The sequence below is a fragment of the Spermophilus citellus genome (genome assembly GCF_964194105.1).
Source record: "Spermophilus citellus genome assembly, chromosome: 11".
In the NCBI taxonomy this organism is placed as follows: Eukaryota; Metazoa; Chordata; class Mammalia; order Rodentia; family Sciuridae; genus Spermophilus; species Spermophilus citellus.
The window spans coordinates 107,829,492-107,973,670 of NC_138192.1; the positions used below are offsets into that span (position 1 = coordinate 107,829,492).

The 144,179-nt window shown below is 40.1% G+C and overlaps 1 protein-coding gene and 1 long non-coding RNA gene across 5 annotated transcripts in view; both read right to left on the minus strand.

Annotated features, from left to right (window-relative positions):
• Positions 1 to 5,260: 5,260 nt before the first annotated feature.
• On the minus strand, positions 5,261 to 95,785 carry KLF7 (KLF transcription factor 7). 4 transcript variants are annotated; one of them, XM_081261654.1, is made up of 5 exons: positions 95,605 to 95,785; positions 95,163 to 95,402; positions 52,445 to 53,078; positions 17,784 to 17,907; positions 5,263 to 11,445 (listed from the first exon to the last, which is right to left on the minus strand). In XM_081261654.1, exons 2-5 carry the CDS (start codon positions 95,262 to 95,264, stop codon positions 11,394 to 11,396), a joined length of 912 nt encoding a protein of 303 aa, XP_081117780.1. In that variant the 5' UTR covers positions 95,265 to 95,402; positions 95,605 to 95,785; the 3' UTR covers positions 5,263 to 11,393. The 4 variants fall into 4 exon arrangements, with proteins under 4 accessions (XP_081117782.1, XP_081117780.1, XP_081117779.1 ...); XM_081261656.1 differs by having other exon boundaries at positions 5,261 to 11,445; positions 52,650 to 53,078; positions 95,163 to 95,785; XM_081261653.1 differs by having other exon boundaries at positions 95,163 to 95,785.
• A 43,410-nt stretch (positions 95,786 to 139,195) lies between these two features.
• The window catches only part of LOC308631032, a 7,478-nt gene continuing 2,494 nt past the window's right edge, over positions 139,196 to 144,179 (minus strand). Inside the window, exons 2-3 of the long non-coding RNA XR_014018097.1 lie at positions 142,075 to 142,250; positions 139,196 to 139,941 (exon numbers count right to left, since the gene is read on the minus strand). This is a non-coding gene — a long non-coding RNA (uncharacterized lncRNA). The remainder of the gene's footprint in view (positions 139,942 to 142,074; positions 142,251 to 144,179) is intronic.

Here is a 144,179-nt window from a genome sequence, read left to right on the forward strand (position 1 = left end):
AGATAGCAAGACTGGGAAAAGAAGGTGTGAAAAATTCCCAGAATGAGACAACATTTAAATTTTGGCCTTTCAATAATACAATAATACTGTCATCAAATATCATTTACCTTAGTTATTTCTAAGAAGGGATGAAAAAAATGATTTTTTTTTTTTTTTTTTTTACCAATTGGACACAGAGTCAATTCATTGAAGGTTTGGGTGGCATATCTTCTGGCCTGAATTTCTGTGAGTTCACCAAAGCATGATAATAATACCAGGGTTTGGGGGCTGGAGCAAGAAAGACACAGGGTTCCAACCTAGCAGTGTAAAAGAAAAAAAATACCAATATCAGGGTTTTTATTTCTTATAGCTGGGGTTCCTTGAATAGAAAATTTATAATCCTGGCTCACGTACTTGTCAGATCAGTCTGCAAACTAAATCCCAATAACATTGTATGTTGTTGAGCTAGAGAAAATATATCACCAACGCTTTGGCTCTCATGTTATTTAGAGTCCATGCATGGTAATCCTTTAAATATACCCCCCAGTGAATCAAATATGTCCCTATCTTTGTAAAGGAAATGTTGACTATATGCCCATAATAAGATAGGGATGCTAAAAGTTGTTGCTTCAAAGAACAGAATCAAGCCGAGCAAGTAAGGATATGTAATTGCTATTATAATCTAACTAGAGGCTACCCATTTGCTGATAGCTGTTTCCTGTGATAAGCTCAGCAGAGCCAGGTTCCTGTAGACTCTCATTTTGATTGCATAAGGAGAGTTTACTGGCAACAAATTACTGCTTCATCTCCTTTATGAAGTCGCCTGATGGTCGTTGGCTCTGCAGTAACCTGGCTGACTGCTTAACCCTCCCACAACCGAGTCCCAAAGTTGGACCCTTGCATATACATGTTTTTTCTCATCCATAATCTCCATATCTTCCATTCATTTTGTGTGTAAAACTTTTTTGATGTGAAAGTATGGAATCGATTCCTTCTTATTTAGGAATATATGGTGGAAAAGGCCTGAGGATTCACCTCTTCCTGACTAGTGGTAGATTGAAACCAGGGAAAACATTGGGCAAATAAGATTTATTAGTGGAATATCAGGTGTCTGGAAGCTGATTGGAAAAGATATTTGGGGGCTGAGTTCTGCATTTGTGTGCATGTAGAGGTGGTAGGCTAGGGATCCCAGGAGGGTAGCCATGAAGGTGAGCACAATTGGAAATGGGCCTCACAGCGTACACTAGCTTCTAGGCCTTGACTGTTGACTACAGAATACAAGGAAAGGATAAGATGCCCTTGATACAGTCAATGCCGGATGCTCAGGGATCCATCCCCAGGATAATGAGCACACCCACTGAGAGTGCCTTTCCCTGGAGGAAGAGGGGTGTTCCAAGGAGGGGAAAGCAAGGCAGAGACTGCACATTCACTTCACTCACAGGCCACACTCTCTTTCCTCCAAAGAGACCTCTATGTCCTTAAGTAACTTGCCAGTCATCAAATCGGTCTTTATTAAATTTTCACAGGCACTTACTTTTAGATTCAATTTGAAATGTGCTCCAAGGAGCATCATATGGACTAAATAATTAGCTAAAGAGAAACGGTAAGGCATAGATTTTAGAGAATGGTACAGAACAATGCTTCTTAAGTACCACTAGTCATAACTGAGCATTTTAATGTAACATTGGAGTTATTTATTTTCATTTATATTTAAAGGGAAAATATCAAGTCAGTAGTTTGGAGACTATTTTTGCTTAGATCAAAGCTAGAACCTGTATTTAGGGTTTTAAAAAGTGTATCAGTTTAAAGAAAAGTACTAAGGAAAGAATTACCAGTGCAAGGATATCACAAGAATCTTAAAGGTCACACTCAAGTGATTCAAGTTTAAGAAACACTGCCAAGACCAGTAGAGCATTACTGCATGTCAACATCCCTAGGTTGGGTCCTGTTCTACAAAGAATGTTCTATATGACCTTGGGCAAGTTGGAACTTTCTGAACCTCAATGTAGTTCAGTGACATTGAAGGACAGACATATCCACATATCCTTCCAATTCTAGCATGTGACAATTCTAACTTTACTGTTGGTTACCTTAACGCCTGGAAACAAACATACATAAGCATTGAGCTAGCTCCTGGTTATCCTGAAGCAGTGAGAGACAGAGGAGAGTCTGCTGGATCTGGCATCAGGGGACCCTGCAAGCCAGCTCCACTATTTGCCATGGGAATTTGACCAAGTCATGTACTTTCTTTGAACCCCAGTTCCTCTATTTATTTTTTAATGAATTATTTTTAACCTGACAAATAGTATGTATCTATTGTGTGCTGCCTGGTGTTTTGAAATATGTATACATTATAGAATGACTCAAGCAAACTAATTAATACATGTATTATATCACATACTTCTCATTTTTTTGTGGTGAGAACACTTAAAAACTACTTTCTTAGCAAGTTTTAAGAATGTGTTGTTATTAACTATAGTAAGTATGTTGTACAAGACAGTGCTTGAATTTACTCTGCCTAACTTAAATTTATATCTTTTGATAAACATCTCCCTAACTATTCCACCTCCTGCCTCTGGTAACTACTTTTCTACTCTCTTCTATAAATTCAACTTTTATAGATTCTTTATATAAATGAGTTCTAGCAGTATTTATCTTCCTGTACCCTCAGTTTCCCTATTTGAGAGGGCAAATGGTCACCGTGGTGAAAAATACCTATTCAATCTATGCAATCTTGATGGACTGCTCAAATTCAGTGTATGGAAAATGAAAACTTCTATACAAACATAAAAATCTTCTTCTTTGGGGCTGGGGATATAGCTCAGTTGGTAGAGTGCTGGCCTTACATGCTAAGGCCCTAGGTTCAATCCCCAGCACCATTTAAAAAAAAAAACTTGTTATTTCTTTGTCATTTCATTATCTTAAAATATAGTATGGTCATATATATGTTTATATTATGATCTGGAAGGATTTTTTTGAAATAATAGATACGTTCAAACCAATCAATATTGAGAGTCTTAAAAATCTCAGGTAGAATATTTAATGTTGCAGAAGAAATTGTGAATTTGCTCATCATGGATAAACCAGAAAGCCATCACCTATCAGTAACCTCAAAATATTGTTTTAGTTAAAAATTTTTATCCATCTGCCATTCTAAACCTATAAGTGGAAGATGAGCTAGAAATACTAAATTATTTATCGATTCCACTGAACTCTTTTTATGAGGCTTCTTTCCATTAGCCCAGCATTCCCATCTGCATACACAGCCTCAGATTAGAGCTGTCACGGGGTTCGGGAACTTACTTGCCTGGAACACCCAGGTTACACTTTCAGACTACTGTCTGTTGAATTCCAATTACAGTTGTTGTTGTTGTTTTCACTTAAGAGGTTACCAGTCTTGCTTATTTGATGTGCTGATTGACAAGGAGATAAATACTGCTAGAAGGTGACACAGAGCTTCTTGCAGCTTCCATAAAGAGAGAACACCACAGGGAAAGTAGAACTACCCAATAGGGCAAGCAACCCCATGGTCTATAGTCACCCCTGAATTTACATTGTATTACAAAAATGGATGCTCAAAAGGTTGTAAGTGGGTAACATATATTGAGTCCTATTTTAATCAAAATATGTATCTCTCAATATGGATGCTTTAGTCTTCTAGAATGTTCACTTAAGTAAACCATCTCTTTTCCTTATGCCACCTAGATCAGACTTACCACTCTTAACATTTCAGCACAGCACAGGTTGTCTGTCAGACCCTAAAATGTCCAGTTTGATATTCTTTTATAAGTCAGGGAAGCAGAATAATAAGATTTGTTCTAGGTATATTGCAAAGCTATCTTAACCCTCCTTGCTCAAAGAAGTTTCTAGGTAAATGATTCTGGTTATGAGAATTAAATTGCTCAGCTAGTCCTGGAGAGGCCAGGGAGTAGGAAATAGGTCAGCAGACCTCAGTGCTGTGCTTTCCCCACTGGATCATGTGGTTTCTTGTCAGTCAGGCTTGGATGACTATATGTCCAACTCACTTACCTGCTCAGGAGATGCAGCAGCTGATATTTACAATTTTCAAAACCATTCTTCCGACCTCTGTGGCACTTAATGTTTTCTTTCCTATTTTATCACTGAGGACACCGTCACTCAGCTTTCCTCCCAACCTTCTCTCCCTTCCTTACACCTGTTCTCCTGTTCAGAGACTTAAGAAATATCAGGGCACACGCAGCCAGCTCAGTCTCTGTAGCCATTGGAATACAGTAAGGCATTCCAAGGCCAAAGGTGAAAATTAGGAAGTTTCTCACCAGATTCATGTGATTAAAGATATAGGCTTCTTACCGTCGTGTCTGCTTTGGTAAGTCCAAAGAACAAGAAGAAAGCTCAAGTAGTACCAAGTCCCCCAGGGACGATGTGCTTATTATTTCCAGTTAATGGCACCACTTCTCCTGGGGATCAGCTGGGCAAGGGATGCTGGGATATCACCACCCGTTGGGTGCTCCACCTTCCTCTCTACTTTGATGTTCTTTCCAGAAAGTCGTGTGTGGAAGAGAAGATTTTAGTAGCAATCTTTTGGGTTCTGAGAATTTGCCCAGGCCTTTCATCTCCCTCGTGGAATCTAAGGCTGCTTGAATTTGTATCTACCTCTCAGCACTCTGCAGAGCATTAGTTTACCTGCCTTGCCTAGTCATTTCCTCCCCACTTTGTTACCAAGCATCTCTTATAAATATATCCCCCTCTTCCTCACCTCATTATCCCCCCTAATCTTCCCCCTTCTTCCTTGTTCCACAACTGCTTCAAATGATCCTTTCCAAATATGCTCCAATTGAACACTACTCCAGAACAAACGGCCCCCTCTCACCAAATAAACCGGTTTCAATAGCCTCTCCCAACCTCCTAAACAAATAACATCTTATCATCTGCCTCATTCTAAAATATTGCTTTTCATAATCTTCAACTATTTGCTCTTTTATTCTCCTCTTGAAGAAATAAGCTGCCTTCAGTGTCCCTTCTTTATTTGGACACAGAGCTACCTCACTGAAACCATAATGTACACCCATGTGTGTGTGCGTGCATGCATGTATGCACGCACATACACACATACCATCCTCCCAAACAAAGAAAAATGACCAATTATCTTTCACCCTTCCTTTCTCCATGAGAGAAAATTCCCAAGAGGTATATAAGACCTCATTTGTGTCTTTTTGAGGATTTTCTTCCCCAATGAAATAAGCTAAGGAGAAATACAGTAAGGCATTCCAAGGCCAAACACATTCTACTGTTTATTACACATATTACATTCTTAAATAAAAATGCGTCACATAACATTTTTTGCATAGATATCTTACAATATACCAATTTAAAAAAGAATTATGAAACAGACCAGTAACAAAAATAAATTTTTTCTTCATTAATAATTTTGTAACATTAACATACCACCATCATATAATACAAATAATAGTTTTAAATCTTAAGACTTTTGTACAGCAAAAAAACTTGACAAAGTAATATATTTATATATATATATAAAAAGCTTAAAAAAAATAAAATGTCAAAAAAAGGCATAACCGAGGGCTATAAGACTGGGTACTTCTGTGATATATTATAAATACCAGAGAAGGCCTGAGAGAATGTGACGGGGGAGGCGGGGTGAGGGGAGGGGCTGGGAGTAGGTCTTTCCAAACACACTTGTTAGACACATCTGGCAAAAGGAAATGTATAGTGCAAAAATAAATTTCTTCAAGCAACTGTGAAGAAGATGATCAAGATTTCAAATAAAGTCGTGGTGGCCGGGGAAGTTGCATGGTGAGAGTAGTGGGGGAGAAAAGGGCTTGCAGGGGGGGTGTGAATGGAAGGGGAGGCTTCAAAAAACATTAAACATTTATTTTTGCCTCTGTGTTAGCAAGGAAATCTTGGCCATAACAGGTGTATTTTTCCTCCCTGGAATGAAGCAGAAGTGAAAACTAAGGAAATTAAACTAAGTCAGGGTTTGGATAGGATATGCATGCTGGGGAAAAAAAAAAAAAAACCCAAAAAAACATAAAGGTCAAGAACCAGCCAATGAGCCCCAAAGCCTTCAGGACCTAGATTTGCAGAAATCATCTGCCTCCAGTCTAAAGGCCTAGGATATAAATGTCCCCTCTCTCCACCCACTGCCCCTCCCCTCCATGTGGAACTAACTCCCAGTGTGGTTTTGATATACTGGCAATTACAAGCATCCATCCCCCCCCCCCCAAAAGATATTAGGCACTGGTGGCTACTCCTCCTAAACGTCAGTAGCCTGTTTTCCTTCTGCGAAGGTACAATCGGCACATGTGCACGCCCGTCCAGGCACGTGCGCACATACCACCCTCATTATTCTGACGTGGGGTCCTTTTTATGGCAGTAGACAGAAGCTGGAGTCAAAGCAATTTACGATTCCAAAGCTCACAGTTGAAAAAAATTGTACAAACAGTCCCCAACCAAGAACGTATCAACATTCCCTCGTGACTACTGAGAGGGAGCCCTGTTTGAAAAGAGTATCTGGTTTGGGATACTGGTGAAGTGACAGCCTAGGATTTCTCTCTCATTTTTGATACCTGTTTCCCGAGGACTTATATGTAAATGCAAAACACCTGAAGAATACAGTACTATAATATTGGAAGGATGAGCGTAAGAAAGTTAACTGCAGCTTTATTTGTCCCCTTTCTGGGATTTATTATAGGAACCAACAGAGGAGACTTAAGCAAGAGAAACCCTGGAGCCTCAGTTAGTCATGAGATACCACATTATTTACAAGCAGTTTTTGCTTCCTTTGACACACATCTCTGTTGTCCCATCTCAAGTATTTCAAAAAGTCCTCCAAGAGGAAAATAGGCCATCGAAAAAGACATTGATGTATCCTCCGGCCAGGCCCTCTAGTTTCCAAGATGAGATATCACCATGTTTACCGAAATTTAATCCAGACATCCATAATTCGAGTCCTCCTGCCTGCCCCTGCTCCTGCCACGTACAGAAAATGGAAGGAAAAACTTCCATGAGTAAATTTCAACCAGATTTTACATACTGAATTTCCACTTTGGCAATGTTTGGGATGCAAAATTGTGGCCTGAAATGCTGGCCCTCAGAAGATTTTTTTTTGTTTGATTTTATAAAGGAGGAAAGAAACAATTTCTGTAGTTCAATTGGGTTAAATCTCTCGACTCTCCCTCCTTTCTTCCTTCTCCTAAACATAACTCATGCAAAGGAGAAGACAAGAGCACTTCCCACTATATTTTTTATTTTACAAAGTGAGTTCCATGGAGGAAATAATTTTAAGCCATCAAAACTAATCATTGGGTTTTGTTGTTCTTGCAATTTGAAACTGTTTCTTCCGGTTCTCCCATAGAACGCAGGAGTGAAGGCTACAGGCAGAATGTTCTGAATGTTCTGGATGAACCACCCCAAAACTCTGTTTATTTCCCCTTTGATGTAAATAGACATGGATAATCTGGAAGTTTATCCCAAACTAAGTTCTTAAAAAATTTTCTCTGTCTTTAGAGAAGATTTTTTAAAACCAGAAATCCATTCTGCTCATCGTGCATGAGGTTGGCTGTCTTTTTACCCTGTTATAATCAGGCAATCAAGATGTAAAAGGGCACAGAAGGTGTGGGTGGGGAGGTGATGACATTGAGAAAAGGGGTATTTGAAGGGCTTTGCAAGGGAAAGCACATAGAGAGAAGGAAATGGTCAGCATGAAGGTCATTTTGGGGTCTTCAATATTTTTACAAAATGCAGCTTTGTCATGGAATCCCAATGCCTCTGTATCTGGACATAATACTCGGGTCACCACCAGGCATATGCTGGGGCAGTGAACCAACAGGGGGCAGGAGGCCAGCAGCTAGGAGCAGCTTTATCATTCAGGTTTCCACATCTCTGACTTACAGCCAATGTGGTAGGAGAAAGAAGCATAACTTGAAATAAAGAAAACTGTCAGTGGCTTAGAAACACATCAGACTCTGAACCCTGGATCGAGAGTGCTTGAGAAGACATCCACAGAAACACCATGCCAGGTTTCTCCTTTCAAATTTGGGATCCCTGGAATGTTAGGAGGTAACCATTTAATTGAGAAAGGGGTTGAATGTGTTTCCAATGTCCATCAAAAAAAAAAAAAAAAAGCACTGCTAAAAATAACCAGCCCTCTAGGGAGCCAAACACATTCCGATTCTTTCTTGGAAAACCTGTTCACATCAGAGATGATGGACCGTTCATCACCAATCCATTTCCAAAATGAGCGGGGCCACCCCCGCCCACAGCGAGGGCTGGTTATCATTCACAGGTGTCAATCTGGGCTAGAGAAGAACAGTTTCAAAGCCATACACTTAGCACCCACCGAATTCTCAGGCCAGTTCTCATAGTCAACATAGGACTGAATCAAGCAAGCACCATCGTGGTGTTTCAGTTCACTCTGCTCTGAGAAAGGTCAGGAGCAGATTACAAAGGACCTCACTGATACAAGAGAGAGAAGTTAACCAAACATTTCAGACACTGATGAGGACCAAAGGGCCTTTGTTCTGCCACATTCAAATGAGACCACAGATGACAACGGGGAGCAAACAGCAATGATTACTCTTTTGCATTCTTTGTGTTTTTTTAAACTTTCTTTTTAATAGAGCCTTGCATTGGTCAGTTCAAAAATTAAATTAAGTATTATAAACCCTTAATAATAGCATTTTGAGAGGCAAGAGCAGCTCCAGCTCAGGGGAGAACATGGTAAATCGTGGCAGCCATGGCTCAGGCCATCACTGGCGTGTGCGTGCGTTGGCGCTGGAGGCTGCTACAGAAAGGAAAATGAACGAACCAACAAAATGTGGGGCATCTAAAGTTTCATCTAGTGCACTGACTGGAGGCGCTACAGTTTAATACAGCTGAGGTTCAAGGTCCCTCACACATCCTTTATCCAGAAAGGATGCACCACACATTCAAATATAATCCCATGGGATGCCCTGATGGACTGGCCACGAATACACTCAAAACGCAGTTGAGGACTACGAGATTGTCAGCAAACAGTGCTCCAGAAATTGTTTCTAAGTCATATCTAGTTTTAAATCTTTGGAATAAAACTGATTTTTTTTAAAATACCCTCCAACTAACATATATATAATTGCCTCCGGCAAATGGACAGAATCTGTTTGTGTATGTCTGTGTGTACATGTGTGTGTGTGTGTCTGTCTGTGTGTTTAGGGTGGGTTTTTTTTTTCTTTTTTCTTTTTTGTTTTTTTTTTTTTAATTTTTCTTTTTGGTCTAAGTTGGAAAAAAAAGAAAGAAAGAAAAGAAGTAGAAGGAGGAGGAGGAAGAAGAGGAGGAGAAAAAAAGAGAAAGAAAATTCTAAGGGCCAGACCTCAAAACACCCCAAGTGTCCAACTGGCAGCTATAGCATTTGTGATAAGGAGGTTCCTTGACCCTCAGACGAGTAGCTTCAACACTGCAGTGAAAGCAAAGTTTGCAGAAAGCTGGAAACCCAAAAGCCAAGGATCTTGAAGGTTGCTGTCATATATGTGTTTGTGTTCCTTAGATTATGATTTCCATTGAGAGACTTCAGTTTTGCATCCCAAATATGTATGGGGTGGCATTTTAACAGTCAATGAGTCAAACAGTCAAAGGAGGGCAGGAGGGGAGCCAGCTGGTATGAGGAGCAGCAACCATGTGTGGACCAAATGCCATGTTTGTTTGTTAGACGTGTCTTGAAGGGATGGTCCCAGAATATACAAAATATACAATCTGTCCTAATAACCACCCCGCTTGCTTGCATAGGCCATGTAATGGTCCTAAAGGCAGTCTTTGGAGTTGAGGCCAGTGCCAGCTAGCTAAGAATGCGGGTAGATAGAGACCAATATTGGATGTGTGTGTGGGATGACAGGTGAGGAATGTGAACCCCCTCGGAGCCAGCTTGCAGAGTAGTGTGAGGCTTCTGTTGATCTTGGGTGCTCTAGGTCACAAGGCATGGTGGGTCTAGCCCAAACCCCAAGAAACATCCCAAGAGAGACACCTCCAACCTCCCCTTAAAGTCAACCCTCATTCCCACAATGGCATTTTGAGTGGTGGATTTTAACAAGTGGGTAATATGAGCTCAGTGGGTATGAGAGAGGAAGATAGGATGATGTTTTGTGAAGCCACTAGACTTAGGAGGCATCCTCAGTTTTCCCCACTCCTGGAAAGAGTGATTTTTTTTTTTTTTTGGCTTTTTGTCAGGTCAGAACCCAGAGTTAGATTAAATACGCAGCTGCCCTTTGAGACTAGCAACATCTATGCTGTGACTGGTTATAGGGTAGCAATGACACACAGCACAGTGGTTGATCACTACGAGCTGAGGTCATCGGGCCTCAAGGAGGATGAGGGAACTGTGATGTCCCGTCTGATTGGCTGCTTCGAGAGCTGGACATCCAGGTGCTGAGAGAGAAAGAGAGAGGAGTCCTGGAGAGGCTTAGTCCATGGAGAAAAGATAAAACATTTAAGCTTCCAAATAAGCTTTTCAAGTTTCGTTAGCAAAAAACAGAGATTAAAAAGAAAAAATCTAGCACTGGCAAAAAGGTGAGGCTCAAGGGATATACTGTGATTTATCATCAAGGACTTTATTCTCTTGGCCACTTTGCAGTCATGCTAGAAGTTTCCAGAATCCCTAGTGCATATGGTGTGCAAGAGTCAAAAAGTAAGAAAAGAAAACTCCTCCCTTGAGGGTGAAGTCTAGAGAAATGCAGGCCAGAAAGGTGTAAGGTGTTATTCCAGAGTCTGCCGCCGCTAAGGCCGTTGGTACCGACTCAAAAGATCTCAATGGTACTAAGAAGAACCAAAAAACCCATCAACAGTTCTGTGAGGAAGTCTGACGCACGGAATAGTAGGACTTTTCACACACAAAGGACAAATAAACCAAGAGTTAATTTTGGCTACCAAACTGCAATTTGGTTTTCTAGGTCATTTTCCCCCAACTATTTAAAAAGAAACATTAGTGCTACACATTTGCAACTTTAAGCCGGTGTATTCTCCTATCAAGTTGCACTGAGAAGCGAGTTAAATAAGCCCCTCGTACTGCCGTCCACCCGCAGAGACGTCACATCCATTTGCTTTGCTTTCCATTGGCAACAGTGGGAAGAATTCCAATAGTGCTGAAGTAAGCAGCCAGTCTGTCTTGCTGAGTTCACCTGGTTTCCTCCGTCTTCGCCTTCTACCATCTGGCTAGGGCAAGGCATAAGGAATAGACGTATATACTTTAAATATAGTTGAGTGCATGACAGCGTGGATGTGTGTGGGTCTGTGTGTGAGAGGGTGTGTGTGTGTGTGTACACAGAGGTTTACAAGTGAGAACTTTCTTCTGCGAGGCAGTCGGTCCCCGCCTGAAGTCCAGCCCCCTGCCTCACGGCATTTCCTTCCAACATTGGCCGGCGCCATGGCAACTCTGGCCTTTAGGATTTTTAGATATGTCTCTTCATATGGAGGGCAAGATGGTCAGACCTGGAAAAACACCTAGAACATATAGATAACAATGAGGGTATTAGAGAGGTTCACGGAAAGAATTCTACCTTCATCACCCCTTACGCTCAAAAAAAAAAAAAATGGCACACATGAAGTGAGTGTGGGAAGGTCAACTCAGGTTTTAGGCGGCTTAAGTTCAAATCCTAGCCCTTCCCACAGCTGTGTGACTCTGAGCTCACAGACCTCCCTATGCCTTAATTTCCACTGTCAACTGGGGATAACCCCAGCGCTATTCTTATAGTCTGGTTGTGAGGATTAAACAAAGTGATCTATGCAGAGTACTTAGACAATTACCTGACACCTATTAAGATCTCAATGCATATTAACTATCATGATCATAATTATAATTATTAAATAAGAAGCAAATGTGAATGTACTTTGAAAACATGTGTCATGATCAAATACTGTAAATACAGTAAAGAAGAATTAGACTGTGTCATTGAAGAGTGAAACTCTGACATTTTCACCCTTCTGTATCCTTGGTGGTATGGGGCTGTCTTCCTTCTAAGGCTGAAATGTGGCCATTGTGATCTGCTAAGTGACAGTCACATGACCCATGGGGCCCCATGAGAGGAAGCTGAGACAGCTGCTGAAATTATTGGAAAAGAGAAGCTCTCTTTCCACTGGGATTGCTAAGTTGCTAAGATATAAGCCTAGAGCTGCTGGTGTCCATATTGCCATTGTGGGAAAGAGCCTGCTTGAGAAGCAAGTGAATGGAGAGAAAAGGGATCCAGAGGATAGGAAGATTGAGAAAGAGCCCCATGACAATGTCTGAGAACCTGGGTCCAGCCAAGCATAAAGACAAATCTAATTCTGTTCTTGTTAGTTATCTAAGCTAATGCACACCCCTAGTGTGTGTTAACACCAGTCCAAGTCAAGTTCTCTATCTTATAACTAATAGCGTGGGCATTTCCACATCCTAACAGCCTGTAATCTAAGGTTTTCGCTGGAATCCCAGTTAAATGAGCATGTAAGAGAGCCATCATGCCTGACTCTGGTTGTATGAACTCCCTCTGAATTCCCTCTTGAAACTGGCTACTTCCTTACCTATGAGAACATTCCCAGGCTTCCCACTATCCAAATCTCTTATTAGGATGTTAGCAAGCTGCCCTGCTCAGGTTAGCAGGGTTTCCCGTTCAGAGCAGGATTTCCCTGTGTTTGTTCATTCTTTAAACAAACAAACCAAAAAATCCACCCTGTCCCCTGACCCCAACATTCTCCACACCCTCTGTTTATGTCCATTCCTTAAATAGGTTCACATGCAGGATAGAACCCCAAGGAAATGAAGCAAAACAGGACAAAGGTACAATGAAAAACACAGAAGAATTGGAAAATTTCAGCAGAATGTCACCTAAACCAATAACGTACTAAAAAATAACAATGTTAATTGCAGCCACCTCTTTCAGGCCCTGACTGAGTATGGGCAAGCTATTTGGATAATCCCTTGGAGATAGCAATGAAGGAGATCTGATATGCTATAATATGGTGATAAGTATCTTTGGTACACAGGAAAAGCCTGCTGGGGATTGAATTTCCAAGGTGTACAACTCTGTCCTGTCCTGGGCACAGCTCAGTACTGCCCACTGCCTGTTCCCTTTCCAGCTCTCCTACTTTCTTTTCTCCTTCTTTCTCTACCTCCCAACTCTCTTTATCCCAAGAACCTAAAGGAAAAAACCCAAGTTGGGAATTTCTCTTTTTAGGTATTTCCTTTTTAAAGTTAACATCCTGACAACAACCTATTAAAAAAAAAAAAAAAGAATACCATTCTTATCTCAAGTACTAGATGAGATATTCATCAGAAAGTGGCCAAGTCAGGATTTGAACCCTGGAGATCTCAGCTCCAGAATTCATACTCTTAGCTACATCTGCTTTTTTTAGGCTGAGACAACAATCGCTGAGCCATCCATTTAAGGAGTTTGTGGTCCGCAAGCATCTATAGTGAGTGCCCCACACCTGTGGTTATGGGCAGTTACATGGCAAAAGAGAATTAAGGCTATAGATGAAATAAATTTACTAATCAGCTGGCATTAAAGTAGGGAGGTAATTCTGGGTTCCCTAGATGGGCCAAAGTCACCAGAAGGGTTCTTAAAAATGGAAGAGGGGATTGAAGAAGAGGCTCAAAAGATGGCAGCATGAGAAGGATTGAGCAGTTTTGGTGACAGGAGATAGGGTCATGAGCTAATGAAAAGGAGTTTCCAGGAGCTGAAAAAGCACAGGTTCCAGAATGTAGCCCTACCAATGCCCGGATTTCAGCCCAGAGAGACCCATGTTGGACTTCTAACTCACAGAATGGTAAGGGAGTCAATTTGTAAAGTAAATAAACATGATACTAAATGTGTGGAGATTGGTTACAGTGGCAGTTAGAATGTAACCCAGAGGTTAAGTGGTTGGGCCAGAGCAGTTGAGACCAGAGAGAGACAGTATCCTAGTAGGCACCAGGAATGTTGCCCTTCCAAAAGAGGGCACAGGGACTTGAGATGGTGAGAAGTGAAGAGGTCCTGGCAGTGGGCAAAACCCCTTTGTTTTCTTTTCTATGCCCTGGGAACTTTCAGGAAAATAGCATTCTTGATACAAAACTTTATTTGAAAGCATTACTCAGTCTTGTATGTGTTCACCTTTAGTCTGCCTTTGCCACTTACTGGGTATCTAGTGATACATGTGCAAGCATCTGACTTTATCCTTCCATCTTTTTCAGGAAAATGAAATAGAAAAAAAATCAAACCAAATCTTTAACTTGATATGAACTGGAACTGAATCAAATGAGCATCAGTGTTTGTTCAAATACTAGGAAATACATGATGCTTAGAATTAGACCAGGTTCCTTACCATTAAGAGTTTTTTTTTAATTTAATACATCAGCAAGATATTTAGTCATGATTAATTTTTATTTATTAATTTATACTTACTGAATTCCTTATAGGAATAGTAAAAGTTAAAAAGTAATAGTTAAAAGTTAATAGATAAACTCACTACCTAGAAACACAGAATCAAATAATTTTAAGGGAAATAGACTTCCAGAGGGTATTTACAACAATACAGCAGCCAGATGACCTTAAATAAGGTTCTTAGTGCCTGAAATATGTACATTACAGAGGACTAGTCAAACCTCACAACCACTTCTCTTGCTTATAAAGAAGGCACAGTACGGTCACATGGGTATTGACAGCTATCTACCAGGGGTCTAATGGGCTGAGATACTGGCTGGCATTTCCTACTACCTATCAGTGCACTGACATAAAGAGCAAAATGCCCCCTCCACACTGCCCAAGAGCTCAGGTAGTACCCTGATAGCAGTGCCCCTGGAATATAACTGCTCAGCTGGTAGGATGGTGTTGTGCATATTCCTCTAATGGAAGCAGAATCTTATTTACCACTATTAGCAGCCTCATGCTCTATGGGCTGCAAAATGACTCATCCCTCTAGCAACTGGTCACTGTGTGATCTTCGTGGTTCAGTCTCATGGTAAGGAAATGGCACAGTCACCTTACTGGTTTTCCCCCAACTGAAACCTGAAGTCAGAGGTCACAAAAAACAGTGTCTTCAAGGGTCAAGTAGATAAGACATATAAATGTAGTGAGCCACATGTGAAAACCCACAGCACTCTTGGGCTTTTGCCACTTCAGGTTAAGCATGGATACAAAGAAATACTGCTCTTTTGATAAGAAGAACAACAGAGCAAGTTGGCTAATACTTGAAAATAAATGCTTTGCTTTCATGTGGGGGAGGCAATAAGGGGTGGTGAGGACAGTGGAAAAATGTCATCATGTGGCCATCATAAATGGATAGTGATGGCTAGTCAGTTCTAGCCAATGAGGGCCATGTGGGAATGTGAGCCCACTGTCCAGATCTGATTTTTTTCAGCAAAGTCAGAAATATAGACTTTTCCATGTGAAATTTAACAATCTTAAATATTGGCTAAATACATAAAAATGCCTCATGTATTTTTTAAACTTCTCTGGACAAAAATAGAAGTATAAGTGAGATTGGTACTAGAAAAAGAAAGCTCAAACCCTGTTTAGCTTCTAAATAGGGTAGTCTGCTCAAATTTTAAAGGGCAAGGAGTACGCACATATCCTCTGGTACCAATCTTCAGTCCTGGGGAGGGCTGCAGATGCTGTCTCTGAATGTAAAAGTCTCCTAAGGAATACCAACTCCTTGGTCACTCCGGGCCTTCCTTTCATCTGCTTGGGGCCATTCCAGTTCCCCAAGCCACCTCCCAGACCTGTCTATTCTTAGAACACCTGCTACAATTGAAATGCAAGTTGCTGCCTGTCATGAGAAACTGATGAGAACCTAACCCTTCCTTTCCAACACTGTTGAAGACGCACTACTATCCTGTGCCCCAGGACTCTAGTATATTCATGTACCAACTGTCCAGCACAATTCTAGCTCCAGAAACCATGGTGTATTTTGATGGAGAAAATAAAGCAAGTGACTAACCAAATTACCCATCACTGAAAACTCCTTCATTGAAATGTCCAGTATGTTTGGAATCTTTTTCCACCTAAATCACAAAAATAGCCAGATGGAAGGCTAAAACATTGACTGCTCAGAAGTTGTAAATTCCCTCAATAGTGAGTTGATTTGAAGAGAAGGGATAGCAACCCTGTCAATTTCCCCTGAGAACTCTCTGTCTAGTTCCAAGGTTCATGGCAACCCATCATGCCCAAGGAACAACCTAAACACCCTTCAGAAACAGGTAGGTGACCTATGGTGTGCCTACTGCCAACACACTATGACAGCTCACAAAGAATCCACCTTCATTCTGGCTAATATCACAGAATGCCCTCCCTCAAAGACTGTGAGCACAGACAATGTGTGTGTGTAGCTTCTTTATTAGCTATGGCTAAATAGGAGTGAAGCAGGGACACTTGGAACACGAAGGACGCCACACAGGAGACACTTTCTTAGGACACAGTCTGCAGAAGAACAACTGCTGATTCATGACACTCAGGAGGACTTCTAGGGAGTGGGATGGAAATCAACAACTGTTTCTGGGAGGCAGAACAGAATTCCAAGGGAGCGGGAGGCGATCGCTGCCCTGGGTGGAAGTCTATCTCTGAGCTCCAGGAGGCACAGGATCCTTATTTAGTTCTTAAAAAATTAAGATAAGAGGAAAATAGCCTTCTCAGGAAAAAGGGGGTGAAAAAAAGGAGGAGGAAAAGCACAATTGCTCTTTTCGAGGCACCTTAAAGAAGCACCCAGACAACTTGGCCAACTAAGAGTCTTGGACAACCCTGTCCTGCTCTTCAAACAAATAAACACTGCTGAGGAAGGCCTGGCCAGCGGGAGGTGCAGGACACAGAGATGGGGGAGGCAGGATGCAAAAAACGATCGCATTTCCTCCCAAGGAGAGCCAGGCCACTGCTGACATCCTGCCCACCCCCTCCTGCCATCCTGAGAGCTGCTGCCCAAGCCGGGGAACCCTGAGGCTTTCAGGGGCTTTTATCGTATTAGAAGCATTTTTCTCATCATAACTGAGACCTTTAGTATTGCATTAAAAAATGGTTAATTTTCTTAAGCTTCCTTTTAAACACAGAAATAGGATTAGAAGGATAACACGCTCAGATGCAAGCCCATTATTTGATTATGTCTAAACCTAATCCTGCCTTCACCTTGGCCTGCAGAGTCTCCATTTTGGGGTTTATTGGTTGATAATGCCAGGGCTGTCAGATACTATTACTTGGGTAGTATCTGTTGCTACGTGATCCTTCTTCCACTATCAAATGCTGAAGGTCTGAAATTGAATTACGGGGGGCAGTTCTCAAAGGGTTGCCATCTTTTGGACCTTCATGCTTATCTCCAAGGGAGGAAGGAATGGTCCAGGCCTCCAAAGAGTGGAGGCTTTCTCCAGTAAATTCATTTCCAATAATGCTTCAGGAGAAAAAAAAACTTAGAAACTCACCTCCCTTCTGTTAAACAAGCTATTTTTTCATGTTATGAAGGATGAGGGAAAACGGTATTGATGTTAATAAAAAGATCCGAAGCAGCAGCTGCAGGTGACCATTCTCTACCCTATTACTTTTCCTATTATACTAAAATTATTTGTCACATCATCTCCCTGAGGGTGGGAACAATGTCTTGTTGATACCCAGTGACAAACACGGCTCCCGGCCCACAGCTAGTGTTCAATAAATGCTTGCCTAACTGAACCAAGAATTCATACCACCTCTTGATGACAGGCAAGCAGGCATACCCTCTTGGTGGAGAAGTAAAAGGCACTCCTAAATCTACCCATTTGTAAGACAGGTTTATGGCAAATTTAAGCTCCCCCCGCCCAAATCCCCCTCTCATCCCTACCTAGCCCAGCAGCTTCTAAGGCTCTTTACCTGTCGCAGTGGTTGCATTTAAAGGGCTTTGCACCTGTGTGTTTCCTGTAGTGCCTCGTGAGCTCATCACTTCGTGCAAAACGCCACTCACATCCTTCCCATGAGCACTTGTAAGGCTTCTCACCTGCAGAAGAGAGGGAAAGACCAGGGTCAGTGACGAAACCTCCTTCAGCTGATCCGGGTGTGCTGCCTGGTGGTCAGTTTCAGAAGAAGCCTGTATAAATCATTCTCAAAAGGCTAGATTTCCTAACAGGGCACATCACATTTTTTTTTAAGTCTCTTCATTTTGTTTTGTTTTGTTTTTTTAACCCTTCAAACATGGTTTCACAAGATCTTCAAATCTGAAGCTGTCATTTCAGTGCTCAGAGTCAGAGCATTTCCTTTGACTTGTGAAGGATCAATTTTTATTTATTTTCTATTCCCCGGAGCACTTTGACCCCCCACAGTCCAAGCAGAAAGGAAATGTGCTATTTTCACCGGAACCACAAATGCTTCTAATTCTATTTTTCTCTAGAATCTACGGTAATTTACCATTTCGGGATTTTTTAGTCTCCTCTGTCCCCTCCCCTTCTACCACAAACCATAGCCAGGTAAGCTGATCAACAGGACCAACAGCCCAGTAAGACAGGTTTATGGCAAATTTAAGCTCCTTGTGCCTTCTAGTAAGTGTGAGCAAAGAAGGCACAGGCAGGAAGGAGGAGCATGATTTGAAAGCAAAACAAAAATCACTTGATGAGTCCTGGAATTTTTGGAAAATACTGTCACCAAAGTTCTGGTTAGGAAACCCATAACTCAATGACTCCAGCGCATCCATATTATTACACAATATTTTAGAAGTCAATTTGTAGAGCAAGGTTTCAGCCACAGGGTAGCTGCTTAGAAGCATGAAATTTGAGTATATGTGCTCAAGTGACCTTTCACAGGAGAAATACAGATAAAGGAATATGAAGAGAAAGACATAACTTTGCCTGAGACCTTCTTTTAAAAAAAAATTCCTTTTAACTCATCACGTGTCTGTCACCAAACATGACAAATATTTGCTCTTCCAACTGTGTCGTGGACTGGTTCTAATTAAGAAGAAAAATAATGTTTAAAACCCGCATGAAATCATGAAACCGAGACCCTGCCGCCCAAAGGCAAGTAAGCACAGTGGTTAAGGTCTCCCAAGCCACCTTCCAAAGTTCAGCTTGCTCTTCTGCCCCTACGAGTCTAACCTTGAGCAAAGTTGAGTAAGCCTGGGTAACCGTCTAACCTTGGGCAAGTTAAGACCTTTCTGTGCCTCACACAAAAGTATGTACCTCAAAATGTTTGGAAAGGATAAATCAATATGCATACACATTGTATATTAATTAGAACAGTGGCTGGCACATATGAGATTCAAATAACTGGTACATTACACACTGCATAACTTGGTATTTCAGGATACAGAGGTGCCAAACGATGGATGGAACATTATTTCTCTATTTTTAATAGCTAAATCTTCACTCTGCAGCCCTTAAGAAGATATTACCAGTTACTATACTTGACCTACTTTCTTCTTTCCACCTTTCTCTTCCCCTTAAACTTGACTACAAAGCATTCACAGTCTCTATTTGTATCACCTAGAATCAAACCAAACATGCTCGAAATTTTTATTTCATTAAATTGGTGCCCTAGTGAGCCACTGCTCTGTAAGACCCACAGAGAAGAGGAATGAGACACACCGACGTTTCTTTTAAAGAGAACCAGGAGGACATGAAGGAGGGTTGGAAGCCCAGGAGGAAACCCATTCATTTTTGGAAACCTGGGGGGAAAAAATGAATCACGGAGCCGTGTTAAAAGGTCACCTTCTGGCTCCTTACAGCCAAAATTGTACAAGAGATTGCACCTGCTAAAGTTAAGGTAGATGACTAGAGGTGTGACATCAGTTTTGTCATCAGCATACTTGGAACCTTGCTCAATTTCTTATGGACTCTAGACCTTAGTGTCTTTATCTGCTAAATGGGGGTGGGTCTATTCATAAACGTGTATTTATTATTAAGTCTAAGTAAGTTGTCATGCACAAGATTCTGTTTCTTGAGCCTGGAACCCAGCAGGTCTTCAGTTAATCTCAATTCCCTTTCCTCCCCCTATGTTTGCAGGGGCTGTTAGGGAGAAAGGTCTAACCAGCTGTCAATAAAAACTTTAAGAGCTCACTTGGGGCAGCCTAAATATTGGAAAACAGGGAGGGAGCCCTTTTTTAAAGTTTTTAATATTTTATTAGTACATTGATGGAGAATGGATCTGAAAAACTGAGTGTTCTTTAGGTCTGTTCTGAATAAGAGGGATAGTGAAGGGAAATTAATGGACCCCGGTGCCCTCTCTGACATGTTGGCATCATTTACTTAATGCCACTGATCACCCACAAGGTTCTGCTATTTTGAGTGGATCTGGCACAAAAATAGGTAAATAATAATGAGAACGAGGCACCTAAGATTTCAGAAATTCAAAATGCTGTCCATTCTCAAAGATGTTCAAATATAAATAAAACTATGGTTTCCTGGCACCTCAGGAACCAAACATACCCTCAGTGCAACAAGAGCTCCTGAGAAATCCCATGAAACTCTACAGCAACAAGCCGAGACATCCAGTCCCCAAAATCAATCCCACAATCGAACTGACCCATCCATCACAGGAAACCACATTTTCAAGGGCACAGGAAGGACAGAGAAATTAAAGGAGATTGAAGTGAAGGTCTTTGAGTATTTCTTTCAATTCAAACTATTTGCTTTTCCTTTTGCCAAATTCTTTTAACCAGTCTTGTTTTGTTTTATTTTGATAAATAACATCAAGGTTTTTGTCATTTCCCAGAAAATGCTGCAGATGCTTAGTTAATTCCCAGCACACATCGACTATCCTGTCCAGGAGCTATGTCAGTGTCCTTCCAGTGGCCGTTTCCCTTTGGCCACCGGGCAGGGAGAAACTGCAGACAGCTGATGTGGCTCACGATCTTATCACGTTACACTGTTTTCTGTTTGTGGCCAGGTGCTACACAGGATAATACAGAGGACAGGCCCCTTTGTGCCCTGATATTTGGTCAAGTTATACTACAGTGATCTATCAGGCTACTCTTCCAGTGTCTATTCAGTTTACCTTTAAGATGCCATTTCTGCAAATACTCACTAATAAGAAAGTCAAAATAATCAAAAACTAACTGGACAAATGAAGGAGTAGTGCCTGAAACAAAGTTCAGAAATCAGAGGAACAGAAAAAATATATGGGATTGGAATATGACTTCATATTTAGGGCACAGGAGTAGTGGGTTTAGGTTCTGTGCCCAGTCCCATCAACCAATTTCTCTTGGTGAGGCAGGTCAGTGAACTTCTTCTTGACAGTATTTTCAGCATGGCCAAAATGGCATGCCTCCGTGGCTTGATCTGAGGTAGACCCACCTCTAGCTGCAAAGCATTAGTGGCCAACTTAATACCCCACCTAAAGATTTCTGCTCGTTCTGCATGTGGCTTGGGTTTCTTTCTTTATAAAACAATTTCTTGGCGGGTGCAGTGGCACATGCCTGTAATCCCAGTGGCTTAGGAGGCTGAGGCAGGAGGATCATGAGTTCAAAGTTAGCCTCAGCAATGTAGTAAGGCACTAACAACTTAGTGAGACCCTGTCTCTAAATAGAGTTTTAAAAAGGGCTGGGGATGTGGCTCAGTGGTTAAGCACCCTTGGGTTTAATCCCTGGTATCAAAAAAAAAAAAAGGAATTTCTTTATTTAATAAAGAAAAGAAGAAATGTGCCCTATCTTTATGAGACAGAGAGAGAAAGTGAAGGGTGGGGTGGCAGGTCAGGTGTAACTAGAGCTGCTTTCCTGAAAAATCAGCCCTTCCCCCTCTACCTTCTCCTTCCCTCTCTCTCCTTCTCCACTCCAGGTACTCTTCCTGGGGGTAAAACAGACTATCACCCCTTGCTCAAATTGTGTAATGACACACATTCAGCCTGCTGCACCTCAAAAATGAACACAAGCGTTCCAGAGTGGTCTATGTGAGAAAGGCAGAGAAGAGAGACTTACAACAGTAGGAGTCCAGTCCCCAAGCTGTGATGCATGAATTGAATGAAGGTGAGCCCTTCACCAAGACGGTGGGTGAGTGGCATGGTATTCTGCCCAGTTCACCATGCTAGAGGTGGACACTCTCTCCAGAGCCTCCTGCATTTTAGGGAGGATATTGAGAACTCCTTTTCCTGCCTGGCAATCACCTTGGGAAAGTTGTTTCCCTTGGGGAGTTAGGGGAGGACGTGCCACCTCAGAAGTGACAGTAGGTCTAATCAGGTGTAAAGAGATTTACAGCCAGATGAGGGCTCTTGAGGAGAGGCAAAGGGTGCTTGAGAAACATGACTGACATTTAGTGAGGTTGAATCATAGCAAGAATTCACACTCTCCCACAAAATGGATCTGAAATGGAGTGTGGTCTAAAGCACGGTGGCATTTTTTGAGTTTCTGACAGGGTCATTTGCCCTAAATCGTGATCATCCGATTTGATTGATCAGACAACACTTTCATAAATATTTTCTGAGCATGCACCTCCAATGTATGTAGATTTATTCATGAATTATATAAATGTGCTAATGCTCCAGTATATTAGAATATTATAAAATGTACATTCAATGGAGCAATTAAAAAGAATGAGGGCAAATTAAAATAGAAGTTATACATTTTTCTTCTTGCACTCAAAAAGATCATAAATTAAACATAAATAGAAGTTATATATTTTTCCTTTTGCACTCAGCAAGATTGTGTTGCACAACCTGCTTCTGAGGCCAGTGCCCTGAGGGATAAATGGATAGGGCTTTGCTGCTGGCCCCATCTGACCGGTCTCTATGCTCCCACAGTCTATTCTCCCCACAGCAGTCAAAGAATCCTATGAAAATGTAAATCATAGCATGTGTGTCCCTTTCAGGGACTTTAATATATTATATATCCATATAATTGGTTTCTTTGACATTCCCTGGATTTTATTTTATGCATTCAAAAACATTATCCTGCAAAAGGTACCAGAAGGCTTCACCAGACTGTGAAGAACACTCACAACTCAAAAAAGGTTAAGATGAAATAAAAGTATAAATGCTTCCTGTAGCTCCCTGTCCCTTTCAGAATAAAAGTCAAAAGCCTATATGGCCCCACAGGATGGTATCTGTATGATCCTGCTCCTGGCTACCCTTCTGATCCCTTCCAGTACCCTCTCCTTTCCAGAGTCCCACTACTACCATACTTTACAGGCTTGTACCTCAGGGCCTTGGCACTTGCTACTCCCTCTGCCTGGAACACTCCCTCATTTCATTCTTGATCCGGGTGTCTGCCTAAATGTCTTCTCCTGAGAGAGACCTATCCTTACTCTCCTCCATAAAAAAAAAAAAAAAAGTGGATGGAGTCACTTTATCCACCACAGTTAATTATTCTGAAATTAAGCTGCATATTGTTTATGTGTTATTGCTAGCTTCCCCACTAGGCCATCATGTAGGTGTCCATTTTGCTCACTGTGATATCCACAGCACCAGAATATGGCCTGCTCAACCCTGCTGAATACGCTGAATAAATTTAAAAAGCATTCTGATTTGTTAACAAAGACCTGAGCACGCACAGAGGGGCAGGACAGAACGCTGCTGTCAATGTGGGGAACTGGCTTAAGAGCAGAAATGTAGGCTTGGTTATTTAAGCCTGACATCCCTCTTTGACGGGGATTAAAATGTGGTCCTCTACAATGAATGAAGTATCCCTCCCCCAACAGAAATCATTTCCACTTCATCCCTAGCTCTCAGAGCCTAAAACAGAAGGATCCTGAAAACCTTCCTCTAACCTCCATCTCACACTAGGATCTCAGCCTCCTGAGCCACGTGCCCTCTGGGAGGCAAAGTGCGTCAATTTATGAAAGTCATTTGTAAAATTTTTCTCTCTGAAGCTGTATCTGGGAGAGCATAAATGATATGTCAACTGTACTGGGCTAGAAATGGGCCTTTAAAGATATAGATTGTAGCGTGAAATAGGAACACGTGGCAGAATCTTGCACTCAAGGTTTAGTAGTTCCCTGGAAGTAAACATGGATAATACAAAGTTTCTTCGTCCATTTTCTAATCTGCAAAACTTTAAGTTTCTAATCCAACTCCTAAAAACACTAGGACTTTGATATGCTCAAAGTTCTGATAAAACTAATTTTATCTCTTATTGTTATTATTTTAAATGTGATTACTAGACATCTGGGTATGTCAATGGTTCTAGTTTCTTCACGATTTGGATTAAGGACTCGGAAATTTCTCAGATCAAGAAATGGAAAAGCAGATGCATTTTCCTGTCATGTATTTTTAAAATAAAAGCAATTAAAAAAAGAAATAGAAAAGCAAACTGTAAAGGAAGAAGAATATATTGTAATGGGTTTATTGGGTCACCAGTGCATCCAGAGGAAATCAGTGAAAACCCTTCAGTTACATCTGCAACACTTTCAGCAGCATTAGAGAATTTAAGCCATCTGGGAAATGAGCCATTGTAGAGAGAAAAGTCACTAAGCTTTCTTAACATTGGAAACATAGTAACAAGTAAACATCACTCCATAGCTTGGCCATGCCTGCTCAGAGTGTAGGTTCTACAATTAAAAAATACCAAGTTATTGACTGAGTCTGCTTTGGAAAATTGCCTCAGTTTCCCTTCAATTCCACCAGAATCTTAATTATTTTCTTTTTTTTTCCAAGATTTTTCACTTTGCTGATTGATGGGAGATAAGACAAAGGCTTTAGTTTCCAGTCTTTCAGCATCATTTATATTAGATATTATATAAAATAAAATGTGTACTCTATTAATTTATGCTCCATTTTGCCTTTTCATTCATCTGGCACTTGTTCACCCAAAGGCCATCTAGGTGTTAGGACTTGAGCTACTGCATTTACACAAAATATCAGTCACTTTACAAGGCAAATAATTTACCCTATTTTTAAAAAATTCTTGAAACAACTCTAAAACAGTGACTGGCCTAAGTTACCTCTTCATAGACTAGATCACCACCTTAAAATGGCTGTTCAAATTCTGTAGTCCAAAATTAAACCACATTCTCAATGAGGTACAACCCCTGCAGAATATGGAGAGAGGTGAAAGAGGATTGTGACATAATCCTAAAGCTGTGCTGTCCAGTACGGTAGGTACAGCCACATGTGACTATAAGCAGTTGACTTGTTGCTAAGGTAACTAAAGAAGTGAACTTTAAATTTAATTTTGAATCAAAAGTTAAAAAATTGATACTCTATAAAAAATGCTGTGCTCAGGATTACATTTAACTTTCACCACTGAAAAACTAGCCTATGGATTGAGATAGGCTGTTAAAAGTAAAATATTAATAATTTTACTTAATAATTTTTCATATTTACTTCATGTTGAAATGATCATATTTTTCATACAGTCATTTAGGTAAAATATATTATTAGTTTTCGTTTTACCTGTTTCTTTTTACTTGTTTTAAAAATGAAGTTACTAGGAAACTTTACATTCTGTATGTGGCCTGAATATATCTCTATCTTGAACAGCATGAGTTGAAAAGATATTTTCTCTACAGACACCCCAGCATCACCTCAAGCTCCATGGCTCGTCCTTTCTGTACTTGGGCCTGTGCCCACCCATGGTCTACCTGCCAGAGTTCCCATGACCACATTCTTACCAACGACAGACACACTCTCCCATGCTCAAAACCCTGGGGTACTTCCTAGCTCTGAGAAGACAGAGGAGGAAAGACTGAGCAAGGGAGCCCTGCTCCTCCACCCTTGTGGAATTCTCATCTCCACCACTTTCTTTTCATTCTCATCACTGTCAACCTTACTGTCTAGAGCTCCTGGCAATCTCACCAAATGCAACCACAGCCCTTCCCCGTCTCTAGGGCTCTCCTCCTTGTTCAGTTGCACCAGGGTCACTGCAGACCACTGATAAAAATGCAGATTCCTGGTTCCCATCTCAGACCTTCTCTCTGAATCCTTTTCTAGAATCCCTGTGTATGGGTTCAGGCACCTGAGGAAGTGATGCTTACCTAAGTCAAGATGCAAAGGAGAAAGCAGTGATTAAATGCAGAGGATTAAAGAACTTGGTAAAAAAGAAAATAGTACAAAGATCCTGGGAGCAGAACTTGGAGCATTTAGGGAGTGGTCATTAAACCAAGGGGTTCAAAGAAGCCTCTCTGGTCTTCACATCTCACCCCAAACTTCATGTGTGCTTGGGTCTCTCCCTGGACAGAGTGTAGATTTCATGAGAGCAGGAGTGACACTTAACTTATTCTCTCCTTTATCCACGGAGCATAGCATGAACTTTACACATAGTAGATGCTTAGATAACACTCTTATTTATATATTACCCATAAACAATGCCATAAGAAACCCAAAGTAATTTAGACCTTTAAATAGTTTGTATCCCCTATAGCCCTCTCAGCAGTAGCCCTCTGATGAAGTGATTCTTATACCCAGCTTGCATTAGAATCCCCTGAAGGATTTATAAAAAAAAAAAAAGAAAGAAAGAAAAAAGAAAAGAAACAAAAAAAGAAACAAAAAACAGGACCTCACCCTAGAGAGTATCTGATTCAGTAGGTCTGATTCACTAGGGGAGGGCACAAGAATCTGCATTTCTAGCAAATTCCTAGACAATGCTAGTCTGGAGACCACACTTCAAGAACCATTGCTATAGTAGGGGGAAAAATGGACAACTCATGAAAACATCAATTATTCTAGTTCTGGTTTGCCACATAATAACAATGTGGCCTTGTAGAGTCAGTTAACTTCTTTGGGACTTATGGTTCTGAATTGTGTGGGGAAGGAATTTTTTTTTTAAATGTCCTGCTTCCCTTGCAGTTATGAAGAGTCAATGGAGCCTACTATGTGACAGTGGCTGGGAGATTACAAAGCCCCAAGTGAATGAAAGGTGTCACTATGATGGTGGTGACATCAAAAGGAATTTATAGGCATGGAAAAGACTAGAGAGGGTAGTGGGAACAGAGCCCCTTGTGCAAGGCAAGGGCACACGGGTTTCTCCATGAGACTTCAGCTGGAGTCAGGAAATGCACAGAGTCACTTCACAGGCCCATTCTGCATAGGGTACCACTGGTCAGGGGAAAACACAGGATCTAACAAACCCATGCTCCATTTTTAACAATTATTAACTTTATCGAAATGTTCGTCGGGAGACAGTGTTACAATTCTGGTGAATCTGTTAGAAATGTTGGAGAAAGCTTTTACAATGAATGGCCATTCCAATATGTTTTTAGATACTGTTCCATTTCCCTTAAGCCTTAAAAATACAGAATTTTCAGAGTCAAGTTCTTTTTGTTTTAATTAAAAATGTATGCAGCATTCTAATATTTTCCAGTGGGCTCAGCAAAGTACAGCCAATTAATACTACATTCCCCCCAAAAACAAAACAAAACCCTACAACTCCTAAGATAGATATTGTTATTATTCCCCAAAGACTCACTTAAGAATTTAGACTTCAACACACTCATACCTGAAGCTGTATGTTCTCAAGTTTTGAAATAGGTAAGTATGACCATTTGGAAAACCTACATTTTAATTTTTGTACCAAATTTTAAAAATATTTTTTATATTTTTGTTTTTTATTCCTAGTGCTCAATTTTAATTTTAAAAATTATTTTTATTAGCTATTTTAGTGATCAATCCAAAGAAAGTTTAATGTGTCTTGGAAATTTAAATACACTTTGGTGATTATCAGTTACAATAAAGTTAAAAGCTAGATATGTTAAATTAGAAGAAAAAGGTTACTAAAAGAGCCACTTTTTTTTTTCTTTCAAAAATGACAACTTCATTGTGTGAATTTTATTGAGACTAATTGATAAGATGTTTCTTCCATTGAGTACTACAGGTATTATTCTGTAAGCCAAGTCCCTATAATTCAATATATTTAGGTAGGAATTTAATTGTTAAAAAAACTATGATTTTTTAATTTGTTCTTTTTAGTTATATATGACAGTAGAATCTATTTTGATATATTTCTACAGGCATGGAATATATATTGTTCTAATTGGGATCTCAGTTTTGTAGATGTACATGATGGTGGGATTCACCGTGGTATATTCATATGTGAACACAGGAAAGTTGTGTCAGATTCATTCCACTGTCTTTCCTATTCCCATCCTTCCTGCCTTCCCTTCATTTCTCTTTGTTTACTCCACTGAATGTCTATTCCTCCTATTCTTGGTTAACTTTCACATATAAAAGAAAACATTTGACCTTTTGGAGGGGGGGATTGGCTTATTTCACTTAGACTTAGCATGACAATCCCCAGATCCATCCATTTACTAGCAATGTCATAAGGTCATTCTTCTTTATGGCTTCTTTATTCCATTGTGTATATATATCACAATTTTTTATCCATTCATCTTTTTAAGCTCACCTTTGGTCAATCTTTAATTTTTGCTTTCAAATGTAAAGATAGTCATAATGCAAAGAAGACATGCAGAGCAGACTTTTACTATAATAATAACTAAACTGTTAAGTTTTGAATCACTTTTTAATTTTTTTGGGGGGGATGGGATACTGGAGATTGAACTCAGGGGTACTTGACCACTGAGCCACATCCCCAGCCCTATTTTATATTTTATTTAGAGACAGGGTCTCATTGAGTTGCTTAGCACCTCACTTTTGCTGAGGCTGGTTTTGAACTCTAATCTCCTGTCTTAGTCTCCTGAGCCTCATTTAAAAATTTTTTCAAGAATTAAGAGGGAAAAAAAATATTACTTTAGCTCCAAACCACATGGTTAATATGAAGGGCATCACTGAGCCAACTAAAAGTGAGGAGACCCCTAAAGCAGACAGACAACCTTTAGAATTAAATCAGCTTAGAATAGGAACCTTCCCCTAAAATCCATTCAATTCCAGAGGTTGGCAACTCACATACTCAACTCCAAATAAATAGAGCAAGGCATTCATTAGTTTTGCATTGGAGGAGGGTAGTAAGAAAAAAAAAATAGCAGCAATAAACATAGCTTTGAAGGAGGGTAGGCTTCCCACAGAGGTCTTTGGGGGAGCTAAGGGTAGTGTGAGATGATCAGGTGTCTGAGACTCATGGAAAATGGAGACATGGAGGGCCAGTACAGGTGTGGGAGGGGAAGACGAAAACAAGACTCAACATATCAGAGACCCTTGGGGTCACCAATTGGCACCTTAGTTGATGGTGTCTAGTTTATTGTCCTGAATATGCTAAATATTTTCCTTTTTGCTAAAATTAAATAATAAAATCCTTACTATTAGCAAGTTAACTTTCTCCTACATACATGAGATATATGAAAATAAATGGACCAAGAGTATTTTAAAAAATCCTATAGGATAAAATAATCCAAAAGTCACCTAAGATCTGCTTTTGGAAACAAGATGATTGGTTTCAGCATCCTGAATTTGTTTTGATAAGCTCATAATAACACTGATTGCTATTCCCTGATTATAGGAATGCAGATGGTGGAGAAGTAGCCTAAAATATCAATATTTCAAAAGATAATCTGCCATAATAAAAAAAAGTAACTTTTATCAATTTTTAAGGAAACCAAACGGAACCATTTACATACAGATAATGGAGCGCAGGGCCCTCCCCTTGACTAGCTACCATTTGAGTTGAACAGATATAGATCCAGTTCCCTCGAGATTTTTAAAAGCAAATATCAAATCAGTGAAGGCTTAAAACGTCAATAATCCACATAATTCTCTTCCAAGATGATCAAATTTTTTTTTTCAGAAATTGAATTTTCCCATTGGCTAAAGCAACTCAAATGATACCCAAGTATGAGGTTCAAGAAAAGAGTAATCCAAAAGAAAACTGTAGTTTCCTATTGTGACAAATGATAAACTAAGAGAGATGCTCTTTATGTACCACTGCCCATGTACCGAAGAAAAGATATCCATGAAACCAAGGCACCTATTTTTCTATGCTCATCACCCATCGCACCTTACATAAGCCTGCTGGTCCTCTGCATCACTAAATGTCCCTCCCCCACCTTTCCCACTTACAGGGGAATCTTCTACTTATAAGGTGTCAGTCTGCCACACGTCACCCTCTCCCAAAGTATTTTTTTTTCTTCTCAGTAGATCCTGTCTAAGTAAGTGTCTAATATGTGTCCAGGCACTTGGTTAGACACTCCCTGATTGCCTCTTTGTAGAGGAGCCAGTCCAGCTCAGGTTCGGGCACAACATTTGGTAGGACATATGTTAACTAATAGATCAGCCATGGATCAAAATCCATCAGTACAAAAAGCTTTGTTCACCTTGCTTTCCAGATACAAAAATCCTAACATGCATCATCTCCAGAACACCTCACCTCTGTCCATGGTAAACCACTCAAGTCAAAGACTTAAATTTCTGGTCCAATTCACTCACAGGGAAAATATAGTCTCTTCAGTGTGACACATCAGATTTCGCCAGCATTAATGGGTTCTAATATGCACCTATCAATGACATTGCTAGAGATTAAAGTAAAAAGGAGTCACTGCATTAAAGAGATTCCAGGTGGAAAAGCACCAGGCATGAAACCAACACAACAGGGCCTGGTGAGTTCGATAAACATGGGTGTGTGGGTACACCCATGGAAAAGAGAACCCCTACAGTTCTGTAGAACCATTAAGGTAGGTGCCCCAGAGGAGATCAGCCTCAATGAAAAGTTGCCAGGGACAAGGGCAGCTATACATCTCAGGGAGAAGAACAGGCAGGTGTCAAGGCCCAGGGAACAGTGACATTGGAGTTTATCACTATGCAGGTGAAGAATAAGTATATGAGGTGCAACCTCAAGAATGAACTGAGAGGTGGTAACACTCAGATCCTGAGGAACCTTGATGACAACACTCTCCCCTCAAGAGACTGATTTTCTTGAGGCCAGAGTCCCTGTCTTTTTATTTTTTTAGGGGGGACAAGGGTACCAGGGATTGAACTCAGGGGCACTCAACCCCTGAGCCACATCCCCAGTGCTATTTTGTGTTTGATTTAGAGATAGGGTCTCACTGAATTGCTTAGTGCCTTGCTTTTGCTGAGACTGGCTTTGAACTTGTGATCCTCCTGATTCAACCTCCCAAGCTGTGAGTCCCCATCTTTGTGCTTATAGCTGGCACAATGCACAGTCCTAGTACTTTCAAAAGCACATCTTCTGGGAGTGACTCTGGCAGAGGTGGGCGTTCCTTTCCTCTGCTCATAACTTAATCTGGAGGAGACTCACAATACTGAGTAATTTGTTTACAAGTAATTTGTTTACAAACCAATGGTCCCTTCCAGGGCAAAAGCCAGGCCTTATCCATCATTTTAAGTGCTCCCCAGACTTAAAATGCTAAAGACCTGTCAAAGACCCTCCATTAACCCAGCTGAACAAGCACATGCACATACTACTAGTGCATCTTCCTAAACTTCCTTCCAGCACTGTGCCTACAAGATCTTCCTACATCCTGAGTCTGCTGCTCCCTAGTAGGAGTCACTAGGAAGAACCCTTGAAGACTAAAGCCTTTGGAGTCTACATGAACACACACACAGCCTCCCCTCCCTACCCCCCAAAATCTGCAAACAATTCAGCACAAAAATATTGACACCCACATATGTAGAAACACCCCCTCACAATCTGTCAGACTATATACCACTAACCTCAAAGAGCCTTAATTTTTGTCTGTGCTAAACCCACAGCTACAAGATGCTTTCTCTTCATTCTTCTACTAGAGAATGAAAGCATCTGGGAGGAAAATGTCACTGCAATATAACTTTTTACTTTGGAGGTGAAAAAGATTCAAGGCATAAAAAGATGTGGCTCATTGGATCCTACATGCTTGCTCTCAGTAATTTCCCAGTCACTTCATATTATTCTGATAAGGCAATATTTTCATGAAGTGTAAAATGTACCTTAAGTTTCCATTCTGGGTTTCTGCTATTCCAATGGGACCTAGTTTTCATGCAAGTTTTTTTTTTTTTTTTTGGCTTTGCAATGTGCCATAAACTAATATACTAGGATTTTCACCAGGTCACAAATTTAGAATTTCAGAACTCAAGCATTTTCATGTTAAGATGTCTGCATTATAGGCTAAAAAGAAATTATTCTTAAGACCAGAAGCATAGCAGCAACTGCCATTGTTGCCTATATTTATTCTCTTTTCTACAATAAGAGTACCCTTATCTTTTACTTGAGCTCATGGCCACCTGGAATAAAGTCTGTCCTGGTTTCTTTGCAGTTGCTTATTGATATCTGACTAAGCTCTAGATGATGAGATGTGAATAGAAGTGGCAAGTGCAATTTCAAGCTACTTGTAAAGGTTGGGACATACCTGGCCCTTCCCACTTTCAAAATAACTGCATGAGAACTAAGTCCCTAGAAAGCAAGCATGGTGGCCAGCATCTCCAACCCCACTAACATGATCATTCCTTAGAAATGGAAATCCTAGGGATGGAGAAAACTGGGTGAAGAGTAAGAATGAGCTTCCAACAGTTTTGCAGAGCAGAGCTATCTAAGAGCCTGGACCCCATAGGCAAGAGAAAAATTTAAGCTTTGTTAGCTTAGGTCTCTGACACAAAAACTTCATTTATGATCTAATTAATTCATTCAAAGGGTAAGAGAAACAAGTGAAAAAGATACATGTCCAAATGGCCCATACCTATGATTTAAAAATTATTTCACAGCTCAATCTTAGTTATTTTCTGCAGAAAGGTTGCCAGAGCTTCTAGAAATAGTATCTTGTATGCAAGTAAGGTTTAGTGGAAAACACACACACACACACACACACACACACACACACACACACACATATTCTCAACCAGGAGGCTTGGGTTCTAGCTGCAGCTCTTATAATCACTCTGTGTCCTTAGGAGAGTTATACACACACTCTGAATCTTGCCTCCCTCCTTTATAAAATGGAGCTAATAATCCTGTCTTTGGCACCAGCCTCACAGGTCTATTGTAAAGTGTTAAGAGATAATTTCTGTACAAGCGCTTAATGTATCAGGAGGCACTAGATAGATAGGGTGATTATTAAACTATTCTACACACAAATCCTTCTTCATGCAACATGGCTCATATCAACACTCAGTACCCAGCTACACAGGTGCCTGTAGTCACCTGTTTTTAGTAAAGATGGTTAGAGACCAGTGTGAAGGTGTAAAGAGCTTACCACCTCCTGAGACTGGCATTTCATTAATGATAAGATGCCCACTCCAGTTCCTCTACAGGTAACATACTGCTGATCAGAAAACCAATGAGTTTGAACCAAGCAGCACAAACTCATCAGTGTGCGGAGAAAAACAGCCCAAAGTTCCAGCACAATTAAAATATGGGACATATCACACCACACCATATATCTCATCCACTAAAATGCATTTGGCTTTTTCTATTGGATGTATAGATGGCAGGATCAAACCCTGATGGGATGTCGATATTTTTCCTCCTCACATACACACACAGCTAGTAGAAAACTAGGAGTGGGAGGAAAGGTGTGATGGGTTATACATAAGTAAGCTTGGCAGCAAATGTATCCCTGCAGAGAAAAATACCTCAAATGATCATCCTGACTTGTGGCCCCATTCCACCACTTTTCAATAGATGATAGTATTGTACAAATCCTGGGGAAATGGGCTGTAAGCTCATGTTTATTGAGCACTTAGTATATGCTGGGCCCTACAAACACTAAGGGCTTTATATGTATTTTGTCCTTGAATCCTATCAATAGCCCTAGGGAACACATTCTTTAGCCTCCTCTGTTTCCCAGATGAGGAAAATGAGGATCAGGGAAATTAAGCCAACCACCAAGCTCATTTAGCTTACAAGTGTCATGGTCAAGACTTAAACCTAGGCAGTCTCACCTTCAGAGGTCATGTGCTTAACCACTACCTCACTGCTTCTTATTTAAATGCCAACAATTAAAATAGAATAAATGTTTACATTCCCTTTGGAAATATGTTCTGGTAAAACAAATGTTTCAATGGGAAAGAATTTCAGAACTCCTTAGATGCACCCAAAGAATATCTGTTCTAACTTTTAAAAAATGAATGAACAAAGGAATGTAACCTCCTGAGACTAGCAGCCCTCTTCAAGGCTTGGTCTACTTGCCACAGAACCTTCATGTGGGGAGGGAGTCAGTTTTTCTCAGAGAAACTGCATATCAACTCCACCAGCATTTCCCCCACTTCAGTCCTTTCTCAAAAATCATCTATGTGGTGTGACTCAGTTCAAGGTAAACCAAAAATGGAGACCCCCAAGGCTGAGCGCAAAGCCAGGGTTTCTTTTTTCACCAGGCCTCTGATGCTGGTGACCCCTGCAGAAGGCAGAAGGAAGACAGCTCCACACTGGGCTACTTCCTCCAACTCCTTAGCAGGGACGAGGTTCTCTCATACCTCTGCCGCATCCTTTCCTACATCCGGGAAAAGAGGAGGATCAGAGTGTGTTCCCTACAGGGAGCAAGAGACAACGTGTGGCAGGAGAAGAGGCAGGAGCAAGACCCTGCCGACTTAGAGCAACTCACAGGCTGCAGTCTGTTAGCCAGGTGGCTCCTGAGTGCTTGAAACATGGGCACTCAGAAGGCAGACGTGCTGTAAGTGTAAAACAGACACTATTTCACAGTCTGCAAAACGGAAAAGGAAAGAATGTGAAATAGCTCAGTAATAATTGTTTATGTTGATTGCATTTTGAAATGCTAATATTTGGATATACTGAATTAAATGAAATATAGTATTCTAATTAATTAATTTGCACAATTAATTGCTTTTTAATTGTGGCTTCTAGAAAATTTACAATTATGTATGTGTCTCACATTAACTTTCTATCCAAAAGTACTCTTATAGGCCACACTTAAGTTTGGACTCCACCCTACAAACAATGGCAGTCACTGGGAGTTTTTAAGTCAAGGCATAACATGATCAGAACTGAAAACATCACTCTGGCTTTAAAATGGAGCATGGGCAAGACAGGGCAAGGAGTGGATGGGTTGGCGGGCTCTCTGGGAAGTTCTACAACCATCTAAGAGAGGAGCATGGATTTTATTACTTACAGCAGCAGAGATGGAGGAAAGTGGACAAATACAAAACATTTAGAAAGCAGTGTCCACAAGATATGGCCATTGATTGGAAGGGTGTGCAACAGGAATGCCTCCCAGGCTCTGCTCTGAGCAGAGTGGACAGGCCATTCAGTATTTATGGTTCATCAAGCATCCTGGGGTCACAGCAGCCTGTTTGCATGAAGTTTCCCTGCAAGGGGCATGAATCATAGATGCTCTGGGGACCTTGGAATTAGTGCATGCTGTTCCAAAGTGCTTTCCTCCCGAAGAGCTCCCAGAGCAAGTACCTCAAGATTCTGCCAAGAAAAGAAACACTTTGAAATGCCGCTGGAAATGACGACGGTAATTGATGCTAGACCAGAAAATAAGCTGAAAGCATAGCTAATGGGACTGACTGGGGTGAGGGGAGGGTGGGGGGGTCTTTGCTCCAAGGCCCCCTTCTTGGTTTCTTCCCCTGGGAATTCTGGCACAGCACTGCAGGAGACAAGGCTTTGGAGTCAGGCAGACTCAATAGGCAGCTCAACTACTCACTAGCTGGGTATCTCTGGCCCCCTCTAGCCTTCCATTTTCTCATCCTTAAGGTGGGAAAACCTTGTCTACATTGTAAGAATTTGGTGAAATGACAGGTAGAGGACCACTGGCCTACCAGGTCTGTAGAGAACATTCCAGAACCAGGGCTATTATAGATTGACATTTTTCCTCCCCTCAAACCCAGTCAATACAGAGAGTCAATGCAGAGAGGGTGGTGGGTATAAATGAAACTCCAGCTTTTCTCACCTCTCCCAGGTGGAAACATGACAAATCTCAAGAAGAGCAAGGTGGGCTATTTTAGTGTTAACTACACAGAAAACCAAAGACCAGAATGCAGTTGCTCTGACATTGGAGGCTGGCTCCTTCCAGGGCAAGCATTATCATGAATAATTAAAGCGAAGCTCTGCTTATCAAAATAAATGAACAAAGGCTGCCTCTGACATAGCAGTCCCTGCCCCCACCTTTTTTGGGTTGCTTTAAGAGACCTTTTTTTTTTTTCCTTCCCCCAGCTACGGCTCCTTCCAATCCGATCATCTTCAGAGGCCTCCCTATCAATTTGGGTAAATTAGCAAGCTTCTCCTCCATATGGACCTGCAGCCGTAAATCACAAATATGAGCATGTGTAAAATTATATAGCATGGGCCCAGTGTAATAATAAACACATTTATATTTTATAACTGCTGTTTTCTCCACATTCAAGCTGCCTCATTGCCTGGGCCCCATGGGTTCCCAAGCACTCCCCACGGCCCCGTGTGTAGCAGTCTCGCTTCGTGTGCAGTTTCCTTCCCGCTTGTCACAGAGCGCTATCTGCCAAATGCCAGCCGGCTCTTCTTTGTGCTTGCTGCGGCAGCGGGCAGGGAACCATACAGGCTCACGGCTCTCTGCAGCAGAACACAGACAAATGAGCAGGTGACCTTTCAAACCGTGTCAAAACGGGCCCTTGACCCAGAGACCTCAGAACTTCAGTGGTTTTGCTGTCTAAATCACCCAACTGAAAAGACCTATGTTTGCACAATGTGATTATGTTTACACAAAGATTTAACGCCTCAACAGAGCAAAAGCTGTTCTGTTAATTTTAATTATTGCTTTATTCTTCTCACAACAGATTTAAAAAAAAATGTTTAACAGAGAACTTGTGGTAATTGATCCCATAAGCTTTGTACCTATGGTCCTTCTGTCTTATACAGTGACAATAGTGAGAAGAATGCATGCAAAGTTTCCCTGGGTTGAAAAGGATTCTGTCCAGTCCCTGGCTTTGCTCATTAAACATTCTCTCTGCAGAGACATTAAGGAAAACCACAGAAAAACTTCAAGATCTGACAGTGGGAGGGGGAGGTACACAGGTGGGTTAGAAAGCACAAGAGCCAATATCAAATGAAGATGGAGGGGCCCTGCCAATTATAATGACTTACTATTTCCTTGGCAGGTAGAATAAAATAAAAAGGGGAGGGAATTCAAAAATATAAAGACATACAGGAACACAGGATGACACAAAGAAAAATCTACAGACAGACAATGCTCAGAAGAGTTGTGCCCTCAGTGGTAATGTATACTGTTCCTTCCACCTTCCAGGAATTTGTCTTTTGGTGTTAATATCTTTTCTTTCTTCAGATCTCTGGAAGACAATGCAAGTGCCCAACCTTCTGATGTTCCTGTGGATCCTTTTGGCAGAATGTTGGAAAGCAGCTATTCTTCTGTGCTGTATGCTTTCTTGAATACAGAGAGGAGACCACTGCACATGCCAGGAGAATCATAACTTGAATTTGGGATCTTTGCCCATTAGTGGATTTATAATCCATGTATTTACCAAGGATCCTTAAGACATTTAACTCACCATCCAAACTATCCTCACAACTATCCTCTACAAAGTGGGCACACACACAAAAAAAAGAATCAAACAGAAAGATCCCTAAGTCCATATTTGCCATACAGACAAAAATAAAGGCACAGAAATCATTTGTTCAAATGATTTTGTTCAAACCTAGTAGACCTCTGGCATGAGCAGAGGAACATGCAACTTGCATGCCAAGGTCCATCCATCCCTAGCTTCCTTCAGCTTCTGCTCTAAGCCACCTTCACTGGATTTCCCAGTTTTGTAATCAGAGAGGGCTGCTAAAGCGCATTCTTTCAAGTAATCAGGGAAAAGCTTCTATTTACTATTTCTTGCCACATATTCTCTACAACATGCAGGTGACTAGCACTCAGATCTCTTTCAAGAATAATTACTATGTGTTTGTTTGCATCTTTAAAACTAGTTGACATATGGAAAAACCAATGAAGATCATCCCCAGGTTCAACCAAAACAAACAGATGATACAAGACCATCATTCTGTTTTCTTAGCTACCCTGAATCTGTAGTCACATTGGACAAGTCAGATGTCACCTCACAGGATAGTGATCATATGCCCAATTTTAAGCAGGATGGCAGATATTAAGCCATTTATTTCCTGAACCATAATGCAAATAAATTCATTTTTATTCAGTATTGTTAGGCCCCACCAAAGAAATAACCATTCTTTAAAGAAAAACACAAAGTGTAACAAGCTCTGCTACATTTCATCAGTGATAACTTTAACAATCTTTCTCTGAGCCTCAGTTCCCTAATGTGTAAAATGGGTATGCTGAGAATACTTACTCTATAGGTAAGTCAGGATGAAATATCATGGCACTTGGCAAGTTATAAAGATCAATGCAAGTGATGTTATTGCTTAGTTGGGTAATGCAAGAAAGTGGAAGCAGCCATTCCCAGGCTTCGTACTCAACTGCCTTCTTACTCCCAAAGCCAATTTGAGTAGGAGTGTGTCAGCCTACCCTTTCTTGAGCACATCTGCTCTGGGGAACTGACTGAATAACCATTGCATCTTCGGGTCATCAAGATAAATATTACAAATTCCCAACAGGGTCTAAAACTAAGGTCCGATAACAATTGTGATCCAAAACATGGCACTTACCATGACCCCATGAGGCCAGCTCACTAATGGCAATCTCTCCAAGTGGCAAGGGATAAGCTAATCTGTGTGAAAGCCACAGATGTCACGTACTCCCTATAGCTGCATTCACATGTATGAGAGGAATAATGTCAGCAGTATTATCTCCAAACAGCAAGGACAATGCCATACAATTATAATAGCATATTGTCCATTGTATCTGGGGATGGCACGTCTGACAATGTTATTTTCTATGCATGTGAATGTAGCTAAAAGGGCCAATGCATAATTCACATCTCCTAACAAAATGCAGGCCATAAAGTATGTGTCCATTAGATAATGCCCTTGAAATACTTTTACCTGAAATAGCACCTTTCTCTCCAGGAACTCAAAAGTTTTTCTAGTACTTTCCTTGTGGTGCTGGTGCTAACCAGAATAGCAAATAACAGGAAATGTACTCAAGTAGCAAATAACATGCAATGTACAGTTTTTCCAATAAAATTTCTATTTTCTATCTGAAAACATGTCTATCTTGTTTCTGTGCTAACAGTTAATATTCTTTTAGATAATAAGGAAACAAGTGTTAAAAACCAATGTGGCTGCCATACAAGAGGTATAGTGGGACTATACCACATGACGATGAAGATTCTTAGGGCCAGGTCTGTTAGGCCTGTTGCCTGGCAAACTGCCTCTCTCCCACATACCAGGCTGGCAGCTCGTGTGATTCAAACCCCTGTCTCAGCAAAATCTCAAATTATTACAGGTCAGGAGCCTTCAGCAAAAGAGAAGGGGATGGTGCTCAAGAAAGGCTGCCATCACAAATGTTAAATCTAGAAAGTTAAGCATCTTTCTAGATGCTTAGGTGGGGGGCTGCAATTTTCTCTATATCCTAAGGAGAAAACAGCATCTCTGTAAGTCTCAATAGAAATAACAAATTATATATTATTTTATATTTAGTCAATGCAGTTAAAGAGCATAAAATGAAAGGCAGGACATGGATGGTAGTCATAAAAGAATAAGGAAATCTTTTTCAAGTGGTTCAGAGCAATTCAGAGAAGGTGAGAACAGAGAAGGTCGTGTTGAGCCACACTTCTGAAACTTGAAGCCAGATAATTTTCCATTGTGGGGCTGTCCTATGTACTGTGGGGTATTTAGCAGCATCCGGCCCTCCATTCACTACATGCCAGCAACATCCGGCCCTCCATTCACTACATGCCAGCAGCACCCCCCTATCTCCGCTATGTGCCAATGAAATGTCTCCAAACATTACCAAATGTCCCCCATGGGGCAAAATCTCCCCTGGTTAAGAACCACTGCATTAAGCAACTCATGATCTCACATTTTGGGTGAAGGGCCAGATGAAAAGGTCTTCTCTCATGGGGAATGCCTCTTCAGCCATTGAAAGGAGATCCCAACACCCTCCTTGAACCATTGTGTAGCTTTCATTTTCCTACTGTATCCTCATCAGCCTCAGAAATTCTTAAAAGGTCAGAGAAGGTCCCTCTGGGTGGATCACTCCTCTGATGAGCAGGCAGCCATGCCAGACTGTGAGCAAAGGTGTTCAGGTGAAGCACAAGAAGGAAAAATGCAGCTTTGTTTCTCAAGCACAGGGCAGCACTGCCCCATATAAAGGCCCCCATTGACTGATTCCCCCAAAAAAGGTATACTATGGGTTAGCAGCAGCTCTGGGGTGGGAGTGGGAGGCAAACAGCCATCAGATTCTCCTTTCCAGATTCATCAGGTGATTTACCTGATATGATAGGTAGCAGCCTTGTATGGCATGAGAACTAGCAAGCATGCTTCTGGGACTAAGGAGAATCCAAGGGTTGAAGCATCTATACGTGGAATAACTTCTTTCCTTGTCCCTAAAGCACACCTGTATATTTGTGCTCTCACAAGTGCTTTCAACATGGAGACATCCAAAGAAAAAGATCTGTTCTTCCAGAGAGCATGAAGAAAGGGAGCCCAGAAGTAAGGACTGATGTTCCCTCACCACTAGGACTAACTGACCACATCAGCCTCCTAAGACCTCCACCTTGTGTTTCCTGGGTGTTTCTAGAACCATAGTGTGGATACACAGTCACATCTAATTCATCCAGTGGGTGAAGAATGGATCTAGGCAAGACAAATGCTCAGGATTTCTTTGGACTTTTTGATCCACATCCTGCTTAAGTCAAGTAGTGATGATTCATAAAACTCTCGAAAATGTGTTAATCTGGCAATCTTCTGTCAACAAAGACTAAACCCTCAGACAATCAAAACTAGCCCTTTTCCAATATCATAATATGTCAAGTGATAAAGCAATATTCTAACTTTTGATGGTTTCTCCAAAGCAAATGGCTAAATCCTTTAGTATACAAATACTTATGAGTGATAAACAATAGGTCTTCTTAGTAGAGACAGCAGAAATATACATAGCTCTTTGGTAGTTATCCTCTCATAATAAGATTTTCCTCTTGCTCTTTAAATACTACTAGTGGGTACTTGGTTTCCTTGAGACCTATGGACTGCTACAATATTCCTTCTATTGGCCTAGCCTGCTCCAAGGCCTTCCTCCAATTTTAAGGATATGTTAGGGAGAAATGATTCCATAGAGTCTGATCTTATCTCACAGTGGAAGAGCTTGTAGCTTAGAATAGGGCTCTGTTCTAAGATGGTAGATCTCATTAGTATGGGAAACCAGTGTCAGCCATTAGTGTCAAATCAGAGTCGCCTTTGCTAACTATTTCTGTGCATAGTCACACAACATGCTCTGAGTTTTCTCAATAAAACAGCTTCTTCCCAGGAGGATGAAGTTGCTTCTTCAAGGGGCCCCAACTGATATACGCTTTCTCAACCATTTAAAGTGAAATCTCCTTGGAGCATGACTTCACTTCTGAAGAATCTTCCTCCTCACGCTTTCAGGAAGAATTTCAATAATGATGAAGTGGAAACTTCTTCAATAGAAGTTCACATCAATATGAAAAGTAATGACCTTTTTTACTTTTCTCACTCACAAAATTGATTTCAAGTTGATATTGCACCATATTCTTCTTTTGCCCTAAGAAATATAAGTGTGCAAAACGAGGGATAAAATTGCAATGTGTCTTCCACAAACATGTGGTCATGTGCTGTGCACACAGAAGAATAATCGAAAATCAGAAGGGTCTAGAAGCCTCCCTGTATTTCTTCATCATGAATAAAATAGTTGAGAAAATCCCATAATGCTTTTAGTGCATTTTATTTTGTATTCTATTAAGAATAATCATTACAAAAGAATTCAGTCTCTTTAAGAGATCAAGAGGCATACCTTTAAAACACTAAAGATGCTGTTTTGTTATCAAGTTAGCAATTTCAATGTTTCTGCAAATTCTACTAGTGTCCATGTCAAATATAGATGTGTAATATTCTGCCAATTTTTTCCTTAAAAAGACTAAATCCATTGTTTATGCAATAAGTTTTCAAATATCTTGTTTCTTTTAAACTATAATCACAAGGTATCTACAGAGAAAAGAAAGACTTCAAGAGTCTAATGTGTTTTCTTAGCTGAAGGATTTAGTTGAGAAAGCAGGATGAGGGGACACAGGTGCCAGACATTGTGTAGAATTTGCACTTATGCTCCATTAATTGCCAGCATATCTTCTTCTCCCTTTTTCTCCCCTCCCCCCATTAAATCCCTCCGGAAAACAGCAGAGCAGCAGGCCCAGGCTGGTACCCAGCAGCAACACCAGGAGCAGAAGTAGCCAATTACCCTCCAGAATACAAAGAGGGTGGGAGGAGGGGAAATGATGCAGTTACCTAGCAACCAGAAAGAGCAGAAACAGCTGTGTAGCAGGCCCAGGCTGGTACCCAGGCAGAAACAGGATAGCCAATTAGCACACTGTATTTAATGCTGATGTGGTTTCCTAGTAACAAGCTGTACAAGTCTGTCTGTTGCATTTTTTTTCTCCCCCTCCCCTTTTTCCTCAATCATGCACAGTATTACTATTTGCCCTAATTACTGTTTCTCCACTGCTTCAAGCAACTATTATTTTGTCCCCAGAGAAATTGGAAGAACTCAGAAAAAAATCTTCTGTAATGACAGTATTTAGTTTCAAATTCAGTTTAGCTGTAAGCCTTGAAATACTAAACAACAACAAAATGGAATGGGAGGGGAAAAAAAAGCCAGCAAATCACCTTCTGCTTAGATTTAAGCAGAGGTAACCTATGTTAACTTTTCTACATGTCAGTATATTTACATGTGAATAAAACAGAAAAAACATTTAATAATACCATCATTCTGCTTGCTGTACACTACATTTTCAAATAGGTTTACTAGACTGTATAGTTGAATTTATTCACATTGATTTTCTGACACTGTCTCCTAAAAGCTCGGAACATAAAATGTCTTATTACCTATATCAGAAACGAGAGATGTATCTTTTGTTGCTCTTTTAAAAATACCAATACTTGGGGCTGGGGATGTGGCCCAAGCGGTAGCGCGCTCGCCTGGCATGCGTGTGGCCTGGGTTCGATCCTCAGCACCACATACAGACAAAGATGTTGTGTCCGCCAAATACTAAAAAATAAATATTAAAATTAAAAAAAAATACCAATACTGGGGCTGGGGCTGTAGCTCAGTGGTAGAGTGTTTGCCTAACACGTGTGAGGCACTGAGTTTGATCCTCAGCACCACATACAAATAAATAAATAAATAAAATAAAGGTATTATGTCCATGTAAACCAACAAAAAATGTTTATAAATAAAAAAATAAAAATAACAATTCTAGTTTCAATAGACTCATGACCAATTGAGAATTCAATATATCAGGAATTGTTATTTCATTTCTTCAAGTTGAGTGAGAGTGAAAGATGCTATACATCCCATAGTAAGGAGAGTGAAACCACCATATTATAAGTTTACACTCAAGCAGTGAATTCCACTGAGGTGACATTAAATTACATGAATACACAACGTGAGGACAGAAAACTTCAAAACATGAATACTGAAAAGTCACTCTAACATGTTTCCTACCACATCTTTCTGCTTATACAGAGAAGAATACAGGTCAGAGTTAACCTTTTTGTTGGGTCCCATTCATTAGCACACAGAATATATAATTCCACATTTCTTAGAGCATCTATCACTCCTAGAACCTCTCTCAGTTAATACTGGCATCCATATTGGAAAAACCTATAGGACTTCTTTTAAAATATCCCTGATATGAAAACAACAGGGGCTGCAGAGGAAGGTATAAAGTACCATAACACATCTACTCAGGCAATTCTCTACTATGGAGAAAAAGGGCTTTTTTTTTTTTTCCCCTCTCAGTTGAGGATGGCTTTTGCCTCCTCATCTACAACAAAAGGATTAATAGCTTTTATTATCTTTAGATGACTAGTGAAACAGGTAAAACAACTTCCCAACAAATAAAAAAAAATTGTAATACTGTTTGCCTGAAAACAGTATATACCACTTCACTGAATTCCACAGATTAAATGTTAATTATGATAATGAAAAGAAGATACATTCGGAAAGTAGAAATAATAAAAGAAGCCTACATATATGTCTCATGAACCAGATGGATGGTTTATAATATAAAAGAGCTTTAGCTTATAAATGCATTTTATTTTACAAACAAAAATTTAAAAAGACCCTTCTCCGAATGCAGATAAATTTTGAAGGGAAGAAAGGAAAAGATGTAGGGTTCAAAAAGAAGGAGGTCTTCCAAGGAAGTCTGGTTTAGGACAAAGCTGGACCTAGACTCTGAGAAACTACTAATGGTGCACCCTGATCTTCCATGCCGTCAAAGCTTATGGGGTCCAATTCTTAGTCAATCCACAACTCACCTATACCCATAAGCGCAGATGGTGAAGGAGAGGATAAGGAAAACAGAAATGGTAAGTTTATTCTCACTGCAGATATTCCTAAATAATTTAGGTAGCTTGTGCTCCGTTATATAAGCTAACCAGCTCCTACTGCTGATGGCAGAATATGGGCACACTACAGAAATAGGGTTTAACTCCAGCACATTAAAAAGTCGCCTTTTGATTACTTTGGGTGTTCTTACCTCTACCAACATTTAGCTTGAAAACTGTCAAGTCAATATATTATTTGAAAAATTGGTTGTAAAAAAGCTACTTTTTAAAAAAATGTAGAAAATACAGTAGTAGGGGAGGGAGGACAGCCCAGGGATGGGGTAGAGAGGGAAATGCTCCCCCAATTTCCAATACATCACATCACTGTCTCCCTTCTTACTTGAAGACTCTTGAACTTCTATTCATAGTCTCCCATTATTGAAAATTAAGAAAATAAGCAGGAATTAATGAGTTATTCACTGCTGGCCGATGAGTAATCTACCCATCTCCAGTGTCTTGCTACCAAATCCTGAGGTGGAGAAGGGTAGAAGAAGGCTCGCAAGGCAGGAAGAGAGGAGTGTGGAGGGTATCAGGCTAGGTGCTTAGGTGGGGAATGGGAAGAAAGGATGAGCCATCCAATTTGCCATCATTAGGGTGGGGACAAAGAGGAAATACCTGGTTGGGAAGGATCAGCCTTTCTCTACTGGGTACCTGCACAGCCTAGCAGAACCCATGTGGGCTGGGTTTTCCAACAGTTCCTTTGGCTTTGCTGAACCAATTTTTTTATATGAAAAGGTTTTTTTTTTTTCTTTCTGATGATCCATTATCAAGGTTTCAACTGTAATTTCTACTAAATTCAAAGTGAATGATTTTCAAAGTCACATATTTTACAAATATCTTTTCATCTGTCCTCAGTTTTTAGCTTTTTTAGAAAAAAAAATAATCATTCCTGGGTTTTTTTTTTAAGAGTTTTGTAAATTACACAACTTTCCTCAATTCTGCTTTTTCCCCCCTAATTCAAACAGAATCACTCTGTTATTGTTTCAACTTCAGGAGACACAGGAAAATTATTGCCTACCACTAGGAAGTTCTTATAGCATCATCTTAGCCTTTGGTCTTTACAAATCTCCATTTAATTTTCCTTAAACTTCCCAACATAGTATGCACAGGACAGCATGATCATCATGGTCAGTGACTCTCCTACTATAACAGAGAAGATTTCTGTATGTTATCTGTATACTCAAGGGCACAATCACTCCAAAGTTCACTCCTGACCTTCCCAATATCAACTTTCATTTGTACAGATATCTTATGGTTCACTTTTTCTCTTTTTTATCAAACAGAGCTGGGCTTCCCCTTTAACTCTTAGAATTCATAAAATTCTGTTACTTCCACTGCCTTTTCTGAAATGAGATTACTCTTCTCTTATCTCCTTCCTACCCAGCCCCCCTCACCTCAATCCACACTATACTCTTTTGAGAACAGGTTCCAAATATGGGCTTTATTAAACTATAATTTAGGCTTCTGCACCAAAAAATGAGGTTCTCAGAGATGGAGGAAGAAATGGCATATAGTATAGCAAGTATTCAAAAAATTAATTGTTTATGATGAAAACCTCATTAATTTCACATTTTTCCTTTCTTCTTGGTTCTTATTTTAACATCCTTATTTATGGTGTGACTACCAATTATCCTTTAAAAGGACATCTGGAATAGCCCACAAAAGTCTACTTTTATTATCACATTATAATGATAAAGCAAATGTGCTTATTTTATGCATGCCAAGTTGAAGCCATTCATTCCAATACATGTTTACATAAAGTTATCTTTATAAATGTTATGATCATATGACTAAATTATCATGTGGTAAAGTTCTGAAATTTCTGGAATCATAAAATTCTCCCATCCACTTTTTCCTCATTTCCTACCCCTTCATTTCAAACTCCTCTTAGGCTTCTGAATATGCTAAATCCAAACTATCAAACTCTCCCATTAAACTCTCTCCACCTTGTGAACTGAACATTTAACCCTTATTCTAGTTTCCATCCTGTAATCGGAGTCTAATGAGCTTCTGCCTCAACTCATGGATAAACTTCATTAGTAGCAAGTGTCTCCGCATATTAAAGGCCCTTTAGTGTCTTAAAATTGCCCCATTTCAGCTGCTCTTATATAAATTTGAAGAATTCTTATCTATGACACTGAGGAAGTTGAAAGTAGGCAATAGACTCCATACCACAACCCTGAGATATTTCATTTTATCCTGCTGATATGCCTGACCTTGAATTAGGTCTTCTATTTATATCAATTAGCATATTGTCACATTGCACTATTTAAAAAGATGAACAGCATAAAAAAAAATACCCTGTCCATAATGGTGACTCTTGCTCTAGAATGTTCCATGCTTCCTCCTACTACTGATTGAGGCCCCTGCTCTCATCCAATGCCCATTCTCCTTCAGAGACTTCTCAAATCAGTCTATCCTAGTCTCCTTTGATGGTCACTCAATGGCATAATGTCTCATATCCATCTTATTATTTTTATACCTATTTTATTATTGTTATGGGCACTTAACATTCACTTGTGAAATGACTGAGGAACAAATAAAGGAAATGCAAAGTAAGATAATTATTAAATAGGATGTAAGCCTAAGGGCCAGGAGACTTTCAATTCTGCCAGTAGGGGAGATGCATAGCCAAGGTCAAGTCATATTTACACCTATGGTCCTCAGTATATAAATAATCCTTGCCTTTCTTATTTCATAGGAATAAAGATTAACATTTGTCACTTGAATGAGTGAACTGACACTACGACAAGAAAGTCTCTCCCTAATCCTAAGGTTAAAAAGAAAAATAATAGTAATGAGCATGATAATAGTATAATAACAGCAACAACCATAATGGCCTAGAAAGAGGAGACCATTCATTCACTTGTGTTATTTCCTTGTACTGATTTAGTCACCCGAGAGGTCATATGTCTAAATATGTTTAAGGATCCTTCTAACTCTTATCTGTTTATTTAAAAGAGTTTTCATTATTTGTTTGTATTTAAAATATATGTGCTCCATTTTCTCTTGAGAATGGATCATAAAAAAATAATCCATCTGACTGTTTCTCCATCATTAATTAGCAGAGAGGTAAAGAGATTGGGCTAGACCAACACTGTCGTTCGAATCCTGAGCTGTGTGATGCTAGGCAAATCAGTGACCTCTTTGGGTCATCTGGGTTTCCCCATCTGTAAGACAAGATAATAGCACCCATGTGACTTAATATGAGAATTAAAATGGCTAATATTTGTAAAAGAGATAAAACAATGCCTGGAACATAGCAACTGCTTTCCAAACACTTATTGAACAAAGAAAATAAACAAATTATATTTCCAACTTTAAAAAACTTTCGGTAAGTGTATGCTATGAGCACTTGTGTTTGCCTCCCCCATGCTTCATTTGTCCTTTTGTTTGAAATATGTTTAACCACCTTTTCATTTGAAAATGAGCTATAAACCCTGATTGAACTTACAGATCATGCTACCTCTGGATTCAATAAGGCTTGCCCCAAAGCAAACGCAAAACTTTAAGCAAACTGCACACTTGTATTATCCTCTACCTGAAAAAGCATCCAATTACACCCTTCAGCACAAATCTATCACCACCTGCATTCTCAATTCCAGCTACTCCAGTTCATGGAAAGGGTCTCCCAAGTAGTGCCTGAGAGAACATGGCTTGTTCATATAACCTTTAACAGTGACCAACAACTGGAGATTTAATTTGTGGCTTTTGTCTGGACTTTACCAACATGACTCACTCTTAACAATATAAATGTAGATGTGCTTTTCTACGAATTTGCAAAATTAAAAAGGCAACTCACTTAGCACAATTCAGTTTCAGGTTTTTTCCTTTTTTCTAAGAAGTGGCCTAGAAGAAATGTGGGAAATAATTATTTCTCTTTTTGTATAGAAAGTATGAGCATTTTAACAAATTGTGTTTGATGGAAATTAAGCATCATAAAGGGATTACTTTTTATATTGCAAATGAAGTTTCTTCTTGCATTGAAATATCGGCATCATTTAGCTGACTCCAGGAAGAAGGACGACAGCATGATTGCACTTGGTTGAATAATTGAGAGAGAAAAATGTATCATACAAAGACCAGAAAACAAGAGTAGGAGACAAGGGTATGCCATGGCTTGGCTGCTGAAGGACATCTGTACACTTGTGCCAGTACTAAGTACTCTTCCCAATGAATAAACCATATGTCCACTTTCATATGCTTCCTTTCACTAAGATCCTGTTATTCTCTTTGTCTCCTTCCCTACCTCACCTTCTTCCATCTACAGCCTGCTTTCTCCATCCCTAACTTCACCTCTTTGGGCAACCAGTATTTATGCCCCAGCTACCAACTTGAACATCTGCTAGCTTAAAAAAAAAAAAAATCTCATTGCTTAATATCCTCCAGGGCAAAAAGTTTGAAGGATTCAGCATCCTCAAAAAAAAAAAAAAAAAAAAAAAACCAGCCACAGAAGGAAAAAAAACTGCATATCTTTTCTAGTTCAGTGAATTCTATCTATATAAAGATTAAATGAATAACACTTTAAAAATTCCTCAATGCAAGCAAATCCATGTCACCGACAATGTATTGTCTTTCTTTATGCAGAGAAGATGGAGACTCACACATTTTTTATTTTATTTCACTTGTGCAACTGTGTCTCCTTTGCAATATATTACCATATAAAAGAGATATGGCATAAATATAACTCTAGAGAACAAAATGCTGTTATATGTCTTCTTTCTCTGGGATGCTTTTCTTATTTCTCTCCCTTTCTTTGTTTTCTGTCTCAAAACACCTCTCCAGCTGAAAGATGATACCTTTCCATTGAATTAAACTGAGTCCTTCCCCAGTACCAATAATAATAATTTTTAAGAAACTAAGTCTACACTAAAATAGTGTGCCCCATCCAGAGAAAATTTGTGAAAACTTCATTTTAATATTTAGTCTTTTCACACCAATTCTTACAGCAGCAGATTCTTTTCCACCCGAATTTCCATTGCCCATATACCTTTGCCCTCAAGCTTTTACCAGTCCATTTCCTTTATATGTTTACACTTAATTTAATTCCATCCTTCATGCTGTTTTCATCAGTCTTAGTTCATCCACACCACATAAATTATCACCTATGTTTTCAGTTCCCCATGTGCCCCATTCACACCAATTCCAAATAAATACTTCTGATTCTCCTCCATTTCATCTAAATTAATTCATATTCTCTCTTCCATCCTCCATCCTTATCCTACCTCCCCTCTTATCTATTTCTTTTTCCTTCCGTGCTTGTCTGTGAGGAAGGTTTTTATAGGCAAAATGCTTCTGTAGGATGTGAGGCAATTACTTCTAAGCTGTCTTCAGGAAAGCCATTCTATACATTATTGCCAATCTCAGTGGGCTAATGTCTGCAGGGCCAGTTTTACCCTCCACCCTGGTGCCCATGTGCATTATCACCCCATACCCTACCGATCAACCACTAGGAAAATATTCTCTTACTTTTTGGTAGTATAGGCTGAATATCCATTATCTGAAATGTTTGGGACCAGAAAATATTTTTTTCTGATTTTTGAATATTTGCATGCACATAATGAAATAACTCATTTATAGTTCATGTTCTCCTTATACACATAGCCAGAAAGTAATTTTAAACAACATTTTTAGTGTTCTGGCATTTTGACTGACTTGTCCCATGAGGTCCCATGTGGAATATTCTACTTTGTGATACCTGTAGGCTCTCAAAAATTTCAGAGTTTGAAGCAGGGCATAGTGGTGCATGCCTGTAATTCTTACTACTTGGGAGGTTGAGGCAGGAGGATCAGAAGTTCATGGCCAGTCTCAGCAACTTAGGGAGACCCTGTCTCAAGATAAAATAAAAAGGGCTGGGAGTGTAGCTCAGTGGTAGAGCACCCCTGGGAGAAATTCCAGTAGCAAAACAATTTTAAAGTTTTGGATTAGCGATACTCGATCTGTATTTAACGCTGGCTAACTGGTTCATTTCTCGTTTACATAAAGCTGCTTTTCACTCAATTATCACTATTCAGTGTCAAGAACAATACTAATAACTATAATCAGCAAAAACAGTAATGAGTTTTTACTATCTGCCAAGTAATTTGCTAATTTAATCTTCAAAACAATCTCTGAGGTAGATGGAATTGGCACTATTTTACAGATGAGGAAACAGAGAAGATAAATAATTTATACAGAAAACAAGCCCAAGTCTACCTAACCACAAAGCCCTGCTCTAACTCTGCTGCCATGCTACTTTTCTAATAATGCTTACTGCCTCCTTCAGGGCATTGCCCATAGGGAGGAGCACTGCAATCCACCACGAGGCAGTGGCTGCAGGTGCTGGGTAACATAATCAGCTCCACCTTGGTAATCACACTGAGTAGACAATGTTCCAAAAACAACATGCCAAATAATGCATCAATCATCACATCTTCCATCAGCTCTGCTGGGAAGAGGGGATAGAAAGAAGAAAATGCTGCAGATTGCCTCAAAGAATGTCTGCTTCACCAGAGTGGTCCAGCTTCCATACAAGGATGTAGCCTTACCAGTGTTAATAATTCTGAAAGGTGTCCAAATTATGAACTCTATAACCCCTACAAACGTCAACATTCTTGGTTCATGGTGCTTCCTCTGGCTTCCTGGAGTGGGGGCAGGAGATTAATTTGCATTGAAACCAGGGAACACTGCAATGTCTTGTCTTTACTTACTGACTTTAGAGGGAAAGGAATATAAATAAAAATTACTTTCAGGACAAAATCAAAGAAGAAAACAAACTAACAATATGAGGAAGCATTAGGCTTTACATATAAATTCTGCAGCAAAGCCATGAATGGAACCCTACACCTGATCCATAGGACTAAAAAATTATGTTAGGGGATTATCCCATGAACCAAGGAAGAGCCACATGGGAAATTAAGTTTAGAATTAGAGGACATGCCTGTCTTGTATATAAGGAAGCAACGTCTGGTCTCACTATCTCACAGGAGTGACTTTGAGTTTCAGCACTTTTATCCAGTCATATTTATGCATTCCTACTTGAGGAAAAGTTCTTTAGTACCGCACAAAGACATTTCATGGACCATCGGAGCTGAAAGGGGCCTCAAGAGCCAGATTGTTTGACAGATGTAGAAAATGAGGCCCATAGAGATAAAGAAATGTACTCCAGGTCACAGAGCTAGTTAGTGGCAGTTAGAACTAGAATCCAGGGTGCTCTGATCTTCCAGCCAATCGTCTTTATGATGCACACTTCCTTGGTGGTACAATCCACAACCACACAAAATACCAGACACTTCTCCCACCTCAGCTGCGACCATCCACTTTTCTCTGAGAATGTTCTTATTCTTTCATTTATACCTTTGGGGATTTTCCCTATTCAGCTTGCAGTGTGCAAACACTGTGGAAAAGCCATACAAGTCATATGCTCTTAGTGACCCACTTAAAAACCACCAATCACAGTAATTGCTCCTAGTAGCACCTTAGTAAACCAAGAAGAGATGCTACCCATAAGCTACAACCTTGAAGTAGAGAACAAAGACCAGCTTAAGGATACGGCCAATCTCTCCCTCTTTTGTGTGAACCCCAGTCTTCCAAATGATCCCATTGCTCGAAAGATCAATATGAGTCCTTGGAATCACCACGGAAGTCCTATGTGAAACATACAGGCCCTCTCCCTCCCCCACCCGCCCTTACCACACACATAGCAATGTAATCACTTTAGCAACTTCTCAGTAACAAGCTCATTAAAAAGCAATTCTGCCATCTCTCCATAAAGCACGCGCCAGAGAACAATGCAAAAGAGGAGATGCCAATTAATTATAGAATGATCACATCTAATGAACTCTGAAACCCTCCTGCTGTTGGTGACTTTGATGAAAAATCAGGGATGCTGGGAAAAGAGTGAATAGGGACACCCTAACCACCTTGTTTAACTGTGGATGCTTCCTAGTGTACCTCCTTGGATTCTGGTGTTGATCAAACCTGCAAGCTACACTCAGAAAACAAAGACAAGTGTCAGCAAAGGGACCAGAGTCTGCACTATGTACGTCTTATTGTGAGTCATGCTACCAGATCCCCTTCCATCAGCCTCAGAACTCTGAGTTCATGCTGTGGTTGGCATTGCCTCTGAAAGCAACTCTTAGCCAGCCAGTTACGAACCCAGGTCCTGCACTTGGGACATCTTGAGGTTTTAGGGTATAGAGTGAGTCATTCTGCTTCCCTACCCAGGGCCCTCCTGCCTTTGGGTCACCTCCTCGTCAGCACAAAGGCCACTTCTTAGAACAAAGAGGAGCCCTTCCCACCTCAAGGCAAAAGCAGGGGAAAGAGGAAGAAACCACATGCGGCCAACTTGTACCACTACCTGTGTGAGTCCTCTGGTGGGCCTTTAGGTGGGAGCTTTTTGTATAAACTTTCCGGCACCCGTTAAACTGACAGCGGTGAACCCTCTTCTTGTTTTCGGGGCATGCTTCTGCCCCTACCCCTCCTTGTTCAGTGTCGCTCTGTCCACTCTTAACTGCCCCAGCTGGTGCTACGGCGGCTGCTGCTGCTGCCACCCCTCCCACCTTTACTGAGCTCAGTGCAGCCTTCTTGGCCACCAGTTTCAACGTCACCGTGCCATCCACGGCTGAGAGAGTCTGTGAGGTTTTGACCAGATGGCGGCTGAGCTCAGGGGACGATGGGGGCGTTAATGAGGTCACTGCGTTGAGCTGGGCCTGGTTGACGGCTGTGTAGCTGTCTAGAGAAGAGCTGGTTGGCTGGAGGCTGAGGCAGGTCTCAGATAGCAACTTGTCCCGAGAGAGCAAAATGTCCACTGCAGAGCTCTTCTCGCAGATGGTGGCTTCCACTGGGAGCAGCAGGGGGTCTAAGCGCCGGAAGCTCTCCTCAATGCATGGGGGAGGAGAAGCATGGAGGAAACAGTCCAAGTCCTCACCAAAGGTCTCTGAGATCCGCCTGGGCTCTGTCTGTAGGTAGCGTTCCAATTCAAGGCATGTCTGCAGAGAGGAAGGAGGGAGGGAGAGAAATCACCATCAGAGGCAAAGAACACCGGGAGGCCACTGTGGACAGGCAGAGGGGCAAGGAACAGAGAATGGTTACATGGCTGGTATCTGAAATGCTCTCGCTGAAAGGTCTGACCCTGCTATTTACTCTCTGAATACTTCTGAAGGGTTCAGAAAAGTCCCATCAACATATGACTTCAATTACTGTGGCTGAAGGAAAACTAGAGTCCCAGAAGGCCTATCTCACACCTTCAAGATCCCAGAGAACATCAAATGCCAAAATGATGATCTCCTGCCCCTCAATCCCATTCAGCAGGTAAGATGCTCCAGGTATCCCCAGGATTTCCCATGGAAGCAAGAAGCAGATAGAAACAGATAAGGCTTCTCATAGTGTCACTTCCATTTTTTAAATAGGTTTGATCAAGTCACAACAATAAATCTATTTTCCAACTCGTTCTAGAGAACAAAGCATGTCCACTCAAACTAAAATGTGACCTTAATAGCAATTAACCAACAGCAAGACCTGGCTTAAGCACAGATTTTCCAACCAGGAAGAATGGATCTTGTTCTAAAGAGTGCTTAGCATAAAGCCTTTGAGGTATACAACAAAACCCCTGATGCTCACACCAAGTCATTAAAAATACAATTTCTACACACTATGTGGCATCTACATACAATGGTTTAGCATCTCTGACTATATGATAATAATAACTTCAGATGCAGCTGTTGAGACCTGTTAAAGATAGGACCCTATATATCTCAACATAAAGTTTTTCTCCTGATAAAGAAATAGAGAAGAAGAACAAGAAGGTTTAGTTTCAACAAATCTTCATCCTTGGTGCCTATAAGTCTTTGTAAGATTATAGAAGCACTTCATGGCGAAAGTAGATACTTAAGAAGTCTGTGTTCTAACGCTCTCCTCCCTTAAAAACTCTACTTCTCTGGACTACAGTATGAAACTATATTGCAAACTTGCACTATTGGTCCAATTTGCTCCATCTTCTGGGCTTCTGATGGCACAATTTAATGTGACTGGCTCCCAACTGAATACCTATGTGAAGTTTCTATGTTTTCAACCAGATTTCTGATTCTAGGCTTTTATTCTGCTATGCATGTATTTTAATGATATACCTAGTCATATTGTATCTGTCAAGGATTTTATTTTGGTGACATTTCAAAAGATTGGGTTTTAATCAGACTTCTAGAAAACCTCTGTATGACTGAATAAGAAAACCAGATTCTTAACTATGAATCAGCTTTGGGCTTCACAGTTGATTTTTAATGATATGAACTAATGAATGGTTCTAATCTTCATTCAACACTTAATGTCACAAGTGTTCATTCAACTACTGTGCCCATAGCAAGTTGCAGGGCTTTGTATGTGACAGAATGATAAAACATGGGAATAGATCCATGCAATATACATGTAGGTACAGAATGAACAATCACAAGCTAGAGAGGATATGAATTTACAAAGCAAAGTGACCCCAAATAAACACAGTACTATAAAGTGAATTGGAGAGGGGATGAGTGGGTAATGAATTCTCTAATATGGAGGTATCCATCAAGGAAAGCTTGATGAAAAAATAAGATTTGATTGTTTTACTTTTTGATTAAATGGTAGCTCTGGCTCAGTAGCTTCTCAGCACTTTATATTAGAAACCAACACGCCAATATTAGCACCTTCTCAGATCTAGAAATTTGCATTATCCTCCTCACTTGCTCCTTTTCCAGAAACACCATGTCTCCAAATTTTTCCTCTTCCCTTTTGTACCTTATTGCCAGAAATTATCATTTACTTCTCTGAAATATTGAAACCCCCAGTCTTAGCTTCAGTCAGTTCACATCTGGATTATAGAATCCTACTCCTGAAACCTCTCTTAATCTTTTCTTCCTGTTTTGAAAATGCTGCCAATCAAGCTCAGTATTTGGCACCCACCAGATACATAGTATCTGCCAAAGACACAATCAACCATGTGCTATTACTTTGGTCATTCTACCTCCTCTACTCTTCAAAATCCATCTTCTGACACCCAAGCCTTGTACCCAACCTTATCCTTGGCACTGTTCCATGTTCCCAAATATTGGGAAAATATCTGTACAGTTTCCCTACTTTCTTCCTCCTCTGAGTATGTATCTGTCATCAAAATCTGACTGTTTCTGTTGACTTTCAAGTGCCTTCAGGTAGATGCTTTAATACTAAGCTCATTATTTTACAGTTATTTCCACTAGGGGAATCCATTATTATTAGGGACAGAGTAAAAAAAAACATGTTGTTTAACTTCCAAATATTTTGGAATTTTCTAGATATCTTTTTATTATTGATTTATACTTTGATTTATTTGTGCTCAAATAACATACTTTATAGGATATCGATCCTTTCAAATTTATTGAGGTTTACATTATGGCCCAGAGTATGGTCCATCTTGCTGAGGCTGTAGGTCTTGGAAATGACCACTAACATGGGTCTTTTAAAAACATAATCATAATGCTTCTTGAGTTTTGCCTAAAGAGAAGAACCAGGTCTTTAAGACATGGATTTGTTCCAAGTTAAAAAAAAAAATCAGCTGAATCATGGGATATAGGATGTCCTTGAGGTTACAGGATGGTCCCTGCCTCCCACACAAGGACTAATTCATACACCCAGTTGCTACTGTCTATGGATAGAGCTTTTGTGTGCCCTGTCCATTTACACGCTTTCTAGCTCAAAGATTTGAAAGTCACCAAGGAAGTGATTGATGTGGGCTCATCTGTCTTCATAGTCAGAGTTCTGAGAAATTGAGATATTCTAAACACATTTATGCTCTATTCTGGGAGCATTAAAAAATAACCTTCCCAATATTCCCTGGTTTGCATCCCAGGAGCACATGAGTCATACTTGTGATCTAAACATGGGGAGACCTTGTTCACTAAAATCTGGACCACTTCAGAGAGGCTACCACTTGCAATTTGGACACAGGGCATTCTTGTTCTATCTAAGACTTAGAGAAGCACCAGTACCCATCAGGAAGTGCTAGGTATCCCTGTGAAATCATTACAGAATGATTTTGTCTTGAGAAATCTACTTTTTTACAATATGTACTAGAGATGAAGCTTAGATAGAAAAGAGCTCATCACCTGGAATGTAGAAGTTAAAATATTTTCTCATCAAGAGTGTGGAGAGTAAAATGCTAAAGAGAATTTTAAGGAGAATTTTGAGATGAAATCTTTTTAACCCAAACATAATATTTATTTCCAATCATATTTGTAAATAATTAGGAAAACTTACTTAATCAATGCTCATGATGTTTATCTGCAATTTATGGTATCAGTATTTACTGGATTTTAATACACATACATAAACATGTAACAGACACACAAATTATGTAAGGGCAAACTGATGCTGTATCAACAGAGCATATATAGGAATAAATGTGTACATACATAGACAAATTATTCATACACATATTTCCTAGCTCCACCCACTGAGGAGCCTACAAGCAAAGGCAATGCTGTAGTAATGAGCAGAAAGAACTTGGTTTCTAGAATCATTATCCAGTAAGGGAAAACAGGGCTCCTTGGAGAAACAGTCATTTCAAGGACTGGGACAAAGAACCTGCAGGATAAGCTTAGAACAGCTTGTGGAACCAGAAGAGATGGAAATGCTTGTAAAGTAAGAGAAGTACAGCAAAACACTGAGGAACCCGCTTAAAGAAAGCTCTCAATGGCCAAACATCAAACAATTTAAGCAACAACAACAACAAAAAGAAAATGGAAGTGATAATAATGGATTATAACCTACAAAATAAAATAAAACCCCATACTGATATAAATAAATAAGGAAACAGGAGGTCAACTCTTCCTTATAGTAAAATTACAATGAATAAATGTAAAATGTTTGATGGAAATAAAAAAATCACCATGAGGCAAACACAAAATGAATAATACTAGCAAGTAGGAACCACCAATGAATGCTAAAATCAATATGAAAATGAAAGTATGATGAGAAACAAGATAAAGGCCTACTCTCAAGTTATCCTCCAACAAGATTTTTATTAATTACAAAGACAAAAATAATGACCTGGCAGTGGAGAAACCTGGCTATCACCACCTTCATCATGTGATCAAAGTGAACAGCACCAGTAATAAGTCAAACTGATAACATGCACAGCTAATAGGGCGTGCTGAAATATTCTGTGATATTCTGTGATAATCCGGCCCCCAAATGCAGGAACTCTGTCTTATCCTGAGAAAGCATCAGTCAAATCCAAACTGAAGACCATTCTACTAAATAATTAAGCAGTATTTACAAGTATCAAGGTAAAAAAAAAAAAAAAAAAAAACAAGACTGAGAAGCTGTTGCACACTAGAGGAGATTTAAAGAGAAGTGACAACTAAACACCATGGGTCCTGGTCTGAATCCTGGATCTAGAATAAAAGGATATTGGTAGAAAAATAATGTAACTCAAATGAAGTATACACATTAATAAATGGCATTGTATCAAAGATAATTTCCTGATAATGATAATTAGATTATGATTATGTAGGTGTGGACAGAAAGCAAACAAAGTAGGATATTATAAATTTGGATCTAGAATTCCAATGTCTGTGGGTCCACGGGAGCAGAGTCACTCTGTTCTGATGGTGCACTAACCAGCAAACTCCAACTCTGAGTCAGCAGATATGTTTAGTGATATAAATTATGCCTGTCTGTTACCACATCTTGGAGATGTGAGTTTTCCCTAGGCCTGACCTAACAATACAACTTAAGGGCTTGAGTCATTGGATATCACCCCACCAACAACACCACAATACACACAAAAAAAGACCCATTACAGTCAGCCCTGGGTAAGAATGTTCCCAAGTGCAAAGTGATTTTCTCATGTATTTATGAGTCACAAATGTGCTTTGTGAAAACTCTAATATCTCAACTTTGAAATGCGTGGCTTCATCTTCTCCTAGGCTCCTAATAAATATCACCTGAAATTGGTTTTGAAACGATCACCCTGCTCTATTAATACATTCTTCATGGCCCTTTTACTTGTTGAAACATGCTTGTTAAAAGTAATAATCCAAGACCTAGTTAAAAAAAAAGATTTCAAACTTATGACTGCCATATCTTCTACTACTCCCTCAGAAAATACTTCTACTACTTTCCTCTTGGAAGAACAGGGTAATTCATGTCTTACAGCACATATTTAGTTTATAAAAATCTCCCTGCTATCAGCAAGAAGTTGTTACTTTTATGGGTTCAAGAAAGATATAAGACATTTTTCAACTATGGGCATGGTGTCAAAGTTATCAAAAGACTTTTATTCAACCTGTCTTTGGCTCATCAGAAATTACATGAAACTTGCCATTCAGGATGATAGACATCTCCTGTCACTTTACCACCTCCCCATGACACTTCCCTAAAGAACTTTGACATCTATTTTCCTTGTTTACTTTCCCTCCTTCCTATCTATTTGAAACATTTCACCTTCCTTCCCACTAATCATCCTTTTGTTCAAAGTTCAACATGCAGCAGTCCGTGGAAGTCTCTTCCATATAGACCGTGGAAGCCTGGTCTGGAAATAACAGTGTAAAGAAAATATGCTGACTGCCAAATATTGAAAGATGACCCTTTTCAATGGACAATAAAACAGTTATCTCCAAAACATATCTAAGAGTCCACAGCTTGGTGAGATGTCTGGTTATGACCTTAAAAGCAATGAGTATAAACGCTAGTTGAATATCTTCAATGCCAGTCCTTTCTAAAGTTTTTAGGACATTAAAAATTCTGATTTTTAATACTTTTAATATGAACACAAGACAAAACCATTGATGCAACACTTTTGCCACAACTCAACAATTATGCTGTAATAAGCAATTATTTGAATTCATTGGATCCACGAATACTCAAAGTTGGTAAGTCAAAAAAAAAAAGAAAGAAAGAAAGAAAAGAAATTGCATTCTGCTAATGGGTTTGGTTGTTGCTGTTGTTGTTGTTGTTGTTTTTGTTTGTTTTTTGGAATGAGACAACATCAAAGAAATAAAAGTCCATCTTTTATTTACCAACTACACTTATGTTGCTAATCAATTGTCAGTCATTCATGGTCTCTTTAGCTAGTTGCCCTTAATCTCAGTCATTCTACCTATCTTACCAAAAAAGGACAAGAGTTAAAAGCACAAAAGATAAAACAAACTTGGGAAAGTATATAGATGCAAAATCATGGGAAAATGGCAACTTCCCACTTCTTAGAAACTTGAACAGTCAGGCTTCTTCTGAAATCAGACTATGACCTCATGATGATCACGATGATATTGTTGATGGTGATGCTACCGCTGATGCTTTTCCTGGGCAAAGAAGGGGTGAACTTTGGTTCCAAGCAAGAACGCTCACCCAGGTAATTACACACATAGGCCAACTACACTTGGCTGCCCTTGGGAGCCTCTTTCTGACATTTATGATGTGTGGTTTTTGTCACGTGCTTTTAACCATGGTGCCATAATCCCCAAAGAGTCTGAAATACAGAAGAGGAAAGGAACCCCTTGCCTGCTCCTGGAAAGGGCCCAAAGCTCAGTGACTTTTTTGCACCTTGAAATCTTCACACACATCCCAGAATGGAAATTCAGAGAGACACAAGACCAGCTACTAACAGGAGAAAAATCTGGCTTTCTTTTTTCAAGTCATCTTCTAAAATACGCCTTCTTTTCTAACATTACAGATGTGCTTACACTTCACACTTTTTAGCCAAAAAGGCATTTTCCTCTGACTCCTAAAAAACTGTAGGATTGCAAAGAGGGATATTGATGGGAACTTTTCGGCTTTCCCCCTTCAAAGAATGAGATGATGTAATGATTCTGACATAGTCTCGACTTTTAAAATTAGGTCAGAGTTGAAAGATGGGAAAGGAAGTAGGAAAGCACAGCCAGAGAGATCTGGTGCCATTTTTCTCAGGGGGTGGAAGAGGGGAAAGAAGCACCATGATTAACAAACTCCGCACGCCCGAAGGAGAACCTCAGCTGTCAAGCACTTGAAACTTGCTTGGATGGTGACATTAAACCTACTTCAGAAAGGATACATGAACCAGTGACAAGAATGAACCTCCTAAGACCTAAAAACTGAGTCCTAAGATGATTTTAAGCAAATGTTCACTCTTTCTTGTTTTTGATCCCAGACAACGTTAGGGTAGAAGATTAAGAAAGAATGAATTTTGTCCAGAAAATGTAGGTTAGCAGGTAAGCAAGTATACAGTGTAAGTGAAAATCTCCTACTGCGTTTTTTTTTTTTTTTGCTATTAGATTAACACACATACATGTGCGCTTGCACACACACACACACAATAGCACACACCAGAGGTACAATAGTATTACACATTACTGTCAGAACTGCTGAACTCCACAAAATAACCACAGTGTTACATCCAATGTAATTTCCCATTCCTTTTGACTGTTTCTCACATCAACTGGTTGCTGGAGCTAAAACCAAATTAAACATTTCCCTCTAGTAATTTGTAAATTCTGAAAGACAACGCTGTAAAAATTAATTTATTTCTAAACAAACATGAAAGTTGGGAAATTTTTATCGAAACCTCTTCAGTGTTTCTCCTCCCCAAATTATTTCCAACATACAAAGAAAATATTTGTTTGTATATTTTTCCTTGGGGAGGGCAGGGAGGAAGGAGACAAGATTAAAGGCCTGGGGAGAGGATGATGTCTTTGAAATTACTTTCCCTAGGCACATGATGCAAAGCAGCCTCAAATATTCCTTTCATCTTCCAAGGATTCCTCAGTTGCAATGCATAAAAGAAATCCCCTAAACAACACAAATCCAAATTAAATGTTAAAGTAAGCCTTAAAGTCACGCAACCCCAGGCAGAGCTAGGGGCTGTGGCCTAGTCTTTGCTCTCTGAGGAAGATACTGGGATCCCTTGCATCTTCAACAACTTAGAACTGCCTTTTCCCCCATTTAGAACATCCATGATCCTCAAAATGAATGGTGTCATTGATGGGCCATCCTACCTTGGTTCTGTGTTGTCTGTCCAGATGTTACCTCTCAGAACATATCAACTTGAAGTCTTTTGGTCCAGCCTCCACCCACAACTGCAGTTCAGTCTTAAGATGTGTTGCTCACTGTTCCTTGGACACTAGACTATAAATTCTAACTTCCAACTGGTCAAGAGACGCCACAGTTCGTGCACAGCTGAAAATGTTCAAGTCTACTAAACTCTTATTTCCCAATCAAGCTGCTATTTAGGTTGCCACACACAGGTGGAATCCCATTTGCTGCTTGGTGGCTTTGAAACCAAGTTTCAGTAAATGTCCCTGTATTAGTCATTACATTTCCATAGACACAATAAGATTTGTGCCTTTCGAGTCAATAAGAAATTACTCTATGTATACTATGAGTAAGAGCAAAGGGCTAGATGTGGACTAAAGGAGAAATTTACAAAAAAAAAAAAAAAAAATGCAGAAGAGATAGTCCTAAAGGGAAACTCTACCAGGACCCATGACAAAGCCAACCAGGTCCTGTAGGGAAGAAGGACACTCTATCCAGCTCCTCATGAGAGCCCAAGGATTTGGGGAGGCCACTCTTCTGAAGAGTGATGGCTTCCAAAGAAGAACAATAGGCCTGACGGGTTTTCAGCTTCACCATTAATTTTCCATAAAGAGCAGTTTTCTTGACGAGCGCTTGTGTCAGGCAGGGCCTGATGCTTCAGAAACCTGTAATTATTCTTGGCTCCCCACCCCCCACAGCCTCTGCACCTGTGTCAGTTCAAGCACCAGCTGGCCATGTCTTGCCTCCTGCCTCTTGAGGGGAAAGGGGGGGAGCCATCATTGAAAACCCAAACCCACATTACTCGCCTCTTCTTCCAAAATGCAAAAACAAAACAAAAATTTTAAACTCACCACTCTTATCCCTTCCCCCAACGGGTCTTGCCAAAGGAAACAAATAAACATTAATTGGCTAGAGAGTCCTCATTCAAACCAAAATTACTGAAAAACACAGTTACAGGGAAAGGTCTGACAAGGGGTTATTAATCCTGTTTTACAGCCCCCTCTTCCACCCCCCTACCCATTCCTATTAACTTTGCGTGCACACGTACACACACACACACACACACACACACACACACACACCCTCCTCAAACTCCCTGGGCCCCTTTACTCTCAGTGGCCAAGATGGGAACATGCCGAACCAATTACATCATCTCCCCTTCCTCTCCCAAATCACTTGCACAGGCTGACTCAGGCTACTGGGATTTTTTTTTTTTTTTTTTAAGCAAATTCATTTCATTGACTCCCTCCTGGAACATTGTTATGTCCTTCTCAGTTGGGTTAATTAAATATACCTTTCCCTCACTCCCCATAAAAAAATACATTTATATACAATTACTTCTTTGACTCAAAACACATTGCACATGTGTACAGTGTTCTTCTTCTCTCTCTCTCTCTCTCTCTCTCTCTCTCTCTCTCTCTCTCTCTCTCCTCCCTCCCTCCCTCCCTCCCTCCCTCCCTCTCTCTCTCACTCACGGCTTGAATTTCTCAAGAACAACAGGTTCAAAGCCCACTGGGGCCTTCAGTGGCAGATGTAATTTAGTGGCTGGTGATCACAGAGGATACTTGCAAAACTGAGAGCTTTCAGGAACCTCCAGTGTAGAATGTCAAAGACAATGTAGGGGCGCTAAGGGGAATGCTTGTTCTACTCAGACCACAGAAAATGGCAGCCAAAGACAATGACACTAAGCCCTATGCTACCTCTCCTGCCTGGATGACTGTACTTTTACTTGACTTGAAATACTTGAGATAATTCCCAAATATTTAAGGTGGCTGCATGGCTGAGACATTGCACTGCTCATCCCAACTAAGCAAAGAGACTGTCCCTGTATACATGGACAGGCAGAAGAGTGGGGGATGAAGAGCATCACACCTAGAACCAGACTTCCAGGGCCCAAAGTCAGATCATAACACTTACTAACACAACTGCTATGGAGGAAGTTACTTCACCCTTCTCTTTCTCTGTTTCATCTGTAAAATGGGGTAATAGCACTACCTACCACCCAGGAGGGTTGGGAAAGATTAATCAACAGAGATAGGTCAAGTATTTAGAACAGGGCTTGGCACACGCACTATGTAGGGTGTAGCCATTATGTAACCAGTGCTATTTCCATTACACTTCCCACAGACAATAAAGAAATGTATCAAGGACATGGGAATGGAAAATCAAAAATATCAAATAATTTCAAAGTAAAGTAAACCAGTTAAATATAAAAACTTAAGTAAGCAGAGGACTCTGAGTTGGGAAGATCAGCCTAACAAGCTGAGTGAATTTCGTCTCTCAGGGCTCAGTTTTGTTATCTACCAGGGGAGTGTGCTGAACTTCTAAAGGACCCACTAGTATGGAATGCTATGATGCCTTGAAATAGCAACAGAGTGTAAAGATTAGAAAGTGAGATAGGTTCATGCAGAACAGGTTCGGAGGAACTGACACAAGGCTCTACTATCAATCCAGTGGGGAAAGTAAGGAATTTTGGAAACCTAGGAGAAGATTGGGTCTCAGACCCTCCTCTGAACTGAGACCTCAGGGGCTCTATTATAATAATTCAAGTTTGCAAAATGCTTGAAACTTTATTAGCCTCACCAACACTTAAAATGTGATTTCACCAAAATGTGGGCTCCTCAAATGAGTGGCAGACTTCAGGCATTGAATGAATGAACGAACGAACGAACTCTCCCTCCAATTGAAAAGTCCATGGTGATTACAATCATGAGTAGGTGGGATCCAAGAGTAGGATGAATGCCAAGAATTCTTCCTTCTTCTCCAAAAGAACATCAGAAACAATGTGTATGTCTTTATTACTAGTATTTCTCGTGCAACACATCAGTATTTTTAATCTTTATCTACTTGTCTTTCATTTGAAAAACATTTTTATATGTTTGGTCTGGGATGGACCTAGTATTCTAAACTATGAGGCAACTTTAATTTCATGGCATAGCCCTGTAAGTATGCACCTGTGTAGGGATAAAAGCCATCCCCTTGTCCCCAGAGAATGTCCCTCTCCCTCTGCCACTTCCTCTTTTCTCCTCTGGTCCCCAGAAAACACAGGAAGAGATGCAAAAGACACAAGTGGACACAATCCTGTTTTCAACTCTTTTTATTGGTGAAAAGAACCCCAGCCTAGGAATCAGACTCAGTGCCTCCTTTTCCCACACTACCCAGCACATTCCATTAAACAGCAGAAAGTCCACCTCAGTCTCTGCAAAATGAGTGCACCCCACTCTCCAAGACCCCTTCCTGCTCTGACTGCTTGCTGATAATCTGTCCATGGCCTAACACTGCTCTTCCAACCAGCCCTTGCCTCACTTGGCCTTACCTTCCTCCACCCCCACCCTTCTCCCTGCACTCCTCACACAGACACTCCACATTCATACCTCTCTAAGAGCTCTAGTACCTGCCTTTCTGCATCCCAGAATGTGGGCTTCCCAGGTCACCTGCTTCCCTTAATGCCTCAACTTCACTGCCCTGATAAGGCTTCTTTGACTCAACTGAACATAAAGCCCAAACACCCTATTCATTCTCCATCATTCTGCCTTGTTTTATTTGCTTTTTAATGCTTACCAAGTCCCGGAAAGATCTCAATCATTTATTTGCATGTTTATTTTATTGTCTTTTCCTACTAGAATGAAAATTCTAGGAGAATAAGGACTTAGTCTCATGTGCCAATGAAGCCCCAGCACTCTGCACAGTGCCTGGAAAAAGCAACCAAAACATACCAGTTGAATGAATAAATGAATAATGGAAGCCCTTAGTTAATATGGAAATTCCAAGGAACACTTGAGCCAGTTTCTCCAGCCCAGAAATCTATCCTAAAATTCCTGCCTTATTAGGTTAAAAGGCTCCATCGTCATTTCTCCACGGTTTAAGTTCTAATCCCAAAATGTCACTCACTGTTCACACTCATCAAACAGGAGTGAGAGGGAGCCTCTCCTCAAGACAAAGAGGTCTGTCCCAGGTGTTCACACCCGCTGTTTCAGACAGATGCAAACACCTGCCCATTTCTTCCCAGCAGTCCGTATTGCATCATGTGCTCTGAGTGTTGCAAGGATGAACAAAACCCGCCCTTCTCTGCACCTCCATGACAGGTGCTTATTAACTGGTGTCCTGAGGGAATAAAATAAAGATCCAGGCTTAACCTATATCATTTATATCATTTGTTCTCATTTCCATCACCTAAAAGGATCTACCCAAGAAAGGCTCCTCTGGCCACACATCTCTGAAGCACTTGAGACTCATAGCAATTTGGTCCCCATCACTATCAGCCACACATCCATCAGCCCTTAAATAAATGGTCCTTAAGTGCAAAGGTCTTTTCAAATCTAGCAGTCTTCAAGGACTCGTGTTTTCTCTCATCCTAAATGGTGCTACACTCCATGAACACCAGGTGAGGTCCTTCAAAATTCTTATTTTGGCCAATTCTGATGTCTTCCCCATAAATTCCCAAACACTGAGCATTTCCTTCCCCTCCATTCCCTTTAAGAATTTTACATAAAAAGATATCTCTACTGAGAGGTGCTATTTATTTCAGGATCATTATTTCACAGATACAGAACTCTCTGACACTGGAAGTGAGCCAAAATCCAATTAAGAGGGTATGGTGTTTGAACCAGGCAAGAGCCAAGGGTGAAAATATTGAATAGAAGCTGTACAGGATTCCTATGAATGTGTGTGTACATGTGTTTCCACGCACGCCACTGACAATGAAATGTATATTCTTTTTACTGTATTTCAGATGCCTTTCTCTAAACCTGTCATTGTTTCCAGAGCCACAAAGCCGTTCCTTTTCCTATTCATTATGTTAGGCAATGGGAATCTTTCATGGGTTGACTGGGAAAAGATGAAGGAGAAAGGAAGAGATGGTTTTCCATCATGTAAAGTAAAGTAAATATTGCACTTGGCCCATTTCTGAACCACGTGACAATGTTGCCGATTTCCAATTAACAATTCCACCCAACTTGACAGGGAAGAATCTAGTGCTGAGACTCTGAAGTTGGGATTCCAGTCACTCTGGCACCTCACTTAACCTTAGGTGGCTCGACTGATATCAGATGACATGCACTCTCAAGCGCACCAGGCTCATTGAAGAAGAGACACTAATTTGAATCATCGCTGCCATCCCCTCTCCCCTTTGTTCCTGTCTGAACCAATTTCCATACAGTTTCAAAGAAATCATCAGCCCATGCAAAGGGGAAATCCCAATGGAACAAGAACTACATTAGCAGCATGAGGGGGGAAATCTAATTTCCAATCCAGTTGCTTTGTTGTTTCAACCTCCAAGGAAGGTTGCTACATATGCACAACACAAATTAAGTTTTAAAACATCACCATGATTTAAAATTAATAATAATAATTTTAAAAAACTCTCCCGGGAAAAAGGTGGTTCTCGGTACCAATCTCCTCATACAAGAAAGGTCAGTCCCCCAGAACTTGTGTGTGGTGTGGATCTTTGAGGTCTCAATCATCTAAACCAATAAAATTTTTAAGACCAGTATATATTTATTGAAATCTTTAGTTTATAGTGAATTGATTCTTAATCTAAAGCTGATACACATTAAGAAATCTGAAATTACCTTGTAGACAAAGCTCATAGAAATATATTTTAATGGTCCAAATTAAAGACTCCTTTTTGGCATGACAAGATATGCCAATGTGATTTTCTAGTGCCCTACTTACTGGAAAAAATCTTGTGGCAAGACACCAGTGTGACTACATCATTAATTAACCTGAATCACATACCGGAACATTGCTGCTAATAAAACTCCCCTATAAAGAAAACATGTTTTCTCTACTGAGAATCCTGGAATGTGGGCCCCAACAGAGCTATTGACTTAATTATGGAGTTATTTTGATGTTTGTGTCTATGTCTGTGATTGCCACGAAGTTTGGTCATATTTGGCTTGATCTTTAATAACTTTTCCTTGCATGTGCTTTTTTTGGAAAGAGAAAAAGAAAATGACATCCATGCTATCAGGATTTGCTAACAACTATGTGAATGAAAGGATCACTTTTGTTAAGGCAGGAGATGCTTTATCTGCAGAGTTCTTAAAAGCACAGTGAGCTTTCAACCCACGATTTACTGAATCAGAGATCTATGGAAACCTTCCATTTTCTCTAGAAAACAGGCTGACAGAAAGAGAACAAAGTCATAACTGTAACACTCAGGTGAAATTGGGACTTTTCCAGTCTAACCCATATAAAATGACAGGCTTTTTTTTTTTTTTAACAGAAAATTCTTTTGTGGAAAGCATCTAAAATGCTTGTCAATACTTGTCATGTAATCTCATCTAGGAGACACCCTGAGAGACCATACAGGCAGCAAAGACTAAAATTCCTGTCCTCTTTATGGGAGAACACAGAGTAGTTAAGAAAATTGGGATTACCATAGTTATGCAGTCATATTACCAATATGACCAGAAACAAAACCAAAAATCTCTTTGCCACTAACAATTAGACTGTTTTTCGATCCAATGCTAAATCTTTCACCAAGTATCTCAAAACATTCTAGAAATTCAATAAATTATCATCCCTTTGAAATCTTACATCTTGATGAAGGTTTGGAATCTTCCAAATTAGAAACAACAACAGATCCTAAACTACAACTCATAAGCTTTTGGACTGTATTTCTCTGTGTCATTTCTTCTGATGGGACTGGGATGAGTGGGCTTGATTTCAACAATACTTTTTATTATGAGATTTTTTAGTTTTCTGTGGTTATTCCATACTTTGGTGAAATTATTAACAGCAAATGGGATTTCAGTCATTTTCAATCTGTCAACATCAAGTATAACCTTTGAGGTAAAAAGAAATGGAAACTAGCATCATTTTTTAAGATGTGAACCGAGAAACATAAATATAGCTTACTGAAGACCTTATTTTATTTACTTGGTCAATGCCAAATATCTAGAAACCAAAATTTATATACTACTTTAAAGCAGGGATTTAAATCTATTATTTAAAAATTTATAAATACTTTCTAATTTTAATAAATACAAAAATAAATTTGATTAAATGAGATTCCACTTTTTCCGTGTATTTTTCTCCAGAATAGTGGTTCTAGCTCATTTTCAGCACCAGTATCAATAACCCATCCCCTTTGTTCAAGAATCAAATATAAAACACAGCTAGTAAAAAAGACATGTAAGAAATAGAAGCATCAAAAAGGGGAAAAGAAATGGGAGCAATGGAAAACAGATGAGCAGCAAGCAGTTCATTCCTGAATAAAAATCCCAGATGTGGATGCCAATATCTGTCTTTTATCAGTAAGATATCTCTAACAAAGAGAGTCCATCAAAATTGAGAAGCAAGTCAGCTCAAGGGCAAAATTTACACGTGGCTCTGCTTCCTACCAGAAATTTAATTTTGAAGTGGCTTGTCTAATCATCTGGTAGTAATAGATGGCATGGGCGAAGAAGATCATGATTTGGAAATATATGGTGGTAGAAGGTTATCTATGTTAAAAATTAGGTAACAGCATATTTTTAGGAAGGGGTGGCTAAGCAGTCTTGAATATCAAAGTTCTCCAACTTTGGAACTTTTTATAAGCATGTAAAATCAAAATCAAGGAGTGGTCATGCAAAGAACACAAACCAAAGTCGGAAGGACTTTTACCATCTCCTCTTTTGTTATTAACTATGTGCTCTTCCATGAATCAACTCCCTTTCTTCCTCGGATTCTTCACCAAGAAACCAAAGAAGTTAATAAAATGGACTAGCTAGGTACAATCTATCCCAGTGCTATGGAAATCCTCTGAGTGTGAGTATAATAAATTTCTCATGATCAAATCTTGCTTGTCTAGGGAAGCTAAGCAAGAAGCAGATGGGATTCACTACTCTGAACCGTCTGCCATGTTTTAGGAGCACTATGTTTCCAAGGATCTCAATTACAGACTCTGGACTGCAGTTTCTGTCCTTTCTCCTAGACAGAGTCCCAAGATGTGAGGCCACTTGGTTACCCCTAAAGTCTAGGGAAGATAGGTTTTTATATCGAAGGATGATTTCTTTTAGAAGCTAAGGCCCTCCTCAAATATATATAGGGATCAGAAAAATAATAGACACTAGTGAAATAGTTAAGGACTATGATAGTAGGGAGGAGTGGGCGTGTGGTAAACCAGACTGAATCAACCATCTAAAAGGAGGTTGCTACAAAGCTCAGCTCATTGGTGTTAGGTGGGAGATGGAGTCCAAGGTTGGCAAGGAAAAAAAAAATTAGAGAAGTAAAAGAATCCAGAGGGCTATATGAAATCTGAATTTTTAAAAATTTTGATAAATAGTATTAAAAGTTAAGAGTGTGTGAGATCAGCAAGAGGTCCTCAGGGACCAAATTGAGGCTTCTGTTCCAAATGAAAGGAGAGATCAAAGAGAAAACAGAGGCAGATCTTGGCAGTTCTCTGTGACCTATATTATAGCACAAGATAGCTGTAGAACTTTGTGCCTTTGAGTAGCTACCAGCTGGGGAAACTCCAGCCACTTCCCACAGAGGGTTCCTATGAAACTCATTACTTGAGGAGAAACAGGGCTGGAGGAAGTAATGAATTACCCCTCTGCTCAGCTACTCTTGCCCAGCACCACTCAGTTTGAATCCTTGCTCTCAAGAAGAATCAGACAAAAGAGTAAGAGATCTGAACCAGGAAATACCAAGGCGTCGCTATGACAAATCCACAGAAGCCTTAAAGTTTTAAACTTCTTTTGGGTTAAATACCATGTTTGTCATAATCAGTAGTGCTCAATAAATTCCTCTTGTATGATTATTCTTAAAATCTGGTTTAGGGGCCCCTTCTCATTGCCTGCTTATCAGTCCTGGATTGGTAGGTCTGTCCAATGACTAGGGAAGAACTCTCAGGATAAATGGGTTGCACCTGTTGAAACTCTTGTCAGTCTTTCAGGGCAGGGATAGTATCTTTTACTGTTTTAAAATTAATTCAACAGTTATTCACTGAGCTTCCACTTTTACAAGACACTGTGCAAGAGTGTTCAGGAGATGTTAGGGCTTCATGCCTGCCTACAAGCTGCTCATGGAGTAGTAAGACTGAAGGTATACACACATATGGCACGTGTGTGACTAGGAACCAGGGCTACAACAACACAGAGAAAGAAACGGTTCACTCAAACTGCAGAGGTCAGTAAAGGCTGTGTGAAGATGTCCCGTTTGAGCTAGACCTTGAAAAGTGAGTGAGCTGTTGCCAAATGGAAAAAGGGACAATGACATTCCTGAGAGAGCAGACCACAAGAACAAGGGCAAAGAGGCTCAAAAGTCCTACTGTGTGTTTGGGAAAGGGTGAGCAGTCTGCGGTACATGTTCTGGAACAGCAAGAAAGGCATCCTCAGGGACTGGAAAATGCCAAGTGTTTTTGGCTATTAATTGTATTGCTGGCCTGCACCAGGCTCAGCTTCACCACAGCACTTACTAAAAACCATTGGTCATTTTTCTAGATCCTCAGTGATAATTCAGAGTAAGACTGAAGCACTCAGAAGACACTAGTGAGGCCCAATAGTCATTTAATGTAGCTGAGAAATATTCCTGAACTTAAGTGTTCCAAAAGTCATCTGAGGCATTTTTGTTCAGGTTTATCCCTCTAATGCAAAGTACACACCTAACAAACCATAAAAGGACAACAGTGACAAAAAATATTAAGAATAATTATAGGGGCTGGGGCTCAGAGGTAGAGCACTTGCCTAGCCTATGTGAGGCACTGGGTTCGATTCTCAGCTCCACATAAAAATAAATAAAGGTCCACCAACAACTAATAAAATATGTTTTTTTAAAAAAAGAATAAATATAAATATTACCCCAGAAGATCTAGACTAAAAACAACCAAAATCTCTGAATCAAGCACAGAATTAAATTCAGTGCTGATCTGCCTGGGAGCAGAGGCAGAAAGATCAACCGTGAGTTATGAAATCCTTATCATCAAATAAAAGGAATTTCAGTGAGGACCTCAGAGATTGTTGTGTGCACATAATGTTTAAAATAAAAAGAGAAAGAGGAGGACAAGAAAACATGGGAGAGAAGAAGAGGAAAAATAGGGAAACATATGGTAAAAATAATAATCTCTCCCCCCATTAAAAAAAAAATGTTTAAAAGGTGAAATCTCCATTAGAAATGCTCAAAGGTTTTATGGGTGAGGAAACCAAAGGTTCAGGGCCTGAGTATGTTTTTCTCTTTTGCAGCCTCTCTCTGTGGATGTTTTTCTGGCTTTCTAAGCAAAGAGGAAACCTCACCCATTCTTGTAGACACGCAGGCCAGTGGCCCCTGGCAGCTCCTTGCTGCTTCTCCAGGGTGGCAGGGTGGTGTGTTTGGGGTTCTATCTGGTTATGGTCCTGTTGTTGCTCCTACCTAGGTTCAATGGTGGTCAGTCTGGGAGGCTCCAGGGCAAGGCTCCCTCATTAAGGACAGAAATGTGCAGGCATATTTGACCTTTGGAAATCCAGCCCCAGTCTGAAGCATCCAGATTGAAAAGGAAAGCTCCAGGGCTGGAGAGGGAGTGGGAGGAAGCACACTGCAAGTTCTGGCCCTTCCCCCATGCTCTCCCGTGACTGAGAGTCTCACAAAATCAATAGAGCAGCATTATGAACTCCGCAATATCATAAGAGAGGGCTTCGCTGGGCCGCGATAGGGAGAGAAGGGGGGGAGGGGATGGGAGCTTCATTAAAGTCCCAACTGGGGGTCGGGGGAGAAGGCTGCACAAGCTCAACAGAGGAGCCCAGTGTTGAAAGGCTCCCACGAAAACGAAAATCTTGCCCCTGCTCCAAGAGCTGTCACAGTGGAAAAAAGTACAGCTAGGACAAGCAAAGTCTGGACAGCAAAGAGTTGTTGGTGCTGGTTTCCAATATGTCAGCAAGGGACAAGTCAAGCTGGGGATGACCTAAGACAAAAGTTTTAAATACATCACCTACGTGTGACTGAAACACCTTCGTCTGGTGTCACAAATTTTAAAACATTCCACTTTCACTAATTTTTCACACTATTTTCTTGGGCCATCCACAAATAAAAAATGAATGCTTTCCATTTTTTTCACCAGAACAAAATCCAGAGCTATTGGTAAACCTGCATGAAGATGAAGCCAGCACCTCTATCCTTTAGTTCCTTTAGGTTTGTCTGCAGACTCTCTCCCAGCTGGGTCTCTGCTCCCTTCCTTGGTCGTTATAAACCAATCCAAATACCTTTATCTCCAGGTCAATGACACCAATAAATCTCACCAACAGACAGTGAGCAGGGATTCATTTGGTCTTTGCGTTCTTAGGAGGGTATAGGCTGGTCTCTCCTGCCACCATCCCTCACAGTAGGGCTGGTAACTGTCTGTTGCAAACTGCAAATTTGTTGATATTAAAGGTAAACAAAGCAAGTTTCCAGATACATCTTAATTCCCAAATCTTTCCTCCAATCCTGCAGATCAAGTAAAATGTCTGATCTTTGTGAAGTCATGGTTGCCTTCTCTGATTCTGGCATTTGATTCTAGATAGGTTAAACATCCCCTGTTGCAAATCAGACTTACATCACTTCAATCCATTTGCTGTTAAGAAAGCATCACTCTTCCCAGAAAGGATTTTATTTCTCTCTCTCTTTAGCCACGTACCAAGCCAGAATCAGACAAATGCACTTGCTCTATTTACTGATGTTATTCACATCTGTCAACAGGGGACTAGAGCAACTTGCTAATCGGTCCTAGAGCAGAACCTAAGGAATGGAATGCTTATCACATCTATATTTTAAAAACAAATTGCTGCCAGTGATGACCATAAACCAACCTTCTGCTTTTACATTTATGGATTTTGTTAGGAAGTGCTGTTCAGTAACTTATAATTAAGACTTTTTCTTATCTGAGGTGATTTAATATGTAACAGGGAAAGACCCATTAACTCTTCCTTTTCTTTAGTTCCTTTATGTTTTTCCCCAATGGAATAAATAATATAAATCTACTAGAAAATACGATTAAAAAAAAAACTTTAAACAACACCACCATTATTCAGTGCTAATGATATACAATCTTCCCTTGGAATCTTGGAGGATTGGTTTTAGCAACTTCCTGCCACCTCAGACACCAAAATGTGTTCAAGTGCCTTATGTAAAATGGTATATTATTTGCATTTAACCTATGCTCATCTCCCAAATACTTTAGATCATATCTAGATTATTTATAGTGCCTTTTACAATGTAGGTGCTATTGCTATGTAAATAGTTGCTATGCGTATTGTTCAGCCAAAAAAAAAGACTATACATGTTCAGTACAGACATAATTTTTTTTCAATTTTTTTATTGATTATTTAAAGCATTACATAGCTCATGATATATCATCTTTCATACATTTGACTCAAATTGTGTTTTGAACTCCCATTTTCACCCCAAATACAGATTGCAGAATCACATCTGTTACATATTCACATTTTTACATAATGCCATATTAGTGACTGTTGTATTCTGCTACCTTTCCTATCCCCTACTATCCCCCCTCCCCTCCCCTCCCCTCCCATCTTCCCTCTCTACCTCCCCTGCTGTTGTTCAATTCTCTCCCTTTTTTTCCCTCCCCCTTGCCCCTCATAACCTCTTATAATTCTATGTATCATTGAAGGTCTCCTACTATTTCCATGTGCTTTCCCTTCTCTCTCTGTTTCTCTCATTTCTTAGTGCTGCATAATACTCCATTGTGTATAGATGCCACATTTTTTTATCCATTCATCTATTGAGGGGCATCTAGATTGGTTCCACAGTCTAGCTATTGTGAATTGTGCCGCTATAATCATTGATGCAGCCGTATCCCTATAGAGCGCTTTTTTAAGGTCCTCAGGGAATAGTCCGAGAAGTGCGATAGCTGGGTCAAATGGTGGATCCATTCCCAGCTTTCCCAGGAATCTCCATACTGCTTTCCAAATTGGCCTCACCATTTTGCAGCCCCACCAGCAGTGTACAAGTGTACCCTTTTCCCCACATCCCCGCCAACACTTATTGTTGTTTGACTTCATAATGGCTGCCAATCTTACTGGAGTGAGATGGTATCTTAGGGTGGTTTTGATTTGCATTTCTCTGATTGCTAGAGATGGTGAGCATTTTTTCATGTACTTGTTGATTGATTGTATGTCCTCCTCTGAGAAGTGTCTGTTCAGGTCCTTGGCCCATTTGTTAATTGGGTTATTTGTTATCTTATTGATTAATTTTTTGAGTTCTTTGTACATTCTGGATATTAGGGCTCTATCGGAGGTGTGGGGGGTAAAAATTTGTTCCCAGGATGTAGGCTCTCTATTTACCTCTTTTATTGTTTCTCTTGCTGAGAAAAAAACTTTTTAGTTTAAGTAAGTCCCATTTGTTTATTCTTGTTGTTAACTCTTGGGCTATGGGTGTCCTATTAAGGAATTTGGAGCCCGACCCCACAATATGTAGATCGTAGCCAACTTTTTCTTCTATCAGACGCAGTGTCTCTGATTTGATATCTAGCTCCCTGATCCATTTGGAGTTAATTTTTGTGGATGGCGAGAGAAAGGGATTCAATTTCATTTTGTTGCATATGGATTTCCAATTTTCCCAGCACCATTTGTTGAAGATGCTATCCTTCCTCCATTGCATGCTTTTAGCCCCTTTATCAAATATAAGATAGTTGTAACTTTGTGGATTAGTCTCTGTCAGACATAATTTTTTAATGAGGATTTTTCATCCAGAGTTGGTAGAATCTCCAGATAAAAGGCTAACTATATACACACACAAAAATATAAGTGTGGCAATGTCTTTGCTTAGTAAGATGAAAACTCCAGCTAGATACATAAGTTGGACGTTATAAAGCCCAAGCCCGAGAGGAGAACTTGTAATGAATGAAATACAGATGTTTAAAAGCTATATACATTTTCAAATGTTTGTTCCATTTTAGATTCTTTTTGAATAGTAACTGTAAACTTTGGGGAAAAGTTTTAGAAGAACATTTTGGGGAAGATAAGCAGGATAATTCCTCAACCCTGTGAGATGTGACTCTGAAAGTCACTAAGGAATGTTCCTTCTTGGCAGTCTTCCTTATATCCCACTGACAATTCACCCTCCCAGATTTCAGTATCTCTGGAGTGACTTCTGGATTCTGAGCTCCATGAAAGGAGGGACAATGGTGTTCTTAGCACCTAGCAAAGGCTTAACTAGCACACAGAAAGCCCTCAAGAAATAGAGGAAAGAATGGAAGGAGGGAGGAATTAAATAATTAATAAAACTAATTAAATTAATTAAATAATGAATTAAACAGAAGTCACAGAAGAAAAATGAAGTACAGCTACCGACTAAGCACCCTCTACTTCCTTCTCAAGAATGCAAATGTTCATTGTGAATGTAATCATTCTAAGAACCTCATCCCTTCTTAGTGAATGAAGGACCCAGACCTAGCAACAGCCAGTTGAATTACTAGGAATTACTGTTCTGATGTAAGTGACAAAGAACAGGCAAGTGACAGGTGGACAACAAAGGACACAGCAAGCTTCCACAGCCAGGGCATTTTAGAGACGTGGGTTTCTTTTGTTCTCACATATCCACACTTGATTAATGCTACCCATCTATGTTCCTAATCTCTCCATTTCCGCTTCCAGGTGAGGACACACTTGCTCAATCAGTCCACTTTCCTGACAATTCTGTCATTTTCTGGCCCATGTTTCTCAAATACCAAGGGATAATATCCCCTTGACCCCTTCCCTAGGGTCAGACCAGTGTTGGGCCTCCTTATTGCCCCCGCCCCTTGCCCTTGCTTCACAGGACCCTCCCCTCCACCTCCTCTCCTCTCAGTCTTCTCCTTGGGGGAGGCCTTTCCCTTGTCCTGTGATTCCCTAAGAGACTTCCACTCCTACAAGCATGCGTTATTCTCCTGACATCTCCCAGACAGCTCTACCCTGCCCCTTTTCATGGAGGAGAGACATGATGGTCCCACTAAAGCCTAGGTGGGACAGGGAGGACCTGAATTGTGCTGGGCAATATACACTTGCCCACTGCTGGCTCACCCATGGCTACAAGGGACCCAGTGAATATCAGGAGGCTGGACTGCTTTTGCCAACATAGTCTAAATTCAATAACAAAGCTGATATTTGACCTCCACCTGTCTGGTTCCTATGTCTGTTTTCTCAAATAGGCTAAGATAGGGGAGAAAGGGAGTTCATTTATTATCCCCACTGAAAGAACAGCAATTGTACTATAATTATAGACAACTGTTAATGGTTCAAATTATTGATCCTCTCAAGAAGCTTGCTATTTTTTAAGCTAATAGATAAGTCTTTAAGTAAACATAAGCCTAAGAAAATATAAGTAGTCCATCATCCCATTATCTGGATTGTGCTTAAGAAAATTAAGACTAATGATCATATGTGAAGGTCAAAAACAGTTTTAAGCAGAATAGAAAAGGTATAAAAAGTAAAAATATCCCTTTCTTTGTTCCCAGGTATCCTCCCCCATCAATAAGTGCTAAAATGTTATTTTATTTGAAATATTATGTGCATCAGCCTGTATAATAGACATTTTTATTCCTTTTCTCCTCTCATTTATATAGAAGATAATTTGCTTTCATTTTATCAGTTGAAAGACCCCAGGTGCAGGAAGGCTGGGGGAGGGGAGGCCTGGATGCTTCTCTCTCCTCTTTCCTCCCCTTGCCTATAGCTCGCAGGTACCCCATCAAGGCTTCACCCCTTTTTTCCTAGGCAATTCTTCAACCACATCCTCTTACACACAGAGTGTGCCTTGAAATGGAATAATAGGATAGCTAATAAGATATTGCCATTGGAAGAAGCTGGGGAAGGGCACGGGCCTCTTTGTATTATTTCTGCAACTTCCTGTGGGTCTATAACTATTTCAAAACAAAAAGTTTTTGTTTTTGTTTTTGTTTTTTTTAATGAAGTAATTCAGTGCTTAATGGGGAAAGGCTCAATGGAGGACCCTAACCTGAGAGGACAACAAGTAACTAATTAATGACGAAGTGCTTTGATAATATTATATGCCAAATGTGGACATCAGCTCCTGGCCTGGATGCTTCCATAATTCCCTGTGAGCCAGGGTAGTAACTTCAGCCAGTTTTTTGAAATGTTTTAGGACATGTTTGATTTTCTTTAAAGAACAAAATAATGTTTTCCGATAGAGCACATGGTTTTGAACTTGGAATGTTACCACTTGATCTAAAACATTTTTTTTTAATAGTAGAGTGAGGTTCTATGCTTTTTAAAAAAATCAAAACTAAATCTTAAAAGTACATAAATATTTAATTTTGCAGAGAAAGGTATGGCTCTCCAGATGGGGAGGCTATCCAACTCATGATCTCAAGCATTTTATAGCCTCACTTCCCTGCAAATCACACTGATGGCAACAGCCCAGCTGCATGCTCAAGTGTTTTGTCACATTCCTGACCCCAGAATCAAATTGCTCGTGTGGGAGGTTGAGCCAAAGGTATGTCCCAACAAGGCCCTAGGGAAGGTTCTGGAGGCTGACATTCCTGTCCTCCTTCACCTCTTCTTCCCCAAAGAAGTCTAAAGCTAGGGCCAACAGTAGCAATGAACTTCAGGGACAGCACCCAGTGCTACCCAGAGTCTACCCAGGAAGATGAAAGGAAAGGGGCCTGCCCAAGTCCCTGGACACCACTGCCTCCCAGGGCTTCCTGGATGTAAGCTTTCACTTTGTATGGATGTATAATGACAGAGCTACTCATCCCCAAGGATAGATGGGCTAAACACTGGTGGCCCTTAAATCAAAAGATTGGATTTTTTTTTTTTAAATTCTGATTCCTAGTAGTTTTTGAAAAAACAGATCTGGCTAAAGATACTGTGTTCCTTTAGAGCAGCATCTGGCTAGAGCTGAATGGCATTTTCCCCTTCAGATGGAATCTGGACTATGTTGCCACAGTTCCCAACACTCACTCTTGCCTTACACTCTGCCTGCCTCGCTCTTCAACACTACCAGCCTGGATCCCGGGGCCATCTTTAGGACTCCTGCTCCCCTAATTCTCTTTGCCACCGTCCACTTTGAGGGGAAGCATCTCCTATCATCTCTACCACCATCTAGTCTCCATCCTCTAAATTCTTGGTGCCCTTTACATATGACATACCCGGTCATCACCCAGCCCTCTAATGTCCCCCCTTTTGTTCAAGACCATAAGAACAAAGGCTTGTCTCCTAACACCCCACTCTTTGTTCTAGCTACAGCATGCACTTTCCGTCAGCTCTTAGGGGTTGATAAATCTTTTTCCAAGTACCACCCAGTCATGTTGATTCCTTCGTCAAAAATAAGAAATTGGTGTGGTTTCCTTTCTGTGATGAATCTTCAATAAATTTCTGGGAAGAAAAATTTTAAATATGTTAAAAACAACACCCCCACTCAGAGCTGTCACTCTCTCTCCAGGCGTCTCTCTGCCTTTGTCTTCGATATTAGCTGTAAGTTTTTCTAGCATGATCACTGCTGAGGTTCAGCAGGGGTGCCAGTCTTGCACAGAGGAAGGGGTCTCCTGGGCCCACACCCCAGGCTTGCCCACATCTGCTCTACTGGAAACGCCGTTAGTCGTGGAAGAAATCACCAAGGATCCATCCTGGCTGACTCTTGTGCTCTCTCGGCTCAGAATAGCACTGTCCAGTGTGGATACAGCACCCGGGCCACAGTTGCTGGTGACAGGAATACACCAGAGAGCCTCTCAAAGACAAGGTTCCATATATGTCCTCATGCCCACCAGAGCTCCGGGTGAGAGGGTACTTTGCACTTGACACCTGGGCCCCCAAACCCCTGCTAGTATGGTGCCTGCCTTAAATAGTAAGGTGAGCCTGAGCATGGTCAGTGAAGGAGTTCATGGGGGTTGGCCAACAATGCAATGCGGCCCTGGTGTTTGAGAGTTCAGCTTGCAATGACCTGCTACCAAGGTTCCCTCTGGCTGGGATAAGGGTCCACAGTTCCAGATAGCAAGATGTTCCTCTGTCACCCCACCCCCAGTGTGGCATAAACTGGCAGGTTTCCCAGAAAGTCAGGCTCTCAGAGGTCCTGGGAAGCTCAGGACTTCCTATTCAGGTAAGTCCCCATCTTCTTATCACTTAACAACATGTGACAGGGCATTGTTGATGAGTCATTAAGCCCCACAGACTTCCACTTTCAGAAGCAAACTGCCCTCAGAGCTCTCACTTCCACACCAAAACCTAGACTTCCTTCATTCCTGGGTACCATCACACACACACACACACACACACACACACACACACACACACAATTGCTTTGTGAGTGTGGTAACATATTTTAATGATAAAAAAATGTGTTTAAAATTTTAAAACAAATGTATTATTTTTAACCAGAATTTCTGACAAGCTCTAAAGCACAGATTTAAGTTTATTTTCATAAAATGTAGTTAAAAGTGAACACACAAATTCATATATAAGAGTTTTATGTCCTCATTTAGGTAATTGGTAGAAAAGTTTTCAAAATGCCACAATTAAGCGACAAGTAACAGCCCTGTTTGAACAAATCAGCTACTAAGTTTCCACTCAGAAAACAGTAGAAATCTCAAGAGAAAGAAAGTCAACAAGAAGCATTAGTTTAAAGCTTGAAACAAAAGCTTCCCCTACCAGGGAATAGAACACAATAACAGTGCATAGCGCATGACAGTTCACAAAGCACTTTCACATCCAAATATCATTTGATTATAACAATCCTATTATTATAATTCCCCCACTGCAGATGGGAAAATGTGGTTGAGTAATTTGCCCTGGTTTACACTTTAAAAGTTAGGACTAAGTTCCACATTTTCCAATGGCAAACCCCTCGAATTTTCCAGAACACCGATATTTCTCAGACTTCATTTTCCTTCCACCTTCACACATTTTTTCAACATTCCATCTGTACAATCATCCCCCAATTTTTATTTTTCAGTTTTCTCCCTAAGGCTGCATGTGTTTAAATTTTTTTTCCTACAAATGTCCATTGATAAATGATCATCATAAACTTGAAAACAATAAAATCAAAACAATATTATGAACTTTTAAGTGGACATTTGTCTGTCAGAAGCTCTGGGTCTGAAACCTGTTCTCTTTATTAAAAATAATAATAATCAAAGGAAGGGAGGGAGAAAGGGAGGGTGGGAGAGAAGAGGAGATTATCAATCCTTGAAAGATGTTAAAGAAGCTCCCTCAAAGCTGACTTTTTTCCTTGAGTTAGAAGGAAACCTCTCAGGTGATCCTGTGTTATTTAACACTGTATTCAGAGCCCCACTGAGTGCAGCCCACCCTTTGAGAAGCATTGTTCTGTCATGCCACACCATGCATTGTGTTAACATGCAAATGTATTGAAAAGGGGCTCAGGATTCTTGAGAGTCTAATACTCACTTGGACTTAATGATCCCTAAAGCTCAGGCAGGTTATTTGCAAATTGAAGGGAAGAAGGAGGGATCAGAATGAAATGTTTAGTGCTCCTAAGAAAGTTTTAATATTTGCAAAATCCAAGTCTTGTGGATATTAAAGCAGGTATGTGTACACTGGGTAGAAGGAAAAATGGTTTGCATTCTGCTTCTGCTATGTAGGGAAACCTGCAAAGACATCCTATGTCCACATGTCAGCCTTTATTCATATCTTTTTCTTCCTTTGTTCCTTTCTAGAAATATTTTTTCAGAAACATTTTCATACTAGCTAATTCACCTAGTAAGATAAATACTTATTGGTTTTTAAAAAAAATAATAATAATACAAACAGAGAAAGAGAAAGCAAGAGAGAGCATGCCAGGATGATGACTTGGGGCCTTCACTTAGCCATCAGAAATTTTTGAAAAGTAACCGGAGATTGGAGAAAAGAAGATCTCCTCCAAGTAATTCAAAGGAATGGCTGTTTTTAACCGGAAAAGAATGACCCTGAAAATCCCCATCTGGTCAACCTAAATGATATCCTGAGTAATAGAAGGAAGCCAATATAAAAGAAAAATTCTTTTAAACACCCCTAATGTACAATAGCACCCTGAAAGCATTTGAAAATGCAGGCCAAGTGCCTTGCTAGCAGTTTTTGAATGCTGAGGGGAAGAAGAAAGCAAATGACTTTATTCTCAGGAAAGTACATTATTATAATACCTTGGACTTCTTCACACAAAAAGCATCACTTCCTCAGTGAAACAAGCCCTATAAAATCCACTTCCACACACACACACACACAAAAAAAAGGCAATTAAAACAGTTAGTGGAATTATGTACAAAGTGTATCTACGTCAGACTAAGAAAATTCCAGAGCAGGTTACACGTTTTTCTTCCAAGAAAAGGGGTTTTTCCCACCACTGACCAGTTGGGTCTCTGTGAGAGGAAAAAGAGACCATGCTTTTTTGTTAATGGGGGATGTCTAATAAAAAAAAAATGTTTGATATTATTCCAACTGACTCTACTGAGACCAAGAAGAGGCTCCACATACAGGAAACTTAAGAGTCAGTTTCCAAGTTGGAAAATGTTGCAAATACCAATAAAGAATGAACATGCTCAAGACAACTGCTCAACCCAGGCAGGGGGAGGGCTGAGCCAGATGGTCTTTTCCATCCCAGATTTCGATGATCTACAACAGAACCTGGATGACTAGGAAAAAGTGAGATGCAATTTGGAAATTGCTTTATAAAATAGAATCCCAAACAAAGACATTCAACAAGACGGAGAAATTGAAAAAGAAATTAAAATGGGTTCTCGGTGAGAGCAGAGAGTAAACCAGCATGAAATGGTACAGAGAAATAAAGGTTGTCCCCCAACCATAGGTTTTTGGAGGGAAGGTGGCTTAGAGTACTCCTAGTCTAGGGAGGTTACAAACCCAAATGCATGCTCATTGGGCCAGATCAGAAATTAAGTTAGGTGGAAATCGTGGGGACATGGTTAACTGAAAAGTACATGATTGTGTCTAAAAGCATCCAAGTTAAAAAGAAAATTGAAATATGCATGCTGGACAAATAATTGACATCTTTATGTCACTATAGCCTAACAGCTTACTGTTTAAATCTCTGATAATCTTACTATTCTTAACAGAAAAATTGTATCATTTTTTGAGAAGCACAGAATGGTGGCTGTATGTAGCAGAGCCAAAGCACTAGACTTATGCTACACCCAAGACGAGGTTAAACAAGGAAAAAAAAAAAAGAATGAAAAAGAAAAGAAATTAAGGCAAAAGTCTTCTGAATGCCTTTTGGTTCAGGTATACCAATTTTATATGGTTTATTCTTTCAAAGACAAATTAAATTATCAACTACTTAAATACAAAGTTATTGAGGATTAGTGGAAGATACAAAGGGAAATTATGCTAAAAAAAAAAAGAAGAAAGAAAAAGTAAACAATTAATTGATCAGAAAGTCGGACACTAAATTTAAAACGAAAAAAAAATGGCCAAGTCTGTGGCCCTGAGTGAGATATGACAAAAAGAGGCCATAATTTCCATTTTACAGATAGGGAAAGTGAGGCACTTACAACTGTTGTTTCATAGTTTGTTATTTAAAATGTATTTTTTAAAGTTATGGGTTCAGGGTTTCTTCTGGGTACTCTCCCAAGGGAGGTAAGAAAAATCTTTTCCATTCCTGCTATTGGTTAATACACATTAAGAAAATGACTACACTTAAAAATATTTTTTAAGCGTTATTCCAGGGGAAAAAAATTACCTTTCAGATACATTAAGTGGTATAAAATCTTCCCAGGAAAGCCCAGGAAGTGGAGGGAAGGATGAGAACATCCCCCCACCCCCACCCAGGGCAGCTGGAAGCAGACCAGACAAAGAACTGGAGCCCAACTCCGCTGTGCTAGTCAGCGGGACTTTCCTTCCCTGGTTTCTATATATCTAAGCAAACAACAAATGCACAACCTGCAGAAGGAGGGAATTCAGTCTTCACACCAGGCTGGCATCTCTAAAATAAATCTCTCCATAGGTATGAGGCTAAACCTTAAACATGAAGAAATAATCTTTGAGTTTTATAGCAGCATATGCATGTTTCTGCCCCTCCCCCATAAAACTCCCAACAGGAACAACCACATCAAACGACTGCTTTTCAGAAGCCAATTCAAAAACACCCTACTTTATCACAGAAAGAACATTCCTTATATATGTGAGCACCTCCATTATGTCTTATTTGAAGGAGGAAAATGTAATAAAAATCCTATCTGAGATATTTATAGATCTCATAAAACCTGATTCGCTCTCATAAGCTGCTGTAAACTCAGTCATCAGGTAAGGCAGAATGGCAGGTGTGGTAACCAGCACTGTATTATGTTATATGTGCCTAATTCTGGCTCCTAAAAAAAATAATAATAATAAATAACTGCATGCTGGAAAAACTTAGGAGAAACAAGTCAAAAGACTACAGAGAAAGAAAGGGAACAGGCTGGATACCTGCATGAACAAGCACACAAATTCCAAGGATGTCACCCTAAATCCAGTTTCTGGGGGGGGCAATATGTATTTCTATCATTTCCCCAGTTCTAAGTCCAAGTTCTTAATGACAGCTTCTCCGTGGATGGATAAAGGAACACCAGAGCCAATGCCTACCATTCTGACTTCCCCACCTTCCCTTTATTCATTCTTTCTTAGACACTCTCTAGGCTCACTGGGATCTTCAAGCACCTAGTGACACTATTTCGAGAAAGAGCATTGTGCCATTTTGTACTATCTTTGAGGGAGAGAAGCAGAGGGATGGAGCATTCACTGAGTGGCAGCTTGGTCAGAGAGCCAATTCTTAGGTAGGAATTTGTAACTTTATGTCACAGATGACCAGAGACTCAGAGACATTCAGTGACTTTCACAGGGTTCCACCTGTGCCTGATGTCAAAGCCTACATGCAATGTGTCAATGAAACAGTGTGACCTTAAGGAATATTTGCACAGACTAGCCTATTTATAGATGAGAAAACCAATGCCCAGAAAGCAAACAGACCAGTAAGCTATTCCAGTCCATACAGGTCCACTGACTGCCAGTCTACTCCTCTGGCTTCTGCCCTGATGTCTCCTATCTAACCAGGAGTCACTATAAATAAAAATAGAGTGTGGGGCAGACTGCCTAGGCTTGGATTCTGACTCAAAAACTATCAGGCTGTGATTCTAGACAAGCCATTTAATACCCAAAACCCTAATGTCTCCATCTATAAAATGGGGATAAGCAGAATATGTATTTCCCAGGATTGTTGTCAAGAATAAATGAAATAATGAATATAAGGTGCTCAAAGGAGATAATCTTCAGGAAATAGCTGATATACACACATAACATATATACACACACACACATAACATAACTATGATGACAGGAAGAATAGCCAGATGGGAAGAGGGATGAGAAAAATATATCCACTACTTGTTTGCTTTTCAGCCACAGTAAGACAACTTGCTTAATCATCCTCTAGCCCAATTTTCTTACCTCTGAGTGGTAAGTTCTGTAATATCTGCCTGGTCCTTAGTTACAGCAAGGACATGTCAATAAGAAACCATGAAAGAAACACCCCAAGCCTTCAGAACAACAGCTCCTACAGATGTTTGTAAGACACCATGGGGCATGGTGTATACACAGGTAATTCCAGCAACATGGGAAGCTGAGGCAGGAGGATGGCAAGTTTGAGGTCGGCCTCAACAACTTACCAAGACCCTCAGTAACTCAGTAAGAATGTCTCTCAAAATTAAATAAATAAATAAATTTAAAAAAAAAAAAAGATCTAGGGATGTAGCTCAGTGGTTAAGCAACCCTGGGTTCAATCCTCAGTATCCAAAAAAAAAAAAAAAACTTTTCCTAAGCAAACATAAAAATTCCCATCATGCCATCATGCAGCCAATCATATTAAAGGAAGCAAGAGCCTCAAGACAGATAGGAAAGTGCATGTTTTAAGGCTGAGCAATCTTGGAATGCAGAGGTAAAGTCAACAACTCAGGTCCGACATTGAGTAAGATCTCAGTAGCTCACAGGAGAAGCAGTTGTGCATAGGGCCTCCTCACAGAAGAACTCCAACACCACAGGAGGAACTGTGTCCCATGAACTGGGTCTACAGTGGCCACTGGAACCAACGTTAAAAGCTCAAAAGGTAGGGGTAGGGGGTAGGAAGAATCTATTTCCACTCCTTTGTATACGAGCAAATTTTCCATCTCTCCAAAAATAAGTGCCAACGTTCTGACCACTCCATTGAATTCCTGCTAACTGAGCTCTGGAAGGTGAATGTTAGAGTGGGGTCAAGAGCAGGTGGGCACTCCCTTGCAGGGCAAAGGCTCCGCGGCTAATTGCCATTTTCACAGCTGGGTTGAGCTTTCCAAAAAGCATCCTTCAACCCTGAGCTCTGAGCTCCTCTGCTCTTGCCAACCATATCCCCATCAAAGATAGTTCATAGATGAAACGATGTAGCTATAGTACAAACAATTTTGCAAACATCACAGTTTGAAAAAGGGATATTTCTAAACCTTCTTTGTGGACATCACCACAGGCCCACGGTCATGACCACAGGAGCCAAGCCTTCTATGGAAATGGAACCTGCCTCCTTGCCTGAATGTCTTCAGCAGCAATTCTTCCACAGTTTATTTTGGTTTCTCTTACTAGAAAGATGGTTCCTTTGAAAATGCTTTATAAATAAAGTCTACTTCCAAACAGTGTGGTCAGTGAGAAAATGAAGAGCTGGTAGCGAATGCCTATCTGGCATCAGCCAACAGATGTACATCCAGACAGTCATCCCTTTAAACCATGGAGCAGGCAGAGCTAAGTGGAAAATCAGGGCTGAGGACCTACCAAAGATGAATTCTTTGAAACATCACATGGTTGGAGCTTCATGCCCAATACCACAGTTTCCAGAAATGGAATTTGACCAGGTTAAGCAAACCCAGGGTGGGTCATAGGAAATGTGAACCAAACAGGACTGCCTTAGACACTTTAAGGTAAGGGAAAGCAAAACAAGAAGAATGAAGAGTTCTTGAGCAGCTGCCATTAACCAGTGAGCTAAATGAAGTTCACATGCCAGCTCTGTTCTGCTTTTTATAAACCACTGGTACACTTAAATTCCAAGTTATACAAGAAATTTGATATTTCAACATAAGAAATAAGGTACCTGCAACTCTAATATAGCATTAATTCTCTAAAGATCTATGGCTCAGTACCTTGTCTGCATACTGGAATCCCTGGAAGCTTTACAAATACTGATGTCTGGGTCCCTTCTCAAAGGATACTGATTTACCTAGTCTGCAGTGCAGCTCTGATTGGGAACCACTATTAAAAACACAGTCAAATCTTAAGTCACAGTCAGAGCATGCTCCCCAAATAATTATTTTTTTTTATAGTTCATAACAATTTATTATTTATCTTATAAAGAACTGGAAAAGAGGAGCTCAAAGTTTCCCCCAAAAAAAGAAATTAAAAGTGGTTAAGGAAAGAGAAATTCAGGCTAATTAGCCTGAACTGATCATTCACATTGTATTCATATGTTGAATTATCACATTGTACACCATAAATATGCACATTTTTAAAGACATACCCTGCCCTCCATGATTCAGTTTCTAAACTGTCCCTCTGGCATCTCCTTTCACTGCCTTCTTAGGATTCAACCCCTAATGATATCAAACTGTCCATATTTAACCCACATCTCCTGCTGTTTTATACTTCTGCATTCATGCCTACTGACTCCCCTCTACCCTGGACATTCCTCTACTTCTTCCTTCTCAAATTATCTCCCTTGTGCTTTAAGAATCAGGTCAACTCTTCACCAAATAATTATTGAATTCCTAGTATGTGCAAGGCTCTCTAAAAAGCAGACTACATATTAAAAGCTGATTATCAAAATCATAACCAAGGTATCAATTCTGCTTTACATCATGCAACCTAACTGGAAAAATGAGAAGAGAAAGGGAGAGGGAGAAAAGCAGGCAGGTAGGCCATACTACAAGACAAAAACTACAAAACATCATAAGGAAGTACAAAGTTTTACCCAAGAGTGTAGAAATCAGAGCAATTACTGTTGAAGGGGGGAGGGGGGCAGTTTCCTGGAAGATTTGGCAACTCTCTGAAAGTTAAAGAATAGGTAGTATTTGGACAAAGAGAAGTGGGAGGGGTAAGAGGAAGAGGGAGGAAGAAAGAAAAAGATAAAGAAAAAAAAATTTAAAAACAGAAGCAGGAAAAGCACAGTCACTTCATTTGGATGGCATCTACTATACACAAAACAGGCAAGAACTTGCAGATCTTATGTAGGCCCAGCCTTGGAACACCTTGACTCTTAGAAGTCTGCCTTTATCCTGTGTGCAGTAGGAAGCCACAGCCACACAAGTGAGGAAGGCAGAAAGAGAATTACCTGGAGGTGACAGGGGTCTCCCCAGGTGGCAGAAGGAGCAGAAAATTGAAAACCACCAATGTTAATGTACTACAGAAGCCAAAGCAATGAGATTTTTTCAGTTATTTTTACATTTCAATAATGGAATTTTTCAATCTAGAATTTTTTATAAATTACATTAGAGGGAAAGAGAAGAGCCAAAGATGGATTACAAGTTAAATCTAGAACATGATGAGAATGGTCATGTTAACAAAAGAAATAAGGAGGCCAGGAAAAGGAAGAGGTCCATGGTAGAAGATGATGAGTTAGGGGCATTTAATGTTAGTTGCATAGGTCTAATTTTAAAATGCAGGCCCAAAGTGCAGGAAAATATGTGGACTGGATCTATAGATTGGAGAAGAAAAAAAGAAGTCTCCAAATAATTTCAAAAAAGAAAATTCAACTTCTTCTTAGAGGTGAAAGAGATTTGTGAGATAAGTTCCAAGAGAGAACTTCCACCATCAGCAAGGCCCTAAGCAACTTCAAGAGACCCTGTCTCAAAATTAAAACTGAAAAGGGCTGCAAATGAAGCTCAGTTGTTTAAATGCCCCTGGATTCAATCCCTAATACTAAAAAAAACAAACAAACAACAAAAAAAACTAGAACCAGGATGTAGGAGCGATAATTGAGGATAGTCGTGAAAATTAAGCCTGCTTCACCATCCAGTTCCCTATGTTAGGCTGAATTCATTCCCTACTCCTTATTAAAGTATGCAGTACTTTTTGTTTAAATTTATAAAACATTCCAATTCCATTGCCCATCCAACCCTCTTAAGAATTTTAAACTGCTTCAGAGAAGAATGTCATGGACTGGCACATGGGTTGCTGTTTCACGCCATTCTCTGTTGGCAAGGTGCCAGGAAAAAAAAAAAAAAGCCACTGCACATTTGCTCCTCTCTACATAAAACACTGTATCTTTCACCCAACACCCTACCACGTCTGCCTTGATGCACCCTCCTTACGCCCACTCCACTTATTATTTAAATGACAGTACTTTTTATAAGACTAGTGTTGTAATTGGGGGCTTTTTTTCCAGCACAGTGTATATTTTCCAATTTACCACACATTATTAAAGTGGAAAAGAGATTAAATTAAACAAGTAAGGCTTCTTTGAAATATTCAATAGCTTGGTCTAGGACCCAGCCAATTCCAAAATTCTATGTATTCATATTCTTGGAAGTTAAAAAAAGGGGGGGGGATTTTCTCACCTCCCTTTATGGAGGTGGGGGAGAAGAATGAAAAGCGAGTCTATTTATTTAGTCTATTATAAAGTTTATTCAAAGGCAATGATGGAAAACAAGCAAACTTTTGGGCATCTGAAAGAGTCTTGTGACCTGGAGCCACGGGTGTTAACATAGGGCAGTGGCCTTAAAGACCTCAAAGCCTTGTCTGGCTTCAACAATCACTTGGTCCAACCCTACTCTCTTAAGAGTTGAGAAAACCAAGACCCTTTCAAGAATTACAATTCTAATACTGTATGTTCCTAGCTTTGGCACAGGCTGGGGACCTGACTTTCAATATGACCCTCAGAAAATGTCAATAAATTCATATTCAGAAATAGATATCACATATGGCTCTACATTAATTATCGTAATTACCTAGAATCATTTCCGAATGACTTGTTTCCTGGCCATTACAGACATGTGTATTCATTCACATTGTACACTCATCTGCCTTAAGAGTATCCAGCCCCCAACATGTCCTTAACTAAAAGCCTGCCCAGGGTAGAACTGAGGAAATCTCAAGTGTGTTTTATAAGCAAGTTTGTAACAATGTACATAAATGCAGATAGGCACAGGCCAGTGAGTATTTAGAAACTCACAGAATTTAAGATTTTGTTTGTTTGTTTTGTTGCAACTGTGTTCTACTGTGTGTGTACGTGTGTGTGTTTTAAAGCATGTTTTTTCTCCCCTGCTAGTCAAGTTCCTAGGGGAAAAAATCTACACCCAACTCTACTTTGCATCACTCAAACCTAGTATTTTGCACAAAACAAGAGGTATAATATTTTCTGGAGTTAATATAAATAAGAACCCCCCACAAGGTACAGGTCCATCTACCAGTTCAATCAGGAATGGTCTCTCCAGGAAAGCAGTCGACTCTCCCATATCAAGCAGGCTGACAGTAGACTCACACCAAGGCTGCCACAGACACTCAGCTGTAACATCTACACATCAAGCATGTGGCGGGTACAGCTGCTCCAATGCAGAGTCGAATAGACAGAATACACTGAAGAGGACCAATTTCTCAGGGTCACACCAAATATCAAGTGAGAAAAACAAAACGACCCAAGGCAATGGAAATGAGTCTGCAAATTAACAGCAAACAATTAGGCCAAGAGGAGAAGTAAGATCATGACCCATTTTAGGTCAAAGCATGTCCTAGTGATGCCAATACTTTGTTTATTGGGGGAACTCTTACATTAGGTCTAATAGGATAGTTTATCTCATGAATGTTCTAAAATGAGCATACAATGTAACAAGAGAAGAAGTATTTTTTAACTTCTCAATGAAATATGTAACATTAATGATTAGATACTGTAACTTCTTCCAATTTGAACACCATTAGTAGCTGTAGAGTTTTCTGATCACTGTACCTGGTAAACTTTGGCAATCTGGGGTTGAAACATCTCCACCAGTTTATGCTAAACAAACACTGAGCTGATTTGGGAGAACAAAGGGACTTGGAGAAGACTAAACCTCAGCACCTTACCTTCTTGGCATTGCTCAAGTTAAGTTGGGGAGCTGTCCTAAACTTTCAGCAAATCCCTATTCTAACACTCATGCTAACTGACATACAGAGTGAACCAGAATCACAGAGGCATTCTCTGCATTCACCAGCCATAGGTGATTAAAAACCTGTCCCAGAGTACTACAAACTGCAAAGATGGGGGCATCTACAAACCAGGCAGCTATCCGAGCACCTGTCCTATCTCACAGGAGACACTGTGACTGGCTCGAGTAAGCTATATTCTTCTTTCTCTAATAAGCACAAAGTGATGAAAGATGACTACAATGCCTGTACTAAAAAAGTTAAAATACGGGAATTCTCTGAAAGGAGAATTTGAAGACTTATAAGAGAATGGCTATTTAAAAAACCCCATTTTGACCCTCTCTAAACTATCCCATTTAAGTGGAGAGGCAAATTAGCCCCCATAGGCATTTATATTTAGAATGGGCTGGGAGAGAGGAAGAGCCCACATTTGAACACTTAAGGTCTCTGATATGCCCATCCATAAATCATTTCAGGGCAAAGCTGTCACCCTGCATCTTCTGCTCTGCCTTTTAAATGGATGGGACCCCAATATCCCATTCTCCTCAGGGTAGGGAGTGTGGATGGGAGATTTATGGAGAACAAAGAATAGTGGTTTCCTTTTCCCCCTATTCAGGACAGATGAAGTAAAAATATCTGCATCGAAATCTTCACCCACTCTAAAATACTAAATTTCAAACAGGTAGACTGAACAATAATGATTGAGAGCCCCTAAATCCACACAAAGATGTATCTATTAAAAGAACATGAAAATTAATTTATTAAAGAAAGGCTAAGTGTGTGATTGATTGCCTTCACATGTGCTTTCATTTTTAAAGCTACATTTATTTAGTGATTGCATCCTCATAAAGCAAAATCTGGATTAACAGGGGAAATTCTAATTTTTTTTTAATCCACCAAGACACTGTTTTGAATAAAGAAACAGATTTACAGTTAGTAAGAATGCACAAGTTAAATATATTTTTAAAAGCCAGCTATTTTATCCTTTCAGCATGGTTACTAAGGCTCCTTTGTGTCTACAAATTTCTCAGGGTGGTGCTGTTGCCAAGAAATTCTAATTCATGACAAGGTTTTCTGCAAATTGGGGACAGTGGCAAACCTGCGGATGGACAGATCCTACAGTTTGCTTTGTCTTTCTGCCTGAGAAAGTACCTAGGTGTTTAGGCCTGGAGAAGGCAGGCAAAGGTAAGATCATACAAAGGGGAAAGAAATGTTAGTCGTAGACTAAATCCCAACCCTAGTACCAGGAGGCTATTCTTGGAAGGCAAGGATTTCTTTCTGTAGGTTTTCCCCTAGAGATGCCTCCTACCAAAGGCCCTCATAAAAAGTGTTTCAGGGTGCCTAAAACCAAGATGAAATTGCAGTGTTATGGGGACACTTCAGTCCTTACAGTGGCCAAGTATGCCATTAGATTAAAACAATGGGGGAATGGAGGAGGAGAGAAGAATGTTCTATGATTTATTTATTTGTTTCCAGTAGAAGTGGAAAATTTTCTGCAAGCAAAAGGGAGGCCTGAAACTGACCCCATCTGCCAATTATGAATCAGCATTAACAATGAACATAAATGCAGAAGAGATTTCAAGTAAACATGCCATCCATGCCCCTCAATGACATGAAGCAAAGTGAAGTCCAGGTAAGACTTAGAGTATCATTACTGGACTTGTACTCAGGGAATAGCCAGCTAGGTATAATGAATAAATAAAAGTCTAGAAGTCTTTTAAATAGTCTGCAAAAAAAAAAAAAAAGTATTGTGTCAAATCCTTTTTATTCTATTGGCAATAAAAGTCATGAATGGGTCTTCCTTTATCTGCCATCAAATTATACGCTATAATCTCCTCCAACTTCTGTCCTACCCTTGACTTTTTCCTACTTTTGCTCAGACAGCTCTTGGAAATTTTCCTGCAAGTTTCCAAAGAGCTTAAGGCTGGTAGCCTTAAGAGTTGTGTCAGCTGAATTCCATAAAATAATAGACCACATAAGCACAGTGTAATTTACAGTTATATGACAGGGAGAGATGATGTTACTTGGGCCAAGTGCTTAAGTATGCAGTCAGAGCCCAGGAATGGAGAGCTGTTAATGTGGGATGTCCACTTGGGTTTTTAAATTATACCAGCAATGATTTTTCAGAGTTGGAGCAGTATGCAGCTACAGCATCACTGCCTGAAAATCCAATGTCAAAATGATAATCTCCAAGACAGGAGGTGGCCCTGTCATAGTCCGGGACTTTGTCACGGGCTCATTGACACAGGAAATTATCCTATTTCATAAGTTTGAAATAAAATCCCCAAATAGTCCATCCTCAATTACAAATGCACAAATGTTCTTGGGTTTATCATCCTAGACACTCTTTCCTCTAGAAACCAAATCAGATTATGTAGATCTCAGTATTTCGCTCCTCTCCCCGAGGCCAGGTACACTGCTCACTTTAAGAAGAACATCTAATAATTACTCCTCATTTGACCTCTAAAATCTGATTACCCCACAGCATCAGGAAACTTCCTCCTGCCTGGGGTTCTTTGCAGCAACCTTCTCAAGCTGTTTTGAGCAAAGGAGTCTCAAAATTTCACCATCTGATGGTTGATTTGGAACCAAGAGTTGCATATAATCACTTCCCCCACTTAGGTTCAGAAGCAGCAAGGGGGTTCAGAGAGGGGAAGGAAGGAAGAGATGGTGATGGAGGCTAGAGATGTTGTCATCAATGTGAACTTAGGGTCCCAGTTACCTTTATATAGAGAGAGCAGTTGTGGCTCCAGAGCAGTCATGGAGTGGTACCTTGTTTATAATTGCTCACCCACAAGTTATGTTTCTGTACAGACTATGAGCAAGCCTCCGAAATAATTTGGTAAAAGGTTTGAGAATGAGAGCAGTTGGAGGGAGTTAAGGTAAAAAATAAGGAAGGGGTTCAGAGGGGCGAGAATTCCTTTGCCTGCAGATAGAAACTAAGCTAGAGGTTCCTTGAAGGGGGAGGAGGGGAAGGGAGGAGGAGGAGAAAAGGGAGAGCAGAGCTGGCTTCAGAGGAGACAATAGAGCTAATCTATCCCCTAATTGTCAGGCCACTGATGTTTCTTTGCAGATCTAGAGTTTCTCCTGGAGGGTCTAGCCAGATCTAGAAAAGCAGGTTTCCTCTGGAGAGGCCTTCCCCCAAAGCAGGCTTTACTACTGCGAAAACTTGAACCAAAACAAAGTTGTGTGATTCATCAGGAGGGAACGTTCTAACAAATAAAGCCAACTTTCTTCCCTCCAACACTGCTTAACAGTCACAAACAAGGGCTGCCTTGGGCAAGCTGACTAAATCAACAGATTCCCTTCCCTAACCTGTCTAGACAGTCGTTAATATGCAACTGATTCGACACCAATGAGCTGATAGTGTGAAATGAAGGCGATTTAGAAAACGAAATTCTGGCAACATTTTTGTTAATTAGCATGCAAAATAAAAGAAGGAAAAAGATCCAGTGAGATCCTTCATGAGATAAAGTCTTGTTAAGAACGAGGGAAAGAAGGCAATGAAGAAATGCTTTATGCTACAAATGTGTGAACTGTGCATGTATTTAGACAGAGTAGAGAGTATCTGCCAGCATCTTCAGACAAGAATGCATATGAGGACACACAGACACCAAAGGCCAATACCTGGAGGAAATCTTGCAGCTTCTAACCAGAGAACAACTAATAACAATGGTACAGTCAGAGGATCAGCTTTACCATTGGGCTACTCATACCAAAAGCCAAACCTCTCTCACTAAAGCAGCAACTGTTACATCGCAGCCTCAAGCTGGCAAATCCTGCTTTGGATCCTGCCAGAGGAAATTCAGCCGTTCATTAGCCTTAACAAGCTGCTGTCACTGAGCAGAGAAGTTACAAGAGCAGCCACACACCAAGCCTCTCGCAGTCCTCCTCAAGGGCAAGTGGGTGTCTCCAGGACGGACTGTACAAGTTCACACTTCCGATGTGCAAATCTAGACCATCTTCTTGGACTTTCCATGGTGCATATTGTTGGGTTTTTAAATACCCGCCTGTCCCCCCCACCCCACCCCCCACCATCTTTCCTGCAGAATGTCCCCTCAGCAGCTTCCAATCCCTGCTGGGGGAAAAGAAAAAAAAAACACTTTTTTTTTTTTTTGCAGTAGACCCAGCACTTTCCACTGACCAGCATTTTCTTTATTCCACTTCACAAAGCCCAGTGAACTTATTCCTAGCCCTGCTTCATCCTCCCTGGGACGCAGAGCCAACTTGGCACGGGTGCCCTTCAGCATCCTAGGAGTTTCTTAACTAGTCCTCCAAGACAAAGTCAGAGGCGTGGAAGCACACACCACCCTTTGTCTGAGGTTTTGCTATCTAACCGGAGAGGGACCCCAAACAAAAAAGAGAAACAAGGACACATGTAGAGGGTGTTTTTGGGGTTTTTTTTTTTTTTTCCTAGAGGCATTACACTGGGGAAACCTACAAGGAATTGTCAGCCTAAGATAGACACATCTTCCCATCCTCCTTGTAGATATCCTTGAGTACCTTTTGTCACTGGGCTCCTCTCCCTAGATCCACATTCTAATCTCAAAATCAAGCTCCCGTTCTTTATTGACACTCGCTAATTACTGGGAAAACACTCCGCTTTGCTCTCCCCACCCCATCTGACAGTCGTCAGCAGCAGTTGAAATAGATGAACCTGATTTAAGGTACCAAACAGGTAGAGCTCCGTGGATGTAGAGATGTGGTATACTGTCAGCGATCGCTTCTAAAGCCCGAAACCACCTTCCCACCCGGCTCCTCCGAACCCCAAAAGTTCGGCAGGTCTCCGCTGGGGGACAGGGGTGTGCGCAAGGATGTGTGTTGGTGACTGAAACACAGGCAGCTCGGATCGCTGCTCAGCTCGGCACACTAAGGGGTTAGGGGTGGGTGGAGAGGTAAGCGCATATGACTCTTTAAGAAAACATTTTAAACAACATACAGCCAAAAAGGAAAAAAAAAAACATAAAACAAACCAAAAAAATTTCAACCCAAAGCCCACACCAACGCAGCCCCTGCGTCTCCGCCGCCACCACACGATTTACACAAGTAATTTAAATCATTCACCTGCTGCCAGGTCTCCTCCAGGGATGGCAAAGCTGAGAAGTAGCCGGTGTCGTGGACAAGTTGTAGCTCCTGGAATATACTATAACTAGCCAACACGTCCATGCTGCTGCTGCCGGGCAAAACGGGAGGAGAAACCCTCCCCCGAGCACAGTTGGGTCTGTTTGTTTGTCAGTCTGTCTGGCTCACCCCCCAAGAAGGCAGACATCCAGTGGCCCTTTTGTTTTGTTTTGTTTCAGTCAACTAAAAAGAAAAAAAAAATCAATGCAGGAGAGAGGGAGAGAGGAGGTGAGAGAGGAGAGAGTGAGTGGGGTGGATGGAGAGAGGCATCCAGCGTGTACAGTGCAGATGACTGCCAGGAAAAGGGGACTTCACGGGAGTAACAATTCCCTTCCAGGGCTCTAATCACTCCAGCTCGTGGATCAGGAAGGGGATGCAAACTCACTGACACGAAGCTGCCATCTATTTCTGCAGCGCTGTTCGCTCCTAATGCAATCTTTGCTCTTTATTTTGGGAGGTTGCATTTTTTTTTCTCGCGATCGCTTCTCTCCCCCTCACCCCTTCCCTTCCCTACCCTCCCCACCCCCCACCCATCCTTGCTAGTTTGTAGTCTCCCCCCCCGCCAACCCTTTCTCCTCCTCCTGCTCTTCCCCCTCCCCAAACTCCCTCCCTCCTCCCGGCTCTCCGCGCAGCCGTGGGATCTCGGAGGAGGGCATCCATTAGGCCGCGTGTGACCATGTAAGGTAAACAGGGGGCTCATGAAGTCACTGAGGACCAATAGGGAGCTCGGAGCGGGCCCCGGGGCGGGGCTTGGCCCTGACGGCCCGCGCGGATTGGCGCGCAGCGGATCTCCCTGCTGCCATACAAGGCGGTGCGAGGCGAGCTATTTTTAGAGGGCTATATAAGGGGGCTGAGGCGGCCGCCCGGCGGCCGGGGAGCACGAGCGCCGGGGAGGGCCGCGGCGACACTCGCGCCGGCTCCCGGGACGCCGAGGCGGCCGCAGTCGGGCCGCACGCCGGCCTCCGACCCTCGCTAGGCTGCCCAGCGAAACCCCTTGGTGACAGGAGCCTGAGCCCCTCGGAGGGGAGGGGGTTCCGTGTCGCCGCTGTGGCGTTGAGGCGGCCGGTCAGGAGGTGCCAGTCCAGAGTGCTGGGTTAGGATGCCTCCTGGAGGAGGAAAAGGGAGGAGAGCCGCGGAGAAGCTGTCAAGGGGAAAGTGACACTTTGCACTCTGCCTTCCTCGCAGGCACCCGGACGAGGGGCCGCGAGGGAAAGCGATGCAAAGGGGTAGGGTCACGTACTACAAAGTAAACAAAAAAATAAAAATAAAAAAGCACCAAAAGCCCCTTAACGAATTCCCTACAGGATCCCAGGCTACAGAGAAGCAGCTCCGGAGGAGGAAGTGCCTCACAATGGCAGAGAACAAAGGCGAGCAGCACAGAGAGAGCGGCCTGCGCCCGCCCCGGCGCGGTGCGCAGTCCCCGCCCCGACCCGCGCGCCGCGGTGCGCGCGGCCGACACCGCCCTCCCGCGTGTTTCTTCTGACCCCAGTCCGAGACCCTGCGGGGAGTCTGATGCCCAGCTAGAGTAGATTGAAAACGTGCCTGCCCTTGAGTGGGCGTTAAAGAGGAGAGCGGGAGCCAGCCTAGACCTGCCCCCCCACCCAAGACTTACCGTATGGCTTTGGCGAGGGGGTCTATGCAGAGCGTGGATGGGAAGCTGAGGAACCCGATTGTTTTCTGGAGCTGGGATATAGAGATAGATTCTGTTATCTCAAAGATAAAACCCCTGCACAGTACGTGTTGTTTGAGTTGACCAATTGTTTGCTTGACCTTAAATCGTTAGTGTGGTTCAAGCTTCTCCAAAATGCACTGCTAGCTGAACTTCTACTTTTGAGATGATTGCAGAATTCAGCACTTAAGAGATGAGAAACTTCCTTGTGCCTTTAGTGGAAAAAATAGACTTACCTTAATCGCCTTCTTCACCTTTCCCTGCCTTTGACCATGAGGGCCTCCATATCACAATATTTGAAAGATTGTTTTGTGGAACAAGCACAACTTGAAATACAGTTCCAGGGGGAATTAAACAAATTACTGGAATTGAAGAAGGGATAGTTTATTCACTTGTTAATGTCTGGAATTCTGCTGGTCGTATTTACAGCATTCATTGTATAACTGCACATTTACTCTAAGGTAGATGCATGGAATGTGCTGCCACTCACTAGCTGCATGACTTTCAGTGAATTACTGGGTCAAAGCTTCCGCCTAGGGTCTCAGAAACAGGAATACTGATATGTGCCTTGCCTAGTTGTTATCAAGAGTCAAAATGACATTTGTGACTCACCTAGCATAGCATCCGGCACTACTAGGTGAATACTAGGTGTTACTATCATTGCCTCCAGACTTTAGCTAAGTGTACTAAATAACGTATGAACTAATAGGCCCCAAGGGGAACATGCCAGAGTCATCCAGATAGAGAGAAAGCAGAAATCCCTTGCTAATTTGTTGTAAGATCTTGCCTTCTTACCCTCCCCACCCCATGCTATCTTTGGAAAACCAGGGTGCACTTAGCAGGAAGCCATTGAGAGGCACTGGGGTAGAAGATATGTTTCTGAGTTACAGGGAAATGAAATGAACTTAGATACAGGCAAAAGGCAAGTCAACACCAAAGCATATAATTTGGTGTTTGTGACTCAAGGAAATTAAGTTTTTTATTTTGTTACAATATTAACATTTTTGAACAAAGTATGACATTTATTAACTTGTGAGTTTCAAGATTTTATAAATACTAGTACCATTTATTAAGCACTTACTGTGTGTACCTAAATGTTCCATATGCTATGTCTCATTTAATCCTCAGAACACCCCAAAGGGTAGGCATTTACATTATTCCAAACCTCTTGGTTAAAGATACCCAGGCTAGGAAACATTAAATAAGTTGGTCAAGTTCATACAACCAGGAAATGAGCAGGCAAGTGGTTCCAATACAGTATCAACCGACTTCCACGACTGCTCTGAACTGGATTCTGCATAGTGAAAGATTGAGTTTCTTGGCTTTAAGACAAAATGTTTATAAAAATTGGGTGAGATTGGGGAACTGCCATTGAGTAGCTATCAACCACCCAACATACCAAAGGGGTGGGGGGAACTCAACCAAAATTTCACAAAGTAAATCATGCAAGTCTCATTATGAAGTTTTTTTGAAAGCATTATAGAATGTTTCAAAATTCATTCTAAGAGATGTATGCAACAAGGTGTTCCAAAGAGTACATTTTCAGTATTCCTTGTATTTAGCTACTATATATATCCTAGAGACCCTAGATTCTTGTTGCAAAACACATGCAAAGTATCCAAATATACAAAATAACCAACAAATTAAGATCACAAAAAACTTTGGCAGTCAAGCAAACCAAAAATAAAGTACACAATTATAACTACTGCAAATTGAACGCCTTCTCAGTTCCCGGCATCTTGCACATATTCATATCAGATCTTCACCACTATCATGTAAGGGAGCTATTGGTGGTCCGTTTTTACAGGTGAAGATTCTGAAGTTCAGAGAGCACATATAATTTACCCATTACCATATGTCCGTCAGGTAGCAGAAGCAAATTCAAAATATGGGTCTGCCCCCTGGTTGATTGCATAGTATGTGTCCTGTACAAGTATTGCTTTGGGAGACACTGATGATCATATTCTAATCATATCACCTTTTGGAAGTAATCCAATAGGAAACACCGAAGAGTAAATATTACCCCCTAAGGACTCAGGAGAATATTTTAAGAATAAAATAGAAAAAAATTAATAATGTAAATAGACACAATCAAGTCATCATATTGTTAGCACCAACAAAGTTGTGCTTCATTGCTACAGAGGCCTACTATTATCCTGGTGTGAGAGTACTGGTAAAGTCTCCTCAAAGGAAACCTATTTAAAACAGGAACCAAATTTTAGAGCAATTAGTGAAAGAAGTTTGCTTGGAACTTTATTGGACAATAAAACTCAGTGTTATTAAGACATTATTCTACACTATATTGAACAAAATTTATGTTTTAAGTAAAACGATGTGCTAATTGCAGAATGAATAAATAGTGAATCAAGAAAATTGCTGTAGGGCTGGGGCTCAGTGACAGAGTGCTTGCCTAGCATGCATGAGGCACTGGGTTCGATTTTCAGCATCATATAAAAATAAACAAATAAAATAAAGGCATTCTGTTCATCTTCAAGAGAAGAAGAGGAGGAGGAGGAAATTAAGAAAATTGAAGTAGGCTTAATTTTGCCTACAAAATGTGAAGTCCTTGCCGGGGTTCAGAACTAGACACCTCAAAGCATGATACCTTGGTATGCTGAGTATTTTGTATTGAAGGAGAGTGGGAGAGCCACAGAAGCAAGAAGACTTTTCTGGCCTTCCCCTGTCTCTCCTTTACTCCCATAAAGAGGGTCACCTCTGAAGTGAGCCAAAAGACTAAAAGGTCACTCTCTGACTTTCCACTTCTCCCCTGAAGATTCTCATATGACAGGAGTCCTCCCCCTACCCAGAGAGACCAAAAAGAATCTGAGTAAACAGAACTCGCTAACTGTCCCCTGGTTTGTTACCATCAGGTCATGCCCACTGTTTCACTCAGCTTTTTCACTGCTGTGACTAAAAGACCCAACCAGAACAAAGTTAGAAGAGGAAAAGTTTATTTGAGGGCTCACAAGTTTCAGAGGTCTTAGTCCACAGAAGGCTGGCTCCATTCCTCAGGGCTCAAGGTGAGGCTGAACATGATGGAGGAAGAGTGTGGCAGAGGGAAGCAGCTCACATGATGATCAGTAAGATGAGAGAGAGAGAGAGAAAGAGAGAGACACTCCACTCACCAGATACAAATATCCCAGAGCCATACCCCCAATTCTCACCTCCTCCAGCCATATCCTACCACTTCAGTTACCCCTATCAGGGGATTCATTTAATGATTGGGGTTAAAACTCTTGACAACCCAATCATTTCTCCTCTGGACCTTCTTGCATTGTCTCACCTGTGAACTTTTGGGGGACACCTCACATCCAAACCATAACGTACCTTTTATCTAATCATACTTCCACATGACTGTCTATTCTTCATCAAACCTAAGCATAAATTCAGCTTTTCCTAGATCTTTGGGCCTTCATTTCTGAAGACTCATGCATCATGTAAAGCTTTGATTAGATTAATTGCTTATTCTTTTCTTCCACTCCAGTCTTTTGTTAAAGGCATGTTAGCCATGAACCTCATGGTAAGTGTGAAAAAGATACCTTTTCTCCCCTATGCACATTACAACATGCTTTATTTCATAATTGACTTTTACAGCCTAATCCAAAGGAGGATCGTTTTGTAAAAATGTTAGAGGGCATCATCTGTTTCCCCCAAGGGTCTCAGCTCTTTGATATTTGAATTATTCTTTCTGAAGCAAACATGTGATCATCTTCTCTGTTAACTTTTTCATTCATTTTTGGTTTAATTCTGCAGTCCTCCTTGCCAGTGGCTTTACAGACCCACTTTCACTGACATCGTGGAACCTTACACCTTTTGCAAGCTTTTCGATCTCATTTTGCAACAGAATTGAATGTGTTTGCATCATATTACATTTGTCCACATTGGGAGGGGAGAAAACTAGTATTAAGAGGAGAGGGTTACTCTGGAAAGCAGTATGGTAATTCCTCAGAAAACTTGGAATGGAACCACCCAGTTATCCCACTCCTTGGCATATCCCCGGAAGATTTAAAATCATCATATTATGGTGATGTAGCCACATCAGTGTTTATAGCAGCTCAGCTTACACTAGCCAACCATGGTGCCCTTCAACAGATGAATGGCTAAAGAAAATATGGTACATATACACAATGGAATATTCCTCAGCCATAAAGAAGAATGAAATTCTGGCATTTGCCAGGAAATGGATGGAACTAGAGACTATCATGCTAAGTGAAATAAGCCAATCCCAAAGAAATAAAGGCCAAATGTTCTCTCTAATATGTGGATGCTGGCTCAAGTAGGCTGGGGAGTGTGGGCATGGAAGTTCACCAGATCTGACAGGGAGGATTGGGAGAAGGCAGGTGAGATGGGAATAGGAAAAACAGTGGAATGAATTGGACATAACTTTCCTGTGTTCATATATGAAAACACAACCAGTGTAACTCCACATCATATACCACCACAAGAATGAGAAGTTATACTCCATGTATGTATGATATGTCAAAATACATTCTACTGTCATATATAACTAAAAACAAATTAAAAAATTCAAAAGAAGAGGGATTTGAATGGGGGACTAATTTATAAATGGCACTTCTATTAACAAATGCTTTCACATACTCATGACTTTTGCTTCCCTGCAACAATCTTACCACAATAGAGCAAAGCGTGAACGTAGGGGGTGTGTTTTGGTTGCATTATAGAAAACAAGATTGTCACAAGGGTGGAAGTGGGTAAAACAAACTGTGTGAGAAGACATGATTTGAATTTGGAAGAACATGTCTGTAGCACTTGGGAGTTGCTTCATGATTAAGAAAAGAAACAAAAACAAAAACCTGGCAGCTTCATCAGGCCTTTCACGTCCTGGATAAAGTATTGCTAGAAAATAAACATCTCTCTTTGTTTCAAATCTGTGTTCACTTTCTGCTCATAATCTGGCTTACTACTTGTTCTGCCTGAAGGGAACCGATGTGCTGGTCATGACCACAGGAACTGGTCACTATGCTACTACTAATTGTTATTGTCAACTATTTCGAAGACATCTTAGTTATATGTGTGTTCCTTGTGAGTTTTATTGGCATGGATTTCACTCTCTTGGTGTGTTTGATTTTGAGGGACTGATCTGTTGTGGATTCTGGGCATGATGGGCTTAAAAACGATGTTGGCTTTGGGGAACTGACCAAGATCTCTCTGCATGTAGCCTGCTAACATTCTCCAGGAAACATCCCAATCTTGCCATTAACTTTTCAGAATTCTATGGGTATTAAATAAAATATTTATGTTTAATGTTTTATTTTTAAATAAAATAGCTAAGTCAACTCTGAATGTTGAATCTTGTCTTGTTGTGAGTCAGACAAATGGGCCAAAAGGGGGACTGGATGTATCACTGGTGATGGGCAGGTGCCTGGGTAGACCATTTGCTATTTCCCTCTAACTCTAGTGCTCTATTGCTTAACTAAAATCACTTACCATGATAATAAAGGTAAGGAATTTAAGAACTCAGCAAAAGTCCACTGTCAAGAATGTCCCTGCCAGAGCTTACAGTGTTGAATATTAAATGACTTTGTTATTTGCTTCCTGTGGATATCAGTATCAACTGTCACTTTAGTAGCTTGAGATGTCAGCACCTAGAAGTGTCAGTAGCTTCTAATGAAGAACAAAAAATCATCATTAGAATCCAGTCGTTCAGTGTATGTTAGGTAAAACATTCATTTAACATATACTATGCAAAGCACGTGGGTTGAAAATAATATGGTAAAGAGTCACAACACCAGTGTTGGATAGTAGTGCTATGTCTTAGAAATTAGAAAAGATTTTTGAAGTGTCTGGTGCAAGCTTAATCAGATCCACTGCTTTTCTTTGCAACATTACTTCCAGGAGATGCCCTATTCCTCCAATAATGAGGAGATCTCAGCATGCACAGGGATAAGCCCTTAAGAGTGAGCCTGGTGGACTGATGTTCCCCTCCCAAGAACAGTATCACAAGCTATTAAAGGGTTTCTGGACAAAGATTGGAGAAAAAAAGACCAGTAGGAAATGAGAAAAAAAGTATTTAATAAAAAGGATTACTTTAGCTATATGATGATAGAAATGCCAAAGCAGTTGTAAGACTAGTGAGAAATTAAGTTGCTAATACTTTAGAGATTATTACCCTTTGCAGTATGTGAGGCACAGTTTGTAAGAGTGTATTGTGTTTCATCCTGAATGGTTTTTTTTGTTGTTGTTGTTGTGACATGTTGAATACAACACAGTGTTACTATTAATATATTAGGTATCACTGTTTTATCAGAATATCATCATTTTTCTTTTAAATGTGCCATTTCCAAAGGGTTTGGTAGATGGTTAATGGAATTAAACAGCAGAATGCATCTCAGATTTTGTAATGGAAATCAATGGGAGAATAAGATTGATTTGATAGAAAGTCTCCCTACTGCAAACTTTGCTGACAATGACCATTTCTTTAAGTGAGGGATACCTATTCCACAAGTGCCCAATGATGAGTTTTTATGTGCATGATAGATCTGGGTAATTTAGAAGATTAATAATGTCAGCAGCAGTTTTTTGCTGACTGGTCACTCATTTGAATTCCACTGAATTTTCTTTACCAGAAAGATGCTTATTTGAATGGTTAGAGAAGTCAGCTGAGTTACAGTTTTTAGGACTGATTACTGCGCTTCTCAAGAGCAAACTAGGCAAATGTGTTAACCTTCCATTTGTACAGTCTAAATGGGGGAAATTGTGCTTCGGTGCCCATCTCAGAAGGTTCACAATTCTCCCTGGGCACAGTGGTGCACACCTGTAATCCCAGCGGTTTGGGAGGCTGAGACAGGAGGATTGCAAGTTCAAGGCCAGCCTCAGCTACTTAGTGAAGCTCTAAGCAACTTAGCAAGACTCTGCCTCTAAATAAAACATAGAAAGGGCTGGGGACGTGACACAATGGTTAAGCGCCCCTGGGTTCAATCCCCAATGCCACAAACAAAAAAAGGTTCACAATTCTCTCCCAACTCTCATCTCCTTCTACAGCTTAGCACTGCTCAAAGATTGTTCTAAGCAAAAGTGGCCCTGTTTTAAACAGGGTCATTTCACTTTGGCTTTTCTCATGGTAGGTAACATGGATGGAGAAGGCTAAAATGCAATATAACTGAGAGTCTTGCTTCCTATGCCCAGTTGTTCAAATATAAGATTCTACACACCTCTCTGGATGCCCCCAATTAACATGTCCTCTGCCTTTCTGCAATATTGATTCCCAGTCTTTAAGTAATGTTTGGGTTAAATCTGTCCCTATTGTTTTGTTCTTTCTATGTATTCATGTGTAACATTGCCCTTTTGAGATTATAAATTCCAGAGGAACATTTATCTGCTTACCCTAGAGAAAAACTAATATCTCCTATGAAACATATGAAGTCATAATTTTTAAAGAAAATCATTAAGTATTTTTAAATATATTTTTAATAAAAGTTTAAAGTAGTATTTCTCTTTCTCCAGGGTTGTTTGGACATTATATTGTTTGCTTCATCTTCTATCAGGTTGGCCTGAACAGGAGGAGATGATATTAACTCAAATGATCTCAAAGAAAGAAAACACAGGAGGTTTTAAGGCTTCTGGCAAAAATCTCTGTACAGCTGGTCCTCCATACCCATGGATTCTGCATGTATGGATTCAACCAACTACAGACCAGAAATATTCTCATACAATGCAAAAAAAAAATTGCATCTGTACTGAACATACAGACTTTTTTCCTAGTCTTTATCATTAGTATTATAAGTAACTCAGAGATGATTTAAAGTATATAGGAGGATGTGGGTAGGTTACATGCAAATACAATGCAATCTTATGTCAGGGACTTGAATATCCTGAGGATTTTAGTATACACAGTGGGTTCTGAAACCAATCCCTTGAAGATACTGGGGGGATGACTGTAATTAAAATTACCCAAAGCTACACAGAGTGTATAGGATACTGTCATGATTGGGATATGAGATGCCACCACTCCCACCCATATATGATGTTATCATGTCAGATCATGCAGCAATGGTCAGAGGTAAAATGATTAGGAGAATTATAACCTAATCAGTGGATTAATCCATCTAATGGAATAACTGGGTGGTAACTGTAGGCAGTGGGGGACATGGCTGGAGGAAGTAGGTCACTGCAAGGGATTATATACTTTGTCCTGCTCTCTCATTCCTGTCTACCATGAAGTGAGCAGTTATCCTCCTCCTTATCCTTCTGCCATGATACACTACCTTACCTCAGGCCCAGAGCAAGAATCAGCCAACCATGGACTGAACCACTGAACCCATGAGCCAAAATACACTTATCCTCCTCTAATTTGTTCTGGTCAGGTATTTTGGTTCCAGTGACAAAATATGACTAAAACAGACACATTGTCAAATAACTCTTTACAGAGTGATTGAGAGATAACATGTTTTTTTAAAAAATAAGCTATTTCCCAGTTGTGTCAACTTTCTATTATTGTGATGACTTTAAAATCAACCTCAAGGGAGAAAAGTTTATTTTGGCTCTCAGTTTCAGAGCTTTTAGTCCATAGTTGCTTGGCTCCATTGCTTTGGGTCTGTGGCAGCACAGGACACTATGGCAGAGGAGGCCTGCTTACGTCATGGCAGCTGAGAAGCAAAGAGAGAGAGACAGTGAGGGGCTCAGAGGACAATATCCCCTTCAAGGGAACACCCCCAGTGATCTAACTTCTTCCCACTTCCTGAAGTTCCTGCCAACCCCCAACATTACCACAGGCTGGCCAACAAGACTTGAGCATATGGACCTCTGGCCGGAATTAAAGATCCAAGCCATAACACCAGTCTATCAGCAAATAGTCACACTTAAATTTGTTACATTTTAAGAGAGATTGCAATCTCGAATATTGTCACATTTCACAAAGTGATGTAATAACAGACCTTTCTGGGAACCAGCAACAGCATCAGAAAAAGGAAAGCTGTGGAGGAAGAACTGGTTCACTACAATTTCTTCCACATTGTCTGTGGGCAACGTATGTCCTGATACTAACTGACCTTTAAAGATCACTTAGAGTGGAAGGAGATCTTCTTGAGTCGCTTTAAAGTGAGTATTTGGCAACCTTGACTTTCCCCTTTCTGATTCACTTATACCATAGCAACCTTCTAGTCTGTGATTTCGTCTTCTGAGTGGACTGGCTTCTGGGAGATTGAGCTTGGTAAACACCTGGTATCGATTTTTATTTATTTTCATACTTGTTTATTATTTCTTCTAGTTTCAGAGAGGAAGTCTGAATAAACACAATAAAAAACAGGAACTATAATACAAAAAAAATTCAACCTGAATAAAAGTCAGAAGTCGAGTACAAAAGGAAAATATAACAGGTATCCATTATCACTCTAGCTGTGTCTCCCATTAAACACTGATCAAGCCGTGTTGTTATTTATAAATTAGTTCCTTGTAAATTTGCTTTGTGAACACACATACCTAGAACACAAATTCTCACCTTTGTGAATTTAATCATTTGGTTGTTAAACTAGGAAAAACTGGGCTTCAGTTCTGATGAGCCCACCACCCAGATATTTTTATTTAAAAACATAATTTCATTTGCTTGACAATTATCAACAACCATTCTGTCAAGCACATCGGCTGGGGACTGGGGCTATAAAGGTGGGTGAAATGTTTCTTGTCCTTCTTAGAACTGACATGTTAACTAAGACAGACTTAAATAAAAATTAATGAGAGTGATGCAGCAGAGTAGATTATTGGGGCAGTCACTATATCTGTAAAAACAGCCAAAATGCTCAGAAAAAATATGTCTATGGACATAAGTATTGATAAACTAACAAGATAATAATGAATTATTGGGCTAGAATCTAAATGAAGGAGAGAATCAGCATGGCATCTGAGGAGCACTCTAAAGCCCCACATTCCTGACACTGGCTGGCTATGAGAAAGAGCGTGAACATGGCCTTCCACTGGGGTAACTGTCTCCCAGCAAAGGTAAATCAGCTGGTGTTGGATGAATGCTCCCTGAGAACAAACAGAAAATATAGACAAAATATAAAAATACATGATGAAGAAAAAATATTGAAAAAATAACCATGTGGTGTAAACTCACCAAACCTGCTTTCCAAGAGAAAGGGATCCCTCCATGATAAGCACAATAATCAGCATGGCATCATCCCACTGCAGTGTCTATGTGAAGCCGGGCAGAAAACACAGCTGACAGGTGAAAAGAAGAGGAGAGGCTTCAGCAACTTTGAAAGGTGCAAATATTGGAGTTCAGAACCTGCTGAGTGGTGAGGGTAGGAGAGGAGCAGAAAGCAGAAATGGACCCCCCTTGTGAGGAAGTCTGACTTTGAGATACCTCCACACCTGACCCGGGTAAGGTTCCTAGTCATTTCTTCTTAAGACTAAGATAAGCCAGGTAGCTGGCTTCTAAGGTCTTCAGATTGGGCATGGTTCTGTCTTCCATTGCTCACCTCCCATCCCAAAATAATCTCTTTCCCCTTTTATATATCAACCTTTGAATAACCTGTGTATACTGCATCCATGGGCCCTTTGCCTCTGGATGGGTCACCTCTCAAACAGGGATGTTGTGCTATCTGGCCCAACTCTAGCTTAAAAGATAAATACTGGTTCCTGAAGATTGCCGGTCCACAATTCTATCAGTTTAATACTGAATTCTAGAATTTTGTTGAGAAAATGAAGTCAAGAATCAAAATATAGTCTTGACTCAGGAGGGTATTTTCTTGGCTCCCAAGTCAGTTGCCATAAGGATCCCCGTGTCACTTGGGAGAACAGGCTCTTGGGAGGTGTCTATCTCCCAGGTATCTCTCTTGTTGCTCTTGAATAATTTTTAAATAGTATTGCTTACTCTGTTCTAATGTGTTCCAGACAAGTCCACACCATTTGTTTCTGATTGTCCTCAGCTGTATTTCTCTTTCCAACTTCCCCACTTTCTCTTAGAAGCTGTTTGCTCAGGATACCCCCAAGACCCTCAGGACACTATCTTTAGATTTCTCACTTTTTGAGGGGGGGGGGCAGAAGGGTCATTCCTCCAATATGTTGTCAGATTTTAGATTTGAAAACCTGTCCCACTTGCACCATCCTCTCTTTCAGTGATGTAGACCTTGCTGCTCTAAGTGTGGTCCTTAGACCAGTAGCACTGACAATATCTGAGAGCTTGTGAGAACCACAGGATGGCAGGCCCCACACAGGCCTACTGAACTGTAATAAGCATTTTAATGAAATCCCCAGGTGATCTGTGTGCACATTAAAGGTAGCGAAGCATGGTTACAAGCCAAGGGCCATCTTTCATTAATTTTATTTGAATATCTATTCTTTCATTCTAATAAGGATACATTCAGAGATAAAGAAAATTTATATTATTCAGGCCTTTTATTTTTCATAATAATAACTCTAAATAATCAAGTATGTTGATTTGAGGCACTATACTCAAATCAGACAGGAAGGTTACATATGCAACGTGGAAAAACTCATCAAGATAATGTGCAACCTAGAGATTCGTAGCATAGCCCCCGCTTTATAGATAAGACCAGGAGAGATGAAAGCAAGGCCCCATCCCCAAAGAAAAGAGGGCCCTTTTTATCATAAGTCTATCCCACTCCAGGCCCATACTCTAACATAAGTCTATCTCCCTCCAGGTCTACTTCCTTCAGGCCTTGCAATCTCTACTGTCTAAATTCTTCTTGTATTAATCCTTCAATCACCACAAATTTGACCTCTCTTTCTTCTGATCAGGTTTTTCTTATTTTGTTGTCGCTTGATTTTGTGATTTCTATTTTTCATTTAAAAAAAATTGAGTTTGAGAGTAGATCAGTATGTCAAGTTTTCTCAAAATATTCTTGAAAGCCATTTTCTGACTGAAATGTCTAGAGGGCAGAGCTAAATGGGGCCACCAGGTAAGAAAGCAGGACGGCTCCACACACTTAGGGGGGATGAGGAGGGAGAAATGGAAAGAAAAAAATCTTATTAGGTTTTGTAGGTCAGGGAAATCCTTTCTAGCCTGGATTTTTAAACCTTCTGAATTTTAATTGAAAGTATTTCTCCAGGGTATTTATTTTAACATGACTATGCACTCTCCAAAAAATATCCCCTATCCATATTAGATAAATATTACAAATTCCAGGAAGACAAGATTGTAGTAGAAGGAAGATTTGATGATGGACCCTTTTGGTTGCAGATGGTAATCATGAAATTGTTGCGACCACAAAACTGTCAGACTTCTGTGGGGCTCCTCTGCTGGGCAGAAACAAGGTGTTTGAGGGTATGATACATGACTCCAGGCTCCCACCTAGGAATCCACATGAATTCTTCAAAGAAATGAGCAATATGTCTTGCAAGATTTATGACCATCCACATGAGAAAACATCCCCAAATTAGACAATAAAATATTGGTTTTAACATATCTGGGGCTATTGTTAGAAATATATGAAAGTTGATGAACAACACCTGAAGTCAAATATTTTGTGTGTGTACAGTACACAGATACACACACACACACACACACACACACACACACACACACATACACATTCCAAAACAGACATTCTCCTTGGTACTTTTACAACAAATGCAAAATCAAGAACTACCTAATTGTTAACATTCATCTTTTTTTTTCATCTATACATTTTTTCCCTAGAAATTACTCTATTTTCTTCCTATAAACTTATTACTACAACTACAACTGTCATTATTAGTAATAATGAGGATTCAATAGTTAAATAATGGATTAAATGGTCCTTTTTGTCTTTCTGACTATATCTCCTCATCTGCACTGTGTTCCTACAAAATGTGTTACTTATCATTCCTGACAGATGTAAAAACCAGGGCACTGAAGAGCAAGATGAAGTGAGGTCAAACAGTCATGAAAAATTGGTCCTCTAACCCACTCCCTAGATTGGAATTAATTAACTCTCTTGAAAGACAGAAAACGGAGTGTGACAACACATAAAAAGGAATTTTCAGTTGAAAGGGTGATTCAGCATTGGAACATGTTTCCAAATTAGGTATCTTCCTCTCCAAATGTCTTTAAACACTGTCCAGGAGACTGGGTATTTTGGATAGTTTCAAAGCTGACCCACCTGAGCCAGGACATTTATTGGACAACCTTTTAAGGACTCTGAGCAGAAATTTTAAGATGCTCTGATGAAATGGTCATGCCTAGACTGCTTCCCCCACCTCTTACTCACATTTTCCCAGCCCTCTACTTAAGGAGAATTACTTTAGCCCTCCAGGGAAACATACTTTCCTATGGTACTTCAGCTCTGCACCAGTGTCCCTGTTCAGACTCTGCCCCGTTATGTTAGAGCTCAGTCTCCCTTCCAGGGGACTCCAAGATAGATGCTGGTGTCAGCACTAAGGAAGAATGTGCAACATGTTCCCTGTGCCACCAACTAGTCCCACCCACTGCCCAGGGTAAAGGTGTCCTCTCACAGGAGCCGTTTCTCACTTGGGTTCTGCTCTACAAGTCCCAGGGATCTTTGCAGGCACAGGAGGCTCAGAGAAAACAGTAGAAGGATGGGCATGGCCATGATCTCCACAGTTAGCCCTTGGAAGACAGAGTGATTCAGTCCAGCATGAAATGAGAAGGTGAATGAGGGTCGACAAGGGAGAGAAACCATCTAGTCTGCAATCTGAAACTGTTCACCTCCCACCTTGGAAGTAGCACTATCAATCTGATATGCAAGCAACCTGGGTTCTAATTCTAGTTCAGGCACATTTTTTGCCTCAGTTTTTATATTTAAGCCTATTATTATTATTATTATTATTATTATTATTATTATTATTATTATAATTGGCAGTTCCTCAGGTGCATGTCTTAGACTTTACATACAATATTTTTATTAGTCAGTGATTGCTTTTTGGTCACCTAGGATGTGCAGTTTCGGTTTCCTGTTTTGGCAATTCTACTCTGATTTTTTCCTTTGAGAACTGTCTCCTTAAGACAGAGTCCATGAACTTCAGGACAGACTTGCCTCCTCAATTTCAAGTACTGAAGCATGTGAAAGCAGCTCATATTTTCCTTCATTATGTGGTTGACTCAGGGGTGGGCAGCCAATCAGACCGCATCTCAGGGCTTCCCTAGAAGCTACCTGAAGAGATTTGCTTCAGCTCCATTGATCTGGTGTGGTGTCAGTGTTGTCATACTAGGGAGCCTGACGTCACTGAGCCACACCACATAGAGTGGAAGAATGAGGTAGCCCAGAGGAAGCAATGAAGCACAGCAAGAAATGGATACTGTGGACGGGTTGAATCACTGTGATTTGAAGCTGTACCAATTTCTGTTCTTTTAGTAATAAAATCATTTTTTAAAAAACTTGAGCTGGTTTGAGTTGGATCCTGTCACAATTTCAATAAAAAAAAATCTACCAACTAACATACTATCTTATTTTTTCTCACTACTTACATCTGCATAAAAACTGGCTAAGCTAATAATACACCACAGTATTGTTGTGAATGGCAAATAAGATAAAGCATATAAAGAAAATTTCAAGAGTACAAACCAAAATACGAAAGATTATTTGCATTTGACCTTAAAGTTAACCTTTCTCGCTATTTTTTTCTCTTTAGTCATGATATTTAAAATCCAATTCCTAAGAAGAAATTGTGCAAACTGACTTATGAAAGAAGTCTTAGATCATTAAAGTTTATTTGGATGGCTTTTTCTTGCCTTCCTTTTGGAACTGAGCTCAAGAAAACCTAACACCAAGTGAATAAGCCTCTCATCCTAAACTCCTGCTATTTCCTAATATTCCCCATAATCATTTCTTATCACTAAATTCCAGAAAATATTTTAAAATGTCCATTTACTCCATGCATTTCTTCCCACTATCTTAACCAAAGTTCTCATTACTTCTTCCATGAATTACTGAATTTGGATTGTTCTATGGGCAACTGACAGAGAAAATGTAAGAGTTTTCTTTTTTTTTTTTTTTTGGAGTATTAGTTATGTATTTGCTACATGGCAAATTATCCCCCAAACTTAGTGGCCCCAAATATTAATAGAAATGTATTATTTCAAAGTTTCTGTGAGGTAGGGTTTGAGTGGCTCAGCTAGATGGTTCTGGCCTAGTGTCTCCCAGGAGGTTGTAGTCAAGATGTTAGCCAAAGTTGCAATCATCTGAAGACCTACCTGGGGCTGGAGAGCTGTTTCCACTTTGGTTCATTCACATGCCTGAAAGTTGGTGCTGGTTGCTGACAGGAGGCATCTTCTATGTCACGTGGTCTTCTCCATAGGAAATAGTTTTTCATGACATAACATCAGGATTCCCCTAAGTGAATGATGAAAGGGAACAAGAAAGAAACCACAGTGTCATCTTAACTAAATCTTAGAAGCCATATTATCATTTTTATAAAGTTTTATTTATACGAATGAGCCCTATCTAACATGGGAAGACAAACCCAAAGACATAAAACCCAAGAAGCAGGGATCATGTAGGCTCATCTTAGGTCCTGGCTATCACATTTGGAGCCAGTGACAACTACAGTTTGGACTGTTCAATTTTAAATATAAAGTTCTTAAATAGTACAAGGTGAATTAATAGACTGTGGTTCAGAAGAAAGATATACATTGGAAGTCATCGATACAGGGATATTAGCTAACAGCTTGAGAGTGAATAAGATCACCTAGGAAACATAAGATCATCAGCATCTAAGGATGGACAAAGGAAAAAGAGTCTGCATAGAGGACTGAGAAAAATGATCTAAAGAGGTAGAGGGGAGCCAAGATAGAGCAATACCATCAAGACCAAAGGACTTTCAAGGAAGGAAAATCTCTGAGTTCTCATTAATGTGGGATTTTGTGATCCCAGTTGACAGCTGTAATGATCATGAGTTTTGATAGAGAACTGATATAATTAAATAGAATAACAAAAAAAGTTGATATCTACTGGATTAGTTAAATTTCTCATTGTCATTGCAAACACAAAATGAACGACTATTTTGCTTCATTTCTAGTGGAGGTGATAGACTTTATTTCCTCCTCAAGTTAAATTTTTTTCTCTAGATGTTCTGTCCATAAATCTCTTCCAATTCTTTCTTGATAATTAAAAGATCAGATAACTATCTGGAATATAAGACTTTGTTATCAACCTAGCGTATTCTCTACCTATCTCTTTCTTAATGCAGTGACCTTTCCTTTATGTCCTTTATGATTTTTAGGGTTGTACCATCTCTAAACCACCTTGTTGTTCATGACATCATGGAAGATCATAGTTGTCACAAAGGTGTCAAGCTCGGGGTTTTTGATTGATTGTTTGGTGCTTTGGTCACCTGTAGTTGCAAGAATAAATCTTTAGGAAACATACCTTCTATAGAAATAAGGGCTAGTCATGAGTACATTCAATTTCTTGATTTTTTTTTTTGTTTTTGTTTTTTGCTTTTGAAAGTCTTCAGGTTGGGTCTGTCTGGCTTAAAGATTTGTTTTGCTTTGCATAGGACAATTTTAGTCAACCTGTGATCTATTTATCCTGCACCTGACCAAATATGTTTGCTCTGACCCATTTCATAGACAGCTGTTTTCTGTTTGCTCTCCAGGAAAAAAAAAAAAAGTGCTTGGTCAGCCAAGAAAAACACTGCAGATATCGGCAAGAGAATCTCATATGACAGTTTAGCAAACCAATTGTATTTTGACCCTCTTTCTCTACAATCTGAAGAGTTCAAATTCAAGTCCCTTCGGGTGGATTGAGTCAGGAGAAAAACAAATGAAACTTATGTTAATATATAAATCTGATTCTTTCCATGTAAATGAAACCTCCAAATGGGATTAAAACTTGCTGAATATCTTATAATAGTAACTGACAGCACTAATATTCCCAATTTTCTTTCCTCTCCTTCCTTCATTACAGAAAAGGCACAGGAAACCTTCATTCATTTCTGGAATATAGTCATCTCTGCCTTGGAAAGCAACAAACTCTTTTTTTAACAGTTACACAATAAAGCATTTCACAATTGTGTGTAAAGGTAGTCCAAGTCACAGAAAGCTTTCATCCAGTGTAAATTTAGCTGTAACTTACCTAGAATGCTGTCGAGATGGCTGTGTAGCCATCACCTTGGGGAATACCACTGTTTGCGGGCTAAATAGCAGCTCCCTCATTTAGATGTTGAAGTCCTAATACCCTGTACCTCAGAATATGACTGTGATTGAAGAATTTTTAAAGAGGGGATTAAGTTAAAATGAGGTCATTAGGGTAAGTCTTAGTCTAATATGTCTGATGACCTCATCAGAAGAGGAGACTAGGACACTAACACAAGAGAAAAGACCATGAGAAAACAGGGAGAAGATGGTCATCTACAAGCCAAGGGAAGACACCTAAGAAGAACCCATCCTGGTGATTCCTTGAACTTGGACTTCCACCCTCTAGAATTGTAAGAGAATAAATATCTATGTTTAAACCACCCAGGTACTTTGTTAGGGCAGCCCTAGCAAACAAATAACAGCAAGGTGTTGGGTATAACTAGCCCTGGTGTCTGGATTTATTGGGTGATTGGGTCTCTGAATCCTAGAAACTCAAGATTAAGCAGGAAGCTCTCTCTCTCTTCTTCTGCCCCTGTTGGACACTGAGCCTTCTACTCCTGAGCCTCAGCTAAATCTGCTCTTGGATTTAGTGATTTTTAATTCCATGAATGTGTATAATCTAAATCAAGCCCAGCAGTGAGTAGCCAGAGAGCTGTTTCTTTCAGTGAGTACACACACACACACATGAAAACACACTTTCAGTGTTAATAATCAATAAATATTCTAATAAGTGTTCTAATGGTCAACAAGAGGCAAATTCTTAACAAGCCAAGGTATTTTTATAAACAAGCTATATAGGAGAAAGCCAGAGAACTTTTATATTATTCCCCTTTAGTTATATATTAAGACACGAAGACTTAGTATGAATCTGTAAGGTAGACTGAAAGTTTCTCCTAGATTTTTGGGGGGGAGTAGGGTAGGGGGTCAGAGTGTGCACTTCTTAATTCTGAATATACATTTGGGAGAATTTTCACTAGGATAAACTAAACACAGGAAATGGAAACCACTAACACAGGATCTAAAATAAGTTTAGCAAAATAAATGAGTTACATTATCCCAGGTAATATACAGTGTTTACGGGATTTTTGCTGTTTGGGACCACAGTGTTCTTTCTGGGTCTCCCAACTTTTCTGGAAAAAAAAAAAAGAGAGAAGAACTTCAGTTTGCACATAGAGAGGCAAAGGTGCAGAGGAAGTCCCCGACTGGTTCCACATCCACCATTTAATGCAGGATTGTAGCTTTTGACTGGGCACTCCTACCTCTAAGGAAGGTCTTTGAAGCAGGCACTCCTGAAGAATATATTTTTATTCATTTACTTGTAAATGATATACCTGCACTATGGTACTAAGGTAGAATGGACGTTATAAAACATACACCCAAAACAGAGCTTTTGTAAGAATGAGTCAAAGTCATTTTCTTCTCAGGGATTAGCTTGCATTCTCCATGTGCACACTTTGTTTGAGAAATCCCCAAATGATTCAGTAGGGTGTGGAAATGGGGCAGATCTTTGGGCTTCCTTGAATACATATACTTGATCATCTTGCAGTTTTAAAAAGGAGGTAACTTTGTGCAGGTGAAGGAGTATGTGCTATGCACTGCTCGAACTCGGGGCCACACATCAACTCTAATCAGCTTTGGCTAAGCAATCCCTATGCCCATGGTACCATTGGTCCAAATACTCAAGTTTAGCTGGAATCATACTCCAAGGTGTGATCATTCATGACACTTAACATCACAGTAGATGAAAACAAGAATGGTGTGTGTGGACAAGTTCAGCATTAGGATTTCTGCTCTCTGTTCCCTCCTTATAAGTGACCATAAATACTTGGGATAAACTAGGACAAAAGTCTCCTCTGTGCAATATGTATTGGGGAGCAAGCATTTATCTTAAGCTTGGAAATTCCTTTTATTTTACTTTAGTTTATTTTTCTTTGTATCAAATTTGAGTTAAGTTGGAAGCATCTTTTATTGTTTAAAACAGTAAGTTGGATATTACTCAGTACAATAAGACCATTCCTATTTACCTGTTCTCTCTTAAAATAGCTTTACCTGAGCAATCAATGATTTCATTTCTGGTTTGTGGGACTTTAGTATATATAGCTCTTGTTTGCTTGCTTTGTTTTTGCTTCCTCCTTTTACACTTCTGGTTTGCTCAAAGTATCTATGTCATATAAGTAAATATTCTATCAAAATCTATAAAGTAATTTTCCTTTAAAAGAAGTCAGATATCCACATCTTAGTGAAGGATAAATAAACATGAAAATTTGTTCACTTTCAGTGTTTAAGGGATCTTCAGATCAGATCAAAGCAGAATTGAATGTTCTTTGGTGCTAACTGCACACGCTGTCCCTGTGGTCATCTCTGAGTCTCCTTCCTATCTCCCCACCTTCAGTGGAGACAGCATACATCTCCCATACTCTCTTGTGCCATCTATATCATGATCAAAAGTGCTACCCCTCTACAAGATAACTGGCTAAGTCTTGCAAGGCCGTGCCTCAGCCCTAAAAACAATTTTTTTCCCTTTATATTTAGCTAAATATCATAGATGATCCAAATCACAGAGATTTAGTATTGTGAAGCTGGATGAGATCACAGGAATTATCTAATAATTCACCCTCCTCTTTCTAGTTGAGGAAGCCATAGCCCAGAGAGATGAAGTGTCTTGCCCAAGCATGCTAAGGGACAGATCCTGTGGGATTATAACCACATCCTTTAGAATTCAACTCAACAACAGTGACTACTTTGGTCTTAGGCTTGGGACGTTTCTGGTTCTCATTTCCTTTGTCCTAGATTATAACCTCTACTTATGGCTTTATTATTGTTTTAGTGTTGTTAAGTAGCCTCAAACCACTTATGGTAGGAGGAGGAGATAAATATTCATATTGTAAAAGACAGGACAGCTCTCCTAACACTCATTTCAGTGCTCTCTCCAGTGTCAGAAGGCCTGTAGGCTCATTGTTCCTCAGTCACTGACACCTGCTGTGTCCGTGGGACCTCAAGGAGTTGCAATACAAGCACTGTACTAGGCACACTCATAGGCTTTCTAAGTGGAAATTCTTCAAAAATTATTTTTAAAATGTTTTTTTTTGCAAAAACATTTTTTAAAATAGAATAAATTTATGCATCTATTCAATAACTTCTTTAATAATCATGAATAAAATGACCAAAAATGAGAAAACAGAAGACCTTATTAGAAACCATTATAATATGGAACTTAGAAAAATGGAAGGAGAGAGATTTGTGTAGTTTTATATTGACTTAACAATTCAGTGATATAACCTAAAAAGAAGAAGAAAAAGAAACATTTGTAAAGAATGGTTTGAAACACCATCAGCAGTAAATTTCACAGTAGATGGTACTTACAAGTGGAGAGGAAATATGCCTTTTAGGGAGAGAAATACACTTGATCTTTTACTACACATTACTCCATGGAAACATACTGTAAAAAATCATAACATCTATGACTGACAACAGAGTCAACAACCAGGATCTATTAAAAAAATTTACATAACACTGAGTGTTGGAGGGGTCTGGGAAAATGCATGGAATCTTTCTGACCCTGAAATCAGCAATACTTAGCAATAACATCAAAAGGAATAGTAAATTGAGCTTAAAGGTGTGAGAGGATATTAGATTCACAATTTTTAAAAATTCAGTTATAATTCACTAAATTGCTTCATGCCAGATGATTGCTCATGATTTTTGTCAATAATCTTTTAACCAAGTAAAATCATAATAAGGAGAAAAGAACCTATTACATTAATATTTCATATAGCCTATTTTTATGATCTCTCCATAATTAATAATTGCTGTGCATTTTGTATCTTCTATAGAACATTCTCATCTTGATAAGAAATGGTGAGCATTCTTAGAACAATCTGCCTCTAACTTATTGGTCTTAAATCAAAGCTATCAATCATTGTTGGAACAAGACAGGGTGAATTTGATGCAATGAACACACATCCATCAAATGTAAGTCTATGGCTTGGAATCTCTGTTTGAGATAGGGCTTAAAAATCATATAAGCCCTTCCATGGTCAAGCATAGAAACAGGGATCTTCATTATTCACTCTGTTGGGGATGGGGTGGGATGGTTACATAATGTGAGAATCAGATATGAAGAAATGCCAAATTCCAAAGCAAAACTTTTTTAGATGTAAGAATTATATTGGCAGTAGCCTAGTGCCAGCTTTATCTTCTAGATTAATATAGAGAGGTATGCATTATCTTATTTGAAAAATACAAATCAAATATGTGTGTATTGATTGTTTCTCAATAACAAGGTCAACATTCAAATAATAATTAGACAGTTGTGACATAAAAAATTAAAGGTTTTAAGCTCTGTTTACATTAATAATAAGAATAGAACCTCAAGGTATAGCAATGAAGAATTAGCTTATTTTAAGCAATTATATGGAAGGCAGCTAATAAAATTATGTTGACACTATATATTCTTGTCTTTCTACTAGAACCATAGCAATCAAATCAAATTAAATTTAAAAGAATGCACTAAAATACTCACTACCCAAAGGTGATCAACAGATCTTCCTTAAGCATCTGTGATAATTAGGAGGGTAATGTTTGATTTGCCCATAAAACTCATTATTTCTTTTTCTATTTCTGGAATTCATTTATCTCACTTACCTGTGACCTGTTTAGTATAGATCTGGGTCACTTTTAAATGAAAGAGTACACATTTTGGGGTAATGAGAAGTACACACACACACACACACACACACAAAGATTGTGGATATAAATAAAATGTAGGCATTCCATAATCACAAACATGTCACTTATGAATACACATACATTTGAGCAGAGCCCTGCAGAAAGGAATGTTTAACCAGCCTTGCCAACCCCAGTGCCTACAGTACCATGCAGGTAACAAATGAAAAGAGCCACCAACTGAGTGAGCGGCAACCACTCTCAGTCCACTGAATTATTACCTTTAAGGAATAAAGAACAGAAAAATTCAGATTTTGACATATATGCCTGAATGTTTGAATTTTAAAAATTCAAAAACTTTGAAATACTGCTCAGACCACATAAAAGGAGTCATCATGGGCCTAACACAGTGCCAAGTCTGTGATTTAAGAGAGAGCATTCTATTGACCTTTTTTATCCAAAGTTTTTAAAACCAGTCCACCATGCTCAAACGTGTTTTCCACAATATGAAATAGCTCATATCTTAAATTATCTAAATAGGGGCATGTGTTAAGAATATATAGAGGACACACTGGTTCTCACAGAACTTTCTGCCTGCCCGGTACAGTAATGGCTGCTGACTGCAAAGCACATTCGGTCAGTTCAGTGCAGCAAACCACAGAGGAATTCAGTTTTGTCTTCTTTATTCTGTCCTTAGAAGTTATTTTTTAGTTTCCCTTAATCTGTGTATGTCGACTGTGTCCTCATGATCTATAGACATAATCTGTTATTTCCTTAAATGTTCCTTCATTTTTAAAAATCTTATGTTTGCTATAGTATATTTAGTCAGAAAATAATATGACTGATTTCTAAACTATTACAATTTAATTAAAATTATCGTTCTTATTGGTACTTTGTTGAAGTGTTGCCTCAGGGCTAATTGGTCTGTCTCAATCTTAATCCCTACCCTTACCCCACCCCTGCAAAGCACTGGTATTTTTGGTGTGAGTTTTTGCAGAGTACAAACAAGACTTTTCGTTTTCGTTTTGTTGTGTCTTTTCTTTCTTTCTGAAATACATTTATTACTCTATGGGCAAAATGTTGCCACTTATATGTAGCATTGCAAATTTCATCTGCTCACTAATTGATTATCATCCTTAAATCAGCTTTTCAATATATATGATGCATTGGCTAAGCCCTTCCAAATATTATTTCATCTGAATTTCCCTACAGCCATCCCTACTCAGCAGCTACATACAGATTGGAAACTGAGTTCTAAGTAACCTGCGAGGCTTGGGGGAGAGCTAGACAAATCTGGACTTTACTATCCTGGGCTAAACTCCCTGACCACGTGATACGATCATCCCTATCGTGAATTATCACATGCCCTGAACTTCCTTGTTAATGTCAAGGCCAAGTGAGTGAGAAGTATCCCCCTGTCACTGGATTCCAGGAAGGAAGAGGAGGGTCTTCTGCCCCCACCGGAGGAAACCCTAAGCTCCCTGGGGTTCTTTGTTACTGACTCACTCTTGCCTCCTGCTTAACTCAGCTGTGTGACCCTTGCCTTCTGACCTCAGAATTTGAGATTTGGTCTTTCTGGAACTTGTGCCTCAGCTTTTCCCTGCAACTTTCTTAGCTTACACTGCCCCTCTGTTGGTAATTCTCAGACCTTAGGGTTGCCTGAGGCAGGGACCCCATATTCCTTCTCAAATTGTTTGGCCATCCCTGAATCCCTGCCAAGGGGGATGGTTGGGTATCTGGCTCCATTCTGACCTTGTCTTGGAATCCCACATAAACATTTTCTATCCTCCATGATCCCTCCTGTCCACTCTGTGGAAACCATCACCCCATGGAAACATGACATCTCCATATCTAGCTAGTTCTTGTAATATATTATCTTAAAAAAATACAATCTCACTGGAAAGTTTTTAATAGTTTCCCGTCACCTTCATATTAGATGTGGACTCCTCTTTGTGGCCAAAGCCCTATGTGACCTGGTCCCTGTCTCTTTTCTATTCTCATTTCTTGCCACCATCTTTACCTCCCTGGTGAAGCCACACTGACCTTCCAGGCTCTTGAGCATCACAAGCTATTTTCTACTCTAGGGCCTTTTCACACTGGATTACTTCTGTCTGGGTGCTCAGTAACACATCTCCACTCACTGCATGAATGATTTCTTCCCATATTTTTAAGTCTCAGTATAAATGTCACCTCCCCAGGGAAGCCTTCCATGATCACTCTATTTCCTACCCTGGCTTGCTGTTATTTACCTCCATAGCATGTATCTATCTCATAAGAAGATAGGTTTCCTCCACCATATACCTTGTACTAGCTCAAAGAAAGCCCACTATACACAATATTTGAATGAATGCATTACTTATCACGTTATTAGGAAAAATATAGCACTTCTATTAATTTAATGTTACTAAGGCTATTGAATATGCAAACAGACATTTGAATACTTGACAAGAAGCCTAAGCACCATTTAAAATTTTGTTCTTAAGGGGGAATAATTCCAAATCCAAAAGGTCAACTTAAAATATTTTAGAAAATAATCTAGTCATTATTTGGTGACTGCCTGTATCTACCCTTAGGCTTAAAAACAATAATGGATTCTGGGTGCTGTCGGGGGCCAAGGAAAGGCAAAAGAAATGGAAAAACAGCCTCTGTCCACAAGAATTTGAACTCTAATTGAAGAACGTAACCCAAACATAAAACTGCTTAAGCATGATTAGATAAACAAGTCTGTACTGACCAAAATATGAACTGGGAAGGGTAGGTTAAAGCTGAGGAGAAGGGAGGAATCCTGCATTAAAGAAGATATGCCAGAAAAGATGCATTTGAATCTGAGCTTCACAGGGTGTGGCTTGGATGAGAGAAGTGAGTAGGGCTTTTGAGCCCTAGAATATTCCACAGAAAGCCACAGAAGCAGAGGAAATGGATTTTACTTAGGAGATAGCAGAGAGTACCGAGGAAGGAAAAAGTCAGTGATAAGAGGGAGACTGAGAGAGGGTTTCAGTTGTGCTAAGAGGGAGTTTGTGAGGGATGCTGACCTTAGAGTGAAGAATTGGAACCTGTTGATATAAGCAATAGGTAACCATTAATAAGAGTGTGATGGTTTCTGTGCTTGAGGACAATTGAATAATAAACTGAGTTTAGAATGATTAGATAAGGGAGAGATGGAAATTAGAGGAATCAGCTCAGAGACTGTTGCTGTCTGTCTGTCTATCTATCTATCTAGGAGAACCCATACCACAAGGGAACTATGGAAATTAAAGAGAAGTACAGACTGAAAAGACATTGTAAAAGGCTTTAGTAAGGAATGAGAAGTAGCTCTGCCCATCTGGATCATCGCTCCATCTTCAGAATGGAAACCTCCAGCCCATAAATCTATCAACATGGTCTGCGATTTTGATGAGTCACAGAGAGGAGTCACAGGAAATGAAGGAATTGCTATAATGAATGAGATTCAGGCCTTCCACTCAGGTACTAATGACCACAGTAGCCCAGGATGACTTGAAAGGAACTGTTTCTCTTCCAGGAGTTCAGACACAAGGTCAAAAGACGACCGGGTGTCTCTACGTATGCATGTGGTCTCAGGCTGTCATGGTACTAAATGCAGGATATATCAGAATGCAGTTCAGAAAGACATATTAAAGAAAGGACTCATCACAGTAACACATCTCCACATGCAAGCCACATGAGCGTCTTGGCACCAGCTCTCCTTGTGTTGAGCAACACCCACTCAGGAAGGAAATGGAGACCCAATGCTATTTTTTCTTCTCAGAGCATGTGGCTGTTCTTCACTAAAAATTACAACCAATTCCTATCTTTCACTTTCAGCCTCTCACTGAAATTCAATTCATGTAGAAAACTCCATGATTACCCCTAAGCTGGATGCTTGTACTGACCCAGTAGCCCCAAACATATGCAGATATTTCCCTCCTCTTGCATCCATAGTTTCCTTTCTGTGGTTTTTAGATACCTATGGTCAAACACAGCCTGAACATACTAATATTTGTTTCAACTCTTTTGAGAGAGACCATCTTCACATCTTGATGAGCTGCAGAGGAAATGAAGGAATTGCTATAATAAATGAGACATTTGGGCCTTCCACTCAGGTGCTACTGACCACAGTAGCCCAGGACGACTTGAAGTTTAGACACAGGGTCAAAAGACCACTAAGTGTCTCTATGTATGCATGTGTATTGTTATAATTGTCTAATTTATTATTTTCTTAAATCTGTGCCCAATTTGAAAGTTAAACTATCATATGTATATGTGTTTAGGGAAAAGCAGTTTATTTGGATCCTGGTGCTATCCAGGATTTCAGGCATCCACTTGGGATCTTAGAATGTACCCCTTGTGGGTAAAGAGGGACAACCGCTACTTCAAAGGAAAGGATGGTTCACAAAATTTAGAACTTTTAATATCAGGACTTTAGACTACAGAAGGAATCACTCACTATTCACTCTATTAAAGACCCCTCAAATTGCCTCACGAGACTCAGCACACACTCATCTTTTGACGAACATAGCTATTACACTAAGCGGCATACCTACATGTTAGTTTGGCACTTCCTATTGGTTTCATAATTATATTCTTTAACCCTTGTTTAGGTGTCTTCTAACTAAATTCCCTGAGAGTACAAACCTTAATGTATTAAGTTTTTAGTATCATCCTGTAGTTCCCCCTGCTATTTTTTTTTTTTTTAGTACACAGTGGGCATACAATAAATGCCCTTTCCATCAGATCAAGTTGTTAAGTCAGGAGAGAAGTCAATGGTTTATAGTCAGATCTAAATCTTTCATGACTGGAGAAGAAAGGAAATGGGCAGGTATTTCAGCCTTAAAATGGCAAGGGGAATTTGTGGGGTTTTTTCCTCTACAGCAATGTCAGTAGATGATATTGGATTTACCATGTAGTAGGGCTCATAGAAGTGCAATAGAAAACCTGGATGACAGTATGAAATGTATTTTGTGTGTATTCACAAAATTCCACAGAATCAATCACCATCCCTTTGGCCAAGTTAATATGAACTCGAGTGGCAGTAGCCCACGGACCTTTAATAGAGTTCACCGATGGGAAATAGTAACAGCTCCCATGGAGGCAGTACCTCCGCTGCCAACCGTGATCTATGATGACAGTCTCTCAGAAAACACATTGACACAATAGGCTGTAATGACTCAGATGGGGCTTTTATGTGATATCGGGCCAGTGATCCGCAGACAATGTCTCACTGGGAGGTATCTCAATTGCCTTCTCCAAAGCTTTCCCTCATGTTTTCAGTCCTGTCCAGGTACTTCCTGAAGCCCAGGGATGTCTGTCTATGCTCTAAAATTATCAAAATCTGCCTGAAGGCATCTCTATTGCACTAATCAGCCACCAGAAAGCCAATGATAAAAATGAAAAATAGCTATAGATGGAAGATTTTATACAATCTGCAATGTTAAGTGTAGTTATATTTGCTTAGGGAGTATAATTAAGCATCAACTGCCAGATTTGGGCTTAATTTCTCATCAAGTCCTGTGACCAGTTTGAAGCCTTCTTTGCCCACACCTTAAAGAGGATCTACAACCCCTGAGCCAGTCAATCAGCTAATGACTATGTGACAAATGTACTCATGATTATGCAAGGCATTGCTGTATATTTAGGAGAATAATGGTCTCTATCCTCAAAGAGCTTCTGATGGAGTTCAAAAAGGTGAAACTGATATGTTTAGCCATTATGGCCTAAATTACTCCATGGGTGTATTCTAGGCTCTAAGCTGTTTGAGGATTGTATGTTAGCAGCCTAATAAACACCTGTTTTCCATACACCATTGTTTTAATCCAGTGAAATCATGGGTGTGTGATCTGGCACTGGGCAATAATAAAGATAGTACATAGCAGAGGAAAGAATTAATTTGCTAGTGGATGATGAAAAGACCTGAGTCAGATACTTTTAGAGTAGGTCAGGGGCATATGGGAAGGAGGACTGGGGAAGGGGAGTACCAGAAGTTTATTAACATTTCATGATATCTATTATGCCTGAGACACTTGACAGGTTGGCTCATTTTACCTAACCAACATCCCTGGGAAATAGAGATTATCATCATCACTTTACACATGATGAAATAGCAGCTCAAAGAGATTGCCTGTCTTGCCCTACGTCATGAAACCAGGAAATGATGGAGTCAGGTCTCAAGTCCAGATCTACCAGCTCCAAAGCCCACACTCTTTCTATTCTATAATCTTAACTCTCTGAAGTGAGTAATAGATTCAAGAGACCAATTTCTGCCAGTTTATGAAGGCCAGGGCTGGTATTCTGCCAAGGTGCCTTGACACACCAGTCAGCATCCATCCTGACTGGTCAGTGTAAAAGCCATTTAACATGCTATATATTTATAAGATATCATACCCATAATGTCCTTACTGCATCTCTGAAGTTGGAGAACACTTACTGCTGGCTTTTGAGAGAAATACTGTCAAATCCAAATGTAGCTCTAAGGTCAAGGGAAATGATCTCCAACACTGGGAGAAAATGTACACAGAGAAAACTTTCAATTCTTATAATCATAGTGCTATATTTTAAAAAGCACTTTAAAGTTGTAAGAAAACAAGCACAGGGTTTTTTTTTGGGGGGGGTAGTTTTAAATATGCATAATTATCTTGATTTTGTTGAAACTTGTCACTCTCTCCAATCTCTAACTCTTCAGAGATAAGCACTTTCAACAATTTAGTAGGTATCTAATTTTTCCTATCCATAGAGAAACAAACTATATGTTTGTTTTCCAGAAATTAAGTCATATAAACTACTCTGCCTACTATTTATACATAATATATCAAGGACATCTTTCCTTGTCAATATATATAGATCCATTTTGTTCTTTTTAATAACTGCATGGTTTTCATAAGACAAAATATTCTTTTAAATATCATGGTCTCCCTTTAGTAAATTAAGTTTAGGTATTCACTCATCTATGCCTATTTTATAGAAATTCATACATATATTCATTATTACTCTATATAATTTGCTGATATATCATTGTACCAATGTGATATGTCAGTATTAAAATTACATATATAATGCAGTTTATGATTAGCTGTAACTTCCTAATATAACACTGCACTAATAGTTTATGCAATTCAACCTCAGTCACAATTGATGGTCCCCTGCTGCAGTGAACATCAGGAGCCATCTCAACAGCTCCCAAAGCACTGTCAAAACTCATAATAGCAACTCAAAGTAATCAGAGGTAGTTTCCTAAAAGGTCTGAAACTTCAGCCATTCCTTGAAACATAAGGAGGATTTGACTAGGCCAAAAGAAGAGAGAACAAAGAATAGGAACCCAAGGAGTCAGGACCATGGACAGAGCAGAGGTGGGTTGGATGGAAAAATGCACTTTGAGGGGAGTCCTGAGGAAAGTGGTAGGAGAGGTGAAGTGTGGTTTTATGATGAGAGTTTTGAAAAACATCAGAAAGTTCTGATTTGGTGTTTAAGTAGGAAGTCAGAACCAAAGGATGACTTGGGAGATATTAGCAAACCAGCAGCTATATGAGGTAGATTTGTCCACACATGAAAAAGTATAGTCGAGTAAGACATTACATGGAAAGAATCAACATGGTCCGCTGCTCTGCTTACTGAGAACTTGTTCTGGGCCAAGTCCAACTGTACTAAGTATTCAAATTACATGTTCTCATTTGGTCCTCCTCAGGGTGACCCTGAGTCTTCATGACAACTAATCCCATGGATGAGATATGCCAAAGCTTGGAAAGGTTAAGTGATTTTCTGGAAGTTGCATAGTCTACCTAGTACAGAGCTGAAATCCTAACCGACATGCAAAGGTAGGAATCAGATCCAAAATGCAGATTTGTATCACAAATACTATGGACATTCCACTCTGAACTAACTCGTAACTTCAAAACTAAGATGTTCTTTCCTTTTTCCACTGTTTCCCTCCTTCCATGGAAACCTAAAGAAAAAGTAATTTCCTAACAATTTTAGCAGGTTCAAATCACCCCCAATGATAGTTCCACCCAAGTTTACAAAGTTTTTACAAAAGTAAAATGAGGTAAAATCAAATTCAGGCTTTGTCAACTCATGAAGTTACCTCTCACAATGTCACCTATCATCTAGGGACTTCACACTTCTCAATCACAGTGAGGAAAAGCAGGTATTACAGATCTTTCTTTGTTCCTAAATTCCACAGTATGCTCAAACAGAAGGACCATGCTAATAAAGTCTAAATCTTACTTGGCCCCAAGAATTGGATTATTCTCTCTAATATGTCCATAGGTATTCATTAATTTAATCGTTTATAGAGTAAATGTTTCTTGGGTACATACTGTGTGCCTATTTTTTCTGAGTGTGTCCTCTGTTCCTTTGTGTTATTTAAGTCTTAACCCATTTAATGTTTATAACTATCCTATGAACTATTTATTTATAACAATGAAACACAGTGAGTAATTTGCCTAAGATTATACAGATGTGTAGCAAAATCAAGATTAAGATCAGACAATGTCCAGAGCCCCAACTCAACCTCAGTGCTTTGCTCAATAACCATCACATCATGTTTCCAGGGAAATTCCCCAGTACCTCTTAGAGGTTAGTAATTGACCAAGGCTAAAATGAAAGACTCAGAGTGCTATAGAATTCTGTGGTTTACGCTTTAGAATTCCAAGCCTATGTTTGAAGTCTAGTTACCACATTCTGGGTGACCTCAATTTCTCTGCACCTTTTTCATCCATAATTAGAGATAAAATAATGTCTACCCATAGGGTAGTCATGAAGCATAAATACAACATTGAGGGCCCAAAAAAGAGATTCAGAAGAACACCTGGATTACTTTAAGGAAATGTTCTAGTGTTTTGGATGTTGGAAGGTATTTATAGATGCAGAACCCATCTTGACTTCAGCCATCTGATCACCTACTTTGAAGAAGTCTCTAGAGTCTAAGATATGCTAATTTGGAACTATAGGCATTTGAATGCTAGAATGCATTTTCAAGGAAGAGTGAATTCGTAGGGGTTACCTATGTTCCCTAGAAACAACTACTAGGAAAAAGTGTGGACAATTACTATGCAAAACCATAGAGCATTCTAGAACTATTCACACTAGAAGGGAAGATAAGTTTCCTCTCTGATAGTGGAATGCTGGATATTAAAATGCCCTGTGTTTTGTGTACCACCCATTGGTTGGATAATGATCTTCAACACTTCACAATCGCTATGTTGGCGCCAGAACAGCTCCACAAGGGAGATTAGCAAGACTATTTGTACTTTAATTGATTCCTTGAAACATTTCCTAGATAAGACGATTATTTGCATTTTCCTGATGGCTAATCCAAATGTAGACTTCTAATAGTTTGAATAAAATACACACTGAGTTTGTGGCAATGAAAAGTGAAAAGACAAAAAAAAAAAAAAAAAAGGAGGAGGAATCACAATTCCTATTCCCATTTCTATAAATGCTAAGCTTCTTTCTCTTCCAAATAACTGTAACTATATAAACAATAAATATTCCGGATCATGGACCTGCAGTTTCAGAGCATGACAAGAATGGAGCTAGTTCAACATGGACGTGGGTTATAAATGAGATATGCTCAGAACCTACTACGCTGACATTATATAGGGCAAGGCAGTATCTAAATCACAAGCGTGACTAACTCTTATTTGTTTTGTCGGGTTTATTTTATAGGGAGCAGACTTGTGTCCTCCGCGAGACATTGGGAGGGGCGGCCCTTGATTGAAAGCTGCTGCGGAGGAAACACTGAACCCCAGCGAACCAAACCCTGCCGTGGCCTTGTTTCAGATCCTGTCTTCCGCGGAGCTGCTCCAACTCTCTCTCTCTCTTTTTTTTTTTTTTTTTAATTCAGCGATATTTTATTTCATTTTTCACATACTACATGTATCATAAATGTCATCTAACAACATGCATTTATATTTTATATATTTGTGAATTTTATTTATTTTTTTATTGGTTGTTCAAAACATTACAAAGCTCATGACATATCATCTTCCATACATTTGATTCAAGTGGGTTATGAACTCCCATTTTTTACCCCAAATACAAGTTGCAGAATCACATCGGTTACACATCCACATTTTTACATAATACCATATTAATGACTGTTGTATTCTGCTACCTTTCCTATCCCCTACTATCCCCCCTCCCCTTCCCTCTCATTTTCCCTCTCTACCCCATCTGCTGTTGTTTAATTCTCTCCCTTGTTTTTTTTCCCCCTTTCCCCTCACAAACTCTTATATGTAATTTTGTGTAACAATGAGGGTCTCCTTCCATTTCCATACACTTTCCCTTCTCTCTCCCTTTCTCTCCCCCCAACTCATCTCTGTTTAATGTTAGTCTTTTCCTCATGCTCTTCTTCTGTGTTCTGATCTTAGTTGCTCTCTTTATATTTACCGAAAAATTGACTGCAGCGCTTGCTTTTGAGCATTCCTGTGCTGGCAGTGAGGATATCAATGCCTGCACTCTGGCCACCCCCGAGGCTGCCTGTCTCCTGGTTGACTTTGCACCTGCACTCAGGCTACCCCTGAGGAAGCAAAGTCAGCACACAGACTCTCTGTTCCCTTTCTTCAGGGGCAGAGCACATGTTTTCCGAGCCACTGCTGCCTTCTGGATTACTCACGGGGCTTCCAATTCAGATTGTCTTCTTTTCTACCTCTTCTGGCCCTGGGAGAAGGAAGCCATTCCACCATGTTGCTCTTTTGAGCCCTCTCCCTGGGCCTCCCTGCTCAGTAGCCCAGCCGGAGTAGCCCACTCCAGAGGCATATGTGAATGCTGATGTCAAGAAAAAGCAGGGGGGAAGCAGGCAATCCGGCCCTGATGTGGGGACACATGGGATTTTGGAAATCAGCTTCTGTGAGGGACTTTTCTTCAGGAAGGGAGAGTTTTGCACACAGTGTGCCAGACAGAAACTCCCCAAGGAGCTCACCTTGGTGCCCTGAATCTTTGAGCATGAGTTCTTTCACAGCCTCTAAGGGGCCTGGCTAGCTCTTACAACTTGGTAGTCAGTAATACAATATTCAGAGCCAAAGATAGGGTAAAAGGGGAAATTACTTCAGCAAATTGCCTCTTCAAGACTCAGTTTTCTTATCTGTAAAACAGGGAATAAGAATGCCACTTACCTCGCTGGGCAAGTATGACAATCAAATGATATAATACATGGAAACTGCTTAACATGGGGCTGGAGGATAATAAAAAATACATTTGTTCTTATTATTATTTTAAGGTACCCTTCATATATTATTTCTGATCTTTTAAAAAAACAACAAAACAAAACCAAACAAAAACTTCAATTACAAATGGTACTAAATCCTTTGTACAAATAGGACATTATAGACAGACCAGACAGGTGACTTGCATCAAATTGAGTAACTGCTAAGTGGCAGAATCAGATCCACCGCTCAGACCTGAGCTCTGGCATTCTGTCCTACTTCCTTCTGCCCCAGAGTTGCCTTGGCCACCATCCTGACTGAACTGTCAAGGCAACACTATACTAAGTCACTCTCCCCTGCTGGCTCTGTATTCAGCTCTAAGGACATATTCCAGCAAGGCTCACTGCTAGACAAAGAAATGCCAACATGGACATGCTCATGAAATCCCTCTCACCGTAGAAACTGCCCACTTTGACAGGCATATTTTAGCAGGAAACAAGGTAGCTTGCTTTCCAAAGTGCTTGCTCCTGCATTTCATAACCAAAGGAGAGGAGCAGCAACAGTTTTTTTTCCTTTTCTTTTTTTTTTTTATTGGCCCATAACCTTTCAGTTATATGAGTTTGGCATGAAATGACAGCTGTTAACACAGCAGGCCACCTCTTGGCATTCCAGTGATGGCTATATTAGTGCCACCACAAGGCCCAGGCTTGCCATAAGCCTTTCGTGAATCAAAGTGCCACTAATTTTCCCCTTATAAAAACCACAAGATGGTATCCAGGCTGTGCTTTTCAATTTATATTGTTCTGCCGTGTAGCAGCAAGATCATGAATTTTAAGTGCCTACTGAGATTTGGTCCTGTAACTGCACCATGGGCCCAATGCCACCATGGGGAGAATGGGGCAAAGTAAGTATAATAGTGTTTTTACAAAAAAAAGAAAAATCTGATTGCAATAAATCCTGAGGACTGAGGATAGATTCAGTTGAGGATTCTCATTAAATACTAATTCCCCCTTTCCCCCTGTACTTGCTTCACCCTCTCATATATTATATAAATTTTATCTTACATGGCTCAGAATAGGACTAAAACATGCATCTTACTGCCTTCCAAAGATGCTGGTAATAAAAGGCAGAGATGGGGGATAAGATAGAGGAGAAAGAACTGGAGGCCAGTGTTGACCGTGGCTTCATGAATAATTCATATTCTATCCCTTCAAGCCAAAGCTTCCTCCTAACTGTCTTTCTCAACTGATATTTCTGCAATCCTCCTAAATATCCGGCCTTGAAGCAATGAAAGCAAATCTTCAACTTGCCCCCCTGTTGCCACTCACGGTCAGTTGCCAGGTCTGTGGATACTTCCTTTACAATATCTCTCATCTCCAGCCTCTATTTTGACTCTCCAAGCTATTACTCTAGTGGAGGTCTTTATAATCTAAAAACTGAGTCATTATGATCATTAATTTGTGAGCAAGCAGATAAGACTTTAGCTCTGGATGCAAACAAATTCGGGTTCAAATGCAGGAGCAGACACTTACTAGCTGTGTCCCCTTGGACAAGTAACTTAACATTTCCAACCCTCATCTGAAAAACAAAGATAACAATAAGTAACTACCCCTCAGGGTGTAACAATGATCAAGATAATGTATGCCAAGTGATTACATTATTTTTCAGCAGTTTTGCATAATCAATTTCTTCCCTCTTTACCTTGCTCTATATTCCTCTTTTAATTTTCTCTTACTAGAATTAAGCAAAAATGAGGAAAGCTGTTTCAAAACCTAAATGAGGCATCAGAGAAATGACAAAAACTTTGGTCTCTCAGTCAAGGTCTTTTACCATCAGACCCTTAAAGGCCTTCCAAACATGCCTCTCCCAACACCACTCCTCAGTAGTTCTCACCACATGTCCTGGACACACATTTTTTCCCTAATCCACAGTTTGCACCATTGTTCTTCTCCATCAGTCAAACACACATGTTAAGTCCACTTTAAATCCAGCACATCCTTTTTAAATTTTTTTTAAATATTTACTTTTTAGTTTTCAGCAGACACAACATCTTTGTTTGTATGTGGTGCTGAGGATCGAACCCGGGCTGCACACATGCCAGGAGAGTGCGCTACCGCTTGAACCACATCCCCAGCCCCAAATCCAGCATCCTTTAAAAACATCTTTTTGATATTTCAACCTGCCTTCTTCACCAAACTCTGTAGTAGTTAACACCTATTTCCTGAGTTATTTATGCTATAAATCATATCCTTCCAACCTTGAAACTTCATCTTTCATGGATTTATGTCCCATTTTTATTCTTCAATGAGAATATCCTTTGGTTCTAAGATAAGGGACCACTTTACAGGTAAAACTTACTTAGAATAAAGCCTTTGGGTTCTTCAGGAACTAATTTTCTTTTGGATGTAGTTCAAATGTATGCATCTTGCATGACACTGAGATTGATAAATTTGGAAACAAGGTTGTTTTTTTTTTGGGGGGGGGTGTTTGTTTGTTTTTAGTTGTAGATGGACATATTACCTTTGTTTTATTTATTTATTTTTATGTGGTACTGAGGATCAAACCCAGTGTCTCACATATGCTAGGCAGGTGCTCTACCACTGAGCTAAAACCCCAGCCCCAGAAGGTGTTTCTAGACAATGTGAATCAGAAAGGACCCAGAAAAGAGTGAGAAAGCTCCAGTGTCCTTGATCGTGTCCTGGAAATAGCTGATGCAAAGCCCATAGTGAGTATCTCAGCGACAGGCTCTTTTTAATGCCTAGGAAATTTCTCCCTGGTGCCTGAAGCAGGTTCCTAAGCATCCCTTAGGCTATGGCCATATGTGAATAGAGACAGAATCCTCATCTAATGGGGCAGAGACCAAGAAGCCATAATCCACTAAGGAAGGATCAAGGAAAGAGAACACATCCCAGGTGACATCCATGGACCTCCCATAGAATTCCTATTTCTGATCATGTTGTTTGAGTGGAGCCAGAATGAATTGGGATGAATAAGAAACAAAGAGGCTACTGGCATGTGAATGGATACTAATTTATAGGAGACGAATCATCCCCATGCTCTGTGTCCTTCCATCCTTAATCAAAATTGCACAATAGAGTGTTTACCAATTGACAAGCACAAAGTCAAGTTCTTCATTCCTGGAGGCCACTGACTGTTGAGCCCATATCACCAGAGGTTGAGTGAACTCAAAACCAAAGATATGCTGGCAAGTCAGTGCCAGAAACTGGAGAAGCTGTGTCACAAAGGGATCAAAGGCACATACAGGAAGGTCACTGGGACATATAGACATAAAGAATCAGAAACCAAGCATCACAACCAGGAGGATGAAGCAAGCTCATGAGAGTTGTTGGTATTATTACCAACTCCTTCATCATCAGCAGTAGAGGTCTGTAGTCCCCTCTCTGAACTCCTTGGCCTTGAATGTTTTTTTGGAATTTGTAATTTTGGGATTTTAGATACATTAATTAAATTTATTTTATCCATTAACATTTCTGCAGCAAATTATATTAAGTGGAATTAGAGCCAATAAATAGCCTCATGTCAGCTCAGGTCAGATTTTCTACCAAATGGGTTTTGACACCAATTTACAAACAAGGAAAAAAAAACATTTTTTAAAAATAATTTTGGTGACTTTCAGAATTAGAAGTAAGAGATTGTAGATGAAGAGAAGATTTATGAAGTAGCAGGCACTTGTGAGAGCCTCCATACACCTGCTGGATTGAGGCCCTGGGTGGGTGACAGCCTTCCCACAGTCATCTGAGAACTCAGTTGCAATCTGCAAAACCACAATTACGGGCAGGTTAGGACTTGACTATAAGGATCCCACTATCCTCAACTATGCAGAGTCACAGGGCAGGGCCATGTAAATCCAGATTTCTAAGAAAAAAGATCTAACTAAACTACATTCTGAAGTCTGCATTCATCTCATATGACTATTCTATTGGCTCTCCATTATCTCTGGGTACTTAGAAATTCTTTATTGATGACTTTGGGTTGTAGTTTTCTCACTAGTGATAATTTTCTTCTAATGTCGAATATAAGGAACATCTAAAGTTATTTTCAAAACTATTTTGATTCCACAACATCACCAGCAATTACCTGGACCTACACTATCATGAAGTCTGCAAGATAGAATTTTATTTTAGAAAATTAATATTTTAAAATGATACAAGCAAAAAAAAAAAAAAGAGAGAGAGAGAGAGATCCTGTGGATCTCCCCTTATTTTTGGAGATCATATTTATGTGTAACTATTACAGAAGTCCAACCAGACAATACAGGCCTACCCAACCAAGCAGAGACAACCTTACCAACAGACATCACCATCCTCCCAACAAACAGGTAACTTCAGAGCTCTATGGCATTGTCAGGTGGGTGGCCTTGGCTCCCAGACTCAGAACCATGGCCATTGATGTCTATCATTCAGGCATTCTGTCATGATGACCAAGTCAGGTGAAAGTATGTGGGGAAGGACAGGAATACAGACAGAGGAGAAGCAGAAACTACCCACTTTCCTCACTTTCTCTCTGCTGCCTACTTTCACAGCCCCCTGGACCATCAGTGACCTAGCTTCTGTAACCAGGTATTATCCCGAGCAATTTAAAAAGCAGAAATCCCCTGGGGATTTATCATTCAGAAACTTCTCCATGTTCCATGGTGCTCCACATCCCTCTTGCAAGTGATCAAGTCTCTTTAGGGAAATAAATGTCTATTCTTTCCCAAGTGTTGTTTTTTTCCCAGAAGGGAAATAGTAAAGTCACTTGCCACATCCCTCTTTGAACTTGAATGCCCTAGGGTGAGGGTGAGGGGTGGGGGTTGGTTTCTCATACTTGAACCTCCTAAAATTCAGTCTGGAGAAAGGATAGTTAGACTGGGGAAAGAAGGAGTAGTCCTCTATCTAATGAGTGTGAGGATTTTCACTTGACTCCTATTAATACTAATGAGGGTGATCTGCCAAAATCCTTGTGCACTGAAATGAAAATATATGCTTTCATATGGAGATTTCCTGTTACACTGTTGATAATTCATTGTATGATGTGATCAACTTATACTATAATAATGGCACTTATACATCACACTTTGAAGATGCTTTTTATTGACTTAATGTGAATATTATTGCCATCGTTTATTACAGAGAAGTATCTTGTAGTAATTGAAATACAATATAGTGTCATTAATCATCCTGAATGCAAAATGTTAACTTTAAACTGGTCACACTGTATTAAATGCTCCTCTAACCATAAAGCAATTTGATTTTCAAGTCTGTGGAAAACATTTTCAAGCAGGATGTTTAGGATTTAGTGTAACTAGAACTTAGAACACATCTCTGTATTAGTTTTCTTTAACAGAAGTAAGCTCCATGACTGCTTGGTAGACTCTCCCTTCCATTGTGAACTTACTGGATAAAATGATTAAAGTTGCTTTCATACAACCAGGGACAGGACTGTTTTCCCCTCTCTCTATGTTGACCTTGAGAACTGGTTATCCATATTTTTAATATGTAACCCACTAGAACTTTAAATGTAAAAAGTTGTACTGTGAGACCAAAAAAAAAAAAAAAATGAAAATGAGATAGAAGGATAATAAGAGACCTCTGCCCAGGTGTCATTCTGTTGTATTCTCTTCCAAAAGCTCCATTTGTTATCAAGTGGTGCATGAGACTGACATTAGATTTTATAGGTCAAATGATTTTGTGGTCTCAAGTTTCTTTTTATAACTGAACGTGACTAATAAAAAATTGCAAATGAAAAACATAGGTAGAAAAATTCCCATTTCCTGTTTGGGCTAAGGGATATACAAAGGGAAACTTATTGTATGATTTTAGATATAATACTAAGTTGGGAATGAAGAAGAATTTAAGTCCATCTTTAACCTGCCTTTTATATCAGAAGGTATTTCTTAGCCATATGACAATTTATCTACATCATCGAGTAGTACAACTTTAAGAAGCTGCTTCTTTTATTCCAGTCATTTATAAAAATAACTCACTGGGTGGTACTTTTCTTATTTAAAAAATTTATACTATAATTCCATTTTTTTTGGAGCAGTGTTTTTTCATGATAGAAGTATATCTACTAGTAATAGATAATCCACAAAACCCAAAGAAGAAATTAAGGCACTTAGAAATGCCTCAAGGCAATATTTTCAAAAGCCTTTGTAACCCTTATGAAAGATGCAGAGAGACATTAAAACGCTTGTTGAGGACATTTCCTTTCCCTTTCACTTGATATAAACTGATAAGCAATTTAGGACCCTCTGTGTGTAAGGCACAGAGTGATTCTATGTCATTTCAGATTTGACTTTTGTCAGTAGCCTTTCTCTTCATAGGTGCATTTATTTTTGACCAATTTGCAAAGAGATTAAAATGAAAATGTATGAAGAGTCCCAGAAGGTAGTCTGCTTTGAAAAGCTGTTTACTTGCCTTGGGCATGGTTTGGGAGGGTAAAGGTCAAGGATGAGTCATGAGAAAGCCCCAGGGCTGTCCATTCAGACAAGCTCAATGCACTTTCATCTCTCTCTGTTTTTGTTGACACCAGCTGTGTCTACCTTAATCCTCCCTGTGCGTTTACATCTTTTCTCTTAATAATCTATATGCAAACCCTAGAAAGGGGGCATGTGCCGAACAGAAAGTAATGGTTGGGGAGCAGGTGATGGGGAGAAAAGGCAAGGGAAAAGAAGTATAATGGGTAACAGATTCCTTTTAATAAAATGTCAGAGAACCCAACAGCACATCTGACAAGACTTGGTTTGACTTGGAGCATCAATGGGAGCTGTGATTCTTAAACATTACCCAATACCCAAAACAAAGGAATGCAAATATGCCAATTTTTTTTTTTACAAAAATCTCAAAGTGCTTCCCACAAATCATCTTTAAGTGTGACAGATGAAAATACATTTCATGACTTTGAAGCTTTTAAGGAACAGAACTATTAAATCAACCCACATAGCAGATTATTTGATTGTATGTTTCCAATAAACAGTACTATAGAGGGTGATGTGACTAAATCACCCCCCTTTCCTAAAACATATAGGCGGAGGTGAAGTTGTGAAAAGAGGGTGATAGAAGGAACATCACTATATCCTGATCAAATTTCTTGGTCAAAAGGAATATATGGATGTACTGTCAAGAGAAGAAGGAAGAGTTTGAGAACAGAGAACAAGAACAAAACCAGTCTTAAAATATACACCACGATGGACTACTACTATCTACACTGGCACAGCCGTGGGTGATAATGCCTGATGGCAGCCCCACCTGTGGAAAGCCGCAGGTTGGAACCCTGTGTTGAGGCTTATAGAAAAAGCGGTGCTGATGCTGTGATCTGCCAGGAAAAACCAGGGGCAAGGAAAACATCAAAGGCAGAGACTACCCTAGCAACACCGAGGGAATTTTCAGCATATGATTACTTTATTTCTCTTGCAAAGGAGAAAAAAAAATCTTTAATATGACCACCAAAGTGGGGGTGGGGCGGGGAAAGGAAGGCAGGATCACTTCTCCAGAGAGAAAGCCCAGGCTGGGGGTGATGGGTAAGGCTGGGATGTGGAGTGCCTGGCAGTAACCCCTGGCAACAGCCATTCCCAGAACAGCTGTCAAGCAGTGACTTAAATGGATGACCCAGTGCAGGGTTTGTTTTTATTTGGTTGCATGTTTTTTAACCCTGATACATGGCTTTAAACACCAAGGGACTCTTTTTTTTTTTTTTTTTTAAAGAAGAAAGAAGCTGGCATATATTTTAGATTCAGAAGGCATCTTTTTTTTTTTTTAAGTACCCAAGGGAAACAACTTCACTGCCATAAGAACCAAAGAACTGCTAAATATATTACCCTTAAAAGCCCAAAGCCCCAAATTTAGTACATGCCTGGTACAAGCACTATCATTTTAATTAATGCTTTCTGCTGGTTTTAAGAAAATAGTGCTATAAGCACCATCTCTCTCCTCCTTGCCTAGCCTGACAGTCAGACTACCTGGATGTGAATCCTAACTCTTTCATCATTTATTATAATTTGAAGCAACTGTGGACCCTCTCCACACCTCAGTTTGTTCCTCTACAAAATAAAGAGTGATGATAGGACTTACCTCTAGCAAAGGTAGACGTAATTAGTGCAGGTGAGGCATGTGGCACACTGCCTGGCTCTGGATTAGCATCCAGCACAAGTTAGCCAGCAATTATTACTGTTTCTTACCATGTCTTAGTAAACACAAAATGCTGTGAATTGTATGATATGTTACTATTATTTTATGTATCAGTAAGAAAAAATTGATACTCATCAATTCTAACACATGCTTTCTTACAGTTCATTTTACACTTCTGCAAAAATCCTTCTACACTTAATAGACATGTATTTTTATCAGATATCACACTTGTACATACATTAAAAGGTAAATGTAAGCTAAATAATTTAATGCATTCCTGAAACTATTTAGCCTTAGAGTCCAATTCACCTGAATTTCTTCTTGAGCTATCAAAGCTCTGCACCAAGACCACCAGGGAACACTGCTGATCATACAAAACTGGGTTTATTAAACTTGCTGAGCAGGAAAAACTTCCAGCTTGGCAGGGTTTCAACATTCTGGAAAGGGGAGGCAGAGAGGGGCACTTATGGTATTTTACCAGGTGTGGGGGTGTTCTCAAGGTGGCTTGGAGCAGAAATAAGTGAGGACTGGGTAGGGATGAGTCCAAATGTATCACAAAGAAGAGCTTTTGCAAGTCAGTGGTCTTATCTTGGAACATATAGGGCTGATGTCAAAACCCTTCAAACTTAATTTGTTATTCATGTCATGGTTCATTTGATTTATCTGCTTTACCAATCTTACAATACAGTTTTGCAAGTTGTGATTTCTGCTTTAATTCTGACCCTTGTCATCAACATCCACATCTTTCCACCCAACGTTCTGATCTGTGCCATTAGGAGCGCTGATGACGCAGAGCAGCTATTGCCTCTGGTTGTCCTCTGTAGTAGCTGGCAGCCACTCTGAAAGTTTCAAGGCCCCCTTGCCGTACTGACAACTACATCAAAACTGTTCACGGATGATGCTGATTTCAATATGTTTCCTGATTTCAGAATTGACAAAACGCGAAAAAATCGTGCAACACAGAATCCATGCAATAACGTAATAATTTGATGAAAAGAAAGTCTAATTTTCATCCTGACAAGTAAAATCAATCACATGTTTAAACTCTGATTAGAGAACTAGTCAATGCTGGAAAATAACTATAAAGATGTGTCATAAAGTTTTTGAGCAGCACAAGAATATTTATCTATGTATGGGCAGGTCCTAATGACCCCTGTCTCAAGTCTCATGGAGGAGTAGTGTTTGTTTTGTTTAGAGCTTTATAATGTTATCATTAGTTTTACTTCCCTGAATTAGTAATTTCCTAATTTTTAGAGTCTTCTTTTTTTAAAAAACAGGGAAGTTATCTTCTCTCAGAAGAAATAATCTGCCCCATATAAACAAGAAATGTCTGACGTATTTTACCTCTGGAATTGCTATGCCATTGGATGACACTTGAAAAGATGATACTCAAGTGCACATTTCTTAAAGTATATTTTTATTTTTAATTGATCCATAGTATTGTACATATTTATTCAAAGATGCACTAGTAATTGAACTTTTTCATAACAGGATGGATTTGAACTTGGCTCCATTGTAACTCACTGAACAGGCCCAATGGTAGCTCCAAGAAGATAAGTCCAGAAGCAAGCAATCAATTAGGACCCTGACCTTTGGTCTCATAATTTCCAAAAAATGGTGAGTGTATATGCATATGTGTGTCTGTCAGTGTGTTGGGTGGGGATGCAGAAGGAGAGAACTTGGAAATCTATTTATGTTGTCGATATCATGCTTTCCTCTGAAAGATTACCCCATATTTCAGGCTTAAAAGTAACAGATACTTTGCCTTATGATTGACGTGGTTCAAGGAAGACTCTTCGTCACCAAGGTTATAGAGCTTTAGAGGTCCCACATGGCTAACAGATGTTGGGGCTCCATTCCCTCCATAATTAATAGTAATTCAAATTAAAATGTTCTAAGTTAGAAATAGATTTTTGATTTCTACAACAACATTCTGACTTCTCCATGACTATATTGACACTCTTTTTGCCATATCAAAATTTCTGGTTGTTTTCTTTTTCCAACAAAAGAAATGTGAGCTGCCCCTGCATACTAATGTCCTGAGCATATTCCTGTGTGCCTGCTGGGAAATCCTCACTGGGTGGCATCTTGGTTTGCTTCTGGATCAGGAAATGCTTTCAGCTTTAGTCTGTACAGAATGGAGATATTGGAATAAAACTGTGAACGTTTTTTTGTGTTCATTTGTGAGCAAATCCCTCCCCTGCCCCTTTTCTAACCCAGTGTCAAATGGGTTGTTTCTCAAAGTACAATTCAGATTTTCTTTACTGCAGATTATTCACTCTGTTGGGTTTCTTTATCTGAAATTATCCTGGGGAACCTTTGTGTTTGAAGCACAAAATGGTATGAAAAGTCAAGTTTAAAAGAAAAAAAAAAAGGCAAACCTAAAAGCTGAAGGCGGGTGTTGGAAGCAGAAAAATCATTCCTTGAACTCTCCAGGAGTTGATCAAAGAGACAGCCATAAATTGCAACAAAGGCAAAGATCTACTCTGCTCTGAAAGCCAGCCAGAAACACTGGAAATGTTTCATTATTTATTTCATTAATTCTGTGATAGCAATCTCTTCTGACAAGATTTGCAAATCTAATCATTTATTAATGAAACGTGTCTGGTGGATTGTGCCCAAGACCTTCTTTAGGTCCCAGCTTCTTGTATGACCGAAGCCTTTCGCTAATTGCCAGCTTGTTGTCTTGCTATATAATGTGACACTGGACTTTCCAAGATCCTCACCAGAGATCTGTCTTTCTGAGTGCCCAGGCATATCCAAACATGGCTGCCAGGCTCCAAGGACCAGCACAATGGGCACTTTTTAGGATGCATACAGCAGACCTGGTTTCTTCTTCTCCTGGAGAGCATTTTTCTGAGAGTGCCATGTAACCCTGTGTGTGCGGTTTTAAGTCATAATGCAATCAGGAAGGAACAATTAAACTGCATTTGCAGCATTGTTGCTCACAAGGATGCACATACGGTTAACCTGACTCTTGACTAAGACATTGATTTTTCCTGGAAATATCTCTGTGGTTTCAGATATTTCCAAAATCTCAGCCTGTTTCCTTGGCGACCGGCTAAGCTTTATTCCCTATGAACCAACGTGGCATGATTCATCAGTAAACATCGAAGCAGCAGCCACCCAACTTACAGGCTTCCTAAAGATTTCCTGGAAAGCGATCCCTGCCCTGAGCTGTTTCACAGGCTCCGTTGTTGATATTTCACAGAGCGCGGCTAAAAAAAATAATAAAAGTCCCATAACCGTGTGCATGGGGAACAACAGCGTTTATGGAGATAATGAAATGCAGAAATGAAAACCCCTCAGCAAAGCCCCTTTAGATGTGCCTAAGCTCTGTTCATTAATCTGTGATAATTAGACTTATTTGCAGAGGTTAACAGCAGTGGCACATGGTAATTAAGCACATCCTCTCTACCAGAGGGATCGAAAATGCTTCTCATGTGACACATGTCCGGTCTTCAGGACATTTTATATTTGCTTTACAGCTCAGGTTCCCGACAGGAGAAAGGAGTTGTATTTTATATTGCCATGATCAGATTCTACTTCCTATAATGAGAAGCAACAACATTATTTCAGTTGTAAACTCTGGGTTGAAAGTGACCTACACAGATAGAACCATCACCTCCATCACTGACTTACTGGATTATCTTGGGTAAATTGTTGAAGTCTTTTGCCTTCATTTTCCCCATCTGTAAAATGGGGATGATGACACCTCCTTTGGGATATTGTGATAATTTAATAATGACAATAGAAAGAGCTAACATTCATTGAACACTTACAGTATGCCCTGTGCAACTCTAAGCTCTTCGTGCAAGCCCATAACATCTCATCTTATAAATGAGGAAATTAGAGCACAAGAGATTGAATAGCTTTTCCAATACCAAACTTTGGAAGTGAATAATTTAGTTCACTTTGAGACATTGAATCTCTTGAGAGCAAACTTCCCCAAAGTAGACACAGGATCACTGTTTTAAAAATGAATTTCCTTCTTTTCTCTGGAACAACTTCACCTTTGGCAACAGTCCTCATTTGGGTTTATGCTAGATATAGTGGCATACTCCTAACTATGAAAGACTCCATTAATAAAGAATTACTGAAATGCAGAAATAAGATGCTCCACTTCTCCAGTTTTACTAATTGCGTTAAATGAGGCAATATATGCAAAGTTCTTGGTATGGTGCTTGGTGCATACTAAGTGCTCAATAAACAGAAGCCATTATTAATATAATTGAAGTGAATATGCAGAGGAGGTACCTACCTACAGTATGCACAGGAAAAAGGGGTGATTCATGTCCTGGTGGGACAGAGCAGGGTGGGTGACACTTCATCTTCTTATTCGGAACAACATACAGTTGAAAACTTGTGAAGTTTCTTTCTGGAATTTTCCACTTAATGTTCTCAGATTGCATTTGGCTGAAACCTCAGAAAGCAAAACTGTGGAAAAGGAGGGAATACGGTATTCCAGATTACAGTCATCCCTAAGTTGTACAGTAGGATTTTGATACATTTCAATAAGAAAATAGCTAGGTAGTTTACAATGTTAAAAAGAAAGAAGGAAGAAAGGAGGTATGAAAGGAAGGAAGAGAGGGAAGGAGAGGGTAAGGAGGGAGGAAAGACAAAGGAAAGAAGCAAGCAAAGAAGGAAACCCAGGAGATTTATCTTAAAAAGTAACTAGATTTTTCAGCCCTCAAATCCTGGACAGCTGAATTGAAAAGGCCTCCTGTCTTAGGAAGGAGAGGGGGGTTTGCTTGTGTTGTAAAACACCACCAGACCAACCAGGAAACAATAATGAGGTTTAGCTGCCCTTGCCCCAAGACAGGGTTCATTTTGAACTAGTGCATCAAGATAACTGGCATTTGTTACCTTGCTCCTTACGCATGTCGTGGGTGAAGCCACACTCATGCTTCTCACACACGGTCTGGAGTACAGATCTCAGCAGAGAATTGAGAGCCCCATGCCTGAGCTTGGCTGGTTTTCCACACACAGCTGGTACATTCATTAGCAGATCTTGACTCCTCTCCCTACACCAGCGTGCAAATGGGCAGGATGGCACTTGTTTTCCCAAATCTTTTTTTTTTCTTTCTTTCTTTGAGGGTAGTGTTGGTGATGGCAGGGCTTTAAAAAGACACTTTCTACAAAGAAAATACTTTGCAGCACCCAGGTAAGAATTAAAGGAGTTCTAAGGAGTAATCTAGAAAGTTCCACTTGGCCCTATTCAGGGACAAACCATTCCAACACTATCCATGTGGTTGCTGAGAACAGAAGGAGACCTCCCCTTGACTGCTGGCTTACTCTAACCTCACCTTTGTCAGTTCCCGCCTGGCTTTCTCCCGTAAGAGCAACCTCACCTTCAGCTCCTGGCACACAGACGCTGTGTTATATAAAACAGCAACCCTGAAGCCAACACAGCCCTGGCTGCCTCAGCTTTTTGGAGAAGGAGGAGAGAAGTAGTTTTCTGAAGTGGGCTGGCCAGGCACAGTGACACAGGCCTGTAATCCTAGTGACTAGGGAGGCTGAGGCAGGAAGCTCTCAGGTTCGAGGCCAGCCTTAGCAACTTAGTCAAAAAAATAAAAACAAAAAAAAGGACTGGGGTATAGTTCCGTGGTAAAGCACCCTGGGTTCGATTTCTAATACTGAAAAAAAAAAATTGAAAAATCAAGTGGGCTAACAGGCACTAAATGGGGTATTTTGGAGAGGTTTTCCATGCCTACATTGACAGGAAACTCATGAGTACCACAGGATGGTGGCATAAGAGTGCCCACTTTGTTCAAGATAACTAGGTAGTTTTCAAAATAAAACTAGGTAGTTTACAATATTAAAAAGAAAGAAGGAAGAGAGGGAGGGAGAGGGTAAGGAGGGAGGAAAGACAAAGGAAAGAAGCAAGAGCGGGCACTCTTATGCCACCATCCCGTGGTACTCGGTCAACCTACAGGAAAGCCACTGGTTGGGACTGAGCCCCAGCACAAGATCCAATAGACCAAACCAAAATGGAGTCGCTCACGCTGAAGATCCACCCCCAGGCCAATCTAAGTTGTTGTCAGTCTCTAAACAGGCCAAGGTCAGCCAGCATGATAAAGGAAGTCCCCTCTTCTTTAACCTTTACAAGAAAGTACCGTTGAATTGACCAACCCTCCTTTGTTTGTTCTGTTTTTACTTTCTTCAACCCTTTTCTATACAGCCAACCTCCCTTGCTCAGCTCATCAGAACACTCATTCTCTGATAGAACGAACGGGCTGTTGCCCAACTCTACAATTGCAACTGAAAGCCAATTAAGACCTTGAGATTCGATTTGATATAGTCTTTTTGATAGATCCATTGTAGTGGAACTATTTGAAATACACACACACACACACACACACACAC

What these genes read in the sequence shown, in the direction of transcription:
- KLF7 (XM_081261654.1), bottom strand. Translation starts at nt 95,264, where the DNA reads ATGGACGTGTTGGCTAGTTATAGTATATTCCAGGAGCTACAACTTGTC. An exon ending in TGGAGGAGACCTGGCAGCAG is followed by an intron (nt 53,079 to 95,162) that starts GTGAATGATTTA and finishes TCCTCTCTGCAG; the next exon opens with ACATGCCTTGAATTGGAACG. An exon ending in AAATGCAACCACTGCGACAG is followed by an intron (nt 11,446 to 17,783) that starts GTAAAGAGCCTT and finishes TATATGTTCTAG; the next exon opens with GTGTTTTTCCAGGTCTGACC.